The sequence below is a fragment of the Cryptomeria japonica genome, chromosome 5 (genome assembly GCF_030272615.1).
Source record: "Cryptomeria japonica chromosome 5, Sugi_1.0, whole genome shotgun sequence".
Lineage (NCBI taxonomy): Eukaryota > Viridiplantae > Streptophyta > Pinopsida > Cupressales > Cupressaceae > Cryptomeria > Cryptomeria japonica.
In genome coordinates this window covers 18,930,126-19,074,304 of record NC_081409.1, presented here as the reverse complement: position 1 = coordinate 19,074,304, position 144,179 = coordinate 18,930,126, and the positions used below count along the sequence as shown (strand labels likewise).

The window sequence follows — 144,179 nt, the reverse complement described above, 5'->3', positions numbered from 1 at the left end:
CTCATCTGAGATGTCTTGGTAAATAAATTTGGGAGATCATAGAGAATGGTGTTACAACTCATAATTCGGCATCTGGCAACCCTCCTCCGGCAAACTTGGATAAGGATCTTGAGAATAATTGTACAGAAAGAGAAGCCCTATTGTGTGCACTTTCTGATCAGCAAATAATAGTATCAACTGACAAATCATCTTCAAAGGCTATATGGGACAAGTTGGAGACTCTTAATGAAGGTGACCCTACTATGAAGATTTCTAAACTTGATGGTTACCAGGTGAGGTATAAAAACCTGAAGATGGAAGAAGATGAAAGGATTACTGTATTCATGGAAAGGGTAAATGAAATTGTTATGGGAATTCAATGTTGTGGTGGAACTCTGAGTGAAGATGAAATAGTTTCTAAAGTTCTGAGAGATTTACCACTAGCTTACAAGATGAAGGCTACTGAAATCAATGAATTGAGAACAATGGCTAATACTTATTTCAATAGAGATACCTTGGTTGGGAAATTATCTTCTTTTGAGCTTGAAAATTTTGGACCTTCTGGAGCTATGAAGTCTGAACCTACTTTTCATGCATCTACATCATCAACCAGCAAGCAAGATTGGAAAGCTTTATATGCAAGGGAATTGGATGATATGAAGAGAGAAGATGAAGAATTTGAGCAACTTGAAGCCCTATTTGCTAGAAGAGTACCTAAAGAACTAGTAGGAAGTAAGTATGAAGGAAAAGAACCTTTTAAATGTTTTGCATGTAATAAGATAGGTCATTTTGCATCTAGATGTCCTGAAAGGAATTCAAGATTTGAAGAAAGAGCTAGAAGATCTTTTAAGCCTAACCCTGGATATCAGAACAAGTATAAGTACAGGAAGAATAAAGATAAATCATGCTACATAGCGGATGAGGAAGGTATGACTGATTCTGATGATGAACCAACACAAGACTCTGTTAGTTGTTCTATAAATGGAAAGGAATGGGTGTTCTTGGCTATAAAGGAAGATGTTCCAGCACTGGAAGAGAATGTCCCTGAAGAGAAGGCACTTGCTACTAAAATTGAAGGTAAGGATGAATGGGTAATTGACAGTGGATGTTCACATCATATGACTAGAGATAAAAGGAAGTTTCTATCTTTGCAAGAATTTGATGGCGGTCTGGTTAGATTTGGAGATGACAAAGCATGTATGATAAAGGGAAAATGAATTACATCATTGGATGTTAAGAATAATACTGATAATGTTTATCATGTTGAAGGTTTAAGGCATAATCTTTTGAGTGTAGGTCAATTGGTGGATAAGGGATTTTAATTACAGTTCAAGGATGGAAAATGCAAAATCATTAATAGATCTGGTTTGGAGATTGCAACCGATATACAGACAAGGTAATATATTTCATTTCAATTCCGGTGAGAAGACATGTTTAATTTCACAAATTGATGAGAGTTGGCTATGGCATAAAAGGCTGCGTCATGTGAATTTTGATTGCATTGTAAAGATCAGTTCAACTAAGGCAGTTAGAGATATACATAAGATTGGGAAGCCCTATAATCCGGTATGTAAAGAATGTCAAATGGAAAAACAGGTCATAACCTCTTTCAAGAGTATACAAGACAAATCTAATGATGTTCTTGATCTTATTCATACTAATTTGTGTGGCCCTGCTAGAGTTAAAAGTTTTCAAGGTGATAAATATTTTATATTAATCATTGATCATTATTCTAGAATGATGTGGGTTACTTTTCTAAGGGAGAAATCTAAGGCTTTTGAAAAGTTTAAAATCTTTAAAGTTGAAGTTGAGACAAAGAAATGATTGAAGATTAAATGCTTAAGGTTGAATCATGGTGGAGAATTCACATCCGGTGAGTTTAATAATTTTTGTGAGAAGCTCGGTATAAGGAGACAATTTTCTACTCCCCAGACACCTCAGTAGAATGGAGTTGTGGAAAGGAAGAACATAACTATCTTGGATGCTGCTAGAACAATGATGATGGAAGCTAGTCTACCTCATATCTACTGGAGAGAAGCAATGAGCACAACACTCTATACATTCAACAGAGTACATATCAAAGGAGAAACCGGTAAGACACCTTATGAATTATGGTTTGGCAATACACCTACAGTTAAGTATTTTAGAATATTTGGTAGTAAATGTTATATTAGGAGAGATGATATCATTGGCAACTAATGATGTATGTTTAATTTCTCAAGTTGAACCAGTATCAGTAATTGAAGCATGTAAAGATGAATGTTGGATAAAAGCTATGGAAGAAGAATTAGATCAGATAGAGAAGAATAACACGTGGACATGAGTTCCCCGACCTAAAAATAAGAATGTTATTGGAACTAAATGGGTTTTTAGGAATAAATTGAATGAAGATGGACAAGTTGTAAGGAATAAAGCTAGATTGGTTTGTAAAGGATATTCTCAGAAGGAAGGAATTGATTATGGTGAAACTTTTGCACCTGTATCTAGGATTGAAGTTGTAAGATTATTTCTTGCCTATGTTGCACATAAGAACTACAAGGTTTATCACATGGATGTTTAGTGTGCCTTTTTGAATGGGGATCTTGATGAGGAAGTTTATATTGAGCAACCTAATATTTTTTCACTTTCAGATGATAAAAACATGGTTTGCGGGTTAAGGAAAGCTTTATATGGATTGAAACAGGCACCTAGAGCTTTGTATGCAAGGTTAGATAAATATCTTTTAAAGTTTGGTTTCACTAAAGGTAATGCTGACAACAATCTATATTATAAGGTCATTGATGATGATATACTAATTATTGAAGTTTTTGTTGATGACATTATTTTTGGAGGTGAAGATAAGTTGTGCATGGAATTTTTTAAGAATATGGACAAAGAATTTGAAATGTCTATGATTGGGGAAATGAATTTTTTCTTAGGTTTGCAGATTACTCAGACTCGTAAAGGTATTTTCATCTGTCAAACTAAGTATGCTAGGGAATTGTTGAATAAATTTGGTATGGTAGACTCTAAATCGATAAGTACTCCTATGGTTGCAAGTGAGAAATTGACAAGGAAAGATGAATCTGCACCAGTAAATCCTACAAGATACAAATCTATGATTGGAGGTCTGCTATATTTGACTCAGAATAGGCCCAACATAATGAATGTTGTTTGTATTGCAAATAGATATCAAAGTGATCCTAGAGAAAATCATGAGAGTGTAGTGAAAAGAATATTTAGATACTTGCCAGGTACATATGAATATGGTTTGTGGTACCCTAAGGATGATGACTTTACTTTATGTGCATATATAGATGCAGATTAGGTAGGTGATGTTGATGACTGGAAAAGAACTTCCGGTGGAGATTTATGTTTTGGAAAGAAGTTGGTTTCATGGATCAGCAAGAAACAATCATGTACTTCTTTATCTACTATTGAAAATGAGTATGTTGTTGCTGCTACTAACTGTACACAAGTTTTATGGATGAAGAAAATGTTGAAGTTTATTAAAGTGAATTTCATTGGACCAATAGTTATTCATTGTGATAACTCTGTTGCTATATACATATCAATGAATTTGGTATTTCACTCTAAGACAAAGCACATATCTATCAAGTATAACTTTTTGAAGGAGAAGGTGGAAGAAAATGAAGTTAGACTGGTTTATGTGAACACTAAAGAGAAGATTGCAGATATTTTCACTAAACCTTTGCCTAAAGAATCATTTGAGTACCTGAGAGACAGATTAGGGGTTTTTGTCCCTCTGACAAAGAGTTGATTGATGTTATTTGGCATTAGTCCAGTATGCATTATCAGAGATATTGTTCATTCCGGCATTGATGTGGGGATGCTACTACTCAGGGGGAGTAGTTAGCCTTATGATTCAATGGTTCTTTTGTTTTTACTTTGATATTTTTGTCAGATTTCTAGCATTGATGTCAAAGGGGGATAAATATATGTGAAAAATAGAGCTGTACAAAGATATCATTCACAGTGGGAGTTTGGTCTTTGTTTTAGAACTTCATTGCTATATCTTGGTATGTGAGATTGTTGGATGTCTTCCATTGGGGGCGACGTGTTGGGCATTTCTTGGCACTTGGATGTTTTTCACATCTAGTGTTGCGATCAATGCCAAAGGGGGAGATTGTTGGCGATTTGGAAGAATTGATTATGTGTTGCATTGATGTTTTTCCATTGAGGTCAACACTAGCTATTTTGGTTGATTTACTGGTATCCTTCTGGTCCCGGTAGGTTGTTTGGTTTCTGGTTGGATTGGATCATCATGATCCGGTATGCTCCAGTATGTTTGGGTTATGGAATTGGCTTATTCATGTTCATGTTTAGTTAGTTGGTTTTGATTTGGTGATCGGATGCTATCCTGTATGTTGGCAAGGCTGGTTTGTTGTTCTGGTGAGGGTTTCATCGACAAAGATTTGTTGAAGATCTTTGATGTTATGCATAAGTGGTTTTGGTGTGGCTTCTAGTGGAGATTCAAGATGCTGATGGTGATCATCTTCGAGACTTAGTTGATTGGGATCTTTGCTTTAGCATGTGTGGGCCTAAATTGGGTCCCGGTATTGTCTAGGTTATGGACCGACTTAATGTAACATGTGGATTGGACCTCTCGATGTGTTTCCAAGATGTCTTATGGGCTGGATATTATTTGTTTGGTCTCAGGCCAACATGTTTTGTAATTATGTAGTTTGTTTATTGTCTAGTGGCCAACCTTATTGTTTGTGGTTGAGGGTCTGTATATATATGATGTAAGATCTCATTGTAGATCATATAGGTATGGGATATGGAATGTAATAGGAGCGAATATTGTAATAATCATTCAGGTAGAGGATTTGGTCGATCATTGATGATCGAGTTGGGTTTATGTAATAGGATTTAGTCCTCTGATATTGAGCTTAACCAGAACTGTACTCAGACATAGGAGATGCTATCTTTGCAGTTCATTCCTTCTTTCAGATTGTAGTTTGGATTTCTATGTAGTCAGTGAGACTCCTTTTATGATGAGCAGTGTGCTATAGGATGTTGGCCTTCCTACAAGTGCATGCCCCTCAATTGTAATTCACATACCTATTGTAGAAGTATTATCTGACTATGGGTAGGCTTCCCACCGTGGTTTTTCCCTTTACCAGGTTTTCCATGTACAATTCTTGGTGTCATGTGGATGGTATTTATTCTCTAATTATTGTTTATGTTTAATTGATTTATCTTCTATTTAGGTATTTGTTTTATGCATTCTGGTATTGATCTTTTGTGTTTCGGTATTAAAGTTTTAATTGCTTAAGGTTCTGGTAATCTGGTGACAACTGATTCACCCCCCTTCTCAATTGTCTTCCGGTTATTTGAATTGTTTAACACATTAGGCTGGCAATGAAGAAGAAACTCATGTGTCAATGATAAACGCTTGAAGATAGAACATGTTCCATAGCCCGCAAACAAAATATATCCCCATAGGAAGAAACAAATCCACAAGAGGTTTGAGAAGCTATTCCCATAAACAGGAATATGTAGGAATCTAAATCCAAATTGTGTGTGCCTCTGAAAAATTTCTCAAATGTTGTTATGTCAATGAAAGATGGCGATGTCACAAACCAATCAAGTACATGCCCAATCAATGTAGGAGGTGACAAATTAGGACTACAAAAATTGATGAAGAAAAAGCTTCATGGGCGAATGTGAGTTGACAACACAAATGTGGCAATCAACGAAGAGGAGATGAATGTCCTAAAAAAAATCCTCCAAATCTACAATTGAGACTCCACAAACAAGGATGATATGTCTATAATATATGAATCCCAAGTAGCTATGTTTGGAAGAACAATATCCTATTGCACTGAAGGGGCTTGTGTATGAACCAATGCCACTCTGATCAGGAACAACAAAAGATGAAGATGATTGATATGGGATCTCAATGCGAGGAGTAGGAACATGAAGATAGGCCTTTGATCCATCAAAACATGCAAGACTTATGATATACTATTTATCTCCTCTAAAGCATCATCATATAAGGTAATGAAATCTACATGTGCAAGGGCAAGTAGACAATTTTCTACAAGATCCTCTAGGAATGGGAAGATATGAAGGTCTCCATGTGCATCTCCCAAAGTTGGGTCCAAAGTGCATGAGAACACTCAAGGTCTGATATAGCACACAGTGTCAAAATCAACACTAGAACAAATCACACCTACAACATGGTCTATGATATTAACCCAATCTGATTTACCTCTTGGATTCATTGGTTCAGGTATGAATCCATGTAGATAGGACAAAAAACCAAGCCACCTAAGATGTATCAAGATACCCTTTTACCAAGACTTATGATTTCTCTTTGCCAGATGAACAACTGAAGGATGAATAAAAAACCCATGATACCTCGTCAATGAAATAATCAAACCCCACAAATCTCAACACTTGAAAATAACATCAAGTACAAACCTTTCCAACAAACAGATCCATCCCAAGTGCCAAAGCATCCAATTACTTGATCAAAAGGTGAAAAAACAAATCTGAATAAAATGTACTTAGGAAAAAATCTAGAAAAATAGACCTAGAATCTGGATAAAGGACTTGGAGAGCTTTTTGACGATGTTTGGTTTTTAAAAAATAGAGTCTGAATATGCAATATATGGCCCCAAAAGTGTAAAAATGAAGGCTAACTTTGGAGACCTAGTATAGAAAATTTGAGTAGAATCTGATAAAATCACCTATATATTTAGATTGGTGGTAGGACGAGCTTTCTGACAATATATCATTTGCACGATTTTGACTATGTATAATCAAGTTATGGCAAAAAAACCAACTACATGTCAATGAGGGCTTCGACAGTTACAAAAGTTTCCAAAAATAGCAAAATGTCAAAAATGAAAATTCCCCAAAATAGAAAGTTTCTAAAAATAAAAACTTTCAAAAAATAGAAACTCCTACATGGTATCAAAACTCAATCTTTTCTCTGATTATCTGTAGGAGCAAATATTGAGAATTGATACCATGTAGGAGTTGATAATACAACCACATGTGCCAAAAATCATCTACAAGCAAACCACCTGTCACGCAAAAGAGAATCTAAGCCATGGTTGATGCTATGCAACCTTGAGAGAGAATTGGTCCAAAGAGGAATCTAATGAATATATTAACATATAATGAAATTAGATAGTTACAATGAATTAATGAGTTGCTTTTATAGAGGGCAAGAGATGTCATAATCCTAAAATTAGGAGAACTAAAGAAAAGCATGAGGAGGTAAATTAAACTCAACTACAACTTGTACTAAAGTGAAGTTAATTTTAACCTAATAAAATAAAAACTAATAAGTACCTAAGTTTAGTTTAAGTGAATAAAGTAATTAGAGGACCTAATTAATTATTAATTAGATAATTGTCCTAGTTACTCCAACAATCAACTTTAGAAGAGTCATAAAGATGAAGTTAAATACAACAACTACCTAGAAGGGATTAAGAACGAATTTTTGCATCTCTTTGAAGGGGAAATCCGATGTGCTAGTCAATTCCAAAAAAATCAAATTTAAAGTTTGATTTGTGTTTTGCTATTGTGTTTCAAGAGTTGATAGGGTCCAACTGGTTTATTAGTCCTTTCATGCTATGTGTGGACAGTATTGGTTTGTATCAACTGGTTAATATTGCAATATACTATTCTCACTCTATTTTGTTATTATCATTCAAGAGTTGTTAGGGTCCAACTGGTTATATTAGTTCTTTTATGCTATTTGTGGACAATGTTAGTATGTTTTAGCTGGTGACTTGTTGTTCTCACACTGTTCATATTTTTTTGTGTGCAGTCTTATCCTTGGAATGCCTTTTATTTTCATTGTAATTATTTTAAATTTGATCAATACAAAAACATTGAAATAATGGATGAAGCTTACTTGACCTCACTTTCCTTCCCATAGACAAATAAATCCTTATTCTTCAAATCCTTTTTTAATATTAAAATAATGAGAAAGAAATTTTACAAATAGAGTGACATCTCGCAAGCTACCAAATAAACAATAGTTTCAAATTCATTACAAAACAACCCATACAGACTAGGAAATCCCTAAGATATACCATATAATGTTGCTAACTTAGATTCTAAGTTTTAACATACATTGTATCTATTTTGAACACAAAATATCTCTTTCATGAAGTTGCTACATTTTGAACTTGATCTTATCTAAGTGATTGTTGATCTTCATCTTTTCTTTAGGTCTTTACTATAATTGAGAGCACAAAGAAATAATTTAGAAAATGATATCAGCATAAAACTTTAACATTTCACCTTCCTGATAAACAATATGCTTTGCAAAAACTGACAAACAGATCTACTTTTCCATATGTTAATCAAAATAAGATGTCTCATGGAATCTGCAACAACATTTTTTTACAAATGAAGGCCCAAAATAACTTCTTTCCATCTTAGTTTATGCTCAAAAATAGCAAGAATAAATTTGAAAATAACATTCTAGTTTCTCTTAGCCCATGAGCAATCCAAACAAATGTGTTTCAAGATTTTATTTTGTTGACAAAAATGGCATTTAACTGGTTGCACCATCATACATCTCGACTTGTCACCAATAGACAATTTATGGTGCAAGATTTTCCAGCCCAAATCTTGTGCATTTTCTTCATCTTCCAATTTTCAAATTTGAGCTCTCAGACTTCTCCAAATTTTTTCTTTGAATTTATATTTTCATTTTTTATTTATTCTTGGAGCTAGAGATAAAAAAGGAAGGAGACTTAGATAAACTTTTCTCAAAGAGAAATCTAGACCACCACCGCCAATCTTTGATAAAATGGCATTGTAAGGGAGTGCATCACTTTATAACTAGATCCATGGGCAGCAACAATCTCAAGAAAATAACAAAGATTTCAAATTTATTACTTAAATCAAAATCATTCATAATGTTTTTTTGATGATGAATAGGCCTTCTCTATTAGATAAAAATATTAAAGTACATATTCACAAAAAAAGGCTAGGGGATACAAGATCAGATCACCTGATCGACATACTTATGACCTTCTAGTTTTGGCCTTACCCTCACATTTGTTACATAAGCTTGGCATTCGGTCTGTCAGACCTTGGTGGAAGGATTGGAAGTGGTGTGCTTGAACTCCTTTCACCAACTACAAACCCAAAATAGGCTATCTTTGGTTGGTTCCTCATTTGCCTATGGTCCATATTCTTAACCAGCTGTGGCACTTGCAGTCTTCTCAGAAATCCTAGAGACTCGGGTTTCTTGTTGTTTGGTCTGCCACCACTGAACCCAAGAGTGCACACGTGCTTGGTGTGTTCTTTGGGTTCTAGAATTAAGCATATGGTTCTTGATCCCCGGTGCCCTTGTGGTCACCCAAAAAAATTTATGCACATTTTTGGGTTTTGTAGAAGAGCTCAACCATATTGGAACTAGATCCATGATTTCTTTCGGCCTTTTTTGCTTGAGCCCTTTTCTTGGCATATGGCTCTTCTGGGAGATTCGCCTAGAATCCCCTTCAAGTTTTTCGAGATATGGCATGCTTTCAGAATGGAGATCCTATTTACTCTTTGGAAAGATATAAATGCAGTTCTTTTTACTCACAACTCTTTGGATATTAATGTCTCACTTTATGCTAAAAATTGCATTTGTAATAATGTATTAATGCAGATTCAGGTACAAGCAGATAAAGTGGCTCTTGAGGTGGGCCACTTACAGGAGCTCCTTCAACATTGGGGCAACGCCCCTTGTGCGGTTGCCAGAATGTCACCGGATTCTATTTATGTCGATCACACTCTGCCCCATGGTTGTCGTTGTGGCCGAAGTTCCTCTTCTCGATGCTCTCAGACCCCGTGGTCTCAGGCTCCTCGTCGCTCCTCTGGTGGGAGAGACGACGCGTGGAGGCATCTCTCGGCTTCTCCTCTGCGTCGTGGCTCTGCCACAGGGTGGCCTTCTATTGCTCCTATTACTTTGGCTGCTATTGCTGGTCATGGCTCTGGGTGGCCTACTGCCACCACCTCCAAGTTTCCTCGCCTGGCTCTGGCTATTTCGCCTCCCAAGCGGGAGGAAGGAGAAGAAGAAAAATACCCTGAAGATGGATGGTCTGTGTCGAACCCGACTCCTGGCCCCGCTGATGTATGGGGCAAGAAAGACGATCTAGATCCTCCCTCCTCGAATGCCTCTGCTTTGGCTACTTGAGGAAGTTTTTTGATGAATTCATAATGTTTTGCCATGTAGCATAATGTAAAACGTTAAAATCCCACAAGTCCCTAAAATGTTGAATGCCTTTATTGAAAAGGTAGTAAGCTTGTTTTCAGAATGCAACATCAAGGGGATGTTTTTGGTATTGTACCATTATATTCCACCAAATAGATGAGGACCCAAAACTGAGCTCATGTTGTAAGGAAAAACTTTTCCAATTTAAACATTTAGAAACCTGTTAAAAACTCTTCCATATAGAAAGAAGGCAGCAAGAAATGTTTTGTCTAACATCAAATAGATTGCCATTTCTTTTTTATAAAAGCCTATATAATTCAATAACAAACCAAAATCTTCCAAGGTTTATCACTGGAAACCACTCTAACTATCCATTTAGCTTGGCAAACACAGTCCTTGAGTTTTTGGGTCGAACAAACCCAATCACTCTTTGTTCTTAGGTTGGATACAATGCATCTATAAAGTAGAAGTAAAACCAGTCTCGCCATTTCAATTAGACCATAAAAATGATGAATGACTTTGTTTAAGTCTTCATAACCTTTTTTTAAAAACATTCAACAAAATGAGTAGTACACATGTAAAACCAAAAATATACGATTCACAATTTGAATCTGCCCAACCAAAAACGAAAAATTATTCACCAAAAGCAACATTTATTCTTCAACTTGTTTAGAAACCAAATCCACATCTCAAGAAAGAATAACGACACCTAGCCCAAAAGAAATGCCCCTAACAAACATGTTATTAATGATCCTACTGACTGTAATGTGAGAGTGAACTATTCTTCTACTCTTTCCGATCACTTTCCAATCTTTTGCTTATTCTTCAGATCTTCTACCTTATTTGTATGCTTGTAGGGGTATTCATACTTATCTCTTTTTCAAATTAGTTCACATTAAGAAGAGAACTTATTCTTAAAAAAGACAGGAAACCAGGTCAGATTTGAATTGTTTTTTGCATAGACCAATCCTTAATTTAATCCATGTTTGGTAATGTAAAACAAATCATACCTGCAAAACTTCAACTTAATTTATTCTTGCTGTCTTTCTTATTTAGGTTTTCTGCATGTAGTACATTTTCTAGTCACGGGTTACTTAGTCCCTATTTTAATATAGTGGAGCTTTGTCATTTCTATATGTTATTTTACCTTAAACATCAATACATTATTGCTGGCATCTTAAATCAAACTCTTACAATTCAAGACAAATTGGGTGGTAATGACAAAAATGCAAGCCAAGATCTTCCTAGCAAAATACTTTCCAATTGAAATATCAGAGTAGTTTAACTTCACTAAGATCCAAAAAACTGGTTGACACTATCAAATATTTAAGTACTAAAAACTAAAATAAAAATAGTTGAGAGTAACAAAGATTATGACAAACTGTCATTTGTAGCAATTTATCATGCTTTACAATATCAATGATATTATTGACTTTTTTTTTTCAAAAGTTAGGTGGCAGAAATATAATACATTCACCTAATTTATCATATTATATATATATCAATATTAGTTTGAAAAATAATATCATATTATATATACATCAATATTACTTTGAAAAATCTTTTTAGAGATTTTGCAATTAATATGACACTGTTTCATCAAACTATAAAGACATATACACAACAATATTGTTGTGAATATAAATAACCCATGTGTTCATCTAATTATGTCAAATACACAGCAATATTATTGTAAAAGTTCTTTTTATTCACTTTGTAATAAAAATGACACAACTCTTCACATAATTTATCATATATACAACAATATTCTTGTGAAAATTCTTTTCACATATTTAATAGTAAAAATAATATATCAATCTTAATGAAAAAATAATATATTGTACTACGTCCTGTAAAAATAATGAATATATATATATATATATAGTTAGATGTTTACATTAGTATACAACATTGTATTTTTTAGAGATGTATACAAAGGAGCTGAGAGTAGAAAACAAGCAGCAACATTGATGTGACATGCAATAGAGTAGTAGCAAGAGATTGAAACAGAACAGTTCAAAAATAGATTCAAACGAGCTTCAAATAGCAAATTTTGTAGTTTCAGTATGATAACAAGTTTAGGAATTTTAATCAAAGTATAGTGTTATACTTTATGAATGAAGTTATATTTTTTTATATTGAAACAAAACAAGAAAGATAAATAGAATAAGACAACCTACAGGTTGCTCAGAAAGGAACAAAACCACTATCAACTTTGAAATGGATTTATATTGTATCTTTTTTCCATTCTATAGTAATTGAGTCATCCAGCAGGTTGCGGAGAAAGGAATGAAAACAATATCAACTTTGAAATGAATTTATGTTGTATCTTTTTTCCATTCTATAGTAATTGAGTCGTCCAGCAGGTTGTCAAGAAAGGAATGAAAACACTATTAACTTTGAAATGGATTTATATTGTTTTTTTTTTTTTTTGTCGCCCAGTTTTATAGTAATTGAGTCATAATTCTTGATAGTCTAGATTTCCCTTTAAGCCACCTATTGATAATTTTCTATATTCTTCCCATATATAGTTAGATGTTTACATTAGTATACAGCATTATATTTTTTAGAAATGTATACAGCAGGAGGTGAGAGTAGAAAGTAAGCAGCACCAACAATGTAGCATTCAATAGAGGTGTAGCAAGAGATTGAAACAAAACAGTTCAAAAATATATTAAAAGGAGTTTCAAAGAACAATTTTTTTCAGTTTTAGTACGATAACAAGTTTAGTAATTTTAGTCAAAGTATAGTAGTGTTACACTTCATAAATGAATTTATAATTTTTTTAATATTGAAACAAAGCAAGAAAGATACATAGGATAAGGTAATCAAAAGATTATCAAAGAAGAATGAAAACACTATCAACTTTGAAATATTGTATTTTTTTTAGTTCTATACTAATTAGTGTCTAGATTTCCCTTTCAACTATCTATTGATAATTTTTAATTTTTAACAAAAGAATACAATAAAATAAAATACTCAATATACTTTTCTATAACATGTTGAAAAAACTTTTTCATACAAAAACAAATAAAACACATTAAACACTTTAAGCTAGCATACACATGCTCTATATCATCAACTACCCAAATGAAACAATTCAATGCATTAAGCTAGCTTACACATGCTCTATACCATCAACCACCCACTTGGGTCGAATTTAATATTTTCCAATTGAATGATTGAGTGAGTTACAAGGTAGTTTGGTAGACCTGTCAGCTTAGCCTGTCAATTATAAAACAGTCCCCAATGAAAACAATCCCATAAATTGTCAAACAATCACCCATTGTCTTCATTGGTTTTAGTCATTATTCAATGGAGTTGAAGACATGTATTGTAGTTATCTACTCCATGATAGCAGTTGTATTTCTCTCAAGTCATGGAAAATGCAGCCCTCCTGGCCCTGTGGTGGAATGTTCAAGTGGGCTGACAGACTGTGTGGTTACAAACTCATATGGTGCCTTTCCTGATAGAAGCATTTGCAAGGCTTCACAGGCAGTATTTCCTTCCACAGAAGAAGAGCTCTTGGCCTCTGTTGCAAATGCAGTCAAGAAGCAGCAAAAAATCAGAGTTGTATCAAAGCATTCTCACAGTATTCCCAAACTGGTATGCCCTGAAGGGGACTCGGGACTCATCATTAGTTCAAGAGATTTAAACCATGTTGTGTCTGTAGATGAATCATTCATGAGAATGACTGTTGAGAGTGGTATGGGCTTAAAAGATTTGATTGACAGTGCTGCTGAACATGGGCTTGCTCTGCCTCATTCTCCATACTGGTTGGGATTGAGTGTTGGAGGAATGCTGGGCACTGGGGCTCATGGCAGCTCTCTGTTTGGGAAAGGCAGTGCAGTTCATGAATATGTTGTGGGGATGAGATTGGTAGTCCCAGCTTCCAAAGAAGAAGGATATGCTAAGGTTGTGACTCTCACTGAGCAAGACAAAGACCTCAATGCTGCAAAAGTTTCTCTTGGAGTCCTTGGTGTTATTTCTCAGGTAATGACCATCAAATCTGTTCTTATTTGTTTATCATGCTTTAAACTTTTGCATCTAAAAATAAAAATAACCATCTACTTTTATATTTAAAACTTACAAACATAAACATAGACAAAACAATAAAACCAAACTTAAAGAAATTATTAGAAGAATCCACCTTGAAAGAAAATATATAGATTGTTAGAGCCTGTCGACAACAAAAGCACGTAGTTTACCATGTAGAGGAACTCCTAGAACCTAATAAAGAAGTGACCCAAAAGGAAAGGCATAGTAGACTGAAGTAGCTTATGACCAAACACTAGCCCAAGGTAACTTGAAAGGCAAGCTAAGCTAGACCAAACTGTGCCTCGTAACCATTGAAAAAAGTGTCATTGATGTTATTGTCAAGAATGAAGCTTGCTGACAGATGATCCATTGTCATAGTCTTTGGTGCTGGTCCTGCCAAGTGTTGGAATAGTTATAGTTATATATATATATATGAGTTTAGAGGTTTGAAAGTAACAAATTTAGGTCTGAATGTAACTATAATTAAGCATTACAAAGAGTCGTAAAGAAACAAATCAGTTTAAAATAGTTGAAAAAATTAGTTTTGGGCAGACTGCATAATACAATAAGAGAAAATGTCTATTTTTTTAAGAGTATAGAGCACATGTTAATTTGTAATGATATTAGTAATTCTAAGTAGAGACCTGTTGTGATCCTTAACAGTAGCTGATAGAGAAGACTAGACTTTAGATATTGGTATAAAGAAAAATATCAGAGAGCATACCATGCATAATCATTTTCATAGGCAAAAAGACATTAGAAAAAACAGCTTACCAAGCTTGAATAGTTGGTGCTATCAACTAGATGTTTAGCTTTTAGCATTATTAAAAATATATGACCAGAGAAAAAAATTAAATCGATCTGTCTTCAATTTTGTAGTTGAATACGCTAACACGGGTGTTTTAACTAGAATATAGAATATAAGATTGAAAGATAGTGAGTATGGTTGGCTTGGCAGGTGACTTTTCAACTAGAAGCTATGTTCAAGCGTTCCATCACAAATGTTTACAAAAGTGATGTCAACATAGAAAACAATATAGTAAAATTCGGGTTGGAGCATGAGTTTGCAGATGTAACTTGGTATCCCTCTCAATCCAAAGTTGTTTACAGAGTGGATGACAGGCTCTCTATCAATTCATCTGGTAATGGAGTGAATGATTTTATTGGCTTTCAGCCTCAATCAACTGCTATTTTGGCCACAACCAGAGCCACAGGTAACAGAATCAAATGACTCAAATGACTGCTTTTCGCATTCTTATTAGACAATTAGCAATTTCAATTTAAATCATGTATTTTAAGTTTTGATTTGTGTCAATGATTAATCTTAAATCACGCAAAAGCAAGTATGATTTCAGATGAACTACCTAAACAAATCAAAACTTAAAACTGATATATAATAAACAATAGAATGATTATTATAAACTTTCACTTCCAATGAAAGAGTATATGATATGAAATGAGTCTACTAATTATCTGGCATCTTTCTGTAGAGGAGGTTAAAGAAGCAACAAGAAATGGTGCGGGAAAGTGCATTCTCTCTGCAATTCAAGTTTCAACCATTCTAAGCACGGGGGCAGGACTCAAGAACAATGATCTACTATTTACAGGATACCCAGTTATTGGGTACCAGAACAAAATGCAATCTGCTGGTTCATGTCTTACTAGTTCAGAGAATGGAGTGCTCATATCATGTGCATGGGACCCTAGAATCAAAGGCTTATTCTTCCATCAAACAGGCATGAGTATCACTGTCTCTAGGGTTTCTGAGTTTCTCTCTGATGTTAGGAAACTAAGAGACATGAACCCCATTAGCATGTGTGGGCTTGAGCTCTACAGTGGTATTCTCATGCGTTTTGTAAAAGCTTCCAGTGCTTATTTGGGAAAAGAGGAAGATTCTGTAGACATGGATATTACATATTATAGATCAAATGATCCCAACACTCCTCGGCTCTATGAAGATGTTTTTGAGGAAATTGAACAGATGGGTTTTTTCAAGTATGGTGCTCTGCCTCACTGGGGAAAGAATCGAAACCTTGCATTTGATGGTGTTATTAAGAAATACAGCAAATCAAATGAGTTCTTGAGTGCCAAGAACAAATATGATCCACGGGGTATCTTTTCAAGTGAATGGACTGATAGTTTGCTGGAGTTACAGGACAAACAAGTGACTGTATTGAAAGATGGGTGTGCTTTGGAAGGATTATGTGTGTGCTCAAAAGATACACACTGTGCTCCTGATCGAGGCTATTTCTGTGAAGCAGGAAAAGTTTATACTGATGCTCGTGTGTGCAGAGGCCGAGAAAGTAAGCAAACTCTTTTTGATTCGAGTTAATGAATCAGAGAACTCAGAGATTGAGAGATGAGGATCTCATCTTCAATAATAATTCTTAATAGAGGTTTGAAGATTGGTGGCAAGAATAGCAATGCTGTAATGTAACTATCACATTATGCAATTATTAATATAGGGGAAAGGATCCAGTAGTTGAGCATGTACCAATTGTTGTGAGGATTGTTGATATCTTTTGTTCCAAAAATTGAACAAATAAAACCTATTGTTTGAAACAAAAATGTACCAACAGTTGTTAGGAAATGTACCAACAGTTGTTAAGAAATGTACTAATATTGTAAAAAGTAACCAATCAGGTGATGCCATGTCAGCTGCACAACTATTGGGGTCTCTTTTGCACGCCTATTGGTCTCACTTTTTTGGGGGGCTGTTTTGGACACCTTGGCAAAAAGCATGCTGATGTGGCATCATATTTGATGATGTGGCCCTAAAACCTTAGTTATAAGCAGGGGACTTGCCAAGTAAGCTACTGTAAAAAAATCGAAGTGATTTGAAATTTCCAAATAAGATTTTGAGAAGCGCAAAGTTAGGGTGCACAACTACTAGGTCCTTTCCCCTATAATAAGTCAATATTATTTATTTCATTTGTTTTTGTTTTTTTAATATTTATTATTTTATTTTATTTAAAAAAAGATAATAGTATTATATTCAAACAAAAAAGAAAGGTGGCAGAGAACTACACCCACAAAGTCTTGCCCCACAAATCCTTAAATTTCGATCCATTTGACTTTCAATAGACATTGATAAATCTTACATGTTCAATATTATGTAAATTGTTTTATTATTTTTACTTTTATTTAACCTTAATATATAGAAATTAGAAGAAATATTTAGAGATGTTATTGATTGGTTGATATGTATATTTTTTAATGAAATGGGCATAAATATAGTAATTAAAGGCACTAGGTAGGTTTTCAAGATGTCATTTATATCAACTTAAATTCAAGGTAATATTACAAAATTTAGTGTACATCTTTGTTTCCAAATAGGTGTAAGAGTATGTTAGGAATTATCACTTCAACAATCAAAATAAATAAAATTTGGTATTGTAGCAATGACCAAACACTTGTACCTTCTACTCTTTTATTGAGGGGTCCTAATCCTACTAGTACTAGAACTTCTCAAGATCCATGAGTTCATTTTATTTATGTGTTTCCATCCCTTTTAGGGGTAAGAGAGCCTAAGGGGAAATGTAGAATGACTATTGATGATGCTAAGAACATGGGTATAAAGTTATTCAATATGTAAAATATGAATGAAGTAGATGATGTCATTGAAAAGTTACTCTTTGGCAATGATATTCCATTTCATGTAGCCCACTCTCCTTATTATAAGGAATCTATTAAATAATAATAAAAGGAGGACCATCATTTATGCAACTAGGGGAGACAAAATTGAGGAAAACAGTCTTGGACAAGAATTATTCCAAGATTAATATTTTAATGGAGAAAAATGAAGGCTAATTAAGTCAGTATTAGATGCAACATGATTAGGGATGGGTGGATGGATATCAACCATGTTCAACAAAACAACATCATGATCACATGTAAAAAGGGCACTTCGGCCAAGTATTTATGTATGGTACCATAAGAAAGTTGATTTCTAGTTCCAAATCCTTAGAGATACTAGTGAGGAGGTTGGACTAGAGAACATGGTGCAAGTACTATCATATGTACATCAAATGTGCACAAATGTATAAGGAAACTTATTTTGGTCTCATATAAGTATATTTGGTGTAACCATTGTTATGTGAATGCCATGAATAATGTACTTAATGACATGGGAAAAATACTTAGAACAAAAAGGTAATTAATAATGCTAGAGATGTGCAAATGTTTACTCTATATACACCACACTTTACATGCAACTTTTAACACCTTCTCTAAGGAGCTTTTGAATCCTATAGAGACTATATATTTATCATATTTCATTATATTGGAGAGGATACTTGAGTTTCAAGAGGCATTGCAACTCATGGTCATGATGGTAAAGTGGAATTATTGTTCTAATTCTAATTGAAATTAGGGGAGGAGGGTTAAGGAGGTGATGAAGAGTGCCACTTTTTGGGTTGTGTATTGTATGGAAATAGATTTCACTAGTTTATGCATGCAAACTAGGAATTAATTTACCTATTTCACAATAATCACTCTTAGAAGGAGAATGAACTCAATAGGCTCAACCTCAAACTTATTAGGGAAGGGGTGAGCACAAGGTGAATTCAGTACTCCTTGGTTGAGTTGAAAATGAGTAATTGAAATTAGGGGAGGAGGGTTAAGGAGGTGATGAAGAGTGCCACTTTTTGGGTTGTGTATTGTATGGAAATAGATTTCACTAGTTTATGCATGCAAACTAGGAATTAATTTACCTATTTCACAATAATCACTCTTAGAAGGAGAATGAACTCAATAGGCTCAACCTCAAACTTATTAGGGAAGGGGTGAGCACAAGGTGAATTCAGTACTCCTTGGTTGAGTTGAAAATGAGTAATTGAAATTAGGGGAGGAGGGTTAAGGAGGTGATGAAGAGTGCCACTTTTTGGGTTGTGTATTGTATGGAAATAGATTTCACTAGTTTATGCATGCAAACTAGGAATTAATTTACCTATTTCACAATAATCACTCTTAGAAGGAGAATGAACTCAATAGGCTCAACCTCAAACTTATTAGGGAAGGGGTGAGCACAAGGTGAATTCAGTACTCCTTGGTTGAGTTCAAAATGAGTAATTGAAAGGATGTGAATTGGATGTGAGAATTAGGGCTAGAAGGTGCAAAATTTACAATAAACAACATAAACAAGTAAATGCAAAACTTACAATCACAAAACAAACCTAGATCTAGAAAGGGGATGCAAAGAGGAACCTATGTCTAAAATATGGTCTTGGAAATGTGGGATAATGGTGCTTGGGCACCACTATCCAACTAGAGAATTTTTTAGCACTGAACTGGATCTAAAACTCTAAGACCATGTGCATGCTTCCTATCAAATTTGAGCTTGAACTGGGAAGACAAGGAAGCACAAATGCCCTTGTCTAGGACAATGGCTCCCAAAACCCCTTGTCCAAAGGATTCCTGATGAAATTTAGAGAGTTCCTTTGTCTCCATGTCCTAAGCACTTTCCCATGTTTGGTCTTTGTCGAGAGCCTATATAGCTAAACTTGAATCTGCACACAAGAGAAGAAAGTGGTGTTTGAGGTTGTATAGGGATTTGCCTTAGTCAAACCCCAAGTTGGGGATCAACCCTACAATAATGATGAATTAGAAATTGAAATCTGAATCGAAATGCTTGAATATAAACTTACATTAGACATGTTTTCGATGAAAGAGTATATGATACAAAATGAGTCTACTAATAATCTGACATCTTTATGAAGAGGAGGTTGAAGAAGCAACAAGTAATGGTGAGGGAAAGTGCATTCCCTCTACAATTCAAGTTTCTACTATTCTAAGAACGGGAGCAAGAATCAAGAACAATAATCTACTATTTACAAGGTACCCAATGATTGGGTACCAAAACAAAATGCAATGTATTGGTTTATTGGTGCAGGAGCACCTAGGACTTAGGCTTATAGTCTTTTCACAATTTTGGCTTGTACTGACCTTAGCCAAGTTAGGTTTCTAATAAGGACTCTAGGAGGATCCAAAGAGTGAGTGTGATGTTTGTTTTGAGTCAAGTGTAGGCCTAGTTGAGTTAGTTTTCTTCCTAGGTTTGTATTTTGTGCATAGGTAGTAGTTTGAGTAGGAAATTGACCTTCTTGATGGTCAAAACTAGCATACCTTGGTGTGAGCATTAGAGAGGTTTAGTATGGTCTTAGGAATTCTTAAAAATTCATGAGAAATGACTTGAAATAGGTTTCATAGGTTGACAAAGAAAAAAAATGAAAAGTTGTAAAAGTTGTCATGACAACTTTTGTCCTAAAAGTGATTAGTGATGGAGTTAGGGATAGCACAGTGCCCTATAATGCCTCCACATGTGGGGAAGACTATAAGAACCTCCTCTTTCATGGTTACCAAGGTTGGAAGTTTGTTTTTGTATGATCGAAAATCTGAAACTACTCATTTTCGGACTGTTAGCACTGTTTTTGGCTCATTTTGCTTACAATGTGACTACAAATGGATTGAATCCATTGATCTAGTTATGGATTGAGTTTCTTTGGTCTATTTCAGAGTCATTTATTTCATTTCAAGATTTTTAGTTAGTACGTGTTAGTGTTTTCATAGTTTTGTTTTCAATCAGCCAGTTTTGGCTTGTATATAGCAATTTCTTGTAAAATGGTTGCCCCATAAAATACCTCTGTGCTACCATCACGACCTATTGGGACATAGAAGGAAACCACTTTTAGAGTGTACATATGCAGGGAGAAGTTTTGGAAGTGGTTTTTGATATGGCTACCACCTTGTTCTAGGCGAGTCCAGGAGCAACCCGGCTAGAGAAGACAGGGTGAAATTTGAGTGCTTAGTGCAGAGGTGAACACAAAACCATAAACAAATCATTTGGAGAGGTCCATGAAGTCCATACAGAGTTTCCATTGCAAGGAGAAGCCTTGAAAAGACTTTTAGATGCCCATTTCACTAATTTTATCACTCACTGTCGGTTAGGAGGCCTAGAAACCCTTCAAAACCATCATTTTTGGGTTAGGGCATTGTACGGAGAGTTGGGAAACCAAAACCACCAAAATCACTTGGGGATAGGTGAGTGTTTGAAGAAAAACCAACCTTGTTGTAGGGTCTTTTGGACCATTTTCTTCTAAACCCTAGAAAACCAGATTTTGGAGACCTAATAGGGGCTCATTCCTTGTAGCCCTTTTCTAGGAAAAATGGTGAAATCGATAGGAAGAATTATGGATGCAAACCACAAATAGACCCAAATGGAATTCATTTCATGTTAAAATCCACCTCCACACCTCTGCAACAACTCACAATAGTATGGGGGTGAATTGACAAGTTGAAGTCAAGATAGCAAGAAAGAGCATATGGGGAACACTTTGAATTGGTAGTGTTCCTAGTTAAACACTTGTTGCAAACACCTTGAGATTGGCAAGAAGCAATCCCTAGAAGAGATTGATAAGGACTTAGAGGTCTTGGATCATAGCTAGACCTGGAGAGGTTGGTGGAATTGAGCAACACCAACTAGGTGAAGTGTGAGCAAGCTAGGTGAACCCCATCAAATTGGTATCAGAGCCTATAAGATTTGGGCTAGGTGAGTAGATGTCCTCAGTGGAATCTATAGGAGACAACAACATGGTGGCCAATTCAGAGTTGGCAAAGAAAGTGGATGATTGGGAGGAAGAAAATAGACTCCTGAAGGAGAAGTTGATTGAATTGGAAAGTAAGCTTGATGAGATTGAAACCAAGGCAGATGAAGTGTTGGTAAAGGTTGAAGGAGCATAAGGGAAGGGTAAGAGGTGTCAGAGATTGACAAAGTACTTGAACCTGATCCTGTCTTAGAACAAGAACCTTTCCTAGAGGCATTGAAGGCCTCAAGTGGTAAATCACTAGAAGGATTGCCATTGTTTACTGGTAAGATGGAAGCAGAAGTGGTTCTATAATGGATAGAAGGCATGGAGAACTATTTTGAATGTGAAGGCATAACTGAAGCCCAAAGAGTTAAAGTGGCCAAGTCTAGGATGAGAGGATCTTCTCTCACATGGTGGAAATTTGTGCAAGATGAGAGAAAGAAAATGGGCAAACACCCATCTCTTCTTGGAAAGGGATGTTGGTCAAAATCAAAGAAGTCTATCTCCCTGATGACTATGAAGTGTAGATTCATAGGAAGAGACAAAACCTAAGACAAAAAGACCTTGATGTGAGTGGTTATACAGAGGAGTTCCATAAAATTAGTCTTAGATCTCATGCGGTGGAAGAAGAGAGTCTCAAAGTTGCTAGGTACCTAAATGGACTACGGTGGAACATCCAAGAGGAACTCAGTCTAATGATCCCAAAGACAGTTCATCAAAGCTATCAACTTGCTCTTAAAGAGGAAGAAAAACTAAAAAGAAAACATGATTCAAGTAGTAATAGGGGCAGAGGTAGAGGGAAAGAAAATAGAGGCCATAGGGGAGGCTTTGGAGGAAGAAGTTCAGAACAAAGAACACAATGTGAGTCTAAACTCACTGAGCAACAAGAAAGTGGCACTGGTAAAGGAGGGTTCAATAGAGGAAGGGGGTCAAACAGTGGTTTTAGAGGAAGGTCTAGTGGACAAGGTAGAGATTCCTCATATTTTGCAACAATGAAGTGTTACCATTGCAACCAACTTGGTCATCCAACATATAGGTGTCCAGAGAAGGGATCATCATCACGGAATAGTGAAAGGAGAGTGAACTACCTTCGAGAAGAGACTTCAAGCAGCAAGACTTCAGAGGTTGCCTTAGAATTAGAGGTAGGTGACAACTTGATGATAAGAAGAACTTTGACAAAAGAACCTGTCAAAGAAGAGCCTAGCCAAAGGAGGTCATTGTTTAGGATCAAATGCAAGATAATGGACAAAGTCTGCAAAGTGATCATTGATTCAGGGTCAACAGACAACATTGTGTCAGAAGAGGTAGTGAGTAAGCTTAAATTGCAAAGGTTGTTGGTATTTTGGTATGGTTTTGTCATTGATGTCAACACCTACTAGAACACTAGCACTTTGGAGATCCAGCAGCATTCATCGGCAAGCAAGTAACTATTGCACAATTACTAGTATATGGTTCACCGACAGGATATAATGATCACCGACACTTGGAATGATATGGAAGACACTTGGTAATGTCGAAGACATCGTGTGGAAAATTTATTTTGAAGAATTAATCATTTGTATATTCATATTTGCACATTTGCTTTTACCGGCAAATAGGTCCAGGGTTACCTAGGGTTACACCGGCAGGCTTATCTTTTCCAGATCAGCATGGCACACTATGGAGATGATTAATTATTGTTGTAATTCTTTAAGCCGACATGTTTAATCAGTTATTACATCAAATATTATATTGTTTGTAAAATGTTTTATTGTAATATCTTGTAGAGCCGACCTACTAAAATTGGTCTTAGCTTATGGTATAAATGTAAGATCTTATTTGTAAGATCGAATGTGGAATGCGAAAAAGAATTGTGAGAAGGTATATGCGAGATTAAGCAGAGCTATACACGAAGACATCATTTGAAGGTGAAGCTAGGTTTTTGTGGAAGCATATTAGCATTACATCAGTACTGAATCCAGCATATGAAGATGCTATTTTGTGCAGTACATTCTTATTGGATTTAACCATCCAATTGTAGTCAGTGTGACTCCCTTTTTGTGATTGAGTAGTGAGCTCTAGGCTATTGGCCTTTCTACATGTGCAGACCCTATTTATGTACACTTACTATCTGCAGTAGTATCATCTGATTGTGGGTAAGGTTTCCCACCGTGGTTTTTCCCCTTACAGAGTTTCCACATACAAATATTGGTGTTATGTGTTGTGGATGACTTTGTGTTTATGTTTCATGCATTAATCCTTACTGATATAGCAATTAACTGTTAACACTGTCTACCGGCATACTTAACTAGTTTACCGGTATTAAGCATTAAGTTGGTTAAGTTGTTTTTGGTTTGAATTTATTTGACAACTGATTCACCCCCCCCCCCCCCTCTCAGTTGTCTCCGGGACCTAACAAAGGATACCTCACAACAACCCATATAGAGTCACTTGGTTAAACAAAGGCCAACATCTCCTAGTCAATGAGAAACCATGGGTGGATTTTACCATTGGGAGGTATAAGGACAAAGTGTTATGTGATGTCCTACCCATGGATGCATGCCATCTTCTATTAGGAAGACCATGGCAATTTGATAGACAAGCTATTCATGATGGAGCCAAGAATGCATACTCATTCAAGAAATATGGAGTCACATTCAAGATCCAATCTATCCTTGAGGAAGGTAAAAAGAGGGCAGCAGGTCCTAATGTTGTTTTGGTGAGTGAAAAACAATTATTGAAGACACTTGAGGAAGGTGAAGGTATAGGATTTGCATTAGTAATGAAGCCTAAAGAGGAAGACAAGAAAGAGCAGCCATATTTGCCAATAGAGGTTCAATACATATTGAAGAAGTTCAAAGGCATAGTGAGTGATGGACAACCAGCCACCTTACCTCCTAAAAGAACCATAAGCCATCAAATAGACTTTATTCTCGGGCATCCTTACCTAACAAGGTAGCTTACAAAATGACTCCCCAACAAAATGTTGAGATTTCCAAGCAAATCCAAGAGCTTTTAGACCAAGGCCTAACTAGGAAAAGCATTAGCCCTTGTGTTGTACCTACCGTGTTAGCCCCAAAGAAAGGTGGTACTTGGAGATTGTGCACTGACTCTAGAGCTATAAATAGGATCACCGTCAGATATAGGTTTCCAATTCCTAGAATAGAAGACCTAATGGATTGTTTAGGGGAAGCCAAATACTTTACCAAGATTGACCTTAAAAGTGGATACCACCAAATTAGGATTAAGGAGGATGAATGGAAAACTGCATTCAAGACAACAGAGGATCTTTATGAATGGATTGTAATGCCATTTGGCTTATCCAATGCTCCAAGCACCTTCATGAGACTCATGAATGAGGTGATGAAGGACTTCATAGGTAAATTTGTGATGGTATATCTAGATATTCTCATTTTCAGTAAGGATATAGCAGATCATATTAATCATTTGCAAAATGTGTTACAAAGATTGTATGAAGAGAAGCTAACCATGAACTTGGACAAGTGTGAATTTGTTAAGAAGGAGTTGGTTTACCTTGGGTTTGTGTTATCTCAAGGAAACCTCAAGATGGATCCCAGCAAGGTTGAAGCCATAGTAAATTGGCCTACTCCTAAGTCAACAACAAAGGTAAGAAGCTTCCATGGACTAGCTCAGTACTACAGGAAGTTCATTAGGCAATTTAGTGCTATATGTACACCAATGTTGGACACCATTAGAGGTGGAATGAAGGCAAAGTTTCAATGGAATGAAAAAGCAAATGGATGTTTTGAAACCTTGAAAGAGAAGATAGCTACTCAACCAGTGTTAGTGTTGCCTAGTTTTGAGAAACTCTTCACAGTGGAATGTGATGCAAGCAATGTTGCAGTAGGTGTTGTCCTAAGCCAAGAAGAAAGACCAGTAGCTTTCCATAGTGAGAAGCTAAGTGATGCAAAGAGGAAATACTCCTCTTATGACTTGCAATTATATGCTTTAGTGCAGGCTTTGAGGAAGTGGATACACTATCTCCTTCCTAAGGAATTTGTAGTCTATACAGACAACCAAGCTTTGAGATTTTTAAACTCACAAGACAAACTTAGTCACAAACACATGAAGTGGGTGGAGTACATGCAAGCCTACACATTCACAATCAAGCACAAAAAAGGACAGTTAAACTGGGTTGCTAATGCATTGAGCAGAAGACTCTTGACAGTCCAAGAAATTATGTTAAGGAGCATAGGTGTTGACAGTTTTGGAGACCTATACCCGAAGGATGAAGACTTCTCAAATGCCTACAAGGTGTGCAAAGAATACCAAAATCATTTTCATAGTGAGTATTCAGATTTTACCTTGCAAGATGGACTATTGTTTAGGGGTGGAGAACTTTGTGTGCCTAGAGGATCAATGAGAGAAAATCTCAAACAAGAGAAGCATAATGGCACCCTTAGTGGTCATTTTGGAGTCAATAGGACTCAAGAGTTGGTTTAGATGTATTATTATTGTCCTAGGATGAATCAAGATGTGAAAAAGTATGTGGAGACATGTATTATTTGCCAAAAGGCCAAGGGCCTTTCTTCAAATGCTGGTTTATACCAACCTCTTCCCATACCAAATAGACCTTGGGAGTGCATTAGTATGGACTTTGTAGTAGGTTTACCAAGGACAAAGCAGAGATTTGACAGCATTTATGTCATTGTGGACAGATTTAGTAAGATGGCCCACTTTGTACCTTGCAAGACTACTCATGATGCATGCCAAATAGCTCATTTGTTCTTCAAGGAAATGATATGGATACTGGTTTACCCATGAGCATTGTTTCAGATAGAGACTCAAAGTTCATGAGTCATTTTTGGAAAACACTTTGGCAAAAGCTTGGCACCAACCTATCTTTTGGATCAGCGTACCATCCACAAATAGATGGGCAGACCGAAGTGGTTAATAGGAGTTTGGGAAACTTATTGAGGTGCCTTACCAAAGAGTATGGTCAGACATGGGATTAAGTGCTATCACAAGATGAATATGCTTACAATGACACAATAAATAGAACCACATGCAAGAGACCTTTTGAAGTGGTCTATGGTGTTCACCCAAGGGGTATTTTGGAGCTAAGAGACTTAGGTAATGCAACAACAAGAAGTGGATATGCAAAAGACTTTGCTTAGTCAATGAAGGAGGTACATGAATCAGTCAAGCAAGCATTAATAGAGAACACAAGTAAGATCAAGCAAAAAGTTGATGAGAGAAGGAAGAACCTACAATCCCAAGTAGGAGATATTGTCATGGTGCACCTAAACAAAGCAAGGCTACAGCAAGGAGTACCTAACAAGTTGCAAATGAGAAGGTTGGGTCCATGTGCCATTCTAGCCAAGTATGGAGAAAATGCATACAAGGTGGACCTACCTAGTGACATAGGATTGTCACTGGTTTTCAACATAGCAGACTTAGTTGCTTACAAAGGACCAATCCAAGGTTCAGATTGCAGTCACTCAAAGGTATCAGATGATGCAAACAACCTTCAATTACCAGCAAAACCAAATCCAAAGGCTGAAAAGGTATTGACTTCAAGGATTGCTAAGAAGCCAAGGCATCAAATCTATTGGGAGCACCTAATCAAATGGCGGGGTATGGATGATGCTGAAGCTACATGGGTGCTTGAGCAAAGTTTAAGAAGTTGGGCATTGATCAAAATTTGATTCCAAAGAGGTGACTTAGTTTTCTTTTGTTTGGGAGAATGGTGTAGGAGCACCTAGGACTTAGGCTTATACACTTTTCACAATTTTGGCTTCTACTGACCTTAGCTAAGTCAGGTTCCTAATAATTCCTAATAAGGACTCCAGGAGGGTCCAACGAGTGAGTGTGATGTTTGTTTTGAGTCAAGTGTAGGCCTAGTTGAGTTAGTTTTCTTCCTAGGTTTGCATTTTGTGCATAGGTAGTAGTTTGAGTAGGAAATTGACCTTCTTGATGGTCAAAAGTGGCATACCTTGGTGTGAGCATTAGAGAGGTTTAGTATGGTCTTAGAATTCTTAAAAAGTCATGAGAAATGACTTGAAATAGGTTTCATAGGTTGACAAAGCAAAAAGTAAAAAGTTGTCATGACAACTTTTGTCCTAAAAGTGATTAGCGAAGGAGTTAGGGATAGCACAGAGCCCTATAATGCCTCCACATGTGGGGAATACTATAAGAACCTCCTCTTTCATGGTTACCAAGGTTGGAATTTTGTTTTTGTATGATCAACAATATGAAACTACTCATTTTTGGACTATTATCACTGTTTTTGGCTCATTTTGCTTACAATGTGAATACAAATGGATTGAATCCATTGATCCAGCTATGGATTGAGTTTATTTGGTGTATTTCAGAGTTTTTACTTTCATTTCAAGCTTTTTAGTTAGTGTGTGTTGGTGTTTTCATAGTTTTGTTTTCAATCAGCCAGTTTTGGCTTGTATATAGCAATTTCTTGTAAAATGGTTGCCCCATAAAATCCCTTTGTGCTACGATCACAGCCTATTGGTACATTGAAGGCAACCACTTGTAAAGTGTAAATATGTAGGGATAAGTTCTGGAAGTGGTGTTTGATATGGCTACCACCTTGTTCTAGGCGAGTCCAAGAGCAACCCGACTAGAGAAGACAAGGTGAGATTTGAGTGCTTAGTGTAGAGGTGAACACAAAACCACAACCAAATCATTTGGAGAGGTCCATGAAATCAAAACAAAGTTTCCATTGCAAGGAGAAGCTTTGAAAAGACTTTTAGATGTCTATTTCACTAATTTGATCAATCACTGCTGGTTAGGAGGCCTAAAAACCCTTCAAAACCCTCATTTTTTGGGTTAGGGAATTGTATGGAGAGTTGGGAAACCCAAATCATCAAAATCACTTGGGGATAGGTGAGTGTTTGAAGAAAAACCAACCTTTTTGCATGGTCTTTTGGACTGTTTTCTTCTAAACCCTATAAAACCGGATTTTGGAGACCTAATAGGGGCTCGTTCCTTGTAGCCCTTTTCTAGGCAACATGGTGAAATCGGTAGGAAGAATTATGGATGCAAACCACAAATGGACCCAAATGGAATTCATTTCATGTTAAAAGCCACCTCCACACCTCTGCAACAACTCACAACAGTATGGGGGTGAATTGACAAGTTGAAGTCAAGACAACAAGAAAGAGCATATGAGAAACACTTTGAATTGGTAGGGTTCCTAGTTAAACACTTGTTGCAAACACCTTGAGATTGGAAAGAAGCAATCCCTAGAAGAGATTGATAAGGACTTGGAGGTCTTGGATCATAGCTAGACTTGGAGAGGTTGGTGGAATTGAGCAACACCAACTAGGTGAAGTGTGAGCAAGCTAGGTAAACCCCATCATTTATGTCTTACTAGTTTGGAGAATGGACTATCACATCATGTGCATGGGACTCTTGAATAAAAGGCTCATTCTTCCATCAAAAAAGCATGAGTATTAATGTCTCTAAGATCTCTTAGTTTCTCTATGATCTTAAGAAACTAAGGGACATGAACTCCATTAGCATGTGTGGACTTAAGCTCTACAACTTGGTATTCTTATGCGTTTTGTAAAATCTTCTAGTGATTATTTAGGAAAGTAGGAGGAATCTATAGACATGGATATTACTTATTATTTATCAAATGATCCTAACACTCCTCAACTCTATGAAGATGTGTTTGATGAAAATGAACATATGGGTTTATTCAAGTATAGTGCTCTGCCTCACTTGGAAATGAATCAAAACTTTGCATTTGATGGTGCTATTAGGAAATACAACACATCTTATGAGTTTTGGACTGCCAAAAACAAATATGATCCACAAGGCATCTTTTCAAGTGAATGGACTAATAGATTGTTGGTTATAAGGGACAAACACATGACTGTATTGAATGATAAATGTGTTTGGGAAGGATTATGTGTGTGCTAAAAAGATGCACATTGTGCTCCTGATCAAGGCTATTTCTATGAAGCAAGAAAAGTTTGTTGTGATGCTCATCTGTGCCAAGGTCGAGAAGGTTAATGCAATAGAAAGAAAACTCTTTAGACCATAGTTATGAATCAAGGATGTTAGAGATGAGAGATGAGGACCTCATCTTGAACATGAGCACTAACCAGTAACATCCTAATAGAGGTTTGAATATTGGTGGCACGAATCACAACACCACGATGTAACCATCACACTATCCTATTATCAACATATAATAAACTAATATTATTTATATCTCTTTTTCTTTTCATCGATATTTTTTGATGAAGGGTACTCCCCTTATAAACCCAAACACATAACAACAATAAAGAAATAACCAAAAAATGCAAGAAAGAAACACATGCCTTCTATCTCAATGGAATGAAATTACATCCAGAAAATAATATGCTACAACCATATGGGCATTCTCATTACAATAATCTACAAGCCAGAGCCACAATCTGCAATACTAGAGCTATCCTTTGTAACCCTTGTTCACGCCCTTATATAGCACGTATAATTGCCTTGGAATGTTTTAGAAAGCGTAAACTTTCCCTTTTTGGTGCCTAGCGGTATATTGGTTCATTTTTCTCATCCAAGTGGAATTTCATTGAAACTCGAGTTTTGGTGGCACAACTTCTGGGAGCCATAACTTTTGACCCGAGATTTTGATTCGCTATTATAATATATTGTTGGAAAGCTCATGAAGAGATCTACAACAAAAAAATATACCTAAAGATCTATTTGTTCAGATTTCAAACCTTTGTTGAGGCCTCTAAGGTCTTCAATTTTGAGTTTTAAGCTTCATTGGAGAAATTTCTCAAGATGAAAACTTTGATATATTTCAGCTTGTACAAGATATTGAGACGATTCTTTCACCAATCATCTCATTTTCTATTTCACTCCTTAGGACCAGTTTTCATGTCCGTATGACCAAAAATGAGCAAAAGTCCTTAAAATAGTGTGTGACTATTTTTGGTTGCTTTTAGCTTCTATATGTCTTATATAGTGCAACCATAATAATGGGCTCTGTGAAAACTAAAGGAAAACCACAAAACAAAAGGAAAATATAATATTTATTTTTGGGTGATGCAAGATTGCTCCTACACCCCGGATGCTCTTGCATCATTTTTTATTTTTTATTTAAAAACAATGATAATAGTATGGTATTCACACAGAAAAGAAGGTTGGTAAAGAAGCACATTCACAAAGCATAATAGAACCAAGTCCATGACAAAGAAGAGTAAACTAGTTTTGAGAAATTGGTAGCAAGAATCACAACATCACGACTCAACCATCACTATATACTATTATCAACATATAATAATCTAATATTATTTATTTCTTTTTTATGGATATTTATTAGTTAACTTAATTTTAAAAAGGATAACAATACAATATTCACACAAAGAAGACCGACAAAGTCTAGCCACACCAAGTCTATAACAAAAATGAATAAATATAAAGAGGATCAATGACACCATTTATTGTGTATCTTTTGATTGTTTTTCTTAAATTATAATCCATTCAAGACTTTTGATAGACATTTATATTATTATCTTACATTCAATATCAAGTAAATTATTTTATTGTTTTTACTTTTAATTATTGTTATTATATGTAAATTAGAAGAAATATTTAGAGATGTTACTAATAAATACAACAAATCCTATAAAGAAAATATGATCCTCAAGGTATCTTTTCAAATGAATGGATTGATGGTCTGTTGGGGTTAAGGGATAAAATAGTGACCTTGTTGAAACATGGGTGTGATTCAGAAAGACTATGTGTGTGCCCAAAAGATGCATAATGTGCTCTTGGTCGAGGCTATCTCTGTGAAGTAGATAAAGTTTACCCTAATGCCCATGTGTGTAGAGGCCAAAAAGGTTGATGCAATATAAAGTAAACACTTTTGATTGAAGCTATGAATCAAAGAAGTCAAGGAGATGAGGGATGCGACTTCATCTCTAACATGAACACTCAGTAATAACATCCCAATATAGATTTGAGCATTCTTGGAAACAATCACAACACTACAATTTAACCATCACATTATGATATTACCAACATATAATAAGATAATATCATTTACACCACTTATTTCTTTTCATTAGCATTTTTTTTTAGCTTTATTTAAAAAAGATAATAGTACAATTTCCGCACTTAAATCTTGAAGGGTGGTAGAGAAACACACCCACAAAGTCTAGCCACACAAATCCTTAAATTTTGATCCATTTGACTTTTGATGGAGATTGATATATCTTATGTTCACAATTATGTAAAAAAATTTTTTTTTTTACTTATATATATATATATATATATATATATAGAGAGAGAGAGAGAGAGAGAGAGAGAGAGAGAGAGAGAGAGAGAGAGAGAGAGAGAGAGAGAGAGAGAGAGAGAGAGAGAGAGAGAGAGAGAGAGAGAGAGAGATGTTATAGATTGGTTAATAAGTATATTTTTAATGAAATAGCCATTTATATTAAATTATATATAACTTTTAAAATATACTATGTCATAACAAAAGATGGGTGGAGATAGTCACAACTCAAAGCCTAAGCAAGGAAAAGTTGTAACACGTAAACATCAAATCAAGATAGAAAAAAATGTTAAGCAACAAGTGCTATAAACCCCATAGTAGGAGGCAAGTCATGGTCATCTATTTTTCACATATGTAAGTTATATCCTCAACATCAAGAATGGGTTCTCAACTATTAAGAACACCATCACAAGCTTGATCTTCAGCAATGAAGTGGGAGAAATATTTTGTATGTTTTGGTTTGTTTACCATAGTTTTTCTTTTTCTTAAATTGTGTGGTTGTATAATATGAATATTGAATTCAAATTTTAGCATGAGGTTTCTTGAATGTAAAATATGGAATGGGGGACATATATAAAATAAAAGACGTCTACAACAATAACATAGTGTTGGTAGAAATGTTGGCTAGAAATAAGCCAATCGATAGCATATTTATAAAATGAATGAACTTGTAAAACTCGATTAGTGGGTATTTTTTTTAGTATAATAGTTGAAGTTAATGTTGACATCAATGACAACATCATGCCAACAATTTTGTTTACTAGGACACCGTTGTTGTTATGCCAAAAGCTCAAGCCATCAACGAACGCCACAGTGGCTAGAGACAAGGATCCACGGGAAGCGGGAAGAAGCATGTCATGAATCCGCAGTCAACGTTGAACGCCTCACTAACAAGGGGCAGCTCACTGCCAACAATCCCCCCCTCAATGCGACCCACGAGATTCGAACCTGTAACCTAGCGCTCTGATACCAATTTAGTAGGACACCGTTGTCGTTATGCCAAAAGCTCGAGCCACCAATGAATGTCACAGTGGCCAGAGCAAGGATCCATGGGAGGCAGGAAGAAGCACATGTCACAAATCCACGGTCAGCATTAAACGCCTCACTAACAAGGGGGCAACTCACTGCCAACAGTTAACAACCATTTGTTGAGTGCTACTAGGAATAGTAATGAAGATAAAGTATTCAATTGTCTTAAGCAACTAATATGTGTGGATTTATTTTGAATTAGGCTCAAATCCTTTTGAGATTATATTATATATATTGTTGAACTTAGAAATCATATATTATCATCAAATACTTTAAAGATATAAGAAAATCTTATTTTTGGGCATGAGTCATTGTATTATAGGTATAAATATTTGTGCAAAGATTGCATTATGATCAAATACTTTTGAGATATAATTAAACTTTATAATTTAGACCATGACTATATTAAATATTTTGCAAAGATTTGTATGAAGTTGTCTTAGGACCAAAATGTAAGATGAGACCAATTAGCTAAATGTTTGATTTCGGTTTTACGTTTTAAAGGACCAAAGATCATGGGTGTGAGAATAACCTCACATTTATAGACATGACCTAGGTTAGATAGTCATGTTGGATCTATGTCTGGAAGGAATATTATGGATAAAGATTAGATTAGCAATCATAATCAAATGGATAAGCAATTTGGACAAGGATTGCATGCATATAAGCATAGGACTAGGTATGTAGGCCCAACTATGCACCAAAATGCATCATTTGAAGTTATATTTCCTTTTTATGTTATTGGAATAATTTTTCTAAGGGTTCCTTCAATGTGAAGTTCCTTTTAGATGATATGCAAATAAACAACAAGAAAATCTAATGGATGAAGCCTACTTGACCTCACTTTCCTATTCCATATTCCCAAAAGCAGATTATTCATTAGGGAGCACAAATGCTCAAGTTTTACTCTGACATCATCTTTCATATTGTCTATTTGTGCTCTCAAATGCAGGGGGTACCCAAAGAAGAGGTGAAAACTAATAAGTTACTAGATGCCATCAAATATCAAGTTCTTCAGCTTCATGAAAAAGACACCACGTGTTCCAAATAAATGCAATGGTTATTGAAATTCAAAGTCTAATTCTACCATTGTTCTTGATTGTTCTAGTTCCTTCTGTGTAATGATGCAAGATAAAACTCCCTCCTGCTACCAAAAATCAAAATACAAACTTACACAAGCAGATACTCTCTACTCATATCGAATTTCACAATTACTGATTGCAACATAAAAGAAATACATATTCATAGAATTTCAAAACAAAACAATATGTAATCATTTTACAAAATTGGCCTTCACATGGCCTCTCTCTTAACAATAACTCTTCTAAATTGATTTCATTACACTCTCATCTACATTCGCCTTCCCTCTGTCTATTTTATCTCTGCATAAGCTGCCACACCACCATTTATCTATTCAACTTATACTTTTCTGCAGCCACACACCCATTCTTTCCCTATGCACTCACCCTTCTAACCTGCTATCTCCCTCCACACTACGAAGCCTCCTCATTCTTTATATTGCCCTTACCTTAGTCTTCTACGCAGCTCACAACATTCTATTTATTCTGTTTTAGTTAGTCGATGGATGTTGGTACAGGCTGGGAGTATGCTGACAACGGTGTGGAATTTGGCTTTTAGCCTGCCAATTTTGCTTGAGAGTGTAAAAAGCCTTTTGTGCATATCCCTCAATCATTTTGATCCATGAGACTATATTTTGATGAGGCATCCTGTCATACTGTTCACGGGTCCTGTCTATGTTTTCACATTTGCAAACACATCTAATTTAACTCTAACACTTTATATCTGATTTTATCATTGTCTTTAAGAGGTTTAGACACTGATGCTGTAGAGCAACATGTAGAAACTGAAACTCTATGAAAGTGAGAGATGCCAACTGAAACACATTAAAAACTGAACCAACAATGTTTTTGGGTGGTGTTTGATAACCAACTCGCTCGGGTGCTCCTGCACCAATATTTTGTTATAAGACTTTTTTAATGCCTCAGTATAATCTGCTTTTTGTTTGGGCTGCTAGTTTTGTTTAAGCTGTTGTTTGTAAGGTGAGCAGATTGTCTTCTACATTAGCTGTTATGTAATTTGGCATCTGCTATTATGTAATTTGGAGCTGGCTTGTAGATTCTTTTCTTTATTTGGCAGATTATTTGTTGCTCTTTTTTTTTACTATATTGTTTTATTACTTTTTTTTATGTTGAAACAAATTTTACAAATAGAGTGGAAGCCCACAAGCTACCAAATAAATAACAATTACAAATTTATTACAAAACAACCCATAACGAACTAGAAGATCCTCAAGAACTACCATACAATGTTGTTGACTTAGATTCTAAATTTTAACATAAATTGTAACTATTTTGAAAACAAAATATCTCTTCATGAAACTGCAACATTTGGAACTTAACCTCATCTAAGTGATTTCTAATCTTATCTTTTCTTTAGGCCTCCATTGTAATTTAGAACACAAAGAAAAATATTGAAAAATGATATGATCGGCATAAAACTTCAACATTTCACCTTCCTGATAAACATTATGCTTTGCAAAAATTGACAAACATCAACTTTTCCATGTATTAAGAAAAAATAGCATGTCTCATGGAATTTGCAACAACATTGTTTTGCAAATGAAGGCCCAAAATGGCTTCTTTCCAGCTTAGTCTATGCTCAAAAATAGCAAGAAAAAAGTTAAAAATAACAATTCCATTTTCTCTTAGTCAATGAACAGTCCCAAATAATATGTTTCAAGCTTTCATTTTGTTGAGAGAGTGCATTTAACTGGTTGCACCATCATACATCTCGACCTATTATCAACGAGCAATTTGTGGTGGAAGACTTTCCAAGCCAAAACTTGTGCACTAGCTTCAGCTTTGGATTTCCAAATTTGAGCATTCAGACTTCTCCAAGTTTTTTTTTGAATTTACATTTCCATTTCTGATTTAACCTTGGAGTTAGGGACAATGAAGAAAGAAGACTAAGATAAACTATTTTTAAAGGAAAACAACCAACTAAAATCTAGACAAACACCACTGGTCTTTGATAAAATGGCATTGCAAGGGAGTGCATAGCTTTATAACTATTGACAACAATGCAGCAAACTGAGGGGGGAGATGGGGCAAGGGGTGAATCAGTTTGCACAAAAACTTATTGCAACTTAAACCACAAATCAAATTTGATAATTAACAATTAAAGCATGAAACAACACACCACATCAATAACGCACATAACACCAAGATTTTTGATGTGAAAAACCCAGTTAAGGAAAAAACCACGATGGGAACCTACCCACAATGAGATAATACCTTGTTAGGAGTAAATGTAAATATTATAATGGGGAATGCACATGCATTCATGTACACTGCCTAGAGCTCACTACTCAAATAAGAAACCCAGAAAGGCTACAACCCTTAGGGAAGGCTCACCGCCTTACAGGTAGTCTCACTGACTTACAAAATCATTCAGACAACAATCCAAATTACATGAACTATGAAAATAGCATCTCCATGTGCCTGAGTACAATTCCGGTTAAGCTCACTATCAAATCTTCTCTGCAACACACTTTTTTGCATAACTTCACACAACTTCCCTACTACTGAATGATTGATACAATATTCACACATAGCATGATATCTCTCAATGATTATTACATCCATTTATACAATTCATCAACCTATGTTTCACGGCCGGCTAAACCCTCAATACAAATTACAAAATAATAACCTCACACGCTACAACAATGCATGTGGACCAAAACAATGTCGGCTAAGACATAGTCTAGATCCAAATCAATACCGCAAACATGCAACACCTCCAACAATTATGCCTCAATCATCCGCAACATGCTACAACCACCAAGAATGTTGAATAACACGAAGAACATAACCGGACAAAGAAAATCTTCAATAACACGTACAATAATCAATGCGGACCACCAATACGCATAGAACACGATCTAAAGATATTCACAAGCAACGTGAATTGCACCACAACAACCACAACAACTCTGATTATCAGAATCGTCAGCATCTCTCTACTGAAGCTCAAGAACACCATCATAACGGACTGTCAACCTGAAAGATTTGCTTGAGGATTTCCAAATCATGAACCAATCAAACTGAGAACACACGTCAACGTCCAAAACACATCCCACACATCCACAACTAAAGGTATTACAATTTCGGAGCAATACGGAGCATTTAAACCAGAATACCGAATAACACAAACAATTGAATAACATCCTCAATACCAGATCTCATAACTCGATCAAGAAATCATGCGGACCTCTACAAATGGGATTGAACCATCTACAGACAACATACCAGAAACCCTTTAAACTGCATCAACTCATTTGCAACACAGAGGCTAAACCAACTCATTCAACTAAACTGCAACACTGGGATACACAGAGGAATATGTTGACATCAATGACAACACATCATTCCAACAATCTTCTTAGCAAAATCCAACAATAACTAGGTCCATGGGCCTTTCAAAATTATTTCTTAAACCAAAATCATTCATAATTTTTTTTCATGTAGCCCAACCTAAAACATTAAAATCCCACAAATCCCTCAATTGTTGAATGCATATATTGAATATGTAGCAAGCTTATTTTGGGAATGGAACATCAAGGGGATTTTCTTGATATTGTACCATTTTATTCCACCAAATGGATGATGAACCAAAACTGAATCATCTTGTAAGGAAGAACTTTTTTAATTTAAGTGTTTACAAACTTGTTGCCAAGCCTTCCATATAGAAAGAAGGGGAAGTGAAGCTTTTATCTAAAAGAAGGGAGAAAGCAAAAATTTGTCTAACCATCAAACAGATTGCCATTTCCTTTTTCTAGAAGCCTATATAATTCAATTATGAAACAAAATCTTCCAAGGTTCATCTATGGAAACCACTCTAATCCATTTAGTTGACAAACATGCTCCTTGAGTTTTTGGGTCAACAAACCCAACCCCTCTTTATTCTTAGGTTGCATACAATGCAACCATGAAGTCGAGGTAAAACAAGCCTTGACATTCCAATTAGATCATAAAAAGTGACGAATGATTTTATTTTAAGTTTTCATAACCGTTTTTTAAGGCATTCAACAAGATGAATAATACACACGTGAAACCAAAAATATGTGGTTCACAATTTGAATATTCCCAACCAAAAACAAAAATTTATTCTCCAAAAACAGAATTTCATTATTCAACTTATTTGAAAACCAATTCCACATCTCAGAAAAAGCAACACTTACTCAAAAAAAAATATACACTTATAATTCCACATCTCAGAAAAAGCAACACTTACTCAAAAAAAAAATATACACTTAAATATGATATTATGATCCTACTGACTGTAATGTGTGAGTGAATAACTTTCCAATCTTTTGCTTATTCTTCAGATCTTCTACCTTATTTGAATGCTTGTATAGATATTCATACATTTTCTCTCTTTTCCAAATTAGCCACAACGTTGATAAACTGAGGCATGGAATATTAAACTCCCTAGTTTTTAGAGATCACAAAATAACTTAGATTCCATTTCACATTAAGAAAGTTCTCTTCTTACTCTTAAAAAAGACAAACACAAAAGACCAGGAAACCAGGTCAGATTTGAATTTTTTTTGCATAGAGCAATCACGAGAATCCATTAGCATGACCTCCACACTTAATTTATTCCACGTTTGGTTACGGTACATGCTATGAAAGTTGAAACCAAATCATACCTGCAAAACTTCATCTCAATAACATGAATAGCTGTCTTTCTTATTTTAGTTTTCTGCATGTACTACAATTTCTACTCACGGGTTACTTACTCCCTATTTTAATATGGTGGAGCTTAGTCATTTCTATTTGGCATTTTCCCATTATTGCTGCCATTTTATCAAACTATTACAGTTGAAGACAAATTGGGCGGCAATGACAAAAATGCAAGCTAAGATCTTTTAGTAAAATACTTTCCAATTGAAATATAAGAGTAGTTTAATGTTCATATATTTCTAACAACACTAATATCCTAAAAAGAGCTTAGTCATTTCTATTTGGCATTTTCCCATTATTGCTGCCATTTTATCAAACTATTACAGTTGAAGACAAATTGGGCGGCAATGACAAAAATGCAAGCTAAGATCTTTTAGTAAAATACTTTCCAATTGAAATATAAGAGTAGTTTAATGTTCATATATTTCTAACAACACTAATATCCTAAAAATCTGGTTCACACTATCAGATATTTAAACACTAAAAATCAAAATAAAAAAGTTGACAGCAACAAAGATTATGACAAACTGTTATTTGTGGCAATCTATCATGCTTCACAATAACAATAATATCATTGACTTTCTTTCTTTTTTTTCAAAAAGAAAATTAGGTGGCAGAAATTGGTCTAGCTTGCCCTTCAAGTTACCATAGCTCTCATAAACTAGTTTGGTCTACTGTGCCTTCTGGGTAACTTATTTCTTAGATTGTAAAATGTATGCTTTTATTAATAAAAGGGTTAATTAAAGTTTAAAATATGAATTTTTCAATCTTAAAAAACTATTAAATGATTCAATCTCCTTCTATCATTGATATGTTATATCATAAATTTTCTCAATAGATGTAGTGAAAATTCTTGTTACTGACTTTGTAATTAAACTAATACATCTCTTATTGTGAAAATTCTTTGTACAAATTTTGTTAAAAAAAAAAAGATATCTCTTAATGATATCAGATTCCCACAATCCATAGCTTAATGTATCTCACTTTCTAAATCAGACAGTGTAAAATTTATTGCATCAACATTTCGGATCACACTCCATGATTCATCATCAGGATACTAGAGAGCTAAAAACATGAAATGATAAGTTGCAAACTAGACCCAAGCTAAGAGAGCTAAGAACATGAAATGATAAGTTGCAAATCGGGCCCATGCCACCTTTCCTTCACTCTTCCGTCTTTTATTCTTTTTAGCTTGGGTCTAGTTTGCAACTTATCATTTCATGTTCTTAGCTCTCTAGTATCCTGAAAATGTCATATGCACAACAATATTGTTGTGAAAATAAATAACCCATGTGTTCACTTAACCTATCATGTCAAGTACACAGCAATATTATTACAAACATTATTTCTATTCACTTTGAAATAAAAATAACATATCAATCTTAATGTAAAAAAATTATCGAAACATTTTGTCCTCCTTGCAAAAATAATAGATAGATATAAATATCAAAATATTTGTTGCCGTCTTTTAGCTGTTTTCAGATTATTATAGCTTTCTCCAATAAGTAAAAAAGAAATGTTGAAAACTTTCTAAAGATGAAGCCTCTAGATTCTTCTTATAGATGTAGCATTTTCTAATAAGTCAAAATGTTGAAAACTTTCTAGGAAGCTATATAACTTTCTCTAATAAGTAAAAAAAATGTTGAAAACTTTCTAAAGAGAGAGTTTCTAGATTCTTTTTATATATAAGTAAATGTAAACAGTAATTTAATAGAATACTAGTAAGAAATTGAAAGAAAACAATTCAAAAAATAGAGAAACAAGTTTTAAAAAACAAATTTTGTGATTTTAATTGAATAACGAATTTAGCCAAAGTAAAGTAAAGTAGCCTGACAGTTTTTTATATTCAAATAAAACAAGAAAGATAGAACCAATAGATTGTGGAGAAAAGAATGAAAACACTATCAACTCTGTATCTTTTTTCAGTTCTATAATAGTTACATCCTAATTCTTAATACCTAAATTTTTCTTTCAGATACCTATTGGTAATTTTCATTTTTTAACAAAGCAATTGAATAAAATAGGACACAGTTCTATTACCTCTATGCAAAAACAAATGAAACAATTCAATACACAGGCTCTTTACCATCAACTACCCACTTGGGTCGAATTTAATATTTCCCAATGGGAAGCTTGAGTGAGTGTTAAGGCAGTTTGGTAGAGCTGTCAGCTTACCCTGTCACTTATAAAACAGTCCCCAACGAAAAAAATCCCTTAAATTGTCAAACAATCGCCCATTGTTTTCATTGGTTTTAGTCATTATCCAATGGAGTTGAAGACATGCATTGTAGTTATCTACTCCATGATAGTAGTTGTATTTCTGTCAAGTCGTGGAAAATGCAGCCCTCCTGGCCCTGTGGTGGAATGTTCAAGTGGGCTGACAGACTGTGTGGTTACAAACTCCTATGGTGCCTTTTCTGATAGAAGCATCTGCAAGGCTGCCCAGGCTGTATTTCCTTCCACAGAAGAAGAGCTCTTGGCCTCTGTTGCAAATGCAGTCAAGAAGCAGCAAAAAATCAGAGTTGTATCAAAGCATTCTCACAGCATTCCCAAACTGGTATGCCCAGAAGGGGACTCAGGACTCATCATCAGTTCAAAAGATTTAAACCATGTTGTGTCTGTAGATGAATCATCCATGAGGATGACTGTTGAGAGTGGGATGGGCTTGAAGGATTTGATTGACAGTGCTGCTGAACATGGGCTTGCTTTGCCTCATTCTCCATACTGGTTGGGAGTAAGTGTTGGAGGCATGTTAGGCACTGGGGCTCATGGCAGCTCTCTGTTTGGAAAAGGCAGTGCAGTTCATGAATATGTTGTGGGGATCAGATTGGTAGTCCCTGCTTCTCAAGAAGAAGGATATGCTAGGGTTGCGACTCTCACTGAACAAGACATGGATCTCAATGCTGCAAAGGTTTCTCTTGGAGTCCTTGGTGTGATTTCTCAGGTAATCACCATCAAATCTGTTCTTATTTGTTTAGCATGCTTTAACCTTTTCTATTTTGCTGGGATTAGAAACCTTGACTATTATAACCTTGACTATAGTTAGAGTTATTATAAAATAAAAGAAGAAATTTTTTGTTTTATAAATTTATTTTTATAGAATTATATATTAAAACTGAAATTGAAGAGTGTAATCAGTCTTCAAAAATAGTGGTGCCTTAAAAACAACCGAACAAAAAAATCTCAAAATAGGAAAAACCTATCTACTTTATATATTTAAAACTTATAGATATCGATTGTCAGAACCTGTCGACAACAAAAGCACATAGTTTACTCCAACAACCTAAGAAAGAAGTGAGCGAAAAGGAAAGGCACAGTAGCCTGAAGAAGCTTATGACGAACCACCTAGCCTAAGGTAACTTAAAAGGTATCCTAAGCTAGGCCAAACTGTGTCTCGTAGTGCCACTGATGTTTATTAAATGTTCGTATATATATATATATATATATATAATAACAAATTTAAGCATGAATATAAATAAAATTAAGCATTACAAAAGTCAAAAAGGAACAAATCAGTTGAAAGAAACAGTTTTTGGGCAGATTGTATGGTACAATAAGAAAAAAGATCACCTTTTCTCAAGAGTATAGAACACATGCTCCTCAATAATAATATTAGTAGTTGTAGTTGTAATTAGAGATCCATTGTGATCCTAGCAATAGTTGTCAATTGATAGTGGACTTTAGATATTTCTGTCTTGAGGTCTAGATTGTTACTTCGTTTCTCTTCGAGGCTTTACTAAGAGTTGGCTGTTGCAATATAATATTAGAGAATATACCATGCATAATCACTTCCATAGGTGGAAAGGCATAGAAAAAATAACTTACGATTCTTAAATAGTTGTTATTGACTAGATTTTTCGCTTTTAGTATTGCTAAAAAAAAATTGAACATTAAGCTACTCTTATATTTCAATTGGAAAGTCTTTTGTTACAAATATCTTACCTTGCATTTTGTCATTGCCACCAAATTTGTCTTCAAGTATGTTACTTTGTTAAAATGCTAACAATAATCTATTGGCATGTAACAACACATTTCATAGATATTGTATGGACTTTGTGGAAACCAATATGTCCCACTATACTAAAATGGAGTTGAAGTAACCTATGACTAGATATTGTACGAATGCACAAAACTAAAATAAGAAAGACAAATCATGTCAATTATTTTTCTCTCTTTATTTATTTTTCTTCTTCTTTTATATTCCTTTTTAGGCTTTTAAGCTATTGTTATTTTTAATTACTAATGTTATGTAGGTTTTATATAATCTTCTTCTTTGGAGCCATCTTATAGTTGAGAATCTTACACACTTTGTGGAATCGAGACACTCCTTAGCAATGAGATGAAAAATGTCAAGTGTAGAAACTTGCTCTAATCATTAGAGGGGGCCACTCACACCTTTCAGAGGATTTCCTAATTAGTAGTAGAGAAAAACAGTATTGGCAACTACAAGAGTGGCAAGGAGAGGACTTTGACTGGCCATGTTATTGCACCTAATGGAGCATCTATCATGGGAAGGTGATGAGGGTGGGACATTGGCAATAAAGTGTCCATCACCCAATATCAAGTAGGATTTGAAGATGTCAAACTTCAAGGGCCAGTTGTATGCCCCAAGGTCAACAGTGTTTTGCCCCTATAAAAAGTGGAAAATAATGAGATTATTTTTAAAATAAAATGGAATGGTACAGTTGAGGTCATGTTATTTAACATAAATCTATATAGGGATTATCATCACTGAATAAGGCATACAAAACTATGATCAAAAGGAAAGAAGGGATATGCCAATAGAGATTAAGACTTTAAAAAAAAATTCTTATCAAGGGTCAACCTAACTACTTATATAAGATTATTTAAATGATCATATAATTTAATTAAGAGTTATGCTAGCCACAAGTCAAACACACATCCTAATACAACTAATGTTTTAAGGACATAAAAATCTACAATTATTTATTTGTTTTGGGGAGATAACTATTCCCTTGTCTTGAACCTAAGATTATGATATCTTGGTCACTTGTATGTTACATGAGAAAGAAATTAAACTCTAGTACAACTGATCTAAATTAAGTTAATAATTTAGTGGATAATACACTAGGACAAACTTGGTGTTTATAAGAGGCAATTGGACAAAACTTGAAACAAAATAAACTTAGCACTTACAAAATAGATGAACAAATTAGATTATTAGTTCAATTAAGGAGTCCTACAAACTGGAAATAAAATCTATAGAAGAGGTGTTTCCCTTCTATTCATGTTGCAGTTTTTCAATCTATTTATTATACACCTTTACAACACAAGAAACGAAAAATAATAAATTAGGATTTTCATTGAGGATCAAAGTCACCATACTTAGTCATGGCCTATATACTCCAGGGAAATTGAAATGGATAGTAAATAAGAATGAATTTAGTTATAAATAAACAAACTTAATACATATTTATTTAATTTTTTACGCTTACGAGTAAGGATGATAAGTGATGCTCCACAAAATACCCAAAGGTTAGACTGGAACCTGCAGTCATATAACACACAAAAACACACAAGAAATCGTTAGTGTTATTCAACCAAGAACTAATCTAAGCAAACATATCAAAAGAGATACTAAGATCATGCTAACATATTTAACAAATGACACAAACATAAGAAGGCATCTCCAAATGCCTCTTAACATGTTCTTAGCTCCTTCTCCTTTGTTCCTCTCCTCTCCAAGTTCCAAAATAGTGTAGCTCTCAGCAGCTTTTTGCACTATGGATGCTTATGGAGGTTCAAGATTGTAGATGATCTCAAGCTTATGCAATGCAAGTGTAAAACAAAGTAATTAAACATATTATGGAAAAGAACTAAGATCTATTTTAGTCCAAGATAACAATATATTACTGATTTATGCTAAATGCTCTCTAAAATTCACTATAGATTAAATGCATACAAGTTTTCAGGATCTGGATTATGAAGAAATGGGCTTTATTTATAGGAAAAATGGAGCAATGGATGGTTGAGATTGAGTAATCTTAACAAGGGTCAGGATTGAATGATATTCAATCCATGTGAGGGCTTTCAACCCAATCCTAAGATGACAAGTGTCAATGTGAGATAGGTTGAGAGGAGAGGGAATAAGCATTAAATGCTTGACATGACCTGGGAGTTAACCTAAGAGGTAAGGTTAAGGTTAGGTTAGAGTTATCCATTGGATAAAGCTTTTATTCAAGGGGTAAACTCTTGTGCAAGGGTTAAAGGGGATAACCATGATCAAAGTAATAAATGCTTGAGGAGACACATGAGTTACAAGTTGAAATAACCATAAATGGTTATGTAAGAGCCATTAATGGTCATGTAAGAGCCATTAGTGGTTTTGGAAGACTTTGGAGGTTAAATTGTTGAACACACAAAGCATTAAATGCTTTTCAAAGACTTTTAAGTCTTTGAGAAGTGACTCCAAGTTGCTTAGGAATGTGACAATAATTAGGGGATGGATTAGGTTAATTAGGAAGGGGTTAGAAGAATCTAGAAGGGGTTTAGGCTTGCAAGTGGATTTGGTGGGTGAGGGAAAATAAGATTTTTATTTAAAATAAATTAATTTATTTCAATAAATGTGTGCAAGTTGCATTTGTAGGAAAATGCAAGTGGGGGGGATAAATGATTTAAATAAATGTTTTATTTAATTTATTTAAAAGAGAAAAGAGGATTAAATTGAATAAATATAATTTATTCATTTAATTGATTATGAATTTGGTTAAATGAATTAATTAAAATAAATTGAATAATTTATTTAATTAATAGGAGAATGTTTGAAGATGAATTAATTAAATATTAATTTAATTAACTGATGGCTAGTGGATTTTTGATTAAATAAATAGCAAATATTCATTTAATTAAAATGGACAGATTTATGTGACTACATTTGCCCCTCTTTGAGACGGTGCGGTTTATCACATCATTTCAAAGAAAGAAAAATAGGTGTGAAGAAATGCCCCATAAAGTGTTGATTTAATGGGTGGTATGCCCCTCGAGAGATGGGCCGAAAAATTTCAAAAAATTGGGCGATCTCTCAAAAAAGAACGAGAAGTGGAGGGGAGGTAGAATAGAAAAAATTAGCAATAATGGTGAAAGAATGGAAGAAAACAGAGTGAATACGGAGAAATGGCAAGCCAGTGAGTACCCATAGGTTATGTAGGAGATACGGTGCAAATGTGGTGTGGTGTTTTTGATTGGTGCTATATAATTGATCAAAATGGTTGGACAATCTGGTGCAATCGGTTTAATTGCCCCGGTCGAGTCAAAGCATGACAATTGATGCCAGTTGTTTGCTTGGACAAGATAAAGTTTGAGTAAGTGAATCAAAGTGACCTGATGTGACTTAGACAATTGATATAATTGCCCGATGAAGTCAGGGTATAGGAAGCAAAATACTCGTTGAGACTTAGACAATTGATGTAATTGTCCATTGGATTGTGTTTGATTGATTGATCAATTGATAGTGTGTGTGATGGATGGTTGTGGTGAATCATAGCAGCCCCGTTGAGACTAGGTCATTATGATAAATGCCTGATGTAGTCTAGGATTACCATGATCGATTACTTGTTGAGACCCGAAGATACTTGATCAGAGTATCTGTTGATAGTCTAGGTGTGTGTGAGTCGATGTACCTGTGCAGATAGAGTAACGTGCTTGGCTTATAGGATGACTTAGGATGGGAAATGCAGTCCCTCCTATTTAGAGATGGATGGTGATGAATGTGGCTTGATTGATTTGATGGGACACGATGTAGGGTATGTGATGTTTATTATCGAGATGGGGAGGGTGGGGGGGTTCGATGTTAGATAGAAGAAATGGAGGACCTATGACTCATTCCTATGGAAGAAAAGGAAAATAGAGTATGCACTATCATTACTATGTATGCATGATATGCATCTATTATGAATGTATGGATGGATGGAATGCAACGTAATGCAATATATATAGATGAGATGGAATGACGATCCATAGTGCTTTATTTTTCATCATTGAGCTTTAAAATGTTGTAAGAAAATACAAGCAACTTGACATAATGATTCGAGATGACCAGAGTATTTCTTACATGGATTTGATATAGCAAGTTAATACAAACAACTTGATATAATGGGTCAAGTTGACCAGAGTATTGCTTGCAGAACAGACAAGGATCATCTCCATTCATGCATGACTTGGATCGTCCTCCTTTAGGCTGATCATATCCTGAGACAAGTTCATACCGTAATAAGAGATAAAACCTTTATCCAAAATGGATGAGGAGGAACCAAAGAAGGAGCATTGATCTTGCAATCAAAACAGTATATACATAAAGAATAAAGAATATGGATCCTTGGTAATGGTTCATGCTCATATGGTCGAGGTATACGTTGTAGTCAGTAAGCCGTAATGATCTATGACTGCATTTTTCATAAGATCATGTAGCTTAGTGAACTTCCCACGTAGACACCATTAGTACATGCCCCAAAACTTCATCGAAATAAAGCGTCGAAGATACACAAACAATGCTGTAAGATCCTGATATAAATAACCCACAAATCAACCAAGTATTTGGTAGCTTAAACAAAATTTTCTTGTCAAAGAAAATGTCATCTTGTCTTTGTTTTGGTAAGGAAGGATGCATCCTTGTTGAAGACAGTTTGATTGTTGACATTGATTATTTGATCGATTGATAAGTGGTCATTTGTTTGGTGTAAGTCGCAATGTTGTTTGGTATCTGCTTTGAAGAATATATGTATAGGGTGGTGCCATGTTTTTGATTGATTTTTGATGTTTTATCATGTTTTTGGATTTTGTGATTGTTTTCAAATGTTTTTGGTATTTTGGAGAGACAGTTTTGAGTGTTTTTGGATTTTGTCAGATAGTTTTGAATTTTTTTGGATTTTGTGAGATAGTTTTGAATGAAGAACCAATGAATCACAAGTAATGCAGAATCCACTTCCATCAAAAGGTTAAGGGCATTGCCCCCAGTTTAGACATGACTCTGAAAAAGCGGGATGCAAGATGCATGAAGTACTGTTTTTGATTGCAGATCAATAACAAGCCCTGGTGTGGGTGGATGGATGTGTGTATGTAGTGGATGTGATCGCAACAAGTCTGAAAGACAATGGAGCCATAGCCGTTACGAGTGGCGCATGTTTGCCAGGTTTTCACCATCGTACTTACCCAAGGTGCCACCGGAGTGGTTGTTCACCATTTGGATGCATGAATTTTCTTTACTATTTTGATGTTTTTGTATTTTCTCAGGTCATTTATCTGGATGTTTTTGGTATTTTTGCCAGTATATATGGGAGCCTGATGCTCTGTGCAGCTTATGTATAAAACCGTTTGAGGTGCATGCTATTGATCAGATCTGCTAGTGGTTCTCCTTTTGAAGTAGCCAACTGATATGCCCCAGACCCAAATACAACAGTGACAACATATGGACCCAGGATTTGATTCAAACTTTCCTTGATGTTCTCGGTTGGGCTGGTTACGAGGATTTTCTCGAAGAACAAGATCACCAACCTCAAATGTACGAGGTCTAACTCGATGATTATAGCTTCTGCTCATGCGCTACTGATAGGCTTTGAGGTGATTGTATGCAGCTTGTCATTTTTCATCAAGTAGCTCTAAGTCTTGGAGACGGGATACTTTGTATGCTTCATCATTGATGAGATTGTGCAAAGAAACCTGTAGTGATGGTATCTCGACCTCAATAGGTAAAATAGCTTCTGCACCATAGACCAATGAGTAGGGAGTTGCGCCTGTAGGGGTTTGAATGCTAGTTTGATATGCCCATAGTGTTGGATTCAATTGAACATGCCAATCACGACCGGCATCATTGACTGTCTTCTTTAGGATTCTTAATATGTTCTTGTTTGATGCTTCGGCCTGACCATTGCCTTGTGGGTAATAGGGGGTGGAAAAGCGGTGTTGGATGTGAAATTTCTCACAGAGTTCATGGACATCCTGGTTTTTGAAAGGAAGCCCGTTATCTGTGATGATGGACATGGGTACACCATACTGACAGATGATGTAATTGAGGATGAATGAGGCGATCTTCTTGCCGGTAACTTGGGTAAGTGGAATAGCTTCGATCCACTTTGTGAAATATTTGGTGGCAGTAATAATGAATTTATGGCCATTGGATGAAGATGGATGGATTTTACCCACAAGGTCAAGACCCCATTGACAAAAGGGCCATGGTGTTGTGATGGGTTGCAATTCCTGAGTGGGTGCATGTATCAGGTCTCCATGAACTTGGCATTTCTTGTACTTTCTGACAAAGTAGTAGGAGTCTTTTTCCATGGATGGGCAATAGTATCCAGTGCGTAGGAGTTTCTTGGCTAGTGACGGACATCCTGGTTTTTGAAAGGAAGCCCGTTATCTGTGATGATGGACATGGGTACACCATACCGGCAGATGATGTAATTGAGGATGAATGAGGCGATCTTCTTGCAGGTAACTTGGGTATGTGGAACAACTTCGATCCACTTTGTGAAATATTCGGTGGCAGTAATAATGAATTTATGGCCATTGGATGAAGATGGATGGATTTTACCCACAAGGTCAAGACCCCATTGACAAAAGGGACATGGTGTTGTGATGGGTTGCAATTCCTGAGCGGGTGCATGTATCAGGTCTCCATGAACTTGGCATTTCTTGTACTTTCTGACAAAGTAGTAGGAGTCTTTTTCCATGGATGGCCAATAGTATCCAGTGTGTAGGAGTTTCTTGGCTAGTGACGGACATCCTGGTTTTTGAAAGGAAGCCCGTTATCTGTGATGATGGACATGGGTACACCATACCGGCAGATGATGTAATTGAGGATGAATGAGGCAATCTTCTTGCCGGTAACTTGGGTAAGTGGAATAGCTTCGATCCACTTTGTGAAATATTCGGTGGCAGTAATAATGAATTTATGGCCATTGGATGAAGATGGATGGATTTTACCCACAAGGTCAAGACCCCATTGACAAAAGGGCCATGGTGTTGTGATGGGTTGCAATTCCTGAGCGGGTGCATGTATCAGGTCTCCATGAACTTGGCATTTCTTGTACTTTCTGACAAAGTAGTAGGAGTCTTTTTCCATGGATGGCCAATGGTATCCGGTGCGTAGGAGTTTCTTGGCTAGTGACAGACCACTTGCATGAGTTCCACAAATTCCTTCATGTACCTCTTCCAAGGCCTTTGTTATCTCATCCTGTTCTAGACATCGAAGGAGAGTACCATCAAGACTGCATCGGTATAGGGTTTCGGCAATAATGGTATATCAAGCAGTTTGGCGAATGAAGGTTTTACGCTGGTTATTCGATTGGTTAGGAGGAAGGGTGTGATCATGAAGATAGGTGTAGTACTCACCGTACCATGGGGATTCGGAACCGATTAGGTGACATTTTATCTCGGATTCGAGGATATCATAAGCGGGAATCCAAAGTTGTTCTACCAAGAACTCATAGCGTGTTGAATTATGTGGAAGATCTAGGATGTTTTTGGTATTTTTGCCAGTATATATGGGAGCCTGATGCTTTGTGCATCTTATGTATAAAACCATTTGAGGTGCATGATGTTGATCGGATCTGCTCTGTGCAGCTTATGTATAAAACCATATGAGGTGCATGCTATTGAGAAAATCCTCGTAACTAACCCAACCGAGAACATCAAGGAAAGTTTGAATAAAATTGGCTGGGTCAATATGTTGTCATTGTTGTATTTGGGTCCAGGGCATATCAGGTGGCTAGTTTAGAAGGGGAACCACTAGCAGATCCGATCAACAACATGCACCTCAAACGGTTTTATACATAAGCTGCACAGAGCATCAGGCTCCCATATATACTGGCAAAAATACCAATAACATCCAGATAAATGATATCATAAGCGGAATCCAAAGCTGTTCTACCAAGAACTCGTAGCGTGTTGAATTCTATGGAAGATCTAGGAGAGATGCAATAGTAGCCATAGCGTCAGCAACGCGCTTCTGATCTCTTGGTATCTGCTCAAAGGTGATAGTAGTAAATGATGCTTTTAATTTGTCCATCATTTGCTTGTATGGCATGAGTTTATCATCCTTGGTCTGATATTCATATGTTGCTTGTCAAATGACCAGTTGGGAGTCGCCATAGACTTGTAGTTCTTGTAATCCATTGTATGGCTAGCCTAAGTCCTGTGATCAAGGCCTCATACTCTGCTATGTTATTTGTGCATGGAAATGTGAGCCTGTAAGACTTCGGGATGTTGTCACCTTGAGGTGTGATAAACAGAATGCTTGCCTCCGAGCCATGCCTAGTGTACGAACCATCAAAGTATAGTTTCCATGGTTGTGCTGTTGTGATCATGAATATCTCTTCCTCTAGAAAATTGGAAATTAGAGGATGATCGCCTATGAGTGGCGCATCGGCCAACTGATCTACAATAACTTGACCTTTGATAGCTTTACGGTCCACATACTCGATGTCAAATTCACTAAGAATCATTACCCATTTGGCCAAGTGGCTTGTCAATGTTGCTTTACTAAGTAAGTACTTTAGTGGATCAATCTTTGCAATGAGTTGTACCTTGTGTGTCAAAAGATAGTGCCTTAGTTTAGTGGCTGCCAAGATTATTGCTAGGCAAGCTCGCTCAATAGGGGTGTAATTGAGTTCATAGCCAACTAGTGTGCGAGAGATGTAGTAAACAGTGCACTCTTTCCCTTTTGCATTGTGTTGTGCTAGTAGTACACCTAATGTTGTACTTGTTGCTAAGATATAGAGTAACAGAGGTCTGTTTGGATCTGGTGGGATCAGCAATGGTGTATTCATGAGATAGTCTTTAAGCATCTGGAATGCTTGCTAGCATCTGGCATCCCATTGAAAGCGGATTCTTTTGTCTAGCAGATGTGTAAAGGGGTGACACTTATTTGCCAGTTGTGCAATGAATCTTTGGATGGATTGTAGCCATCCTTGTAATGTCCTTAGCTGACTGATGTTCTTTGGTGGTGGCATGTCCATGATTGCCTTGACCTTTGTTGGATCAACCTCAATACCTTTGCTTGAGACAATGTATCCTAGAAGCCTCCCTGAGGTTACTCCAAAGACACATTTCTTTGGGTTGACTTGAACATGATATTGTTCCAGTCTAGCAAAGATTTTATCTAATATGTCGAGATGACCTTCTCTAGTGAGTGATTTTGCTAGTAAGTCATTAACATAATCTTCCAACATAGTATGCATCATGTCATGGAAGATGGTGGTCATTGCTCATTGATAGGTCGCTCCTACATTCTTTAGACCGAAAGGCATTGCATTCTAGCAGTATGTGCCCCATGGACATGTGAAGGCTGTCTTATGTTGATCCTCTGGTGCTATCTTTATCTGATTGTATCCTGAAAAGCCATCCATGAGTGAAAGCATGGCATGTCCTGCTGTTAGGTCCACTCTGATGTTGATGTTTGGTAGGGGGAAGTCATCCTTAGGACATGCCTTATTCAGATCTCTAAAGTCAGTACAAATACGGATGCCCCCATTTGGTTTGCCGACCAACACAATATTGGATATCCAATCTACATAATCAATTGGTCTAATGAAACCAACATCTAGGAGTTTCTTGAGTTCTGTTTTGACTAGTACTGCAATCTGAGGATGCATCTTGCGAAGCTTCTGCTTGACAGGCATGGCTCCTTCTACTACTATGAGGTGATGCATGACTAAATTAGGATCAAGCCCAAGCATGTCTGCATATGACCATGCAAAGTTGATCTGACGCTTCTGGAAGAACTCTACAAACTTAGGTTGTTCCTCTGGAGTTAGAAGAGATGCCAGATGTATGTAGTGAGGAGTTTCAGGAGTCCCCATGTTGTATTCTTTTGTTTCCTCGATGAGAATCGTTAATCATTCTCGTTATGTGCTATAGGGAAGGATGTCAAACCTTTCATCCTTAGGCGCCTCAGAGAGGTTTTCACCGTTGGATACACTCTTTCTTTTTACTTTTGTTGAATCAAACAGTGCCATGGTGTGGTTTTCACTAGAAGATCCATGTTTTATTGTTATATTTTTGTAGCTAAAAGGTTTGGCATCTGCCCCAAAGTATGTTGCACTATTAAGTTCTATGGCGAATCCAGCTTTGTGATCCCCGCTTGGTATGTTATCCCGTAGTTCCAAAAAGTCAATGAGTGCCTCATCGTTTTGGAAATGGTCAAGACATGGGCGATTAGGTGGGTTCCATTCGATGAGTTCAGGATGGATAATGGGCATTACCTCATTGATTAGGTTAAGTTCGTTAGATGTGTCAGTGAGGGTTAACACGTTGTGGTGAAGGTCATTGATGGTACTCTCCCTGTCAGAATCAGGTGTAGGATGTGACGTAGGGTCTGTGGAAGAAGTTTCCAGCTCAGGAACCCAAGAGGTCTTTATCTATGCTTCTCCGTAAACAGGGATGTCTTTGCGAGGTGGAGGTAGTGATGTGTCTTCCTCATTTGAAGTATTAAGCTGGATGGAATCAAATTCCCATTCATGTGAGTCAGTCTCTGAATCACTTTCCAGCATCCGATTACTATACCATACTGGCATGTCCTTTATGTTAAATACTGCAGGTGTGATCAGTTGATGTACCTTTGTAAATGAAATGATCGGTGTTGCAGGAAGGATGATGGGGATCAATGAATCTGATACGAGGAGTATTGGTAGTGTTGACTCTGTTGCTTCTGCTGGAACTGCTAATGTTGTAGATGTTGTTGCGGGTTCTGATATAGTTGTTGCTGCTAATGGTGCTATTGATGTTATTTTGGCTGCAGATGGGATCACTGGTTTGATTGGTGGGATGATTGGTATTTTGAGCCTCGGTGGGGGAGTTGTGATGGTTTTTGATGTTTCTTTTATAATAAAGGGTGTCCTCTTTGCAATAGGCTGATATAGTGGTTTGCTGGGTTTTCCTTTGAATCTGAGCTTAGGAAGGATCTCCTTTTGAAAGCCTAAGCCTGTATTATCTTTGGGCTTTAATTCCAGTAGTAGTGGTTCATGTCTTCCTTGTTTGCAAGGTCCCAAAGCACTCTGACCATCACAACTGATTCTTTGCATAATGAGGAGGCCTTTGCCATACTGATCTGTGGGAAGTGTAGCTTGCGGTATATTGGTGGTAATGGGATCTTTATAGATCCATTCCGCTAAGTCCTCACCTCTATTTTCTTCTTCTTGACTCTTCCCAATGATGAAAGGCGTCAAAGTACATGCTGGCGTGATCAGTGGTGTTTGAAGAAACTGCTGAGGTTTTCCATGTGTTCTAGGAGAAGTGGGCATTTGTCCCACACAAAAGAGTTGACTCAAATTGTATTCCCCAAGACCTTCCTCTGCTATTTTCATTTTAAGATTTTCTTGCTTGGGTATAGTGGTGTTTGAACTAGCAAGAGAGGCTGGACTTATGTATGATGTAGAGGAGATGGCTTCTCTATTGTTAGGAATGGTAATCTCTGGTTGATGACTGATATTATGACAATATGCAAAGGGATTTGCATCGCCTAGGATTGTGATCTCTACACCGTTATGTGGGAATTTGATACACTGATGGTAAGTGGATGGAACGGCTTGCATGGCATGTATCCAAGGTCTTCCTAACAATAGATTATATGGAAGAGGAAGGCCCAGAACTTAACAGATGATGTGCTTCACCACAGGGCCCACTCGGATAGGTAGTACCATAGCTCCTTTGGATGAACGCTCTGCATCATCATAAGCTTTGATTGTGATCTTCTTGTGAGGATCCATGGATTCAATGGCATATCCCAAAGCTGTGACCAACTGCAGTGTACAAATATTCAGGCTTGCTCCATTATCGATCAAGACTCGCTTGATCCTATGCTGGTTGATAAATCCTTCAATGTGTAGCGAAGCGTTATGAGGTTGTTGGAAGGAAGAGTTGTCACTTTCGAAAAAAGTGAGACAAGGTGATGACTTTAGACTTCCAACCATGGCTTGGAATTGATCTATATTTAGGTTTGCAGGAACTGACGCCTCTTGGAGAGTTTGATCCAAGATTGTTTTATGGGATGGAGATAGGCGCAATAGCTCTAGGATAGATATCAGTGTGAGCATTTTGTCTAATTGTTCCACAAGATTGTACTGCTTTGGGATAGATGGGGTGCCTTGTGGAGCTGCCTTTATAGTAATCTTGCTGTGACATGTAACAACATTGCAAGTGGAGCTGGAATTTTTTATGGTTATAGTTGCAATTTGTTCACTGGCATCGTACAGGTGATTTACAGTGTAATTATACACAGCTTGTGTATAATCAGTGGTATCAGTGCCTCTCCTGGAAGTGGAAGGACCCCTTTGATCTGGTGATGGAAGTGGATTTTTGAACATTAGATGATCATTGTTTGTTGTCTTTGGGTCATGTCCTTCGATTTCAATTTCACCTCGATCAATAAGATCTTGAATAAGATCTTTCAATTTTTGACAATTGCATGTCTTGTGTCCTCTCCCTTGATGGAAATCACAATGTTCAGTATCCCTCCACCATGCAGGTTTGACTTGGGGTTCATAGTTTGATGTTTTGGGTAGGGTTACCAGATTTGAGAAACCAGTTGTCGTAATATTGTTTCGATGGGTTCCCCTAAGGGAGTGCATGTTCGCTTTTGTTTTTGTTGACGAGGTCTGGGTTCATCATGAGATGTAATGTGGCCTTGATTTGGAGGAGCAACTATGTTAGTCTGAGGTGGGGGATTCTGTCCTACAAATCGAACTACAGGTTGCGCACTTTTGATAGTTCTTGCATCCACAACCCCATCGTTGACAACATTTTTGTTTTTGTTCCAGAAGCTTGGTTTGTCACTATTGAAGTGTGGGTTAGGACCATCCTTTGGTTCATTATAGATTTTGATAAGTCCTTTCTTGATGAGAGCCCACTCACATTTTAAACCTTTTGTGATCATGTCATTGAAAGAGTTTGTGTCTTTGACATCCAAGTGAAATTCCATTTCTTTGTTTAAGTTGGAAATAAATATTTCCACTAGTTCTTGTTCAGGTAACTGAAGAGAACGTCTACTAGACATTTGACGCCATCGTTGCAAGAATACTGAGAATAGTTCACTTGGCTTTTGTTTAGTGTTACATAGATCAGCCATGGTGATATCACGTTCAATGTTATGAGAGTAATGTGCCAAGAACTTCTGAACTAGCTCTTCAAAGGTCCTAATGCCACCTGGTAGTCGGGAAAACCATGATGTGGTTGTTCCTCCCAAGCTTTGGGGAAAAAGGTGCATTAGGTATGTATCTTCATATGCCACTTCGAGGCAAGCTGAATGGAATTCTCTGACATGATCGCGAGGATCTCCTTTTCCTCTATACTTTTCGAACTTGGGTGTTTTGAACCCTCGTGGAAAAGGTGGCATATAAAGATTCCTATCAAAGGGATAGGGACAAATTTCATTGAGTGAAAATTGATTAGTCTTTACACCACTACGAAGTTGTTGGGCGAGATTTTCAACTTGTTGCCGCAACATCTCTATGTCATTCGGAGGAGGAGGAGGTGGGTTGCCTCAAGGAATGTTATATCTGATGGGATCTCTACCTCTTTATTCTTCATGGCGACTTTGTCATTTTGATGCTTGTCTTAGCTGTGCAAGATCAAATTCAGAGGGGAGTTTGGCTCCTTCTTGAGCAAGCTTTAAAAAGTGAGCATCCGCATTGCTCCTAAGTATTTCGTCAAAAAGTCTGTTAAAGAGAGGGTTGTGGTGAGCCCTTTCTATTGTTGCAGGAGTAGGAGTACTTGGGTTTTCGTCATTAGCATTTCCTCCAAGTGCTTCTTGAAATTCATCGATATTTTCCTCCTCTTCTTCTTCAATTTCTATTTCTCGTTTCCTTGACTGTGGTCGGGTATGAGCCATTTTGTTTATGAGTTTTTGTTGAAGCTGGGTGAAAATGATGATAAGTTTTTGATGAAATGAAAGATCGATGGTTGGTGTGTTGTTTTTCATGTGGATCTCTAGCACTTAAAGGTAGATATTACCAAAGTTTTCTTTTTTGAATTGCTTGTTGTGTTTGATAAGGTTTTTATGTGATAAGGTTTAGAGAAATCTGAGATGTGTTACAGACTTAACTACCTAGTAATGAGAGGATTCACTCATAAACTAGTTTTAACCTGCGTAGATATGTCTCTTAGGATGAGCTTATCCTAGATGTAGAAACAATCTAAAAGTGATGTTTTGTTGTTTGATTCAAGCAATATCCAAAAGAGAACTTAGGACAAGAACCTCTTAATGTTTTGAGAGTTGGATCGGATTGATGATGAAGTGAATGTGGGAATGGATGAGATGTTTTAACTTCAATAAAAGCTTTGTGTCACAAATGGAACAAATTCTACCTCTTCCCTTTCGGGCGTTGGTGGCATTTCTCGAGCTACATTGTATGTGATACAAATTTTTGGGAAGAAGTTGGGATTGTTCTTGCCTCCTTGGTTTTTGTGATAACTCAAAGCTCTATATTGCATAAAAGCCCTGCAGTTTAATGACTCTGAATCAAATTCGTTTGATTTGCCTTGAAGGTAGAGACGCATGTCTATGAGAGACAAAGATTTGTCTATTTAGATAGAAGAATTTCCTCCTTTTGATCAAAGCCTTTGAGCTCAATGGTCTTCTTTTCAAGTTGATGTTTTGATGAAGATTCTTCTTTCTCAAGATGTGAAGAATGGTCATAAAGTTTGATACTTTTCTTTGTTTTTGATCTTTTGGTTGTTTTGAAAAATGTTTGGTTGGATGAATACTTGTTTTGATTTTGCGATTTTATGATGTTTCTTTGACAAGAAAACAAAGCAAGCACACAAACACAAGAATGTTGCCTAAAAAGGCACAAATGAGTATGGGTCTAGATCAACCCAATCTTTAGACTTTTTATGACCCTTTCCTTTAAGTGTATTTTAGGTGTTTTTTTTTCCAAAGCCTGAAGTTAGCTCATTTTGCACTTTGGTCTTTGACTAAAATAGAAACACTTCAAACACTTTGTATCCCTAAGGTCAAATGGCTAGTTGCGATAAATTCAGCCCACATCTTGATATTTCTTTGACTTTGGTACTACATACCTTATGAATCTCAACGTGGCAGGTAAGGATGTGATATACTAAGTCTTGCACGAGCATAACAAATAGATGATCCCTATGATGGGGGAGTCACCACTTTCATCAAGCCACAAGTGACTTTTCAAAAAGTTATGTTTCTACTCAAGGAAATATGTATGGTGAGTATCTTGGGAGCAAAACCATCTATGGTCTTGCACTAAATTATATCACAAATATCCTTAATCAATAGAACGGGTGGGATACTACTTAAAGGTGTTTAGTCATTTTCGATGTCTTTGGACATAAGTTCATTCTGTAGTGACTCACTTAAGAGCCTTGTAACTTTTGGTGGGGCCCATTTGTCCTTTCAACAAGTTACACTATAGGAACAACTATACCCAAGGCTACAACTTTTGCTCTCACCTGATTTCTATAGCAGCTCAAAGGATTTACCGCACGAGGTCGTTCCCAAGAGTGATGTGTCTCTTGGCAGGCCTCTCTTAAAAAGATAAAAATTTGAGTGTTACTAACACTTTTCTCTTGCACCTAGGACCACAAAAGCCAAGGGAGAGGATAGTGTGTGTTAGAAGTAGGACCACTCGATCAACTCTTTGCACAAGCGTGCCAAACACAAAAAGCACTTGTTCTTTTTAACTTATTTTCATCGCAATGTGATCTAACTATTTGGAGATGTTGCTCCAACCATCATGGTGTTCTTTTTAACTTCAAAAGCAAAGGTTTGAGTAAACTAGAATTTTAAAAATCCTGGTCAACTTAATTTCAAGCACATATGCACGAAGTAAACCACTAGCAAAATTGAAACAAGTTGATTGTGAATTTTATTTGCACCAAAAATTGAAGTGTAGATTGTAAATTTTTGCTTAAGTTGATGCAAGAAATAACTTTGTCTTGTTGATTTTAAGCACCAAATGAAAAATTAGGCCTAAACTTGCAATAAACAAAGTTTGTTTTGTTCAATTTTTAGAGCACCAAAATGTAAAATTTGATCCTAACTTGTAAGAAAACAAATTTGTTTTGTTCAATTTTTAGAGCACCAAAATGGAAATTTTTTTAACTTTTAGCAACAAAAAGGGTTAGTTTTAAACACGTGCACAAGAAACGAACAATTAGGAAAAATTGAATTTATGGTGGGCTTCTACAAGCCTAACAAATTTCAATTTTTTAGTTACAGGGTATTTTTTACAACGTTCTGTTACAATAGCGCCACTCCGTGTTTGAACAGAAGCACTATTTAACACAAACGTGCTAATACAGACACAAAAACGCTAAAAGTAAAATTTTGACAGCAAATGCAACAACGCTAAAACAAGCACAAAGGCGCCAAAACAATAACAAAAGCGCTGAATAAAAGTCAGTAGCGCCAAACTTGGTACAATAGCGCTAGAATGTCAAGTTGCAATAGCGCTACAAAATGATCAAAAGCGCTAAAGCGCGACCTGTGTGTCAAGTTCAACATTCAAACAAGTTAGTTGTGTCAAAAAAAGGTTGTTTTTAGGTGTTTGGATTCACGACGGGTTCACCAAATGATGCTTTGCAAAATCCCCAAAGTTTAGGCTGAAACCTGTAGTCGTATAACACACAAGAAATCGTTAGTGTTATTCAACCAAGAATTAATCTAAGCAGACATATCAAAAGAGATACTAAGATCATGCTAACATATTTAACAAATGACACAAATATAAGAAGACATCTCCAAAGGCCTCTTAACATGTTCTTAGCTCCTTCTCCTTTGTTCCTCTCCTCTCCAAGTTCCAAAATAGTGTAGCTCTCAGTAGCTTTTTGCACTATGGATGCTTATGGAGGTTCAAGATTGTAGATGATCTCAAGCTTATGCAATGCAAGTGTAAAACAAACTAATTAAACATATTATGAAAAAGAACTAAGATTTATTTTAGTCCAAGATAACAATATATTACTGATTTATGCTAAATGCTATCTAAAATTCACTATAGATTAAATGCATACAATTTTTCAGGATCTGGATTATGAAGAAATGGGCTCTATTTATAGGAAAAATGGAGCAATGGATGGTTGAGATTGAGTAATCTTAGCAAGGGTCAGGATTGAATGATATTCAATCCATGTGAGGGCTTTCAACCCAATCCCAAGATGACAAGTGTCAATGTGAGATAGGTTGAGAGGAGAGGGAATAAGCATTAAATGCTTGACATGACCTGAGAGTTAACCTGGGAGGTAAGGTTAAGGTTAGGTTAGAGTTATCAATTGGATAAAGCTTTTATCCAAGGGGTAAACTCTTGTGCAAGGGTTAAAGGGATAACCATGGTCAAAGCAATAAATGCTTGAGGAGACACATGGGTTACAAGTTGAAATAACCATAAATGGTTATGTAAGAGCCATTAATGGTCATGTAAGAGCCATTAGTGGTTTTGGAAGACTTTGGAGGTTAAATTGTTAAACACACAAAACATTAAATGCTTTTCAAAGACTTTGAAGTCTTTGAGAAGTGACTCCAAGTTGCTTAGGAATGTAACAATAACTAGGGGATGGATTAGGTTAATTAGGAAGGGGTTAGAAGAATCTAGAAGGGGTTTAGGCTTGCAAGTGGATTTGGTGGGTGAGGGAAAATAAGATTTTTATTTAAAATAAATTAATTTATTTCAATAAATGTGTGCAAGGTGCATTTGTAGGAAAATGCAAGTGGGGGGGGATAAATGATTTAAATAAATGTTTTATTTAATTTATTTAAAAGAGGAAAGAGGATTAATAGAATAAATAGAATTTATTCATTTAATTGATTGTGAATTTGGTTAAATGAATGAATTAAAATAAATTGAATAATTTATTTAATTAATAGGGGAATGTTTGAAGATGAATTAATTAAATATTAATTTAGTTAACTGATGGCTAGTGGATTTTTTATTAAATAAATAGCAAATATTCATTTAATTAAAATGGACAGATTTATGCGACTACAATAAGTACTATATTGCTACTTAAAATTTGAAGTGGTATATGAGTTAGGAACCTTAGATAATGAGCTAGTCAATCTAGGTTAGACCATAGAATAAGCATTCCCAGCTATAGCATCACCAAATTCTACTCTAAAGGAGCTAAAAAATGTAAAATATAAAAACATACAAAATATGGAAAAATGCATTTCAAAAATATGTTTTAAACGTCTATATAAATGACATGAAACATTTTCTAGATCAATGATGTTGGTATGAAATATTTTGGGACCATCCTTAAATAAAGTTAGAAATTTATTTTGATTTTTAATTACATAGTGACTATTTTCATTTAGCATTAAATTTTTTATGAAATCTAATTTAATATGCCTCTTTAGAACATGTTTTTTCCCTTAAAATTGTCTCATAATTATTATAAATATAAAATTAATCTAAATATATCTTTATAATATATTTTTGTTCTACAATTCTTATTAATATGAGATATATCCTTACCATGTATGCGTGTTAAAGATAGATGATTTAACTCTTGTTAAATTTTCATGTTTAAACTTTCTATAAATGTATAAAAATATGAATAAATAAAATTTGACACTATTAAATCTTATTAAAAAATATCACATTAAAAAATCAAACATACAATTGACCTATAATCAGTAAACAATTCAAATCTTCTAATCAATAATCTCTTTCATTGTGTATACAATTGAAAATTATGTTGCCTAATAATTTGACTGAATAGTAATAATGGTGAATATATATATATAGAGAGAGAGAGAGAGAGAGAGAGAGAGAGAGAGAGAGAGAGAGAGAGAGAGAGAGAGAGAGAGAGAGAGAGAGAGAGAGAGAGAGAGAGAGAGAGAGAGAGAGAGAGAGAGAGAGAGAGAGAGAGTTGTAAAAGAAGTTATGTGCAAACAATTCCATAATAACCATTCCTAAAAATAAATAATTTATTAAATATATTTTTTATATCAAAATTTAATTTATTTTTTATTGGTATTCTTAAAAAATAAATAATGTATCAAATATATTTTTTTTTACCAAAATTTTTAACAATTTAAATTTATAAATATATATAACAGTATTATTTTATAAATAGTAATATAGGGAAAAGGACTCACTAGTTGAGCATGTATCAATTGTTGTGAGGGTTGTTGATACTTTTGTTCCAAAAATTGAACAAATAAAACCTATTGTTTGAAACAAAAAATATCAATTTTTGTTAGGAAATGTACCAACAGTTGTTAGGAAATGTACCAACAGTTGTTAACAAATGTACTAATATTGTAAAAAGTAACCAATCAGGTGATGCCATGTTAGCTGCACAACTATTGGGGTCTCTTTTGCATCATATTTGCTGATGTGGCATCATATTTGATGATGTGGCCCTGAAACCTTAGTTATAAGCAGGGGACTTGCCAAGTAAGCTGCTGTAAAAAAAATCAGAGTGATTTGAAATTTCCAAATAGAATTTTGAGAAGCACGAATTTAGGGTGCACAACTACTGGGTCCTTTCCCCTAAACACTTTTTATAAAATTGAAAAAATTGAAAACTACCATAAAGTCCCTAATGCACTAGCATCAATAATAAGTTATCTTGTAATTCTTTGAATATGTTGATTTCATTGTAAGACAATAAGAAAATTACTCTGATTAGAAAAAAAAATTGATGTTTTCATTTTTTTAGTTAACACAAATATTTCACAGAATGTGTTCCGAAATGTCAATGTAAAAAATACAAACACAAAAAGAATAACAAGAAACAAATATTTCAACTAGAATATAGATTAAGACTGAATAGTTGATATGTTGACTTGGCAGGTGACCTTTCAACTAGAACCCATGTTCAAGCGTTCCATCACAAATGTTTACAAAAGTGATTTCAACATAGAAAACAGTATAGTGAAATTCGGGTTGGAGCATGAGTTTGCAGATCTTACTTGGTATCCTTCTCAATACAAAGTTGTTTACAGAGTTGATGACAGGCTCTCTATCAATTCATCTGGTGATGGAGTGAATGATTTCATTGGCTTTCAGCCTCAATCAACTGCACTTTTGGCCACAACCAGGGCTGCAGGTAACAAAATCAAATGATTTTCTCATTTTTATTAGGTGATCATATATGGACAATCTTAATTTAAACAATGCATTTTAAGTTTTGACTTGTTTTAGTAGTCCAGATTTTATTGTGAAAGCTAGTATGATTTCAGATGAACCACTTAAAAAACTAAATGACGACAATTTATTGTAAACTTTCATTTGACATGTTTCCAATGAAAGAGTATGTATGTGATATCAAATGAGTCAACTAATAATCTTACATCTATATGTAGAGGAGGCTAAAGAAGCCACAAGTAATGGTGAGGGAAAGTGCATTCTCTCTGCAATTCAAGTTTCTACCATTCTAAGCACAGGGGCAGGACTGAAGAACAATAATCTACTATTTACAGGATACCCAGTGATTGGATACCAGAACAAAATGCAATCTGCTGGTTCATGTCTTACTAGTTCAGAGAATGGACTTCTCACATCATGTGCATGGGACCCTAGAATCAAAGGCTTGTTCTTCCATCAAACAGGCATGAGTATCAGTGTCTCTAGGATCTCTGAGTTTCTCTCTGATGTTAAGAAACTAAGAGACATGAACCCCATTAGCAAGTGTGGGCTTGAGCTCTACAGTGGTATTCTCATGCGTTTTGTAAAAGCTTCCAGTGCTCATTTGGGAAAAGAGGAAGATTCTGTAGACATGGATATTACATATTATAGATCAAATGATCCCAACACTCCTCGGCTCTATGAAGATGTTTTTGAGGAAATTGAACAGATGGGTTTTTTCAAGTATGGTGCTCTGCCTCACTGGGGAAAGAACCGAAACCTTGCATTTGATGGTGTTATTAAGAAATACAGCAAATCAAATGAGTTCTTGAGTGCCAAGAACAAATATGATCCACAGGGTATCTTTTCAAGTGAATGGACTGATAGTTTGCTGGAGTTAAAGGACAAACAAGTGACTGTATCGAAAGATGGATGTGCTTTGGAAGGATTATGTGTGTGCTCAAAAGATGCACATTGTGCTCCTGATCGAGGCTATTTCTGTGAAGCAGGAAAAGTTTATACTGATGCTCGTGTGTGCAGAGGCTGAGAAAGTAAGCAAACTCTTTTTGATCGGAGTTAATGAATCAGGGAACTCAGGGATGGGAGATGAGGATCTCATTTTGAATAGGAGCATTCAAGAATAATATCTCAATAGAGGTTTGAAGATTGGTGGCAAGAATAACAACAATGCTTGTAATTATCACATTATGCTATTATTATCATATAATAAGTCAATATTATTTATTTCTTTTTGATAAACATTTATTATTTAATTTTATTTAAAAAAGGATAATAGTACTATATTCACACAAAAAAGAAAGGTGATAGAGAACTACACCCACAAAGTCTAGCTGCGTAAATATTTAAATTGTGATTCATTTGACTTTCGAGAGACATTGATAAATTTTATGTTCAATATTATGTAAATTGTTTTATTATTTTTACTTTTATTCAATGTTATTATATATAAATTAGAAGACATGTTTAGAGATGTTATTGATTGGTTGATAAGTATATTTTTTTAATGAAATGGGCATAAATATATTAATTAAGGGCACTAGACTATCAAGATGTCATTTATATCAACTTAATTTCAAGATAATATTACAAAATTTAGTGTACATCTTCTTCAGTTCCTAAGAATAGGTATAAGAGTATGTAAGGAATTGTCACTTTAATAGTCAAAATAAATAGAAATAGAATTTGGTGTTGTGGCGATGACCAAACACTTGTCCCTTCTACTCATCCATTGAGGGGTTCTAATCCTACTAATACTAGAACATTCCAAGATCCATGAATTCTTTTTATTTCTACATTTCCATCTATTTTAGGGGTAAGAGAGCCTAAGGGGAAATTTAGAATGACTAATAATGATGCTAGGAACATGGGTGTAAAGTTATCCAATATGTAAAATAGAATGAAGTGATGTCATTGAAAATTTACTCTTTGGCCCAATGGCATTCCATTCCATGTAGCTCACTCTCCTAATTATAAGGAAGCTATTAAATAATAATTAAAGAAGGACCTTCATATATGCCACTAGGGAAGACAAAATCGAGGAAAACAATCTTGGCCAAGAATTATTCCAAGAATAATATTCTAATGGAAGAAAATGAAGGATAATTGAGTCAATATTCGATGCAACATAATCAAGGATGGGTGGATGGATATCAATGGTCTTCAACAAACCAACATTGCGGTCACATGTAAAAAGGTCACTTAGGCCTAATAATTATCTTTAACACCATAGGAATGTTTATTTCTAGTTCCAAACCCTTAGATATACTAGTGAGGAGGTTGGACTAGAGAACGTGGTGCAAGTACTATTAAATGTATCAAATGTGCACAAATTTATAAGGAAATTTTTTTGGGGTCTTTTATAAGCATATTTGGTGGAATCATTCTTAGGTGCATGCCATGAATAATGTACTTAATAACATGGGAAAACATAGCTAGAAAAATAAGGTAATTAATAATGCTATAGATGTGCAAATGTTTACTCTATAAACACACTTTACATGGAACTTTTAACACCTTCTCTAAGGAGCTTTTGAATCCTATAGAGACTAGATATTTATCATATTTCATTATGTTGGAGAGGATACTTGAGTTTTAAGAGGCATAGAAACTCATGGTTATGATATTAAAGAAAAATTCATGTCATGATTCTAATTCAAATTAGGGGAGGAGGGTTAATGAGGTGATGAAGAGTAACACTTTTTGGGTTGTGTAATGTATGAAAATAAGGTTCACTAGTTTATACATGCAAACTAGGACCTAAACCTATTTCACAACAATCACACTTAGAAGGAGAATGAACTCAATAGGCTCAACCTCAAAATTATTAAGGAAGGGGTGAGCACAAGCTAAATTCAATACTCCTTGATTGAGTTGAAAATGAGTAATTGAAAGGATGTGAATTGCATGTGATAATTAGGGGTAGAAGGTGCACAATTGACAATAAATAGCATAAACAAGTAAATGCAGAACTGATAATCACATAACAAACCTAGATATAGAAAGGGGATGTAGAGAGGAATGTGTGTCTAAACTTTGATCTCAAAAATGTGGGACAATGGTGCTTGGGTGCCTTTGTCTAACTGGAGAATTTTTAAGCATCGAATTAGATCTAAAAACCCAAGAATATGTGTCTACTTCTTGTAAAATTTGAGCCAAAACTAGGAGGAAAAGGATGCGTAAATACCATTCTCTAGGATAGTGATGCTAAAATGCCCTTGTCCAGAGGACTCTTGATGAAATTTGGAGAGGTCCACTATCTCTAGGTCCTAAGCACTTTCCCATCTTCAATCTCTATCAAAAGCTTGTATCTAAACCTGAATCTTCACACAAGAGGAAAATGTGGTTTGGGGCTCTATAGGGGTTTGTAAATTAGTCAAACCTTGGGTTGGGGCTCAACCCTACAACAATGATGAATCAGAAATAGAAATTTAAATCGAAACGCTTGAATATAAACTTTCATTTGACATGTTTCCAATGAAAGAGTATATGATATGCAATGAGTCTACTAATGATCTAACATCTTTATGTAGAGGAGGCTAAAGAAGCAACAAGTAATAGTGAGGGTGATCATTTGACTATAGACATACTTCTGATTCTAATGAATTTTTAGAGGTTGATGATGACTCCTCTCAAGATGGGGTTGTGCCTCTTATTGTTGTGGCTTCCTTTGCCCCCTAGATCCTACTCCTCCTCTTTCTATTGTTGTGGCCTCCTTTAGCCTTGAGTTTTTTACTTCTTTTTCTCTTGTTTTGCAGCAACCTATTGGTCAACAGTCTACTCTAGGTGCTAACAATCCCTCTAAGTATATTTTCCCCCTTGATCCTACTTATAATGATGTTCCTAATAGTAGTATTGTCTGGGTAGTTATTTCTCAGAGGCAAGTAGGTAATCCCCCTTGCCAAACTCTTCCTCGATATTTTGGTGAAATTTCTTCCCACTCTTTAGTTGGGTTCCTAGTTGTTTTACTAGTGTTTTGTTAAAGGTTTGTTTAGCCTTTGTTTTGATTATAATGGTCTTGTGACCTACTGTTAAGGCTTGTTCAACCCAAGTTTGTATAGGGTTGAAACACCCCTATTTTTTTGCCTTTTTATTAGCTACATATGAGTTATTTGTATACAGGGTCAACACCCTTGTTTTGTTGCTTTAATTATCAAAAACAAGTAATGGTGAGGGAAAGTGCATTCTCTCTATAATTAAAGTTTCTATTATTCTAAATACAAGAGCATGACTCAAGAATAACAATATACTATTTACAGGGTACCTTGTGATTAGGCACTAAAACAATATGCAATATGTTGGTTCATGTCTTACTAGGTTAGAGAATGGACTATCACATCAGGTGCATAAGACTCTCAAATCAAAGGTTTATTCTTTCATCAAATAGGCATGACTATTAGTGTCTCTAAGATCTCTCAGTTTCTCTCTAATGTTAAGAAAATAAGGGATATGAACTTCATTAGGGGTATATGCACGAAGTTGTGGTACCAAAAAGGTGCCACACTTTAAAAAAAATAAAAAATGGTCATAAGGCGCGCGCCTTATGACCTTTGCAAACTTAAAAAAAACCCAAGTCCACATTTGGATACATTCTGCATTCCCAAACCCACATTTTGGCGATTTGTGGTGCCATTTTCTTGCACTTGCCCTTTGTAGAAGCTTGACATTGGGCACTAAGTTGTCCATCTCTCATCAAAATGTTGCCACGCCATCAAAGAGCTCGAAGAGGTATGTATTTTTGTTTTCTTATTGTCATTTTTTTTATTAATTTGAAGATTAAACTAGGTTTATTGATTTAAATTTATTTTCATTATCAGGAAATGAGATTAGACAAGAAAATGTTGAAAACACTCAATCACCTCCTCATGAAGACCATATTGAAGAATAAGCATATCAAGAACCTCGTATAATCCCTAGACATCCCATAGGTATACAAGAAAACCTATTAGGTCAAATAGAAAATAGCCAAAAAGAGCTTGAAGGTTTAATCACAAGGCTAAAAGATCCCACTGGAACAAACTCCCATACGACAAACCTTGCCAGTTCTATGCAATCTATTCTATCTCACATACAATCTGTGAGTGGGCAAATAAATTTTGGGTCCAGTAAGAAGGAAGAACAAAAGCAATTTTATGCTGACAAATTATCATATGCAGCAGTGAAGAAAAATAAAATTAATAAATTTGACTTGTGTGCTCTTTTTACGGACCCCCGAATGAATAAAACTTTACACCCTAGATGCAGGAGATTCCCTATTCATTGGTGTCATCATGAAGGGATTAAGAACAATTTTTGGGATAGGTGGTGGATGGTATTTGATCAGCCCCCATGCAATAATCATGAGGTACCCCAATACTTTTTGAGAAAACTGTACTGTGAGTTTGTCCTTAATGAGATCCCAAACTATTATGATTTTCTAGATTTCCAAGGTAGAGGTGGGGCTTCCTCACATGATAGAGAGGGTGCACAGCATGACCCAAATATCCCACCAAGACCCTTGGCCAGACCTATGGTGGAGCATGTTATTATTCCTTCCATTGTGAAGGAGAGTATTAAGGTCGAAACTCTAGACTCCATTAGCTCACTCACTCAGACCCTTATACGGTATGCTAGGCCTCTAGTAGAGGGTGATGCGAGTGATGACGGTGATTCTTCTAGGCATCGAGTTCCAGCTCATTTTTTTCGATCTTGTGGTTCTCTTTACACTTATGTTCCTAATAGTCTTGAGAATGCACGTGCATGAGCGAAGTTTGTTACAGAGAACATTGTCATGACAAAATCCTTGCTGAACAAAATATTTGGCATTGATACCCAAGTGAATTTCATTACAAGTTCATTTCATTCTTTTTATTAAATCTTATATAGAAGTTTGAGATTATATCTAAATTAGTAAATTATTATGATAAAAAATCAGGGTCAAAGTGTTCACAATACTAGCAACATTCTTGCAGCACCCTTTTTCATGACTTCGTAGACTCCATAGGTACACAACGAGTGAAGAAATATAATTATTATATATAGATAGTTGAACCTTATGTAAATGATTTTCTAATTACTCATTTTGGATGTCAAATAATTTGATGCTAGAGCTTCAACATCAACACCTCGTAGTGTATATCATCGACAATCTTTCACCCACGTAAGCAATTTATCTTTAATGTTGTTATTAAATAATATAGATAGTTTTGGGGATTAATCAATATACTTTGTTTAATTTTCAAATGTTGACATCAGAGACTCCTCCTGCTGTCCATGCGTCAATGGAGCATGGTGTTGCTGCAGCAGTAGCAAGTTCAACTTCTTTGATAGAAGTATGAGACATGTTTGTAAATTTAGTAAATTTAGCATTACATTTGTTATCTTAATAATATGTTATTGAAAATTTTAACGACACTTGTATTTAGTTTAATTTATATTGTGATGCTTACAGGAGGGGTTTAACACTCTAGATCATGAATGTGCACCTATTATGGATGAACATCATGATTATTTGTATGCGGTAAGTGACTATTCTATTATATGTCATTCTAAAATTCAATTTTTGTATATGCTAACATCATTCTTTTCATTGTATTAGGTGGAGTTACAAAAAAGTATGGAGAGGAGGTTGAGTGGGCGTACTCAAAAGACACCTGCATCATATACATCTCCATCCCCTCAACAGGAAAAGATATCTCGTGATCTGTTTCCTTCCCCTAGAGGGAAATGAATAGAATAGGGTCCTATGTTGTATGCCTATATGGAAATTTTGAACATATGTTTTGTATTATGAATATGTGACATTCTATGTCCATATGGCTTTTGGCAAGCTCCTATTTGACTTTATTGGATACCATGTTGTATGCCTATATGGCGATTTTGAACATATGTTTTGTATTACAAATATGTGACATTCTATGTCCATATGGCTTTTGGCAAGCTCCTATTTGACTTTATTGGATATCATGTTGTATGCCTTTATAGGAATTTTGAACATATATTTTGTTTTATGAATACATGACATTCTATGTCCATATGGCTTTTGGCAAGCCTATTTGTTTGTATTGGATATATTTGATAGTTTTAGCAGTATACAATGTTGTATGGATTTGTAGCTTTTTGGTTAATGCAAATCATTTATCATGGTTATCCATAATTGTAGTACAAATGATTAAATGAATAATTGCACAAAGTTTATTGTTACTTAAGCTTTGAACCTAAATATGTGTTTGTAACCCAAGACACAAGCTTATGGAGATCAACACAAATTCAATAGTTATAGTTGAAATAAGACTATATAAAGGAAACATGGAAAGAACCAAAATTAGACAATGTAAGACACCATTGTACCAATACCCATTCTAATAAAATTGCATAGCCCATACACTTCTATTCATCTAATGCATGCACTTAAGCAATTTCGTTGCTAGGGTATGGCCCACAATGATCGGGCGAGTTGGAGAGAAAAATGAAGGCATTCCTAGTGTAAACCCGGCCACCTCGACGCGTACGAGCTAACAGTTCAGTGCCGCGACAAGCGGATTGAAAGATGGGGCATTGTGCAACTTTTCATTGAACTCATATGATGCTTTTTGTCGCAACCGAGAAAGTGTCACCATGACCAGTTGGATCCGAGTCTACCTGAACTGAGAGAGGCTTTTTTAGAGTGCCATAACATGACCCCATAGGATTAGACGGATCATTCTTATGATTAACAGGCACTGAGAAACGCGATGCCGAATATTGACAACTTTGAGAAACTTGAGCACTTAAGCGATTTCACTGCTAGGGTGTGGCCTGCAATGATTAGGCGAGCTGGAGAGAAAAATGAAGGCATTCCTAGCATAAACCCAACCACCCTGACGTGTATGAGCTGACGGTTTAGTGCCGTGACGAGTGGATGGAAAGATGGGGCATTGTGCAACTTTTTATTGAGCTCATCTAACGCTTTTTGTCTCAACCGAGAAAGTGTCGCCACGAGCAATTGGATCCGAGTCTACCGAAATTGAGAGAGGATTTTTTAGAGTGCCATAACACGACCTTGTAGGATCAGATGACTCATTCTTATGATTAACAGGCGCTGAGAAACGCGATGTCGAATATTGACAACTTTGAGCAACTTGAGCACTTAAGCGATTTCGCTGCTAGGGTGTGGCCCGCAATGATCGAGCGAGTTGGAGAGTAAAAAAAAGGCATTCCTAGCGTAAAACTAGCCACCCTGATGCATACGAGCTGAAGGTTTGGTGATGCAACGAGCGGATTGAAATATGGGGCATTGTGCAACTTTTCATTAAACTCATCTGACACTTTTTGTTGCAACCGAGAAAGTGTCGCCATGAGCAATTGGATCTGAGTCTACCTAAACTAAGAGAGGATTTTTTAGAGTGCCATAACATGACCCCATAGGATCAGACGACTCATTCTTATGATTAACGACCGCCAAGAAATGTGATGCCGAATATTGACAACTTTGAGCAACTTGAGCACTTAAGCGATTTCGCTGCTAGGGTGTGGCTTGCAATGATCGAGCGAGTTGGAGAGAAAAATTAAGGAGTTCCTAGGGTAAATCTGACCACCCCGACGTGTACGAGTTGATGGTTCAGTGTCGCGACAAGCGGATTGAAAGATGGGGCATTGTTAACTTTTCATTGAACTCATCTGATGCTTTTTGTCGCAACCGAGAAGGTGTCACCACAAGAAATTGGATCCGAGTCTACCTAAACCGAGAGAGGATTTTTTAGAGTGTCATAGCAAACCCCATAGGATCAGAAGGCTCATTCTTATGATTAATGGGCGCCGAGAAATGTAATGTCGAATATTGACAACTTTGAGCAACTTGAGCACTTAAGCAATTTCGCTACTAGGGTGTGGCCCGCAACGATCGGGTGAGTTGGAGAGAAAAAAAGAAAGTAATCCTAGCATAAACCCAGCCACCTTGACACATATGAGCTGATGGTTTGGTTTCGTGATGAGCGGATTGAAAGATGGGGCATTGTGCAACTTTTCATTGAACTCATCTAATGCTTTTTGTCACAACCGAGAAAGTGTCGCCACGAGCAATTGGTTCCGAGTCTACCTAAACCAAGAGAGCCTTTTTTAGAGTACCATAACACAACCATGTAGGATTAGATGACTCATTCTTATGATTAACGAGCACCGAGAAATGTGATGCCGAATATTGACAACTTTGAGCAACTTGAGCACTTAAGTGATTTCGCTGCTAGGGTGTGGCCCGCAACAATCAGGCGAGTTGGAGAGAAAAATGAAGGCATTCCTAGTGTAAAACCGGCCACCCCGATGCGTACAAGCTGATAGTTCGGTGCCGCAATGAGTGGATTGAAAGATGGGGCATTGTGTAACTTTTCATTGAACTCATCCGACGCTTTTTGTCATAACCAAGAAAGTTTCACCACGAGAAATTGGATCCGAGTATACCTAAACCAAGAGAGGTATTTTTAGAGTGCCATAACATGACCCTATAGGATTATATGGCTTCCTTTTATGATTAACGGGCACCGAGAAACGTGATGCCGAATATTGACAACTTTGAGCAACTTGAGCACTTTTTTTTTCGCTGCTAGGGTGTGGCCCGTAACAATCGGGTGAGTTTGATAGAGGAACAGAGGAATTCCTAGCATAAAATCAGCTACCTGGATGCATACAATCTGATGGTTTGGTGCCGCAATGAGCGGATTGAAAGATGGGGCATTTTCCAACTTTTCATTGAACCCGTGTGACGCTTTTTGTCGCAATTGAGAAAGTGTCACCACGAGCAATTGGATCTGAGTCTACCTAAACCGAGAGAGGATTTTTTAGAGTGCCATAACACAACCCCGTAGGATTAGATGAATCGCTCTTACGTGTCACTAACATCGAGAAAAATGATGCCAAATTTTGACAATTTTTCACACTTTGAGTGATTGACAACAAATGAGCAATTTTTACATCTTTTACCATATTAGCCTAAAACTTCATGAAATGGTCCCATGTGATCTATAATGGTCCAAAATGACATTATTTACATAAAATCACACAAAAAAGACAAAAACACAAATTTTTATATTACAATGCCTCGAGTAGTTGAAAATACAAGTCAGGTACATATATCCAAATATGATTGATATTACATTTTTTTACATTTACATTTTAATCCAATGAACCATCTGGATCTGCTCTACTCTTTATCATGTCTATTATGGCCTCATGGTTAGACTCACGAACCTCCCATAGGTTCTTGTTTAGTGGTCTACCCCATATCTGATCAAATGAACATTTGAAGCTACAACAAAGTTAGAATAATGAAGAATCTTCCTATGTGTCTCGAAGTCCCCAAACAACCAAAAGTTAGACTTCTTCACTGGGTACCTTCTAATCCATGTACTAGTAACAACTACTGATCCTATGGGGTACTCAATATTTTCTCCATCTACCACAGGGCCATCCAATTTCTTTTTTGCATCCACACAACGACATAGGTAATAATATGTTCCTTCTTCATTGTCTTCAGCTGCAATAACTACATAAACACGCCCTGCAATGATAAAGTGAGAAGAATTTAGCAAACAACTAAGGTAAAATATTAAATTACAAAAATTTGCATGTGGATAATTTACCTGGTTGGACTAAATCTGACACATGGTCAAAGTCAATTGATGCTTCCATCTGTGTTAGTTGTAGTGCACTCGGAGGTCGATATGTCTCAAATGGGATTAGAGGCCTCATACACCATTTGTCCACCCACTCCTTTGACTCACACTCATTATAGACACCATCTCTACATGAGGAACAATACCATGTCATCCGTTGTGTATGGATAGTCCATGAACCTGCATTAGAGCTTTTGAAAGAGTGTAGCTCACTCTATCCTGTCAATGTACAACAATCTTCGAATTTTACAATGTTAGTATCATCTACCAACCAAAAAAATCTACAAACTGAAGACTTACCTTGATTACCTGGACCAATTGTACCATTGCACCATTGAAAAATTGATTTTGCATCTTTCAAGTTTACATTCCCTTTGTACTTTAACTCTTCTTGTGCTAAAGCTCTTTTAATACATGCTCCTGCACCATCATGCTCCCCTTTTCCATGCCCAGCCTTAGAGAAATTTCACATATGTTGAATAGCAGTCAACTTATGCATCCTACTCAACCAATAAAACATCTGAGAGTTCTTAAATTGCAATGCACAATTATCTGACCATATGATATGTTGACGGAATGATATGCCTCGGCTAGCCAAATCATCGTAGAATATCTGAAAACAACCTTGCACAAACTCTGTAGAGTGTGAGCGATCATCACTGATGTAAAACTGATACTCCCTCAATATCTTCCTATCCTCTTCCATACTATCATGTGCATGAATGAATGCTATATGCACAAATATAGAAACTTGTGTGGAGTTGTAATATTGCGATTGCACCTCGTTCTGCAGTTGTAGTGTGTAGTTCTTTGCAAAGTTAACAATTGAAACGATTGTATGAAGTGGAAATGTGTCCTTGCATAACTTAAATTGTGAGTCCAACCAATGATCTCTATGGTTATTCCTTACATACTCATACACTATATTCTCATGAAAGATGCCCATAAACTGATACACTAGAATCTTCTCACTAACCAATTCACACCTTTTTGCTTCTTTTCCATCTTTTAGCATATAGGCCACTATCTTATATTTTCCAAATTCCACTAACTCATTACCAATTTCTTGTCCAATATCAATATGTTGACAAATTTGTAAATGTCGCAATCCACCACAATGAACACATGTGCCATCTAAGAAACACTTATTTTAATATACTTGACCATCTACTCTTTCAGATAGATGCTAGATATGAATTCCCTTGAAGATGTCGGTGGACCATTTATGTTGCATTCCTGCAAAACATTGTTAGCATGCAAATCTATACATATGTGTTGATAAACATCATAATGGTTAGAAAATTCGATATGTACTCTACAACAACAAGTTGTGTGTGTGTGTGATTTATTGTGACATGAATCTTTGACTAATTTTAATTTGAGGATACATACATTGAAACTTGGCAAAAAATTGTGTTTGAGTCATATCCAAAAAATGTTTCGGATGTGGATCACAGATTTTACTACCAATCCTCCTTCTTACAACATCTCTTTGATTTGGAGAGACCCTTGTGTTATTCTTCTAAAAATATTCAATTAGGGATCTCAAGGCTTCAACAATTGCTTTATCTTTCCGTGGTAATCTACCTGAAAATGTCCATAACTCATTGTTATATGGATCCTCCGCTCTTTGTTGCCTTCCCATAGCTCTCATTAGAGTTTGTCTACTTATCTTCAATTGTTTACTTATCTTTCTAATGAGGTGATCTTTCTTAGTTTGAGTGCTTACAATTGTTGATGTAATGACACGTCGTGTGGCATTACTATCTTTTGTGCATGTTTTAGAACTAACAGTATCATATGCATTCATCAGATTCTTCACAATAGATTTGTTGCTTGATTCAATCGATGTTCTTAGCCCAAGAATCTTCATTATGGGCCTAAATTTAAGATTTCTCATCATTTCAAAAAATAGTTGACATCTTCCTGTCTCATTTAAAGGCTCAAAAAATATTTTCCATATCTGGTTAGCATGTCTTTGACAATCACGCTTCGGAATCTTATCAACCATTGGTTTCAAAACATTAGCATCAATATCAATCAAATACTTAGGCTTTCTATGCAAAACTCTAGGAGGTGTTCTCAAACTTTGAGTTACCTCAAGATTATGAATGTCAACAACAATAGGGATAGGTGGCATACCTTCAACCGGAGATGAAAATGATGACATACCTTGAAATTGAGGTGTACAAGATGGTGTAGCTAAAATACTTGATGTCAATCGTGAAGTACTTGCAATGTAAAATGTCATAGAGGGAGTGTATTCAATATGAGATGTTGTAGACACCAACGGTGTGCCAATAACAGATGGTGTGCCTTCAACTTGAGATGTAAGAGATAGGGTGCCTTCAACTTGAATTGTGGTAGACATGCTCTCAACCTCAGGATTCAATTGTCTCATTGCACGAAGGTTTTGCATCTGTTGCCTTTGTGTGGCCAATTTTATCTCTCTCTTAGATTGGATGGATATTTCATGTTCCTCTTCAATTAGCACCTCTTCTTCTATGGAATTCAATTTTCTTTCTTCACAAAGTCGCTTCATTCGTTCTCTTTTTTTTGCATTCTTAGCTTCACGCTCTTCCGGTGTTACATTTTTTGGTCATTTCCTCAACATGATGATGATTTCTACATGTACATGCACATAAAATAGAATAAAGTTAATTCATAAAGAGATTTCAAGAGGCATAAGGGGCAGTCCTAATGCATCTATGACTATCCTAATTATGTTAGGACAATCCTAATGCATCTATGATTGTCCTAATTATGCATATGTTAAAATGGATATATGAAATTGAAATTATTTCATGTATTCCTTTTTTAAATTATTTCATAAGATCTTAAAAAGGATATATGAAATTGCAAATTTTGTTTTAAACCACTAAACAAATAATTTTCTTATGCAACTTCCTTCAAATGCATTGTTAAATCTAATGTAAATCTAATAGGATTATAATCAATTTTGACAAAACACTTTTATTCTAACATTTAAAAAAAATAACAATAAGTATTTGAATTCTAAAAACAAGAAAATATTACCTCAATTATTCAGATTTGATAAAAAAAACTATGTTCTTCCTCTTCGACGTTGCCAAATTAACAAAAAGGTGATGGAGAGTTGGTGGAATGTATAAAATAACCTTGCATAAAATGTCAACACCATGCAAAAAACATTTTTTTGTCTAATCATGCGCAGAAAGTAGACAAAATGAGAGAATATGGCTTCGATCATGGGTCAAGGGTCCCATATAACCATTTTTAAGTGCAGTTCATTTGGCTAGCACCAAATATGGCGCTAGCCAAATGACTTCCATTGAAATTTTTTAACCTTTGATAAATTTCTACTCTATACCCTATAATATATACTCTATACCGTATAGTTTGATAGCCACAACCATAAAAATTAAACCATTTAAAAAACTATAACAAATATCCTAGATCGTATGACCCAATATGCTAAATCCTTGACCCTATACAATAACCATAGATCCTATAACCCGATATGCTAAACCATATCAGGTAAGGATGGAGGGTGAGATATGGAGGGAGGGGGGGAATATAGTGTCCTAAGGGGTCACAGGGCACTATATGACCTATTAGGACACCATATGACACCTTAGGACACCATATGACACCTTAGGACACCATATGACCCCTTAGGACACCATATGACCCATAACGACACTATATGGTGTTCTAAGGGGTCACATGTTGTCCTAAGGGGTCATATTATGTCCTATGACCCCTTAGGACACCATATGACCCCTTAGGTGTCGTTAGGGATCATATTGTGTCTTGATGGGTCATATGGTGTGTTATGACCCCTTAAGACATCATATGACCCCTTCGGACACCTTATGTTGTCATTATGGGTCGTATGGTGTTCTAAGGGGTCATATGGTGTCCTAAGGGATCATAAGACACCTAATGACCACTTAGGACACCATACGACCCATAATGACACCATATGGTGTCCTAAGGAGTCATATAGTGTCCTAAGGGGTCATAGGACACCATATGACCCCTTAGGACACAATATGAACCTTAACGACATGTAAGGGGTTATATGGTGTCCTAACGGGTCATAGGACACTATATGACCCGTTAGGACACCATATGACCCCTTAGGACACCATATGACCCATAATGACACTATATGGTGTTCTAAGGGGTTACATGGTGTCCTAAGGGGTCATCTAGTGTTCTATGACCCCTTAGGACACCATATGACCCCTTAGAACACAATATGGTGTTGTTATGGGTTATATGGTGTCTTAAGGGGTCATATGGTGTCCTATGACCCCTTAGGACACCATATGAACCCTTATGACATAATATGGTGTCGTTATGGGTCGTATGGTGTCCTAAGGGGTCATATGGTGTCCTATGACCCCTTAGGTGTCGTTAGGGATCATATTGTGTCTTAACGGGTCATATGGTGTGGTATGACCCCTTAAGACACAATATGACTCCTTAGGACACCTTATGTTGTCATTATGGGTCGTATGGTGTCCTAAGGGATCATAAGACACCTAATGACTACTTAGGACACCATACGATGAATAATGACACCATATGTTGTCCTAAGGGGTCATATAGTATCCTAACGGGTCATAGGACACCACATGACCCCTAAGGACACAATGTGAACCCTAACGACACGTAAGGGGTTATATGGTGTCCTAAGGGGTCATAGGACACTATATGACTCGTTAGGACACCATATGACCCCTTAGGACACCATATGACCCATAACGACACTATATGGTGTTCTAAGGGGTCACATGGTGTCCTAAGGGGTCATCTAGAGTCCTATGAGCCCTTAGGACACCATATGACCCCTTAGGACATATATGGTGTAGTTATGGGTTGTATGGTGTCCTGAGGGGTCATATGGTGTCCTATGACCCCTTAGGACACCATATGATCCCTTAGGACACAATATGGTGTCATTATGGGTCGTATGGTGTCGTTATGGGTCGTATGGTGTCCTAAGGTGTCATATCATGTCATATGACCCCTTAGGACACCATATGACCCCTTAGGTGTCATTAGGGATCATATTGTGTCTGAACGGGTCATATGGTATGTTATGACCCCTTAAGATACAATGTGACCCCTTATGACACCTTATGTTTTCATTATGGGTCGTATGGTGTCCTAAGGGGTCATATGGTGTCCTAAGGGATCATAAGACACCTAATGACCACATTGGACACCATACGACCCATAATGACACCATATGGTGTCCTAAGGGGTCATATAATATCCTAAGGGGTCATAGGACACCATATGAACCCTTAGGACACAATGTGAACCCTAACGACACGTAAGGGGTTATATGATGTCCTAAGGGGTTATATGACACTATGTGACCCGTTAGGACACCATATGACTCCTTAGGACACCATATGACCCATAATGACACTATATGGTGTTTTGAGGGGTTACATGGTGTCCTAAGGGGTCATCTGGTGTCCTATGACCCCTTAGGACACCATATGAACCGTTAGGACACAATATGGTGTCGTTATGGGTTATATGGTGTCCTAAGGAGTCATATGGTGTCCTAAGGGGTCATATGGTGTCCTATGACCCCTTAGGACACAATATGGTGTTGTTATGGGTCATATGGTGTCCTAAGGGGTCATATGGTGTCCTATGACCCCTTAGGACACCATATGACCCCTTAGGTGTTGTTAGGGATCATATTGTGTCTTAACGGATCATATGGTGTGTTATGACCCCTTAAGACACAATATGAACCCTTAAGACACTTTATGTTGTCATTATGGATCGTATGGTGTCCTAAGGGGTCATATGGTGTCCTAAGGGATCAAAAGACACCTAATGACCGCTTAGGACACTATACAACCCATAATGAGGCCATATGGTGTCCTAAGGGGTCATATAGTGTCCTAAGGGGTCATAGGACACCATATGACCCCTTAGAACACAATGTGAACCCTAACGACACGTAAGGGGTTATATGGTGTCCTAAGGGGTCATAGGACACTATATGACCGGTTAGGACACCATATGACCGGTTAGGACACCATATGACCAATAACAACACTATATCATTTTCTAAGGGGTCACATGGTGTGCTAAGGGGTCATCTGGTGTCTTATGACCCCCGGGGACACCATATGACCCCTTAGGACACAATATGGTTTCATTATGGGTTATATGGTGTCCTAAGGGGTCATATGGTTTCCTACGACCCCTTAGGACACCATATGACCCATTAGAACACAATATGGTGTCGTTATGGTTCGTATGGTGTCGTAAGGGGTCAGATGGTGTCCTAAGCGGTCATATGGTATTTGATGACCCCTTAGGACACCATATGACCCCTTAGGTGTCGTTAGGGATCATATTGTGTCTTAACGGGTCATATGGTGTGTTATGACCTCTTAAGACACAATATGACCCCTTAGGACACCTTATGTTGTCATTATGGGTGGTATGGTGTCTTAAGGGGTCATATGGTGTCCTAAGGGATCATAAGACACCTAATGACCACTTAGGACACCATACGACCCATAATGACACCATATGGTATCCTAAGGGGTCATAGGACACCATATGACCCCTTAGGACACAATGTGAACCCTAACAACCCTAACAACATGTAAGGGTTATATGGTGTCCTAAGGGGTCATATGACACCATATCACCCGTTAGGACACCATATGACCCCTTAGGACACCATATGACCCATAACGCTACTATATGGTGTTCTAAGGGGTCACATGGTGTCCTAAGGGGTCATATGGTGTCCTATGACCCCTTAGGACACCATATGACTCCTTAGGACACCATTTGGGGTTGTTACAGGTCATAGTGTTGTGAGGGGTCATATTGTGTCCTATGACCCCTTAGGACACCATATGACCCCTTAGAACACAATAAGGTGTCGTTATGGGTCGTATGGTGTCCTAAAGGGTCATATGGTGTCCAATGACCCCTTAGGACACCATATGACCTCTTAGGTGTCGTTAGGGGTCATATTGTGTCCTAAGGGGTGTCATATGGTGTCCTATTACCCCTTAGGACATAATATGGTGTCGTTATGGGTCGTATGGTGTTCTAAGGGGTCATATGGTGTCCTATGAGCCCTTAGGTGTCGTTAGGGATCATATTGTGTCTTAATGGGTCATATGGTGTTTTATGACCCCTTAAGACACAATATGACCCCTTAGGACACCTTATGTTGTCATTATGGGTCGTATGGTATCCTAAGGGGTCATATGGTGTCCTAAGGGATCATAAGACACCTAATGACCACTTAGGACACCATACGACCCTTAATGACATGATATGGTGTCCTAAGGGGTCATATAGTGTCCTAAGGGGTCATAGGACACCATATAATCCCTTAGGACACAATGTGAACCCTAACAACACGTAAGGGGTTATATGGTGTCCTAAGGGGTCATAGGACACTATATGACCCGTTAGGACACCATATGACCCATAAAAACATTATATGGTGTTCTAAGGGGTCACATGGTGTCCTAAGGGCTCATCTGGTGTCCTATGACCCCTTAGGACAACATATGACCCCTTAGGACACAATATGGGGTTTCTAAAGGTCATAGTATCGTGAGGGGTCATATTGTGTCCTATGACCCCTTAGGACACCATATGATCCCTTAGGACACAATATGGGGTTGTTAAGGGTCATAGTGTCGTAAGGGGTCATATTGTGTCCTATGACCCCTTAGGACACCATATGATCCCTTAGGATACAATATGCTATCGTTATGGGTCATATGGTGTTCTAAGGGGTCATATGGTGCCCTAAGGGGTCATATGGTATCCTATGACCCCTTAGGGCACCATATGACCCGTTTGGACACAATATGGTGTTGTTATGGGTCATATGGTGTCCTAAGGGGTCATATGGTGTCCTATGGGGTCATAGGACACCATATGACCCCTTAGGTGTCATTAGGGATCATATTATGTCTTAACGGGTCATATGGTGTGTTATGACCCCTTAGGACACCTTATGTTGTCATTATGGATCATATGGTTTCCTAAGGGGTCATATGGTGCCCTAAGGGATCATTGGACACAATAGGACCATACTGACACCATATGGTGTACTAGGGGGTCATATGGTGTCCTAAGGGGTCATAGGAAATCATAGGAAATATACCAACACCATATGGTGTACTAAGTGGTCATATGGTGTCCTGAGGGGTCATATGACATCATATGACCCCTTAGGACATAATATGACCCCTAACGACACCTAAGGGGTCATATGGTGTCCTATGACCCATTAAGACACCATATGGTGTCGATATGTGTTGTATGGTGTCCAAAGGGGTCATATGGCGTTGTATGACCACTTAGGACACCATATGTTGTCATTATGGGTCCTATGGTAACCTAAGAGGTCATATGGTGTTCTATGACCTCTTAGGACACCATATGACCCCTTAGGTGTCATTAGGGGTCATATTGTGTCCTAAGGGGTCATATGGTGTCCTATGACCCCTTAGGACCTAGAGAGAGGAGGGAGTGCGGAAGAAACTGAGGGAAAGAGGTGAGAGAGGGAATTAGATGGGTGTAATGATAGAGAGGGAGATAGCTCGAGGGATGGGGGAATAAGGGAATTGTGAGAGCTAGAGAGGGGAGGGACAAAGAAGAGTATGTATCTATAAGAATGAAGAGCCTGAGAAGAGGTAAGGGGAGAGAGAGAATATGAGATCTAGTTCATAGAGAGAGATGGAACTACGAGGGAAGGGAGATAAAGAAGGGAGAGGTGAGATGGGGGTTTCTATGTACACATTTGGCTCTCTCCCTATTTGGCGCGTGCCAAATGTGAAATATGGACCACATTTGGCGCGCGTCAAATGGGAAAACCCATTGATCACATTTGGCGAACGTCAAATAGGGAGAGCGCCATATTTGGTACGTGCCAAATGACCCACTTTGGGAAACACCAAACCTATGGGTTGAATTTTCCTTGGGCATCCAACTCAAAGGTTTGGACGACCATTTCAAGCTAGAGACGTGTATTTATCAGAACATTGAAAATTTTGACAAATTTTTGGTCGTGCTCTCCGTCAGGTTTGTGCATGTTTTTTCATGAAAAAAAAAATACTGTGGTAAACTTGAGCTCCCTCTTAGCTATCCAACAATGTAATTTATTTCAAATTTTGATTTTGTTAAGTGTTTCATCTATAATTTCTTTTGTTAGTGTGTCCATTTTTTGTCAAAAACCAACATGCACTATTTTGGATATATATTTTTACACGTTCATCAGATTTTGAAAAAACTTACATTTTTAGAAACTAGACTCCATTCTACACAATTTTAAAAAAAAGTTTTGATTTTGGATTAGTTTTCAATGATTTTAGGGGGGAGCAAGCTCAAATTTATATTTTTCAAGATGTGTCCACTTCGAAAATTAGTAAAAAATCATATACTCATTAAAAAATTAGCTGGAAAATCTAGCATAAACTACAAGGTGTTAGCTAATTTCTCACTGAAGTGATTTTAAAAATTCAAAAAAAAAGTTAACATTTTAGGGGGGCCACAACAGACGCTATGTTATGTTTTTTGCATAAAAATAGGACCACTTTTTGTGGCCCCCCTTTTTGAAGCCCTTAATCTCCACCATTTTCAAAATAAATTTGTAGTTTAGAAAGTAGACTCGAAGCACTCCGACTCTTGTTCTTGTTGCATCTTCAAATTTGGAGTGTAATTAGGTTCAATTTGTCGTTGAAGTTCAGACTTTGCTGATTTCAGAAAAAAGTGGCATCTTAAGACCCCCTTTTTGTACCACAACTTGGTGCATATACCCTTAGCATGTGTGGGCTTAAGCTCTATAGTGGTATTCTAATGCATTTTTTAAAAGACTCTAGTACTTATTTGGGAAAACAAGAGGACTCCATAGACATGGATATTACTTATTATTGATCAAATGACCCCAACATTCCTTGGACATATGAAGATGTGTTTGAGGAAATTGAACTTATGGTTTTATTCAAGTATGGTGCTTTGTCTCACTAGGGAAAGAACCGAAACCTCGATTTGATGGTGTTATTAGGAAAAACAACAAATCATATGAGTTATTGAGTGCCAAAAACAAATTTGAAATTCACATGGTATCTTTTCAAATGAATGGACTAAAAGCTTGTTGGGGCTAAGAGACAAACAAGTGATTGTATTGAAATATGGGTGCTCTTTGGAAGAATTATGTGTGTACTCAAAAGATGCACATTGTGCTCCTCATCAAAGCTATTTAAATGAAGCATGAAGAGCTTATCATGATTCTCATGTGTGCAAAGGTTGAGAAGATTAATGCAATAGAAAGAAAATGTTTTCAATTAGAGTTATGAGTCAGGAAAGTCAAAGATGAGAGATGAAGCCTTCATCTTGAACATGAGTACTCAATAACAACTTCCTAATAGAGGTTTTAATATTGGTGGCAAGAATCACAACACCACAATGTAACCATCACACTATGCTATTACCAACATTATATAAACTAATATTGTTTATATCTCTTTTTCTTTTCATCAATATTTTTTATTTAAATTTATTTAAAAATGATGATAGTAGTATGATATTCAGACAAAAAAAAGGGTGGTAGAGAAGCACATTCACAAAGTCTAATAGAATCAAGTCCATGATAGAGAAGAATAAACTAGTTTTAAGACTAGTGGCAAGAATCACAACACCACGATTTAACCATCACCGCATACTATTATCAACATATAATAAGCTAATATAATTTACACCACTTAGTTATTTTTTATGAATTTTTATTAGTTAACTTCATTTAAAAAATGATAATAGTACACTACTCACACAAAAAAGAAAGGTGGTAAAGAAGCATGCTCACAAAGTCTAGCTACACCAAGTCCATAACAAAAATGAATAAATATAAAAAGGTTCAACGACACCATTTATTTATTGTTATTATATGTAAATTAGAAGAAATATTTAGAGATGTTACTAAGAAATACAACACATCATATGTGTTCTTGAGTGCCAAAAAAACATGATCCTTGAGGTATCTTTTCAAATGAGTGGATTGATGGTCTGTTGGGGTTAAGGGACAAAATATTGACCTTTTTGAAACGTGTCTATGCTTTGGAAGGATTGCGCGTGTACTCAAAAGATGCATAATGTGCTAATATTATTTACACCGCCTATTCCTTTCCATCACTATTTTTTATTTAGATTTGTTTTTGAAAGATAATAGTACAATATTCAAACAAAAAAGAAGGGTGGTAGAGAAGCACACCCACAAATTCTAGCCATGTGCAAATCCTTAAATTTTCATCCATTTGACTTTTGATAGACATTTCAATATATCTAATTATATTCACAATTATGTAAATTATTATATTATTTTTACTTTTATTTATTGCTATTATATATAAATTAGAAGAAATATTTTGAGATGTTATTTATTGGTTAATAAGTATATTTTTAATGAAATAGCCATTTATATATATATATATATATATCTTTTAAAATGTAGCATCATAAATTGTCACCGGGCCAATTTACACCTCATGTTTGTGCCCCTACTCTAGCGTGCCTCCTCCTCATCTCTTATTCGGGTCTGTTCGGTGCCTTAACTCCATTTCTGATGCCATTTACACCTACCAACTAATTTCATGGAGTCTTGTCCTTCTCCTGGGGCTTAATCATGGCCTCTATTTGAGGACCAGGGCACTAGAGCCCTAGTCCTAGGACTTGAGTGCCTAGTACCCTGATCCCCCTTGGTCATGCCCTATTTTGAAATATGAGATGTGCCCTATCTCTTTTGTAGGAATAAAATTGGTAGCTCAACATGACCATTGGAGGTTAGCCTAATTGGTAAATTGACGTGAAATCCCATATATAAGGACATTTGATCAACCTAGTTTCATCGATTCATGCTAAGTCTCCATATCCGAGCAATCAAAAATTTGTGTATTCATCATCAGGCATTTTCAGAGATCTTCAAGGTTGCATATTCTTCATTCAACCATTGTAGGCAAAATTACATCATTCATATGCAAGCATGTGTGTGTGATTAGGGTTTTGTCATGTTCATAACATTTCATACAACAGATGTGATTACATTAAAGAAGCAAAGCATCATTATCAACAATTGTAGATATGAGGTATACCTTTCCATTATTTATTTTAGTATTTTCAATATTTCATTCAAGGTTAATTCTTAAACCAGGGTTTGACTTAGGCAAACCCCTATTCCCAGCCATTTTCTCTCTCTTTTTATGTGTAGGAAACAAGTGTGAAGCTGTGAATCTCAGGATCGACATTATTCACATAGATGAACATTTTCCCCTTTGGATGATGAAATGTGTAGACCAAAGCGACGAGCATTCTAGTACTGACAAATCGGGAGCTCCTTCTAAGAACAAATTTGAACACTCTTATATTGCTCAAATCTATGTTTGTGGCTCGACTCAATGACTGTAGCTCAGTGTTTGCACATAATTACTTTAATTCCAACACATTTACCCTAATTTCAACATTACAACAATTCAACTTAAAAGAGGGTATCAATTTCCTTAATCCAACGAATCCAATAGAATTATCAACCCTATACTTTGTTGATTTGTGGCTAGATCTTTTGGGTTCACTCCTCTTTAATGTTGTGGTCTCTAAGCCTAAAATTGGTCATTTCTAGTAAATCTAGTGGTGAAAACCCTAATATTTTTCACCATTACATAAAATATACTATGTCATAACAAAAGATGGGTGCAGATAGTCACAACTAGAAGCCTAAGAAAGGAAAAGCCATAACACATAAACATCAAATCAAGAGAGACAAATTTCCTAAGCAACAAGGGCTATAAACCCCATAATAGGAGGCAGGTCATGGTCATCTATTTTCCACATATGTAAGTTATATCTGTTATCTTTGGCATGTTTTTCATTGATGTCAATAAGTGTGTTTGAAAACCAAGGTATATAGGTGATAGGAAAAGTTTAAAGACATGGCAATATATGGGTTTGTTGTTGATACTACAAGGTGGTAAAGCAAAGACATGAATACATGTTGATACCACTTCATTTTGGTTCATTCTGACTTCGTCAATCAATTATGACAACTTGATTATATGATCTTAGGGTGCAAGTTGTGTTTGTGTTTGAGTTAGTGAAGTCTATTGTGGTTATCATCTTCAGATAGTATTTATGCTCAATCATTCATAAAGCACACATGCATGCAAACTAGTTTATGAATGTTATTTTAAATATGCAATAGCAGTGTTATGTTTTGCACTTACCATGATAGAAGATTAAATTTTCAATCATTTTTAATCCTATTATATATTGAGAAGGTGAGAATAGTAAATGGATGGTTATCATGCACAATTTTTTTGTGTAGATAAGTTGAAGATTTTATCTCTTGTAGCTTGGATGACAGGAGGAATAGAGATAAGAGACAACAAAATAAATGACAAAAACTCTATTGATATTATTAAAAATGTTTTGTGTCTTAACAAATGACAATGATATGTTATAAAAAATACATGAATACCATTGTTATAATCGAATGCTTATGCACTGATTTTATAGAGACAGTTTAAAATGTTTAATGAGTTTGTACTTTCTGTTTGGTGTGGAGCTTGATTAGTCTCCAAGTGGGAGATTGTTGAAATGTGGTGATTGATCAGCAAAGTACTGTACACTCAACACGTATCCTTGCCGGGGTCCGGGGTCGGGCTGGGCTCCGGGCAGGGGTTCGGGGGCGGCAGCCCTCGAGAAAAATTTTTTTTGCCGTTTTTCGTTGATGAAAACCGACATTGTAATAAAACCCTAAAAAAAGGCCGACTTTGTTTGTTTCCCTAAAAATGCATGTTATAAGCGACTGGGATGCTTAAGGAATTGTAAGGTTGATGTACTATTTTTGTTGGATAATAAGAAAGATTGGACGGCTGTGTATGGTGGACGTAACCCATTCTGGGTGAACCACGTTAAATCTTTGTGTTATCTGTGTCCTGTTTTATTTCTTTATCTTTTGTATTTAAATCTGCATATAATTGTTAGTTCATATTTGCTTCGGATCTGCTTGAAACCCTAACAATTGGTATCAGAGCGAGGTTTTCTGTAAATTGGCAGGACTTTCAGATTTGAGTGGGAGCAATGGAGGATTCCAAATTCAAGGTCGAAAAGTTTAACGGCCAGAATTATCAGTTATGGAAAATGCAGATGGAGGATTACCTGTATCAAAAGGATTTTTGGCGGCCATTGGAAGGAAAGGCAAAGAAACCGACCATAATATCAGATGAAGAGTGGGACATTTTAGATAGAAAGGCACTGGGATCCATTCGATTGTGCCTTGCGTCGTCTGTAGCATTCAATATAACAGAAGCAAAAACGACTGTAGATTTGATGGCAACTTTGGCTAAGCTGTATGAGAAACCCTCGGCTTCAAATAAGGTATTTCTTATGAAGCGTTTGTTTAATTTGAAAATGAGTGAGGGAGGATCTGTAGCGAAGCACTTAAATGAATTTAATACAATTACCAATCAATTGTCTTCGGTAAAAATTACCTTTGCAGAAGAGGTTAGGGCTCTCTTGATTTTATGTTCTTTGCCAGAAAGCTGGAATAGCTTGGTTATGGCTGTAAGTTACTCTATCTCTAGTAAAAATACTTTGGTATTTGATGATATTGTTGGTGTTATCCTAAGCGAGGAAATGTGAAGGAAAAGCACAGGTGAGACTTCAACATCATCAGGTAGTGTTTTGAATGTGGAGAACAGAGGAAGATCAAAGGAAAGAGGAAAAGGCCCTAGGAATGAGAAGTCACGAGGGAAGTCAAAGAAAGGACGCTCTCAATCTAGAGGAAAGAAAGATTGCTAGTACTGCGAAAAGCCTAGTCATCTAAAGAAAGACTGTTGGTCTCGGAAAAACAAAGAAGGAGACAGAAATGAAAATGATAGTAAGGAAGCTAATATTGCAAGTAATACTTTACAAGATGCTTTAATCTTATGTTTGGATAATGTTAATGATTCCTGGGTAATAGATTCTGGGGCTTCATTTCATGCTACACCCCATAGAAAATATTTTCTAGATTATGTTCAAGGTGATTTTTGATAGGTATATTTGGGTGATGATGAGCCCTGTCAAATTGTTGGAAAAGGAAAGATAAAGATCAAGTTGCAGAATGGTAATGACTGGTTTTTGCAGGAGGTAAGACATGTTCCTAATTTAAGAAGAAATTTAATTTCTGCAGGGCAACTAGGTAGTGAAGGTTGCATAGTTACCTTCTCAGACAGTATGTGGAAGGTCACTAAAGGATCATTAGTAGTAGCTAAATGTGCGAAGGTAGGCACATTATATCTGTGTACTGGTAACACTTACTCTACCTTAGCTGCTACAGATAAAGTTACTGTAGGGACAACAACAATAAATGTTGCAAGAACATATTCGATAATGTGGCACCATAGGCTTGGGCACATGAGTGAGAAAGGGATGAAAATCCTTCACTCCAAAAATCTATTGCCAGGACTAAAGAAGATTGATTTAGAGTTCTGTGAAAACTGTGTTTATGGCAAACAGAAAAGAGTCAGATTTCTCAAGGTTGGGAAAGAGAAGAAGAGTGAGAAGTTAGAGCTTGTACATTCAGATGTATGGGGACCGGCTCAGGTATTGTCTCTTGGTGGCTCTTGTTATTATGTTGTTTTTATTGATGACTCAACCAGAAAAACATGGGTATATTTCCTAAAACAAAAATCAAATGTTTTTGAAACTTTTAAGAAATGGAAAGCTTTGGTTGAGAATGCGACAGGAAAAAAGTTGAAGTGTCTCAGATCGGATAATGGAGGTGAGTATTGCAGCAAAGCATTTGAAGATTACTGTTCCTTAAATGGGATTCGAAAGCAGAAGACAATTCCAGGAACTCCATAGGAAAATGGTGTGTCAGAGAGAATGAATAGGACCATCATGGAACGTGCGAGGAGCATGAGATTGCATGCTGGATTGCCCTTACATTTTTGGGCAGATGCTGTATATACTGCTGTCTATTTGATAAATAGAGGACCTTCAACCCCTTTGGATGGTGGTATTCTAGAGGAGGCATGGACTAGTAAAAAGGTAAATTATTCTTTTCTAAAAACTTTTGGTTGCGAAGCTTTTGTCCATGTTGATAAAGAAAACAGAACCAAGCTTGATGCTAAATCTCAGAAATGTACCTTCATTGGATATGGGATAGATGAATATGGCTATCGGTTATGGGATTTTGAAAATAAGAAAATAATTAGAAGTAGAGATGTTATATTCAATGAGAAGGTTATGTATAAAGAACAGATGCAGGAAAAGAAGCATGAACAGGACAAACAAGAATATGTGGTGTTGGATGAGATTCCTGAAAATGAAATGCCACAGGTACCTGATGCTTAGCAACAACAGATTGTCCCACAAAATCCTGCAAGTGTTAGACCTTCTACGAGGACAAGTAGACCCGCTAAAAGATTTTCTCCTTCTTTGTATTCTATTTTATTAACGGATTCTGGTGAACCAGAAGAATATGAAGAAGCAATGCAGGTGGATGTCAAACAATAGTGGCAGCTAGGCATGAAAGAGGAGATGGACTCCTTGATGAAAAATAAGACTTGGGACTTAGTCCCTTTACCTGTAGAAAAAAGAGCCTTGCCTAACAAATGGGTTTATCGGCTGAAGGAGGAGGAAGGAGGTCATTAAAGATATAAGGCCAGACTTGTGGTAAAAGGTTTTGCACAGAAAAAGGGTATAGATTATGATGAAATATTTTCTCCAGTTGTAAAAATGACTTCAATTAGAACTGTACTTAGTCTTGTGGCTGTAGATGATTTACATCTTGAACAATTAGATGTCAAAACAGCTTTTCTCCATGGAGATTTGGAGGAGGAAATTTACATGTTGCAACCACAGGGATATGAGGTCAAAGGTAAGGAGAACTTGGTGTGCAGGTTGAAGAAAAGCCTATATGGCCTAAAGCAAGCACCCCGACAATGGTATTTAAAATTTGATAGTTTCATGGCTGAACACGGTTATCATAGATGTCATTCTAATCATTGTGTATATTTTAAGAGATTTGATAATGGTAGTTATATTATCTTGTTGCTTTATGTTGATGACATGCTTGTTGCTGGGTCTAACATGCAACATATAAATGATCTTAAACAAAAATTAGCCAGGTCATTTGCTATGAAGGATTTGGGTGCAGCTAAGCAAATTCTCGGTATGAGGATTACACGAGACAGGAAAAATAGAACCTTGAATTTGTCCCAAAGTGAGTATATAAAGAAGGTGTTGAAAAGATTTAACATGCAGGATGCAAAAGCAATTAGTACACCTTTGGCTAGTCATTTCAAATTGACTAAGGAGATTTGCCCAAAGACACGGGAAGAGGTTAATAAAATGTCTAACATCCCGTATTCATCAGCTGTTGGCAGTCTGATGTATGCAATGGTATGCACAAGGCCAGATATTGCACATGCAGTGGGAGTTGTGAGCAGGTTTATGAGTAATCCAGGTATGGAACATTGGAATGCTGTGAAATGGATTCTTCGGTATTTGAAAGGAACTACTATGAAGGCATTATGTTTTAAAGGATCTAATGCTGCTCTGAGTGGATTTGTTGACTCTGATCTGGCGGGTGATATTGATTCATGGAGGAGTACTACAGGGTATGTTTTTACTATACGGGGAACTGCAGTCAATTGGATTTCTAGGCTGCAAAAGGTTGTTGCACTTTCAACCACTGAAGCTGAGTATGTTGCTGCTACAAAAGCCAACAAGGAGATGATTTGGTTGCAATGTTTTCTGAAGGAATTGGGTCAGACACAAGAGGATAGCCCATTGTATACTGATAGCCAGAGTGCCATTCATCTTGCAAAGACCTCTGTTTTTCATTCAAGGACAAAGCACATTCAGCTCAGGTACCACTTCATCCGGACTGTTTTGGAGGAAGGTCAGTTACGGCTTGAGAAGATCCACACAAGTGCGAATCCTGCTGATATGTTCACAAAGGCAGTTCCACAGGAGAAGCTGATTTCTTCATCAGTTTCTGTTGGTCTTCTTGATTGATAATTGTGGAATATATACCAGTCAAGTCCTAGTGTTTTATCCAGCGGATGTTGCATGTACAGTGGTGTCATGTAGTATCAGTCTCCAAGTGGGAGATTGTTCGGTGTGGAGCCTGATCAGTCTCCAAGTGGGAGATTGTTGAAATGTGGTGACTGATCAACAAAGTACTTTACACTTAGCACGTATCCTCGCCGAGGTCCAGGGCCAGGTTGGGCCCTGGGCAGGGGTTCGGGGGTGGCAACCCCCAAGAAAAGCGGGGGTTCAGGGGTGGTAGCCCCCGAGAAATTTTTTTTTTTGCCGTTTTTCATTGATGAAAACCGACATTGTAATAAAACCCTAAAAAAAGTCCAACTTTGTTTGTTGCCCTAAAAACACATGTTATAAGCAGCTGGGATGATTAAGGCATTGTAAGGTTGATGTACTGTTTTTGCTGGATAATAAGAAAGATTGGACGGTTGTGTATGGTGGACGTAACCCATTCTGGGTGAACCATGTTAAATCTTTGTGTTATCTGAGTCCTGTTTTATTTCTTTATCTTTTGTATTTAAATCTGCATATAATTGTTAGTTCATATTTGCTTCGGATATGCTTGAAACCCTAACACTTTCCTGGTCAATAGGTTTTGTAACTGTTTCTTCTAATATCGATAGTAAAATAACATGGTTTTGAAGATTGTAGGTATTGATAGAAGAAGCCAAAAAAAAAGAAGGAATAAGGTGGATGTGTGTGTATGGTATGATGAATGAAACAATGACGGTTTTAAAATGAAACAAAACATGATTTCTAAATTGTTGTTGCAAACATTGATGGTGAAAATCAAACGAGTTAAAAGAGAAGAACAAGATGTTTAATGAATGAATACAATAAGAAGTGCAGTATTTTTTATAAGATAACATTATCAATGATAATTCTGATTTTTTTTTGTTACAACACTTGAGGGTTTTGATAATAACAGTGTGTGATAGTAACCCAAAGTATATTCTAATTTTTTGATTGATTGTAGAAGGTGGAAACAAAACAATGATTACCAAAACATTTTGACGAGCAATTTGCATTGTAAAAAATTACAAAACAAAGATCTAATTTCTGAGACAGATGAATGTGAATGATTTGAAGAATGGCAGTATGTCAAATGTTTTATATGGAAATATAGTAATCCTCAGAGATGTTCATTTTGTGAATGTAGCAGGAGTGGGTGCTTCCTCACTTTGGAGTCAGTGATCCTAAAATTACAAGGAGTTGGTGCTCCTAGGATAGGTGTCCTGAATTTAGCCATTAAGGCTTGGAGTTGGTGCTCCTAAATTGTAACTAGTGCATTTTTTTTAGTGGTGTTTCACCCTTAGGTATTTTCCACTCAAATATTGGTGTCATGGTGTTGAATTTGTATTTTTGAATCTCTTTATTGTGTCATTAAATATTAACGATAATGCCCTATGATCTGCTACAAATACTAATGTCATTGTGTTAAATTTTTTATTGATTAAAAGTTTGTTTGATTATATCAATCACTGATTTACCCCCCTCCCCCTCTTAGTGATCCTAGTATTTCAACAAGTGGTATTAGAGCATAGGTTCCTTGTAGATGTTTAACAACCAAAGGTTGGTCCTAATATTGGAATACTAGTAAACATGACACAAGAAGGGTCTTTAGTTTCTAAAGCTCCCTTGTTTGATGGAAATGATTATGTCATTTGGAAAGTGAGAATATAAACCTATCTAGTCTCCCTAGGAGTAGATGTTTGGTGTTCATTTGTAAATAGTTATAATATTCCTAACACTATTCTTATTGATGTTAATGGTAAATGATAGTATGAAATTGATGCAAGAGCAGAGCATGCCATACTTTGTGGTCTATCATTTTTGTTAGATTTATGCACTATAAATCCTCCAAAGAAGTATGGGACAAACTAAATAGTATTTATCATGAAAATGATAGGGTAAAGCAAGCCAAGATCCAAAATCTCAGAGGAAAGTTTGAGAAATTAAAGATGAGTGAAGAAGAAAAAGTTGCAAATTATCTTCTTAGAATTGATGAAATATTGAATGCTATTCATGGGATTGGAAAAGAAATGGAATACAAGGTTGTTGTAAAGATGGTTTAAAGATATTTGCAAACTAGATTTTAATCTTAAAATATCTACCATAGAAGAAGAAAGAGACATAGATAAGTATTCCATTGATGATTTGCATGGAGCACTTACAACATATGAAATGAGGACATGTAAAGAAGAATCCTCGAATAGAGAGGCAACATTCAAGGCTGATAAAAAGATTAAGGTGTCTTCATATTCTAAGTATTTTGAAGTCATAGAATCTCATCTTGCAAGAAAACTAAAGAAGGGATCAAGAAAGTATTTTAGGGTAAATTTCCTTTCAAATGCTTTAACTATGGGAGGATTGGACACTTTGCAGTCAAATACCCTTGTGGTGATTCAAATAATGATGAAGACAACAATGATAAACAAGGTAAAAAGAAGGTTTTTAACAATAGAAGAAAGATTTTTTTCAAAAAGAAGAGTTTATTTTTAGATGTTTCTGACAATGACTCTGAAGGTTCTGCAAGTGAGGCAGGTGAGGTTTTGTTTATAGAAATTGGTAGCACTAATATGGATCAAGATGTTGTATGTGAAATGAAAAGTGAATAAGAGATGGTGGATGTTGATCTTGAGGGTGGGTTGTTGTGTTCTCTCAAAGAGATTAAGAGATTAAAGAAAGAGGCAACCATTCAAAAAGACCAAGCTTTGAAAGAGAAGGAAATCTTAATTAACAAAACTAAAACCATGGAATAATTGATTACTGATTTGAAACTAGAATTGGAAGAGAAAAAGAAAATGACAAAAGTAGAAAAGTTTGATTTGACATCTAAGGATGAAGAAAGTAAAAGGTTGAAGATTGAAATTGTAAAGCTTAGAAAGAAACTTGAAAAATATAAAAACACCATATTAGAAGACATGTCGAGGAAACTAAGAAAATATGATAATCATACTGGTCTAGGTTTTGAAGTTGAGTATATTTGTAATGATTGTGATAATAAATCACTGCATGACATATTTAAACCTAAAAACAAAGGTGCAGATTTGAACAATCAAGCAAAGGAAAACAAAATTTCTCAAAATTCTTCAAAGTCTTACCAATAATCTTTTTTCAAAATGACAAATCCAAATATGCATGTAAGAGGCCAAATGAACATCTTCAAAATTTCATTTGCTGGTAAAAGGTTTCCTATCAAATTTAACTCATTTTTTGTTGGCCATTGAGCTTCTATTGTAATCAATCTAGGCATAGAATGAATGACTATGAGATTGCTTTGAGAAGGTATTCAAGATTTGGATTAGGAAATTATTTTTGTAGAATGAATAGTCTAAGATGTTTCAATTGCAATAACATTAGTCATGTGAAGAAATATTGCAGGCGTGTAGCTAGAAAGAAAAATGAGAAGCATGTTGTTGATTCTGAGAAAAGTGTGAAATCAGACATAAAGACAAACAAGATTTGGAAACCGAAGGTGATAAGAAATATTGGTGAGTCTTTATTTGTTCAATCTTATTTTCATATAGAAAAGCAAGATCTATGGGTGATAGATAGTGGTTGTTCAAACCGTATGACTACTGATAGGAATAAATTTACTTAATTGGATAGTTATGAAGGTGGTTCTGTAAGTTTTGGTGATGATTCCTCTAGACAAATTAAAGGTGTAGATCTCTATTATTGAATGAAAATATACCTGTTCATGATGTATACTTTGTTAAAATTTTAAAGCATAACCTCCTAAGTGTTATCCAAATTTGTGATAATGGTTAAAATGTGTTGTTTAATGATCAAGGATGTGAAATAAAAGGAAAATCAGGAAAAGTGGTTGCAATAGGTAAAAGAACCAAGGGAAATGTTTATAATCTAAAGGGTGTCATAAGTACTAATGGTTATAATAATATTTGTCTTATGGGATAGTTAGAGGAAGGATGGTTATGGCAGAAAAGACTTGGACACTTGAACTTTGACAATCTTGTCAAGATGAGAAAGCATCACAATGTGAGAGGTATGCAACTCATTCATAAACTAGCTAACAATGTTTGTGAGGGATGTCAACATGGAAAAAAAAAATGATAAGTTTTGCTTTAAAAGAACATTCATCTACAAGACCTTTACAACTTGTTCAAATTGATCTATGTGGTCTTACTAGAACAAGGTCAATCAATGAAGAAAAGTATTTTATGCTTTTGTAGATGATTATAACAAAAGAATTTGGGTAAAATTTTTGAGACATAAATCTGAAGCTTTTGACAAGCTCAAGGTGTTTAGAAAAATGGTGGAGAAAGAATCGTCTATTTGAATTTGAAGTGTTTGAGGTTGGATAAGGGTGGAGAGTATACCTCAAAATAATTTCAGGATCATTGTGAATAGCATGGGATCAAGAGACAATATGCTACTACAAAAATACCTCGACAAAATGGGGTGGTAGAGAGGAAGAACAGGACAATAAAAGAGATTGCAAGAGCAATGTTGGATGAGGCCAAGTCATCTAATATTAATTGGAAGGAAGTTGTTCATACAACATTATACACATTGAATAGAGCCCAATTGAGGGTCAAAACCAAGTATACTCCATATGAGTTGTGGTTTGGTAAGTATGCATCTATTAAACACTTTAGAATTTTTGGTAGAAAATGCTTTATTAAAAGACATGATGAAAACTTGGGAAGTTTTCAGTCGCATTGTTTTGGATTAAGGCAAAAATAGGTTTTGAAGGGGCCCTGAAACCCTTTACAAAATGACTCTAAGAGGATTAGAATCAGAAAACAATATCCAAAACAAAACGGGCTGCAAGGATATGCATAAAAAGCAGTAGCCAACAAGACAACAAAAGTCGAGTCAGGCACAAACCAAACCTAGACACAGAAAGAACCAGCAACATAAAAAAACCCAATTACATTAGGCTTTTGAGGGTCTCAACAACCTCAGCCTCAAGGGCATTCATGGTATTAGCAACAACATGCATAGCTTTATGATCCAAGTTCTGAAAGGTTGTCTTCTTCTTCATGTTCCCTCGGGTCCTTTTGCAGGGTCCTTCACCACTTTGAGCCACCTCAGCTTCCTCACCAATAACAACACCAGCCTTATCCGATTGATCCAAACTTTTCACTATGGTATTAATAACCATTTCAGGCTTTTTAACAATTTTATGATTGCTAAACATAATGGTCTTGAGGGTATCCTGGATTTTTTTGTAGCCATCCTCAAACCAGGTGATGCATTCCTCTAGTTTTTTCTTCAGATGGTCAACCCCTTCCCTTGTTTTCTTGATATAGTCCATGGCAAAATTATTCTCATCCGTAGTCCAATTCCCTTCATTGTTCTGACCAAGAGAAGAACCAGCAGGGAGAGAATCTATTTTGCTTCCCAGAGGTCTTTGGTTAATCTAGATCTCTTTAAGTTCATGAAATAGCTCCACTTGAACAAACTAAAGGTTTCAATTGCATGATCATGAGCCATACCCAAAAAAATTTCATAATCCTCCCTCTTATCATTTATCTCATCACTTTTAGGATGAAGGTCTGCAATACTAGCCACACCTGCATTACCAGTCTCCTTAAAGGAAGAGGTCACGACATTAGGGTTATCAAGATTCTTAACATAATTTTCCTTCTTAGTAGAAGAGGGGGAGCCAATCTTAGCCGAATTAGAGGAGGAGGACATAACAATCTTCTTATGACCTGTGGAACCCTTCCTCATTTTGGGTTTAGAGCTCGAAGGAATTTCCACTTTATCTTTTTTCATGGGAAGGGGAGACTCATCAGGCCTAGACCTAGAGGCATCATTCTCAGACTCTCCTGCACTAGTCTCATCATTCTCAGAAGAAATATGGATAAAATCCTCAAGGGGATGAAGAGCACAAAAATGGGCATCAATAAGAACCAGTAGGCCTTCATGCACAATGAGAAACTTAGCAGGGTTCTTACGATGGTCACTAAAATTAGCCCCAAGAGAAGACACGAGGTAGAAAGGAAAGACATTTTCACTCCATGGTAGAAATGATTCAGAATAACAAAATGGTGGCCATACACCCTAGTATACCAACCATTCAAAGTGAGGTAATTCATAATTACCTTGAGAAGCTTTAAAAAAATATTTTTAGGATATTCCTCACATAGTAAGGCATATAGGTGCTTTAAAAAAATATTGAAAAGAATTATTGAAAGTACTCATGTTAAAGTTAATGAGAAGGTGTGGGTTGATCAAGAAACGCATATTGATAAAGGTAATATTGAATAAGTTAAAAAGGAATATTTGAATCATAATATAAAGCTGAAATAGAAGCAACTAAAGAAGAAAAAGAGACAGAAAATGAATCATTTGAAACAACAAGAAAACTATCTCCTGTAGCAAAAACGTTAGAATCAAACACTCCATCAAAGACATTAGTAAAATATCATCCACAAGAACAAATTATTGGAGACAAAGAGGCATGTATACAAACTAGGAGAAAGGCTCCAAAATCGGGTGAGTAGTTTGATTTTTGTTTACTATCAACAATAGAACCTAAAAACTATGTTGAGGCTAGTAATGATTAGTTTTGGATTAAAGTGATGCAAGAGGAGCTAGTACAGATTGCAAAGAATAAAACTTTGGAACTAGTCCCTAGGCCTGAAGATAAAAATGTAATAAGAGAAAAATGGATCTTTAGAAACAAGATGGATGAGAATGGAAATATTGTAAGGAACAAAGCTAGGCTTGTTTGTAAAGGGTACTCTCAAATTGACGGTATTGATTTCAATGAAACCTTTGAACCAGTGGCTAGACTTGAAGCAATTAGGATTTTTCATAGCTTTTTCAGTTTATAAAAAATTTAAAATGTATCAAATGGATGTTAAAATGACATTCCTCAAAGGGTATCTTGGTCAAGAAGTGTATATGGAACAACCATAAGGTTATCAATGTAAAGAGAATCCTAACTTGTTTATAGGTTGAAAAAGGCCCTTTTGTAGTGTCATAAAATTGTGACCCTAGCAATTTTCGACCGCATTAGGGTCCTCACGCATGCAAGATCGAATCCCCTAGCCTAATCAGAGACTGAAGACTAGTCAACCCTCAAAATCTACTTCTCCCTTGGCCTTCGCACCACCTTGTTTGCACTCTTATTTGGAGAAAGGTCATATTTTGGGACAGGATATTTCTTGAGCATGCATTGTAGGTTGTGCAGTGAATGGGACAACATCCCCGATGTCAGCCTATGATGAAAATCAGTTTCATTAACCCTAATTGACATGCATTTAAGTTACAATTTTCCTCTCATTTGCATAAGTTGGTCAAGTGGATAGGTTCAATAAGGTGAAAATTTGCAATCAAGCGTTCAAGAGCATTCAAGCATTCAACCAACCCTTTCAAGCATTGAGCATTCTCAAGTCTCCCTTCAAGGCTAGGTTTTGCATTCAAGTCAAGGATTCAACCATTCAAGAGGAGATTCATTCCAACATTCAATTCCACACAAACATTTATATCAAAATTTCTATCACAACCTCCCTTGAGGTGATTTACATTTTAGTCTTTCATTTACAGTCACTTGCAAGTATTTTCTTTCATCATTTAGTTGATTATGTTGGTGTTGGAAATAAGCCACACCCGGACCGATGATGGACTGGTCCAAGAGGGACTAGTAGCTCAGTGGTAGAGCACTCCATCAACGTATAGAAGGTTCTAGGTTTGAGTCCTAGCTGGTCCATGTCTCAACATATTTCAAAACTAGGGTTTGACCTAAAGGCAAACCCCCAATCCCAACACATTTCCCTCTTTTTTTCTGTGTGTAGGTTGCAGGTGCGCAACTATACTTTTGGATTTGGACTCCATTTGTAGAGGTGGAAAAAACCTTTTCATTATGCGGATTTTTTGGAGGACTATGTACATTACCACCACGGTCTGGGAAACTTTTCCTCAAATTCGTAGGGCGGCTTCATCTCGACATATTACTGCCAGATCCAGTTGCACAGCTTCATCCCACACTTCAATCTCAGGTTTATAATCAGTTATTTGTCACTTTTACACCTAGTTTCTATACCTAATTCAATCAATTCCTTTCCATTTCAAATAGAAGAGGGGATTAACTTATCATTCCTATTTCATTCAGAATTCTATCTTCTTCTTTGGAGGTTGAATCTAGTGAATCCCTCCCCCCCCCTCTTCCAATGTAATACGTGAAAAGTATTTGAAGGCAAATCTGTAGTGAAACTCTCATCTCTCCTTAGAGCGAAAGGGTAGTTTCCTCGTGTTCTCTCATTCACACATTTTTCACCCACCATTACGCTTTGGTGAACCAGACATCTTGCATGCTTTCATTTGAACAAAATTGCTTATTTTTCATTTGCAAGTTTCAAATTTCTGCAAACTTAGCGGTTAAATCATTAAAAACCCTAGTTTTTAAAATTAAAATTGAACTTGTGATTTGTAAAAAAAGTTGGTAGTTATCTTAGATCTGAAAATTGTTTTGTTTGTCAAATTCAATTTCCTCATTGTCTTGTTCAATTTCCAAATAAAATTTACAAAATTAAGCAGTTACTTATTAAAACTCTAATTTTCAAAAATCATCTTGAACTTGTGCAAACATTTTTTAAAAAGTAAAAAGTGTGTTTCTTTCTGAGTTATTTGCATAAACATTTATTGAATATCTTACGAGGAGCTGCACTCTTATGTAGAGGGTAAACCGAAATTCAATTCACCCAAATGTTGGTTCATTTTCTTTTCATGAAGGGTATGCATGAGTCATCATTTAAAAAGAACTATTAAAGGAAAGGAAACTATGTTAACCAACAATCATCTAATTCTATTTCCTCATCATCAAGAGTGAGTACTCTAGCTTGCGCTCGCTTCCCCTTGCCTTCACCAAATGGTTTAACTTGAGGCTTGGGAGAACTGACAGGTTTTTGACCACTAGATGAGGGTGCAAAACCCTTGGTCTGCTTAGGATTGGGAACATGAGCTTCATGTTTAGCCTTCTTTGGCTTCACCACATCTTCTTCCTTCAGAATATTCTTTTCTCTTTCTCTCTAGACTGCCTCCTTGGTAATTCCCATGCTTTATGCTAGTTTCTCAACCTTCTTCCTGATTTTTCTCTGCATCTCAGGCTTCTTGAACTTAGTGTGTAAGTCCAAGCTCTTTTCTTCATAGGTTCCAAATCTTTCCTCTGATGAGTCTATCATTTTTCTCAATAAATGTTGGGCATAAGCATCAAGAATGTGACCTTCAACTTCATATCCCATAGGTAAGATCCATGAATATCTAGGCTCTACAACTTTCATAAGACATTGGTCTATATTAACCATAAAGAATATATAGTATCTTTGTACTTTTCAACTATCTCCTTAGGGATTCTTTCTCTACTTTGCATCATGCTATGGAAAGTTTTGAAGTAATCCCAAATAATTCCATTCTAGACTATAGCATCTCCAAGATTATATAGAGTTTCTTTTATTTCCATTGCCACTGGTTTGTCATAGGGCCATTGTACCTTTCCAACACCCAGAATCTCATTCAAGAAGTAGAACTATAAACACACAACTAGGGTTCCATATCTGAATACATGTTTCTTTTCTTGCTTGATTTTCTTTAGATTACACAATATCTCTCTTTAGAGCACTTCATAAAAATCATACTACTTATCCTCCTTCAATATCTGATAGGCAACATATATTATCATACCAGATACTGAATTGTCTTGGTTGAAATGATATAACTTGTATCTTGTCACCATTGATGTGAACCAAACATCATATTCAACAATATCATGGATTGTCATTGATCTATTGTCAAATTGTGAACCGGTTATGTATGTTATTATTTGATTCTTCACATTCCTTAAAATAGGGACACCATCAGATGAGCTTAAGCAAGTTATCACCTTAATTGCATTATGGGTTACCTTATAGGGTTTTTCCAACCACATAAATTCATCATGTATCTTGCTCATATATATCGAATCTACTCTGGCTCATCAAACACTGAAAATTTGACAAATCATGCGAAACCCTTCTCCTCAATTAATTTGAATTCTAGTTTCAGGTTACCCATTTCATCATTCATGTGCTTTGTGTACAAATTCAGCATTTAGGCACTTATGAGCTCTTTAATGTTACAATGGATGTAAACCCTAATGTCTTCCACATGCAACACTCCAAATGGGATGGATGAGAAATCACCATTCAGGTCATCTTCCATTGACTTATATGGATGCTTCTTAAATTTAGGTCTAGCTCTATTAGTAACATCTACCACCAATGGGGTCATAGTACCAGAGGAAACCATATCAAAATTTCAAGCTTAAAACTAGAAAAATGATAGTTGATAAATACATTTCAACTAGATGCAAAATTGGATGATGAATCGTCAATTCACTCTGGATCTCTGAAAATTTTGCTTTTTTGTGCTCTTCAGCTCTATTGCTTCGAATGAAAAGTGAGAAATGAAAGGTTAATTTTCCTTTTATCGACAACATACCTAACTTTTAGGTATAATAAATGCACTTTACCCTAACTCTCTTGGTTACTCTACATACTGACAGATCTTTAGGAAATCTTTTGCGGATCATCAAACTTGTTTGGAAAATTACCAAAAAAGTGTCTACAACCGGTCGGAACTAGGTATAGATCTCCAATAGGGATTTTGAAAGAATTTTCATGAAAATTCCCCCCTAAGGCCTGATGCCTTAGCTTAATTACCATATGTAGTTCCAACACCAAAATCAGGTGCAGACCCACTTCTTGCATCATCACTGCTCTTCTTTACCCAAGTCTTCTTCATCTGATATTTGATCTCTTCAACTTTTGTTTTACCTTCTCATTTGGCTTCACATCTTTATTCTTATCTTTCAGACCTCTCCTATTCACATTTTTGCTTCTACAATATTTAGTAATGTGACCAAATTTGTTGGAAGCATAGAAAACAACATTTCCTTGCATAGGCTTGGAGTTCATTTGATTTCTTCTTGTTCTACATTGGCTAGTAACATGTCCAAATATACCACATGCATAGCATCTCACATTTCTTCTATTTGGAATATTATTCATCACACTTCTGCACTCATTAGCCTTATGACCATACTTATTGCATTTGACACATTGACCGATAAAAGTAGGACCATTATTAATCACCCTATGTCTGCATTGACTAGCCATATGACCAAATAGTTGCAAACAAAGAAGTTACCATTGAATTTATGAGCATTGGGTTGTCTTATCGGAGGCCTTCTTAAGTTGTTCTTTTGTTGTGTTGATTTGGAGCATTCACCTTTCTCAAAACAGAAGAGCTTGTGTGTTATTAGGATTTTTTTGACTAGCTCAAGCATTTCATCAAGTCTGGCTGAACTGATTCAAAACTTCTCCTTATACTCATTTGTAGCATCAAGATTAAATTTAAGGAGGAGTATCTACTTCTTAATCTCTTCCTCTTGTTCTCTGACATCTTCCAGGTCATCCTTCAACTGTCCATTCTCATTTTCAAGTCTAAAAAATTCTTCAGATTTGTCTTTCAAGGACTGAATAAGTTTCTCCTCATTCTTCTTCCTTTCTTCAATCTCTTTTGTTAGCTTCATCACAACAGCTTCCATCTCAATCTTCTAAACTGTATTATCTCTAGCAAGTCTCTCATAGTCTTCTATCTTCACCTTTAGGGCATTTGCATCAATTCTTTGACTCTCTTTCTCCTTTATCTTATCAACAAGTTCCTTTCTCTTGTCTCTTGACTTGTTCAATTGATCTTTCAGTGATTCAATAAAATTATCAACGTCTTTCAAATTTGCCTTCAATTTCTTGACCTTAGCTTTCAACTGATTTAGATCATCAAGTGCAACAAGTAGTTGTTCTCTGAGGCTACCATAATCCATTGATTCACTTGCAAGATCCACCTTTTGAGCTATTAAACTTCTTCCGAGGAAATTATCTCTGATACAAATTGTTAGAATCAAGGATCCAAGGAACATTGAGAGGGGGGGTGTGTGAATTAGTATTCAACAATTCTAACTTATTTAATAGAATATTTAAACCATTTAATGCGGATCAAGAGAAATAAAGTACTGAAACATAAGACAAAGATCATCAACACCATAACACCAAGATTTTTATGTGGAAAACTGGTTAAGGAAAAAACCACGGTGGGATTCAAACCCACAATATTATTATACCTTGTTAGAAGTATAAAAATATTACATGAGAAAAATGCACATGCATTTAGGCACACTTCCTAGAGTTCACTGCTGAGATTACAGATAAGGGTTCCAACCCGGAAGGCTCACTACCTTATAAATGCTTGTAAGAGATTACAATGAAGTTTGAACTATGAATTAGCATCAAGCCTGTGTATAGTTATGGTTAAGCTCAAAACTCTGTATCCACCTCAACTCTATAATACTGCTCTATCATAATATTATGCTATAATCCAGAGCACTAATCTAACACCTATGCATGTGAAACTGCGCACAATCACTCATATCCATCTCTCACACCAACACACACACCCAAAATGATCAATTACACCTTTCTTATATATATGCAACACAAATTAAGTCACATCTCCATGTCGGCTACAAGAACACGTTACAATGAATGAGACATGTAGAAGTCGGCTCAAATCTGATCGTAACACCCATGCGGACCAAAACAGAATAACCACTCGCTTCCCATATGACATATCATCAACCTCGAACACATATTCAATCACAATAATCATTCCGCAAGATCCACAAACTAAGTTACCACATGCTACAACTAATATACATTGTTCTTGCAAAAAACATGATTACCGGATCTTCTAACTAACACCAATCTTAACACTAGAGACCATAAACCTGGAATAAGATGAATTATATGACCAAAAATATTCTCTCAGATCCGCAAATAAAAATACTTAACCAAAAAAATCCGCCAACCAAAACTGTACATGAACATTATAGGATATATTGTTCTACCTATCAGACCTCATTGGACTTAAACAATCTTCACTTTAAATCATTTGGAAAGATGAAATCATGAAGTGTGGATGCCAAAACTAATATGAGTTTCCATCAATGATAACATCTAAACATACTAGCAATGTCTCTTGCCAACAGGTACATCAAAGGGACATTGGACTATGGCCTATGGTATCCTAGGTATAATGATTTCACTCTTACAGCTTATACTGAATCTGATTGTGTATGATGTCTTGATGACATGAAAAGTACTTCAGGTGCATTATTCTTTTTGGGTAATAGAATTGTATGTTGATAGAGTACAAAACAAGAATCAATATCCTTATCAACAACTTAAAAGAAAAATATATTGTTGCTTGTTCTTGTTGTACCCAACTCCTTTGAATGATACAAACTTTCTTTGATATGAAGGTAACAGTGTCTAAACTAGTCTCAATTTTCTATGACAATAATAGTGCAATCAATATTTCCAAAAATACAATCATGCACTTATGAACCAAGCATATATATATCAAATATCATTTCTTGAGAGAGCATGTGTTAAATGATGATGATGTTTTGAAATATGTTGCAAGTACTGGTCAGCTAGATGACATATTCACAAAGCCCTTGTCCAAGGATGTGTTTGAAATCTTAAAATAGAAATTAGGAGTCTTTCCCCTCTCTTCTATCACTTAGTTTCTTCCAAAGTGAATTGGTTTCAGGGCCCAAGTACTTACTATTTTATCCTTTCTTTCCTAAAATCTCATGCTTCTCCCCATTGCCATTGATGTTAAAGGGAGAGATAGGGGCAATAATTGCTTAGACAATAGTTGAGTTGTGTTGATGATTTGATATTTGATTTTGTTACAGATTTTGTTTCCGCATATGATGGTTGTAGACAGGGGGAGTTTAGGTATATTTTTACTCTATATATTTACATTAATGCCAAAGGGGATTTTGTTATCTTTGGCATCTTTGTCATTGATGTTAATAAGTGTGCTTGCAAACTAGGGTATGTAGGTGATGGGATAAGTTTAAAGACATGAAAATATGGGTTTTTGGTTTATAATACAAGGTGGTAAAGCAAAGACATGAATACATGTTGATAACACTTCATTTTGGTTCATACTAATTGCATTAATCAATTACGACAACTTGATTATATGATCTCATGGTGTAAGTTGTGTTTGTGTTTGAGCTAGTGAAGTCTATTGTGGTTATCATCTTCAAACAACATTTATGCAAAATCATTCATAAAGCACACAAGCATGTGGACTAGTTTATGATAGTTGTTTTAAATCTACAATAATAGTGTTATGGTCTGCACTTACTATGATAGAAGCTTGAATTTGCAATATTTTTAATCCTATTATAGACTGAGAAGGTGATAATAGTAAATGGATGGTTATTATGCACATCATGTTCTTTAAACAAATATTTTTGTGTAGATAAGTTGAAGATTTTATCTCCTATAGCTTGGGAGACAAGAGGAACAAAGATAAGTGATAGCAAAGTAAATGACAAAAACTTTGTCGATATTATTGCAAATGTTTAGTGTCTTAACAAATGACAATGATTTGTTATAAAAAAATACATGAAGATCATTGTAATAATCAAATGCTTATGCACCAGTTTTATAGAGAGTTTAAAATGTTTAATGAGTTCATGCTTTCCTAGTCGATAGGTTTTGTAATTGTTTCTTCTAATACAAACTGTTTATGGTGAAAGTGGAAACAACAATATTGAAAGGCTAAATGAATTCAATCACAAAACCCTAGCCTAACAACAACAAAGATCCACCATAACATATGAAGATTACCTAAGACAATGCAAATCAAATGAAATCACAAAGATTATACCATCACATGTCCAATAGGGTTTGGATCTCCATTCTTCCTATCTCCATTGATCTTGCTTTATATATTTGCTCTCAAATTTAATATGTGCACAAGAGCTCAACAAAGAATGGAAATGTGGTTGCAAGTAGGCTTGATCGCATATGAAAGTTTGAATACTAGAGTCGTCGGGTTGATTAGCTGATTAGAATGATTAGCTTGATTGAATAAGATGATTGATTAATTAGGGTTGATAATGAAGGAAGCATCTCCTTATATAGAAGACACTATAAGAAATGGAGGGATAAGATTAAGAGGTGTAAAAGATAAATGGTCGGCTATGATTAGAGGGTAGGTAGAGAAAATAAGAAAATAATGAGAGGGTAGGTAGTGTAGGAATTAAGAGATGAATGACATGTGTCATGGGTAGAAAAGGTTAATGAATTAATTAAATAAATAAAGATTCATTTAATTAATAGAAGAAGTGGGATCAATTAAATAAATAAAAGTATTTATTTAATTTAGGAAAAGGATAATTTAAATAAATAAATGTATTTATTTAAATGAGAAATAAGGCCAGAAGAGGATAAATGAATTAATTAAATAAATAAAGATTTATTTAATTAATAGAAGAATTAGAATAAAATAATTAAATAAATAAAAATATTTATTTAATTAGAATGGACAATTTTAGGTGTGTACATTTTGCCCTTCTTTGAGACAATGAAGCTTGTCACGTTGTTTCAAAGAAGATAATATGAACTGATACAAAGTTGCCCCAAGATGGGAATGATATGCCCCCTCGAGAGATTGTATGAAAATGTCTGAAAAGATCACAGACAATCTCTCGATAATAAATAAAGGGTAGAATGGACTGATTGGATATGATAGAGTGACAGAGTCACGTGATAACGAAGAGTGACACGGGAGACTAGGGCTAGGGTAGTCTATAAGATAGACCACAAGGGGAAAACTTCCTCATTGTCATCCACACATCCAAGAGATCAGAGTGCAGAGAGAGCAGAGAGAAGTCAGCAGTGATGGCATTGGTTCACAGATTCAATCGCATTCGCCGATATTAGAGGCCAGTAGATGCAGGAGAGTCGGTGAGTACCACAGAAACTCCTTGTACTTTGCCGCATTAATTGTTGTCATAAATGCATGCTAGGTAGAGTAATAAATGCACTCTAGGTATGTTGTGGAAACTTGTCAAGCGGGGTAAAAACGTTAAGGCGCATCTACGTTGGTGCCAGGTGCGTCTGGGTAGGCTAGGCGCATTTGTGTTTGTGTCAGGCATGTCTGTGAATGAAAAGATGTTTGTGTCAAATGTGAGCACGTTTGTGTTGTACAGGCGCATTTGTGCAGAGCAGAGGCATGCCTATGTATTTCGGGCGTGTCTATGCAGAGCAGACGCATATGTGCAACATGTAAGCGTGTTTATGTCATAAATGTGTGTTTATGTCTTCTAGGCCAAATTGGCAGTTCTGTGATGAACATATGTTGTCGATTGGATAAGCTGCTGAGAGGATACACTCAAGCAGGTCCTCTAGGGAAGACTAGGATAGCAGATAGGGCTAGGATTGATAATTTTGTGATAGAACATACATTGCCAATTAGGAAACTACTCAAGAGGATACACTCAAGCAGAGGCCCTAGGATAAGATAGATCAAGGCACTTTGTGATGAATAGGGAATGCCAAAACATAGTACTTTGTGATGAACATGGAGTACTAAAAAGAGCATCACTTTGTGATGAATAGGGAGTGCAAAAAAAAAACCACAGTACTTTGTGATGAATAGGGAGTGCAAAAAAAAAACCACAGTACTTTGTGATGAACAGGGAGTACCACTATGACTGGCATAGTTGATTTGCTTGACTGCAGGAGTACCTACCTATGCTGGAGTCATGAGAGAGATTCCCATCGACTCAGAGTTTACGACCAGAGCTGACATTTGAGGATAGAGAAACGATTGAGGTTATGGGCTTGCAACATATTCTATATGTGCTTGAGTTTCGGGCGAACATGGGATTGCTGACTGCATTAGCTGAGAGATGGCACTCAAAGACTTGTATGTTTCATTTGCTGATGGGTGAGATGAAAGTCACCTTAGAGGATGTATATAGGATACTAAGGATATCGATCGATGGGGAGTTAGTTCCTTACTATCAAGAGGGAGACAGGGATGCACTGAGACGAGTGTTTCAGGATCCAGGACTGAAGATGAAGGCTGGACACGTGGCTCGGGATACCATGACATGGACAGGATTAGCACTACTGGTGGTGCTAGTAGGAGTGATCAGCGGGTTCCTATGTCTGGATAAAGCGACACGAGGGTTGTTTGTGGGATGGGGGAGGACTTTGGAGACAGTTGAGGGAAACTGAGTGAGATAGAGATCAGGCTATTAAGTGCTACACTGGTTCAGGAGCATCCTTTCAAGCTCTTCCTCCTTCTTGTTTTGTTGGTATTATGCTTCTTATGAAGCCATTGTATATAAAATAATGAGCCATGTGCTCATAGGTCCTAGGTAGGGTCCTAGAGGAGATCTTAGGGGTCATAAGTCAAAATTGTGATTGCTTTGAAAATGGAGGTTATGTGTTCCTAGAGGTGTTTAGGGGTCCTTCATGTCATGGTGGTGTCCTTAGGTTGGCCCATTGTGGGTCTAGGAGTCATGAAGAGCAACATTGGGAAAGTTGCTCAAAAGTTGCAAAAGTTGCATGACAACTTTTAAAAGTTGTCAAGCAACTTTTCCACCATGGTGTCAAAATCTTTAGGTTGGCGAGGATAACCCTAAATGTGGCACACTGACCAAGGTATGGGTAGTATAAGATTTTTTAAACCCTAAGTTAAAGGGTTGGTTGTCAGAGATTGTACAGCTCAAGCAAACTGTATTGATTGTGACTGTTTTTGAGTTACCAGTCTGTTTGAATGAAGTTACCAAGCAAACAAATGGATTGATTTGTGATCAAACCTATGTGGAATGTCTTCTTTGGTGTATATATCTTCATTGTGAGTGAGTAGATTAGCTTTTTGTTTATCGGTTGAGTGTGTTTGTAAATAGTTTGTGAATTGCAGTCTTACTGAATAGTTTTGGACTAGTTTGAGTAAATGAAGTCTTGACTCCATTCCTCATTGTGGAACCACCATGAAACCATGGGGAATGGATGTGGAGACCCTGTACTATAGTCCCAAGAAAGAAGGGCCCTTGGAAATGCAAGGAGGCCAAGAAAATACCCATTCCTAGGCGAGACTAGACAGTGCCCGGTTAGGAATGGCTGTTGGTGTAGAGGTCTTGGAGAGAAAGGTTGATTAGTGGAGAGTGCATCCTTTGGAGGAAGTGCAGAGGAATAAGTGAAGCATCATTGGTGTGAAGGAGGAGCCTCCACCAATCCAAACAAGGTGGATAAAACTTAAAACACTCACTGTGACCCAAGCAGACCCTAAAAACCCTCACAAAAACCCTTAAAAACCTTAAAATCCACCAAGGACAGACTACGGACACTTGGAGGCCTAAAAACTAGAAAATCCTTGAGTCTTTGCCAAATGAATGGTAGTCCTTTTTGGGAGATTGGGTTGTTTATGTATCATTTGTGAGAGGGAGCCCTAGAAGACTGGTTAGGAGGCCTAATTGGTCCTAATCCTTGTAGCCCTTTGTGAAGGCAAAAACACTAAATTGTGAAATCGGTAAGGGGTTAAAGGTTTGTGTTGGTGTAAATAATTATTCATCTTGGATATTATTACACTTACTTAAGTTTACTTAGGATAATGCATTTCATAGTAGTATGGGTATGAGACACTTGGGTGTTTGTGCCACTTTGGGATAGTGTGTGTAGGAGAAATTCCACCTTTTATGGTGTTGATTTTGTTGTTACACTCCACTCTTGTTGTTACACTCCACATTCAGTGGGTGATCCACCTCATGTGGACTATTATATTATTTCTCCTACCTACCCACACCTATTTCCTACCTACCCTTGTTTCTTATTGAGCCACATGTCATGTTTGTGTGCTCACATATCCCTAGCCTTGCCTATATAAGCAGGCTCATCTACATTGCATGTAACTATTGAATCATTATTTTGATCATTTTCTATTGATGAGAATACAGTTTATTCTTGTCCCATATTATGTCTCTATTTTGTACATTTCATTGAGCTCTTGAATCTCACAGTTTGAAACCTCTTGGGGGCTCATGAATGGGCGGAAAAACCTTGAAATAGACCTGAAACAACCTTGCTAAGACCTTGGAAAGTGTGGATCAAGATTAGCCCTTATTAGCCATAGTAAGGGAATTTGAGTCTCATGAGTAGGTGAGACCTTAGGAGAAACATTGCAACTCAGTGGTGGGTGGATTGGGCATGGTCAAGGGATTCCTCAAGAAAAGGGAAGTCCTAGAGACCCTAGGGTGTGTAGAGAACACCAGGTGATCCAAGGAAAGGATCCAAGAGCATAGACTAGGCTAGTCTATCCCAAACCCCATCCCATCAGATTGGTATCAGAGCCAAGTAAAAGACTTGTTGGACTATGTATGTCTCTATATACTGGTGAATCAGTAGGGGAGAGCAGAATGGTTAGTAATGTAGAGCTGGCTAGAGAGACGGAAGAACAGAAGGAGAAAAATAGACTCCTTGAAGAAGCTGTGAGTGAGATGAGGGATAAACTACAGGAAGTGGTGGATCAGAGGACACAAGGACCTTGGCATGAAGACACCAAGGGTAAAGTCAAGAAGACTATAGACATAGATGACATTATCCCTGAACCAGATCCCTTGCTCAATGAAGAACCTTTTGTGAAAGCTATTAAGGCCTTGAACACCAAAGCCTTTGAAGGATTGCCACATTTCAGTGGAAGAATGGATATAGACATTGTTATGGAATGGATTGAAGGCATGGAAAACCACTTTGAGTGTGAAGGAGTGACAGAGGCTCAGAAGGTTAAAGTTGCCAAATCAAGATTAAGGGGAGCAACTTTGACATGGTGGAAGTACCTGCAAGAAGAAAGAGTTAGTATGGGGAAGCTACCAATTGCAAATTGGAAAGCTATGGTGGGTAAGATTAAGGAGAACTACTTACCAGAGGATTATGAAGTCCAACTTCATAAGAAGAGACAAGGATTGAAGCAAAAGGATCTTGATGTGGCCTCCTACACAGAAGAGTTTCAGAAGCTATGTCTTAGTTCCAAAGTCCAAGAAGATGAATCCATTAAGGTGGCTAGGTATCTAAGCGGCCTAAAGTGGAACATTCAAGAGGAGATAAACCTATGGACTCCTACTACTATCCAAAAGTGTCATCATCTTGCTGCCAAGGTAGAAGAGAGGAACAAAAGGAAAGGAGACTCCCATAACAGGGGTAGAGGTAGAGGTAGAGATCAAGTGAACCACTGAGGTGGTTACCAAAGCAAGCCAAGTGAGCAGAGGAACCAAGGAGAAGCCAAGTTGACTGAACATGGCAGTGAAACCAATCCTAGAGGAGGACATTCTAGAGGAAGAGGTACACAAGGTGGACCAAATAGGGGTAGAGGTACCGGCAGAGGTAACTCCTATTTTGCAACCATGAAGTGTTACAATTATGGATAATTGGGACACCCGACATATAGATGCCCTGACAAGCCTACATCATCCAATAGTGGAAAGAGGGTTGCTTATGCACATAAAGACTCTTCAAGCAACAAGACACCTGAGGTGGAACATATTGAATCAGAGAGTGGAGAAAATCTAATGTTCAATAGGGTTTTGATAAGACAGCCAATCAAGAGTGAACCTAAGCATAGGAGAGCATTGTTTAGGATAAGGTGCAAGATTCTTGGTAAATTGTGCGAGGTGATAGTTGATTCAGGCTCAACTGATAATATCATATCAGAAGAGGTAGTTAGGAAGCTAAAAATCACAAGGATACCCCACACTAACCCATACAAGGTGACATGGTTGAAACATGAGCAGAGTGTGTTGGTCAATGAACAGACTTGGGTAGAGTTTTCCATCGGATGATACAAGGACAAAATCTTTTGTGATGTGTTGCCAATGGACGCATGTCATCTGCTGCTAGGAAGACCCTGGCAATTTGATAGGAAGGTGATCTATGATGGAGAGGAGAACTCCATTTCCTTTAAGAAGGACAACAAGACCTTCAAAATTCAGTCTTTGACAGAGAATGAAGAAGGAACCTCAAAGACACCTAGTGTCTTAATGGCTACTGGTAAAGAGTTTTTGAACTTGCTACACGAGGAGGAGATAGTGAAGTGTGTCATCTTTGTGAAACCAAAGGAGGAAGATGACAAGTTGCAGACAGAAGTACCCAAGGAGGTGAAGCACATGTTGCAAGAGCATAAGGATATAGTGAGTGATGGAACACCTGCAACACTCCCACCTAGAAGGTCCATAAGTCATCAGATAGACTTTGTTCTTGGTGCATCCTTACCTAATAAGGCTGCATATAAGCTCACACCTGATCAAAACAAAGAGGTAGCAAGGCAGGTGTAGGAGTTATTGGAACAAGGATTGATTAAGAAGAGCATCAGCCCATGTGTAGTCTCAGTAGTGCTAGCATCAAAAAAAGGAGGTAAGTGGAGACTTTGCACTGACTCAAGAGCAATTAATAGGATTACCATAAGGTATAGGTTTCCTATTCCTAGAATAGAGGATCTCATGGATTTTTTAGGAGGGGCTATGTATTTTACCAAGCTAGACCTTAAAAGTGGTTATCACTAGATAAGAATTAAGGAGGGTGATGAGTGGAAGACTGCTTTTAAGACCACAGATGGATTGTATGAATGGCTTGTGATGCCATTTAGACTCACCAATTCTCCAAGCACCTTCATGAGGTTGATGAATGAAGTGTTGAAGGATTTCATAGGTAGATTTATGGTGGTGTATTTAGATGACATTCTCATCTATAGCAGAACTAAAGAAGAACACCTTGAGCATTTGAGGTTGGTCTTAGAGAGGTTGCATGAGGAGAAGCTATCCATCAACCTAGAGAAGTGTGACTTCTTGAAGCAAGAGTTGGTTTACTTAGGATTTGTGGTGTCTAAGGGAACCTTGAAGATGGATCCAAGTAAAGTGGAGGCAATCTTAAATTGGCCTACACCTAAAACAGGGACTGAGGTAAGAAGTTTCCATGGGTTAGCTCAATTCTATAGGAAGTTTGTGAGGAATTTCAGTGGCATATGTGCACCAGTCCTTGACACCATCAAAGGAGGTCTTAAAACTAAGTTTAAATGGATAGAGCCAGCTGACAAAGCATTTCAATTGTTGAAACAGGAAGTAGCCACAAAACCTATCCTTCTCCTACCTATGTTTGATAAGCTATTTACTTTGGAGTGTGATGCAAGTGGAATTGCAATAGGCGGTGTGTTGAGTCAAGAGGGAAGACCTGTGGCATTTTTCAGTGAGAAGCTTAATGAAGCAAAGAAGAAGTACTCAACCTATGAGCAAGAGTTATATGCATTAGTGCAGCCTCTAAAGAAGTGGACACATTACCTACTCCTAAAGGAATTTGTAGTGTTCATAGACAATTAGGCATTGAGTTACATCAACACTCAAGAGAAGCTAAGCAATAGACATCTGAAATGGATGGAATATCTCCAATCCTTCACCTTCACCATCAAGCATAAGAAGGGGCAACTTAACAAGGTGGCAAATGCATTGAGCAGGAAGTTGTTGACTATTCAAGAGTTACAGTTACAGAGCATAGTCATAGAGGGTTTCAAAGACCTCTATGAAGGAGATGAAGACTTCTCATCAACTTACAAGGTTTGCAAAGAGTTTGAGAACCATTTCCATGGTGAGTATGCAGACTACACTCTCCAAAATGGTCTCTTGTTCAAGGGTAACTAGTTGTGTGTACCTAGAGGATCTATGAGGGAGAACCTCATCCAAGAGAAACATAATGGCAGTTTGAGTGGACACTTTGGGATTAATAAGACCCTAGATTTAGTACAGAGGTACTACCATTGGCCAAAGTTGCCAAGAGATGTGAAGAGGTATGTAGAGCAGTGTGGTGTTTGCCAAAGAGCCAAAGGTGGATCAAGCAATGTCGGTCCCTAACAGACCTTGGGAATGTATAAGCATGGACTTTGTAGTAGGACTTCCCAAGACTAAAATAGGTATGGACAACATCTATGTGGTAGTAGATAGATTTTCCAAAATGAGTCATTTCATACCATGTAAGACTACACATGATGCTAGTTATGTTGCACATTTCTTCTTCAAAGAGATTGTTAGGATTCATGGACTCCCTTTAAGCATTATTTTAGATAGGGAGAACAATTTCATGGGTCATTTTTGGCAGACATTATGGAGGAGACTAGGAACTAACTTGTCATTTAGCTCAACTTACCATCCACAAACAGATGGTCAAACTGAAGTCATCAATAGAGTGTTAGGAAATTTGTTGAGATGTCTAACTAAGGAGTATGGTCAGACATGGGACCTTATCATTCCTCAAGCCGAGTATGCATATAATGATAGTGTGAATAGGACCACTAGTAGAAACCCTTTTGAGGTTGTGTATGGCAGACATCCAAGGGGAGTATGTGAGTTGAGAGATCTGAGTAGTTTGGAGATGAAGAGTGGACAAGTAGAGGACTTCACCCAAACCATCAAGGAAGTACAAGAGCAAGTGAAGAAGGCCATCCTTGGATCCACTCACAAAATGAAAGCCAAAGTGGATGAGAAAAGGAGAGAAGTTCAGTTCAAGGTAGGTGACTATGTGATGGTCCATTTGAGCAAAGCTAGGATGCAAAGTGGTAAGCCTACCAAACTGCATATGAAGAGGGTAGGACCTTGTCAAATTCTGGAAAAATATGGTGAGAATGCCTATAAGGTTGATTTACCTTCAGACTTAGCCATTTCACCAATCTTCAATGTTGCTGATCTGGTAATGTACAAGGGAGAGATAACAGAGCAGACTGAGAACCAAGCCAAGGTATTACAAGACTTGGATGTGAATACCTTACCTCAAGTGAAGAAGCCTAAAGCAGTGGAGATCTTGGAATCAAGAGTGAAGAAGTCTACCAGACACCAGGTTTACATGGAGCACTTAGTGAAATGGGTAGATCAATCAGTATTTGAAGCTACATGGGTGGAGGAGAGCAAGTTCAAGAAGCTTGGCATAGACCCGGCTCTCATCTCTTCTCCTATTTCTTAATTGTGTGCAGAGGGGGAGTATGGTGTAGGAGCACCCTTTCAAGCTCTCCCTCCTTCTTGTTTTGTTGGTATTATGCTTCTTATGAAGCCATTGTATATAAAATAATGAGCCATGTGCTCATAGGTCCTAGGTAGGGTCCTAGAGGAGATCTTAGGGGTCATAAGTCAAAATTGTGATTGCTTTGAAAATGGAGGTTATGTGTGTCCTAGAGGTGTTTAAGGGTCCTTCATGTCATGGTGGTGTCCTTAGGTTGGCCCATTGTGGGTCTAGGAGTCATGAAGAGCAACATTGGGAAAGTTGCTCAAAAGTTGCATGACAACTTTTAAAAGTTGTCAAGCAACTTTTCCACCATGTTGTCAAAATCGTTAGGTTGACGTGGACAACCCTAAATGTGGCACACCGAACAAGGTATGGGTAGTATAAGATTTTTTAAACCCTAAGTTAAAGGGTTGGTTGTCAGAGATTATACGGCTCAAGCAAACTGTATTGACTGTGACTGTTTTTGAGTTACCAGTCTGTTTGAATGAAGTTACCGAGCAAACAAATGGATTGATTTGTGATCAAACCTATGTGGAATTTCTTCTTTGGTGTATATATCTTCATTGCAAGTGAGTAGATTAGCTTTTTGTTTACCGGTTGAGTGTGTTTGTAAATAGTTTGTGAATTGCAGTCTTATTGTCCAGTTTTGGACCGGTTTGAGTAAATGAAGTCTTGACTCCATTCCCCATTGTGGAACCATCATGAAACCATGGGGAATGGATGTGGAGACCCTATACTATAGTACCAAGCAAGAAGAGCCCTTGGAAATGCAAGGAGGCCAAGCAAATACCCATTCCTAGGTGAGACTAGATAGTGCCTGGTTAGGAATGGTTGTTGGTGCAGAGGTCTTGGAGAGCAAGGTTGATTAGTGGAGAATGCATCCTTTGGAGGAAGTGCAGAGGAGTGAGTGAAGTATCATTGGTGTGAAGGAGGATCCTCCACCAATCCAAACAAGGTGGATAAAACTTAAAACACTCACTGTGACCTAGGCAGACCCTAAAAACCCTCACAAAAACCCTTAAAAACCTTAAAATCCACCAAGGACAGAGTACAGACACTTGGAGGCCTAAAACCTAGAAAATCCTTGAGTCTTTGCCAGATGAATGGTAGTCCTTTTTGGGAGATTGGGTTGTTTGTGTATCATTTGTGAGAGGGAGCCCTAGAAGACCGGTTAGGAGGCCTAATTGGTCCTAATCCTTGTAGCCCTTTTTGAAGGCAAAAACACTAAATTGTGAAATTGGTAAGGGGTTAAAGGTTTGAAACCTCTTGGGGGCTCATGAATGGGCAGAAAAACCTTGAAATAGACCTGAAACAACCTTGCTAAGACCTTGGAAAGTGTGGATCAAGCTTAGCCCTTATTCGCCATAGTAAGGAAATTTGAGTCTCATGAGTAGGTGAGACCTTAGGAGCAGCATTGCAACTCATTGGTGGGTGGATTGGGCATGGTCAGGGGATTCCTCAAGCAAAGGGAAGTCCTAGAGACCCTAGGGTGTGTAGAGAACACCAGGTGATCCAAGGAAAGGATCCAAGAGCATAGACTAGGCTAGTCTATCCCAAACCCCATCCCATCATACACAAAGGCTAAGGTAGCACTGAGGGCAGGTAGACAGGCAAAAACGGACACAGGAGTCGAATACGCCTATGTTCTATGGGAAGGAGAGGAGATAGCCTACTAGAGAGACCTGTACTGTGGAGTGGTGCCACCAGATTAGCGGGCTAGGAGCTTTGGGAGATCGTCGCTGACTACGACGACCTCTGGAGGGAGAGACATGAGACAAGTGTCTAGTGGTGGGGTTATGGGTTCTCCACCACCACTAGATAGAGGGGGTAGGAGATATGATCCTCAGGTGGGTCCTTCCAGGGCTTAGACTCCGTCAAGGCTAGCCGACTCCAAGGGAGGGAGTTCATCATAGCCTTAGAGGGCTCCCTATGTATCAGTTTTTGTATGAATGTATCAGTTTTGTACCATTTTGTATGATGACACCTTCGGGTGATTTTGTAGCCATATGTATTTTGACATCATTGTATCATGACACTTATGATTTTGATATATATATGAGATGATTCATCCTTGCGGCATCTATATGCATGTGTACCTATGTGATGCTTCTATATGTTTTATGATGTATGTTTCTATGTGATGCTTATGATATGGTTGCAAATATGTACATGATGGAATGCAATATTTTTGTTCTTTTATATTTTTAATGTTATGCAAATGTGAATGTATGAAATGCAGATGAATATGATAATGCAAATAACTTATTTACATGATGAAAATGTAAAATGTGCTAACATGTGTTGTGTGCAGGATGTGATGCAATTGTGATATCTATATGTATGTATGAGATGCTAACATGTGGTAATGCAGGTGCACCTACATGAAATGCAAATATTTTTGGTGTGTCATTATACTCAGTCATGTGATAGAAGGCTACATAGACTCAGGAAGGACGATGAAAGTCAATCAAGAAAGGGGGATGGAAGATAGAAGATATGGAAGTGAAAGAGTTTCTTGTGCTTTATCATCATTGAGCTTTATTATGGCAAAATAGGTTATGACAATTGAGACATATGTTCGACTCGGAAAGTCATTGTACCTTTTTGCATGGAGATCAGATAGTTGCAAATAAGGAATGCCCCAGTTCATACTAGACACATAGTGTCCTCATATCCTTGGACAAGTCATAGCATTACTAAGAGACAATCCACAGACATCAAAGAAAAATAGGTGTTGATACCCCATCCTCGCCTTTCTAGTCAAAGACATCCTGGAGATAGAATCTCTAGTCAGAGACATCTCGGAAAAGCTAAAAGACATGTCACCAAAAGATAAAATCAAAAGAAAATCAAGACTCAACACCAACACCCACTGTAGTCCTCAATTTTAGTGTCTCTTGTCACTTGTATAAGTCTTATTTGATTGTGGTCACAATGTTTACTTTCACAAAAGGATAGATAGCACTGAACCATAAGGTTGTCTAAGTCTGTTAAAAGATTTGATTTGTTGAAGCCTATTGTTGTTGCTGTGTCTCATCTGAAACTGACTAAATCCATGAAACTGATACTTTATTGCGGAGAAGGTGAAACTTTATTGCAGATCGGCGATGCAAATGTTGCTTTATTGCGGATTGTGTGCGGATAGACTGAAGAAAATTGAAAGAAACTGTACTCCTCAGAACATGTGATGCTCTCAGTTCTACACCCATCACTAGACGTAGGATTTGCCTTAGCCATAGATAGGAGCTGATTTATTATGGACTGAAACGGGCGAAAAGTAATATTTATTATGGATGGCTAACCAATCTTAGGTAGATCAATAACAAGCCATGATAGGAATGGGTATGTTTATTATGGATGAATAGGCTGTGAGTGTGTGCAAAGTGAAGGATGAAATGGAATCCTGAAGGAGGGAGAAGCAATGTCTCTACACATGGCACCAGTAACCTGGTTTTCACCATGGTACTTGCCCAGGGCACCACCGAAGTGGTTTTCACCGTTGGACGAAATGTTTTTCTATTTTTACTTTTTTTTTATTTTTCTTTTGTGTTACAAGGCGCCTGTTTGCCAGGTTTTCACCAAGTAACGATTTTTTATTTTTATGATTTTTTTTGTCTTTTTTAATTTTTTTGTATTTTTTTTTTTGTATTTTTGAATTGGGATACTCTGAAGAGCTATGTGTAAAACTTGTGAAGGTGCATGATATTGATAGGATCCTCCAAAGGTTCACCATCTGGAGTTGAAAGCTGATATGCACCAGATCCATATGTTGTTGTGATGATGTAAGGACCAAGCTAGTTTGGTTCAAATTTGCCCTTCTCTCTATCTTGCTGATTTTTGGGATTTTCCTTGAGAACTAAGTCACCTACCTCAAATGTGTGAGGCTTCACCTTGTGATTGTAACTGCATTGTTCCTTGAGCAAATGATGTGTAGCTCGAGTGACTGTCTTCCTTGATAAAGGAACTGAGATAGAATTACTAGTCTGTGGACTACACAGGCCCGTATGCGTGTCACCTGAAGAAGTTTGGGCACCCCTGATAACAAAGTCCTTCAAGGAAGCTCCATTAAAGGTCCATGATGTATCACCAGAAGGGAAAGGATGTGCGGAACAAGTGGATGATGAATGAAGGCTTATGATTGCGAAAAGAAGTGAAAGTATCATGACATGTTGGAGACTTACGATCAACAAGTATTCTTTTTGACTTGAAATTTTAGAACTTTTGCCCCCAGTTATTTTGATATTAGGGGAGATCAACTCTTGTTCTTTTTCGTTTATAGGAATTTTATCCTTGACTTTGATTTTTGCAGAGTCCAATAGCTTTTGATTTTGATTTGGACTGGAGGATTTTTATTTATTTTTGACTTTTAAATTTTTTTGTTCATAGCTTGATTTTTCATCCCCAATTAGTAAGGGCTTTTGTAATTCTTGTTGATCCAAGTTTGGGAGTGGAGTGGAAATGGAATGAGTGGATGAAATGGTAAGGCTATGTGAGTTCTCAAGAGGGTTGGTGATACACTCAATAGATTCTTCACTGGAACCACTCTTAGGACTATTGATATCAAGAGGTGCTTGCACCACTAGAGGAGATTTGCATTTAGACTTAGTAGCCACAACACTAGATGGTTCATACCCAATTCCTTGATATTGCAAATTATTTGTAGGTTGTTCTTGTCGACTGAATACCTTAGGAGATAGTGGGAGTTGATCAACATGAAAGATATACTCACCACATCCCATGTCTTTAACCTTGAATTTTTCTTTTAGCTCTACTTGCTTTGATGTAGAAGATTTTAATGATTCAGGATCAACATATGCTGATGAAGGAATAGCCCCTCTCGATTGACTGGGATTGTTATTTCTGATCTATGTAGCAGGTTATTGCAATATATAAATGGATTTGGGTCAGCTTTGACAGTCACTTCAACTCCATTGTGTGGAAACTTGATACATTTATGATATGTTGATGGAACAACTCTCATTTTATGAATCCATGGATGTCCCAAGAGTATATTGTATGTGAGATCTAGATCAATGACTTGACAAACCACATCCTTTGTAACTAGCGCAACTCTGAGAGGTAAGGTGATTGTTCCCTTGGATGAACGCTCTTCGTCATCATATGCCTTGATGGTAATTTTGTTTGTAGCATTCACAGCCCTTTCAGAATATCCCAATTATTTAAGAGTGTTCAATGTACAAATGTTTAGACCTGCTCCTCCATCTATCAGGACTCGTTTTATTCGATGCTTGTGTAGGAAGGCTTCAATGTGTAAAGGTGCATTATGTGGTTGACTCATGGAGGCATCGTTAGCTTTTGTGAATGTAAGGGAGTGTGGAACGGAAAGGTATCCCACCATAGCTTGAAACTAGTCCACATTCAGATCGGTAGGGATGGAAGTGTCTCTCAAGGTTTTGTCAAGAATGGCTTTATGTGCAGGGGATATGCGTAAGAGCTCAAGGATTGAGATAAGCATGGGTGTCTTCCCCAACTGTTCTACAAGGTCATACTCAGGTTTGGTTGATGTGGAAGCTGTGATTTTGGCTGGAGCACCTTGCAAGGTGAATTTACCTGGACGAGTTGTAACATTACATTCAGAGGTTGGTTCAGAAGAAGATCCAATGCCTTTTAGGACAATCTTAGGTCTATGGGTAGAATTCTCAGGCGTTTTGTCCTTGATGATAATGGTAGAGACATAATTGTCCATTGAAATGTGATTGATAGTTGAATCATAATTATTGGATGCTCTGGTATAGTTGGTTTGGTCATCTGTGGCTTTAGCTTTTCCCTTGTCATGTTTTGGGAATGGTTCTTTAAACATTTCATGTTATTGATTGGATGAGTGTCCTTCAATCTCAATGTCACCTCTATCAATGAGATCTTGTATGATGCTCTTCAGACGATGACTATTTCCTATTTTATGGCCCTTGCTCTTATGAAATTCACAATACTCATCATCATTCCACCAATTTGGTTTAACCTTTGGCTCATATGGAGGTAGATCTGGGATTGTTATTATTTTGTTTGCCACTAGCTTCTTGAAAACTGATTCTAGTGGTTCTCCCAATGGGGTGTATTTCCTTCATGATTTGGAAGTTGTTTGAGTATTCACTTGATTGTTTGTAGAGCTTGATCCAAAAAAAAATGATTTTGGGTCGTACTGTATTGGGATCGACAACGCCATCATTTACTGTGTTTTTGTTTTTGTTCCAAAATCTTGGCTTGTCTTTTCCTTTAAAGTCCTCTTTGTAAGTCCTTAATTTGTTGTTCTAAATTGTTCTTAGGTGGAGATTGAATTCTTCGACCATATCCCATGCCTGAACCACCGGGTGGAGGAGCATGTTGCATATATGGATGGTATTGATCATACACATGTTCATATGGAGGAGGTCTATAATGATGCTGCATATAAGAACCACTTGGTATAGAGTCATAATGAGGACTGGAATATCTGCTTCGTCCATGTATACCATACTCTACAGGCATGTCAAGAGTTTGTTCTAGTGTGTTGCCCCCAAATTTGACATGGGGTTTCCTTGTGTCCAAATTTTGAGCATGCCTTTGAATATCCAATTGATTTGGTGGTTGGTCCTTAACATTGGTATGTGATTGAGTATATTTTTCTACATAGGACTTCCATAATGATCTGCGAAGGTGAGTATCATATGCTTGACCATGTGTATGTGGGACCTCAAGTTTTTGAAACAAAGATGATGGTGATTCAGGCACAAGATGTGGTCCTCTATTGCCTCACTATTAGGCCTCCTTTGATTTATGTTGAGGTGAGGTTGTTGCAGAGGTTGATTTTCTATTATTTGAGACATATCAAAATCATGAGGTATCTTGGCTCCACTTTGTGCCATCACTTGTAAGAAATATTGTCTATCTCTTCTCATTATTTCCTCAACCAATCTATTGAAACGGGGATCCATAATGGAGTCTTCCACTTTTGCTGAATGTACAGAAAAGTTGTCCATATTGTCATTGTGTGTATCATTGTTGTTTATAGTGTCCATGCTCTCAACATTTGGAATGTTTCTATAGGCATCCATGTCAAGTAATGTAGTATGATCAGAATTGAAAAAGACATCATTGTCATACTCATAGACACTCATGTTTGCGGACTATTGAGCCTCTTTAGTTTCTCTCCTAGATTTTTGGGAACAGGTTTCAACCATGAACTAGGTCTTGACCAAGATGTGAGAGACTAGATGAAAATGGAAAGAGTATGGAAGACCAAGAGTTGGATGGAATGTAAATGAATTTGAGGTGTAATTGCAATGTCCAAAGTGTAAGACCAAGTATGTATGTAGTAGAGTAGGTGTGACTTCCAAAGAGATGATAGTTTCTCTTGATGAGGTAAGTTGACCTTGACTCTAAGTAAGACCAAATGAGACCCAAAGGTGATAGACCTTGATGAGGGACCACTTAGCAAAATGTTGTTGTATGTAGTGTGTTGGCAAAGTATGATGAGGACAAGCAAGTGACCTTTTGACTCAAGTTTAGACAAATGTGAATGTAATGCAAGGTATAAAGCAATGATGGACTTTGTGAGACCCAAAGGTAGGTAGAATACTAGATGAAAACTCAGAGAAATAGCTTAGGAAGCTCAAGAATTTTGAAATCGATTGCTCTTGTTTGCTGGATTGTAAAGTTTTGCCAATTTGTGAAGTTGTTTGTTGTGACCAAATCTGAATTTTTTGACTATTTTTCGTGACAAGAGGACACAATGTTGATGAAGACTCAATGTTTGCAAGTGTTTAGACTCAAAATGACTCAAAAGAAAGTGTGTTGTTTGATGTAAAAATGTTTGGCATACACTTGAAGACACAATTTAGACACAATGTTTTGATGTTTGGTCTTGAATATTTGAATGTTTAAAAGAAGACAAGCACAATTCTTATGGTTGGCCAAGACAATAGGTGTTGATCCCACATGAGGCTACGCTATTCAAAGCTAATACTTAGATGCTTGACCCCACTGGCTCCACCCTCGGCACTCACTTCTCGGGGCAGCCAAGGATCAGTCCCCATGAAAACTCCCCGTGGCAAACTTTGTATCTCTACTAAGAACCGTATGTGTGTGGGCTGCTCCAGAGGTCCGACCTCCTGCCCCAACAACTAGAAGGATTTTGGCTTTCTAAAACAAAAAGGTGCTAGTAAGGGCATCTGCTCTTATGGCCATACATGCAGAACTTTCAAATCTATAAATATAGAAGACTCCCAGCCGGTAAGGGTTACACCCTACAACTAATCAAATAAATTTGATCAAACGGGTTTATGGGGAGACATAGTGTCGATATAAACTAATCAGCACACGTTGTCCATAGTTTTCACCATGGATATAGTTGTTTATAGTGGTTTCGAAGAGGTGGGTTTTCCTCACTACCACTTGGGTCATTCTCTCTTCACTAGTAGTCCTAATGACCACACAGAGAGACAGACCCTCTAAAGATTAAACAAAAAGAGCCTATTGCTCAAGACACAAAAGACACTAGTTGAATTTTAGTGCACCAATTGAAGTGTTTGCCAGTCTATGAAAATAAGGCACACAATAAAGATCAAAAACCCTTACCAAAATTCTGCAACAAATATTTGTTAGTAGTTTTGCAATAATACCCCTCCTACAAGCACACAAGTTAGGTAAATTTTAGATCCAAAAGACTTTGTGAAATAGGGGCCTTCAACAATGCGGTTTTTTTGACCAATTCAAAGATCTGATTCATCATTAAAAAAGAAGACTTGTAAAATTTCAAGAAATTTCCAGAAATGTAAGAAAATCCAAAAAATTTGCTAATTTTCTCCAAAAATTAATTTTTTATGAAAAATCATAAAAAATTCATATAAAATGCAAAATTGATCCAAAAAATCTGAAATTTTTACTGGACAGTCCTGATGGTCTTCCAAACTTGCATAAAGAAATTCCTGCAACAAATCAGAGTAGTTTATGTGATATGAGCAAAATAATGGAAAACCCTAATTTTCAAAGATCTGATTTTTGAGGAATGATTTTGCATAAAATAAAAAATAAAAAAGAATAGAGTCTGTGTATAAATCAAAGAGCTTTCCAAAAATATAAGAAAATCCAAAAAATTCGCTAATTTGCTCTCAAAATTAATTTTTCATGAAAATACATAAACAATTCATAGAAATTTCAAATATGCTCCAAAAAATCTTGTTTTGTTACTCAAAATATTTGATAATGTTCTTGAATTGCAAAAAGAATTTGATACCAAAATTCAAAGCCGTTTGTGAGATCTAATCATAACAATGAAAAACCTTATTTTTTAAAGATCCGATTTTTTAGGAAATATTTTGCATCAAACTTAAAATCACAAAGAACAGATCTTGTGTATAATTATGATAGATTTCTAAAAATGTAATAAAATCTAAAAAATTTGCTCATTTGCTCTCAAAATTAATTTTTTATAAAAATTCATAAAAAATTCATAGAAAATTAAAATATGCTCCAACAGATCTAAATTTTGCTTTGAGAGCTCTTGATACTGTCTTCAACCTGCAAAAAACATTTGGTGCAAAATTTTCAAGCCGTTTGTGAGATCGGATCAAATCTCTCAAAGATCTTGATTTTGTGTTCAAAACCCTAGTTGCACAAGGTTATTCTCCAAATTGTTTTACAAAACAGCAATATATGGTTAGGAAAACCTGCAAAAGACACAAATCTAACAAAAATCCATGTCCCACAGGGCATGCCAAAATGTTTATGGTGAAAGTGAAAACAACAATATTGAAAGACTAAATGAATTCAACCACAAAACTCTGGCCTAACAACAACAAAGATCCACCATAACATATGAAGATTACCTAAGACAATGCAAATCAAATGAAATCACAAAGATTATACCATCACATGTCCAATAGGATTTGGATCTCCATTGATCTTGCTTAATATATTTGCTCTCAGATTTTATATGTGCACAAGAGCTCAACAAAGAATAGAAATGTGGTTGCAAGTAGGCTTGATCGCATATGAAAGTTCGAATACTAGAGTCATCGGGTTGATTAGCTGATTAGAATGATTAGCTTGATTGAATAGGATGATTGATTGATTAGGGTTGATAATGAAGGAAGCATCTCCTTATATAGAAGACACTATAAGAAATGGAGGGATAAGATTAAGAGGTGTAAAAGATAAATGGTCAGCTATGATTAGAGGGTAGGTAGAGAAAATAAGAAAATAATGAGAGGATAGGTAGTGTAGGAATTAAGAGATGAATGACATGTGTCATGGGTAGAAAAGGTTAATGAATTAATTAAATAAATAAAGATTCATTTAATTAATAGAAGAAGTGGGATCAATTAAATAAATAAAAGTATTTATTTAATTTAGGAAAATGATAATTTAAATAAATAAATTTATTTAAATGAGAAATAAGGCCAAAAGAGGATAAATGAATGAATTAAATAAATAAAGATTTATTTAATTAATAGAAGAATTAGGATAAAATAATTAAATAAATAAAAATATTTATTTAATTAGAACAGACAATTTTAGGTGTCTACACAAACAGTAAAATAACATGATTTTGAAGACAGTAGGTATTGATAGAAGAAGCTGAAAAAAAAAGGAATAAGGTGGATGTGTCTGTATGGTATGAGGAATAAAAGAGAAGAAGAAGATGTTCAATCAATGAATACAATCAAAAGTGCAATAATTTGTATAAGCTAACATTTTCAATGATATTTCTAATTTGTTTCTATTATAATGAGGGCTTGATAGTGAGGGTTTTGATAATAACAGTGTGTGATAGTCACACTTTGTACATATTTTGATTTTTGGATTGATTGCAGAAGATGGAAATAAAATAGTGATTACCAAAACATTTTGAAGAGCGGTTTGTGTAAAAAATTGCAGAACAAAGATCTGATTTTTGAGATGGATGAAGGTGAATGATTTGAAGAATGACAGTATGTCAAATGTTTTATATGAAAACAGAGTAATCCTCTGAGATGTTCATTTTGTGAATGTGAAAGGAGTGGGTGCTTCTTCACTTTGAAGTTGGTACTCCTGAAATTGCAAGGGGTTGGTGCTCCTAGGACAGGTGTCCCGAATTTAGCCAGTGAGGCTTGGAGTTGGTGCTCCTAAATTGTAACCAGTGAGGCTAAATAGAAGACTTGTCATAGTGGCTTTTCACCCTTAGGGGTTTTCCACTCAAATATTGGTGTCATGGTGTTGAATTTGTTTTTTTGAATCCCTTGATTGTTTCATTAAATGTTATTGATAATGCCTTATGATCTAGTGCAAATACTAATATCATTGTGTTAAAGTTTTTATTGATAAGGAGCTTGTTTGATTATAATTGATCACTGATTCACCCCCCACCCTCTCAATGATCCTAGTATTCCAACAATATCCTCAATATCAAGAATGGGTTCCCATAGTAAGAACACCATCACAAGCTTGATCTTCAACAATGTAATGGAAGAAACATTTTGTATGTTTTGTTTTGTTCACCAAAGTTTTTTTTGTCTTTTGTGTAGTTGTATAATATGAATATTGAACTCAAATTTTAGGATGAGGTTTCTTGAATGTAAATTATGGAATGGGGATGTGTAAAATAAAAGATGTCTACAACAATAACATAGTATTGTAGAGATGTTGGCTAGAAATAAGTCAATTGATAGCATATTTATCAAAGGAATGAACTTGCAAGATTAGATTAATGGATATTTTTTTAGTATAATAGTTGAATTTGTTAACAACTGTTAGTTAATTGCTATTAGAAACAGTAATTAGATAAAGTATTCAATTGTCTTAAACAATTAATATATGTAAATTTATTTTATATTAGATTCAAATCCTTTTGAAATTGTATTAAGATATTTTGTTAAACTTGAAAACTGTACATTATGATTACATACTTATAATAAAAATTTATTTTTGAACATGATTCATTGTATGGTAGATATAAATATATGTGCAAAGATTGCTTTATGATCAAATACACCCATTCTTTCCCTATGCACTCACCCTTCTAATCTGCTATCTCCCTCCACACTACGCAGCCTCTTCTGTTTTTTATATTGCCCTTTCCTTAGTCTTCTACGCAGCTCACAACATTCTATTTATTCTGTTTTAGTTATTGATCTGATTTTCATCCTTGCGCAGCCCACTTTCCCTTCGATTCTCCAAGCTTTTCTTTGAATTTACATTCCCATTCCTTGGAGTTAGAGAAAATGAAGGAAGAAGACTTAGATAAACTATTTTTGAAGGGAAATATTCAAACTGAAATCTAGATAAAATGGCATTGCAAGGGAATGTATAGCTTTATAACAACGAAGATAACAAAGCTTTCAAATTTATTGCTTAAATCATTCATAATTTTTATTTTATTTTCCATGTAGTTTAATTTAAAATATTAAAATTTCACAAATCTCTAAATTGTTGAATGCATATATTGAATATGTAGTAAGTTTATTTTGGGAATGGAATATCAAAGGGATTTCTTTGGTATTGTGTCATTCTATTCCAAACAAAAAGATGATGAATCAAAACTAAATTCTTTTTCTAAGAAAGAATTTTTTCAATTTTAAAAACATTTACAAACTTGTTGCCAAGCCTTCCATATAGATAAAAGATGAAATGAAGCTTTCAACTGAAAGAAAGAAGCAAGTAAAATTTTGTCTAACCATCAAACAAATTGCCATTTCTTTTTTATAGAAGCCCATATAATTCAATGATGTGTTTCAAGAATCATCTCCCAAAACCACTCTAACTATCCATTTAGCTGACAAACACACTCCTTGAATTTTTAGGTCAACAAACCCAACCCCTTTTTGTTCTTACGCTGCATACAATGCAACCATGAAGTTGAAGTAAAACCAGCCTTGTCATTCCAATTAGACCATAAAAGTGTTGAAAGAAGTTGTTTTAAGTTTTCACAGCCTTTTTTTCAAGACATTCAATGAGATGAATAAAACACATGTGAAGTCAAAAAAAATATATGATTCACAACTTGAATATTCCCAACCAAAGACAAAAATTTATTCTCCAAAAACAAAATTTATTATTCAATATATTTGAAAACCAATTCCACATCTTAGAAAGAGCTATATCTGACACTTAACTAAAATGATATTATGATCCTGCTGTGAGAGTGAATAACTTTCCAATCTTTTGCTTATTCTTCAGATCTTCTACCTTATTTGAATGCTTGTATAGGTATTCATACTTTTTCTCTCTTTCCCAAATTAGCCATAACGTTCTGAGGCATGGAACATCAAACTCCCTAGTTTTTAGGAATCACACATTAACTTAGATTCCATTTCATATTAAGAAAGTTCTCTTCCTATTCTTAAAAAAGACAAACACAAAAGACCAGGAATTCAGGTCAGATTTGAATTTCTTTTGCATAGAGCAATCACGAGAATCCATTAGCATGACTTCCACACTTAATTTATTCCATCTTTGGCTATGAAAACAAATCATACCTGCAAAACTTCAACTCAATAACATGAATAGCTATCTTTCTTATTTAAGTTTTCTGCATGTACTACATTTTCTACTCACGGGTTACTTACTCCCCATTTTAATATAGTGGAGCTTTGTCATTTCTATTTGGCATTTTCCACTAAACATCAATACATTATTGCTGGCATTTATCAAACTTTTACAGTTCAAGACAAATTAGGCGGCAATGACAAAATGCAACCTAAAAAGAATTTAGTAAAAGAAATATAAGAGTAGTTTAATGTTCATATATTTTTAACAACACTGAGAGCTAAAAATCTGGTTGACACCACCAAATATTTAAACACTAAAAACCAAAACAAAAATAGTTGACAGCAACAAAGATTATGGCAAATTGTTATTTGTGGCAATCTATCATGCTTCACAATAACAATAATATCATGACTCTTTTCCTTTTTTTTTTAAGAAAGATTAGGTGGCAGAAACTGGTCTAGCTTGCCCTTCAAGTTATCTTCTGCTCTCATAAGCTAGTTTGGTCTACTGTGCTTTTATTAATAAAAGGGTCACTTGTTTTGTTAGATTGTAAAATGTGCATTTTATCGGGTCAGTTTTATCATTAATTAAAGTTTCAATTATAGATTTTGAATCTTTAAAAAAAAATATTAAATGATTCAATCTACTTCTACCATCGATCTATTATATCATAAATTTTCTTGATAGATGTAAGCTTGATTCACACTTATTGTGAAAATTCTTTCTACAGACTTTATAGTTAAACCAACACATCTCTTATTGTGAAAATTCTTTGTACAGATTTTGTAATTAAAATAAGATATCTCTTCACCAAATCTATCATGTTATATACACATCAATATTAATGGGAACATGTTATTTTTTCTCACTTTATAATAACATTTTCACCAAACCTATCATATCATATATACAACAATATTATTGTGAAAATATATAACCCATTTATTCACCCAACCTATCATATCAATTGCACAGCAATATTGTTGCAAAAGTTCTTTCTATTCACTTTTGAAATAAAAATAACATATCAATCTAAACATTTTGTATTCCTTATAAAAATAATTAATTGATACAAATATCAAAATATCTGTTGTTGTCCTCCCTCAGCTGTTTTCAGCTTATTATAGTTTTCTCTAAAAAGTAAAAAAGATGTTGAAAACTTTCTAAAGGAGGAGTCTCTCGATCCTTCTTATATAGATAATAGAGGTAGATGTTTATTTAAATGTAGAGAAGCATTGTATTTTTGGGAGGTGTATGCAGCAGGAGGTTAGAGTAGAAACTAAGTAGCAACAGAAATGCAATAGAATAGTAGTATGAGATTGAAACAAAACAGCTCAAAAATAAAGTAAAACAGGTTTCAAAGAGCAAGTTTTGTAATTTTAGTATGATAACAAGTTTAGTCAAAGTAAAGTAGTGTTTACAATTTTTTTATATTCAAATAAAGCAAGCAAGATACAATCAACAGACGGTCGAGAAAAGAATGAAAGCTGTATCCTTTTTCAGTTCTATAATTGTTGCATCATAATTCTTGATACCTAAATTTTCCTTTCTAATTTTCTTTTTTAAACAAAGCAATAGAATAAAAAAGGACACAGTTCTATTACCTCTTAAAAAATCTTGTAGAAAAACAAATGAAACAATTCAATACACGGGCTCAAGTGGTCTGACAGACTGTGTGGTTACAAACTCCTATGGTGCCTTTCCTGATAGAAGCATCTGCAAGGCTGCCCAGGCAGTATTTCCTTCCACAGAAGAAGAACTATTGGCTTTTGTTGCAAATGTAAGCAAGAAGCAGCAAAAGATCAGAGTTGTATCAAAGCATTCTCACAGTATTCCCAAACTGGTATGCCCAGAAGGGGACTTGGGACTCATCTGTTGGAAGTGGAAAACACTCTGAGAGGGGGGGGTGAATCAGAGTGTGACAAATTTTAATGAGTTATACTTTTATGGACCTTGACAATTTTAATTCACTGTGTGCACAGATGGCTGAGACTTAACACATTGTTGAAACACATTAATGCAGTATGAAATATACCATTGAACCAACTAAAACATTTGATTCAGACCTTGTTTTAAAAACAATGGTATTAAAATATTACACAAACTTGAAACATTAAAACAGTACTTTCAATATTGCATTACATAAATCCAACTAAACAGAGTATGAGATAAAGAGGACTGAAAATATGATGTATCAGAGCATACACTAGTAAAACAGAATGAAACACGACAATGCACATAACACAATATTTTTCATGAGTGGAAAACCCTCTTGGGGTAGAAAAACCACTCGGAAGATCCCTTATATTGATTCAAAAAAGAGCACCAACTCAGTTCACATGTTTTAGAAACCACAAGGCCTCAAGGAGCACCAACCCCTCTTCTTATCAATGAATATTTTAACTCGAGCTTACAACCACTGGTGATTTTATGCATGCATTTTATTCTTGCAGTCACAAAACCATCAGGGATTGAAGCGAGAATATTTTACCAGTCTGTACATATGAATAATTTTGCAACAATATTCTTCAAGGATAAAATTAACACTATCCAATCTCTGACAAAAAATCTAGTTTCAAATCATTAAAGCCTCATATGCTCTGAACAATATGGTTTCGAAAAACCCTGAACAATATGGTTTCACATCAACAAAGTTTCATATACTCTGTAACAAAAACAGAGTATTGATTCTTAAGAAACCCCTCGGCTGTGACTGGTAATCTACTGCACTGTTTAAAATGTTATTACTTTCTTCACACTTGTCTCACTGTATCTCACTGTTTTTCACATGTCATCTGTTCTGAGAATCAAACGTTTTATATATGCCAAAAACAACAGACAAGTCTTCATAAGAAACTCACGAAGTAGTTTGCAAAACCCACGTTAGGGTTGAGAGAAAGAAACTGTTTTACGGTACACAGTTACAGCAACTGTTTTCCTTTCATTTTAAATAAACAGCTCTTCTTCAACTAACAGAAGATAAACAAAAATAACTCTTTCATTCTTTTTCATTTCCAAAATAAAAACGGAATGAACAAAACATTTACCATAACTGATTCGAAAAATCACCAGAGAGTAACAAGTTTTCTCCATTTCGTCCATTAATTTGCTCTTGTACAAAATAAAGTTATAGAGAATACCTGTCATTGAAGACCATAAAAAAAACTGTAGAAAAGCGACGGCCGAATCCACATAATCTTCATTTTATGCCAACGAACAGAGTCAAAAATACTATCAATCAAAAGCTTGCACTGGACTGGTAAACATATCAAAAACCCATATGCAGATTTCAAGGAAACGTTCCACATTTTCCGCATAATATACAGTGATAGCTAGGGTTTGAAAAATGTAGAGATGAAATGCGAACAATCAAACTTCTTTTCCAAGCTTAACCAAGACTGAGCATCTGTAACAAATGAAAAAGAAACTTATTTGAAGTCCACATTACGTTGCCCACCACGTGGATCATTATTTCCAAGACATAAGTGCTTAGTCAAATAACATGTGCATTTATCCTTTACTGCCACGCAACCATCCATATTGCCCGATGGGAGTCAAAAACTTAACCATGATTAGGAATTAGCCACTACGTATACTTTTTGGCATCAAGGTCAAATCAGGGTCAACAAACTCCCCCTTTGTCCTTGATGACAAAAACCATACCAACAATGATCTAAACAGAATAGGCAATCTGGAAAACTGTAATCATTAAAAAGATCAAGTGTCAAAGAAAAAATGACACAATATACTGCCCATAAGACCTGTTAGATATCAAAATCTGTGATGCAATGATAACCTGTATAGCACCAAGCCCAAAAACTGTGCTGAGCAAACAATTGTCCAAAATCTGAGCTGAATACAAAAACTGTAACATGATCAAAACCTGTATAGCCTTTAATCCCAAAACTGTAACATGAATACAAAACTGTAACATCAAAACCTGTGTAGCCTGAATCCCAAATGATCAAAACCTGTATAGCCTTTAATCCCAAAACTGTAACATGAATACAAAAATGTAACATCAAAACCTGTGTAGCCTGAATCCCAAAACCAAAAATCTGATCAAAATCTGAGAAAATCTTCTGAGCTGAGCAAACACTGAGCAAACAAGATATAGACCACTGAGCAAACAAGATATAAAGTACCAGATGACAATTTTCTCCCCCTTTTTGTCTCAAGGACAAAGAATATAGAGTACCAGATGACAACACATTGCTGCGCAGAAGAGAGCTATGCTCCCCCTTAATATGTGCAGGGACTAAGAATGGAAGACTGAGAGAAGACTCCCAACCGATCGCGAAGCCTCTCAAATGTGTCTTTAGATAAAGCTTTTGTAAATATATCAGCAACTTGAGCTTGTGAAGGAACAAACACTAATTGAAACTCATTAGCCAACACCTGATCTCGTAAAAAATGGAGTTTAATGGCAACATGTTTAGTACGAGAGTGCATAATAGGATTTTTTGAAAGATCAATTGCACTAGTATTGTCACAATAGATTGAAATGGGCTTAATAGTAGAAATGCCCATATCAGTAATTTGATGAGACATCCATATCAGTTGTGTGCAACATGCAGTGGCTGCTATATATTCTGACTCTGCGGTGGACAGAGTGACACAATCTTGCTTTTTACTGTGCCACGCAACAAGACAATCACCAAGAAAGAAGGCAGCTCCACTGGTGCTTTTACGATCATCTAGACAACCGGCCCAATCAGAATTAGTGAAGCCAACAAGAGTGAAGTCATTAGTACGGGGATACCAAAGACCATAATCTAGTGTGCCTTGAACATATCTAAAGATTCATTTTACAGCATTCAAATGAGATTGTTGAGGTGCAGATTGAAAGCGAGAGACTAGACAAACTGCAAACATTAAATCTGGTCGAGATGCAGTTAAATATAATAGACTTCCTATCATTGACCTGTACTCAGATTGATTTACTGCAGGTGAGTCATCAGATTTGGTCAATTTACAGCCTGTTTCCATTGGAGTGCTGACTGGTTTACAATCTGCCATATTAAATTTTCTAATCATCTCTTTGGCATATTTAGTTTGTGACAAGAAGATACCTTGCTGAAGTTGTAACACTTGAAGACCAAGAAAGAAATTCAGTTCCCCAAACATAGACATTTCAAACTCAGATTCCATGATTTTAGAAAACTTTTTGGATAAAGAGTCATTATTACAGCCAAAAATGATATCATCTACATATATCACAACCACTAGGACATCATTACCTTCGAGTTTAACATATAAGTTGCTATCTACAACACCTCTAGTGAATCCATTTGCTTTAAGATGATTATCCAGTCTAGAATACCAAGCTCTTGGAGCCTGTTTAAGGCCATAGAGTGCTTTCTTTAATCTGTATACACAATCAGTTTTGTCTGCAACTTCAAAACCTTTCGGCTGTTCCATATAAACTTCTTCATCAAGATAACCATTCAGAAAGGCAGTTTTGACATCCATCTGATAAACTTTAAATTTTTTATAGCAAGAGTATGCAAGAAAAATTCTGATTGATTCTAATCTAGCTACTGGTGCAAATGTTTCTCCAAAATCTATTCCTTCCTGCTGAGCATAACCTTTACACACAAAACGAGCTTTATTTCTAACAACCTTCCCAGATTCATCAAGCTTATTTCTAAATATCCATTTGCCTCCTATCACATTCTTATCATCTGGCCTAGGTACTAATTCCCAAGTTTGGTTTTTCTCTATTTGACTGATTTCATCTTTCATTGCATTTAACCAACATTCATCAGATAAAGCATCAAAAACATTTTTGGGTTCAAAATTAGTTACCAAACAAAAATGTTCAGCCAGTTGAGCTTGTTCAGTTGTTTTTGCCCTTCTCCTAGTCAAAATACCTGCATCTATATTGCCAATAACTTGACTTTGAGGATGTCTCTTTGTTATAATTTTTGAGGGTGTATAATGAAGAGTACCTGTCTCTGCATTTGAATTCTCTGTATTTTCTTCATCAGAACTTGATGAATCATTTTTCTTTTCTGTTTCTGCAGGTTTAGGAACTTGATCAACCTTTGTTAAAGTAATTTCCTCTTCCTCAATATCCTGCAAATCATTACTTAACAAAAATTGTTCATCAAACCTTACATTTATTGTTTCAACAATTTTATTCAGTCTATTATTGAAACATCTATAGGCTTTGCTATGAGTAGAGTATCCAAGAAAGATACCCTCATCAGTTTTAGCCTCAAAATTTCCTAGATTTTCTTCATCTCTTTTTAGATAACATTTGGCACCAAAAATCTTGAAATATTTGATAGAAGCAGCTTTTCCATACCAAAGTTCATAAGGAGTAAAGGTAGATTTTACCCTAATTTGTACACGATTCAAAATGTAAACAGCTGTGTGTACAGTTTCTTTCCAATACCTATCTGGTAGATTTGCTTCATTAAGCATTGTGCGAGCCATTTCTTTGACTGTTCTATTTTTTCTCTCAACTACTCCATTCTGTTGAGGTGTACGAGTAGCAGCATATTGTCTCTTAATACCATGTCTTTCACAGTAATCAATGAATTCTTGTGAAGTGAATTCACCACCCTTGTCTGATCTCAAGCATTTCAATTTTAGATCAGATTCTCGTTCAACCATTTTTCTGAAAATCTTAAACCTATCAAATGCTTCGGATTTGTGTTTAAGGAAAGTGACCCATACCATTCTGGTATAGTCATCAACAAAAAGCATAAAATATTTTTCACCATTTATAGACTGTGTCCTTGTAGGACCACATAAGTCTGTGTGAACAAGCTGTAATGGTCTAGTAGAAGAATGTTCTTTAGGTTTGAAAGACACTTTTGTTTTCTTTCCTTTCAAACATGCTTTACAAACTGCATTGAATGGTTTATTCAAAATAGGCAAACCTCTAACATTCTGATTTTTACTGATTCTAACCAGATTGTCAAAATTTATATGTCCTAGGCGTTTATGCCATAACCAATTTTCTTCTATTTGACCCATAAGACAAATGCCTTCATTATTCTCATAGTCAGTGGAATCAAGCAGACTATAGACATTGCCAATTGTTCTCAAACTAGCAGCAACAGTTTTACCAGATTTATTTTTGATAGTACAGTCTTGAGAACTAAAAGATACACTGTAACCACTATCACAAATTTGACTGACACTCAATAAATTGTGCTTTAACCCTTCAACAAAGTACACATCATGAATAGGAGTATCATCATTTAGCAATAATGTACCTTTACCTCGTACATAAGCTCCTGAATTATCCCCAAAGCGTACAAAGCCACCATTAAAGTCTTCAAGATGCAGAAATTTATTTCTATCTCCTGTCATATGGTGTGAACAGCCACTGTCCAACACCCATAAAGATTTCTTATTTGAGAACAGTGCAGTTTGCACTATCATTGATTGCTCAATACCAGGTACAAACTTAGGTTTCCATATTTTATTAGGACTTGCCTTTGTTTTGCACTGTATAGTAGTATGCCCAACAGTATTACACTTATTACACTTTAACGTGTTTGGAAAGTCATACCCTTGATTGTAACCAAACATAGGAGATCTTTGTTGCAGAAATCTGCAAGTATTAACCTTATGACCAAACCTATTGCAATAAAAACAGTATCCATGAAAGAAGCCAAACCTAAAAGGTTTTGTTCTGTTATAAGTCTGAAATGTTTTTCTAGTTGCTGACTTAGTGTTCTGTCTTGATGATTCAGCTTTATCAAACCCCAAACCAGCCAAATCTTTATGCAACTTTTGCTTGCTCAAGATATCATTTAGATGTATTGTACTTTCATACTGTTCAATTTGTTTTTGAAATTTTGTGGACTGTTGTTCTAATGTTTCAATTTTCTTTTCTCTTTCTTCAAGAAGGGACTTCAAGTTTGAAGTCACTAAATTTGCATCATTTAACTCAACTTGTAAAATCTGATTTGAATTTTCATATGAGGCTACAAGTTTTTTTAACCTCTTTATTTCTTTTAAGGCACACAACAATTCTCCTTCAAGATCTATTTCTCCTTGATCTAGATCTTCAAATTCATTTTTTGTTTTGCTAGTTACATCTTCTAATTCTGCCATAAATAGAGTTTCATCACCTTCACAAGGTGAATCATCTGATTCATTTCCAGAGTCTTCTTTAGTAAAAAGACTCTTTTTTTTCTTGAAGGTATTAAATCTCCTTTTAGAATTCCACATTTTCTTTTTGTAGAATTTTTCTGGTTTTTCCTCTTCACTGTTTTGATCACTTAGAGGACATTGAGCAGCAAAGTGTCCAGCTTTGCCACAATTAAAGCACTTAAAAGGTAATTTACCCTTATATTTCTTTTTTAGTTTTCTAACAAGAAGGGCTTCTATAGCATCTGAAAGTTCAGATTCACTATCAAGTTCTTCTTTCTTTTCTACTTTGAAAGCTGTTTCTTTTGAAGAAGAAGGATTATTACCTATCCTCATCTCATAGGCAGTAAGAATGCTTTGAAGGTTATCAAGTGTCATGGTAGAAAAACTTTTCTTTTCTTCTAAGGTTGAAACCTTAGTTTCAAACTTGGGTAACAAGGTTCTAATCACTTTATTGACAACTTCCTTTTCTTCAACCTCTTCACCAAGACCCTTTCTCGAATTTACAATTTCATCAACTCTAAGAAAATAGCTTGCTACTGTTTCATCTTCTTTCATTCTTAAAGATTCAAACTGATTTTTGAGTGTAAGGATTTTAGACTCCTTAACCTTAGCATCCCCTTGATAAATGGTTTCAAGTTTTTTCCAAATATCATAAGCATAAGAACAGTGCATGACTTTAACAAAAACATCTTTAGTGAGACCACATAAGAGAGCATGCTTAGCTCTGGCATTTAACTCATACTTGGTTTTATCATCAGGATCAGTAGGAATAATGGAAGGAACTGTGTATTTTGTAATCACAATATTCCACACATTAAGATCAACTGAAATGAGATAAGTTTCCATTCTAATCTTCCAGAACACATAATCAGTTCCATCAAAAAGAGGAGCTCTTGAAAGTGAAGCACCTTCCTGAGTTTGAGCCATAAAAAATATTTCCAAATGACCAGGAACAATCCCTAGGACAGACCTATATGAGGGACCCTAGGCTCTGATACCACTTGTTGGAAGTGGAAAACACTCTGAGAGGGGGGGGGGTGAATCAGAGTGTGACAAATTTTAATGAGTTATACTTTTATGGACCTTGACAATTTTAATTCACTGTGTGCACAGATGGCTGAGACTTAACACATTGTTGAAACACATTAATGCAGTATGAAATATACCATTGAACCAACTAAAACATTTGATTCAGACCTTGTTTTAAAAACAATGGTATTAAAATATTACACAAACTTGAAACATTAAAACAGTACTTTCAATATTGCATTACATAAATCCAACTAAACAGAGTATGAGATAAAGAGGACTGAAAATATGATGTATCAGAGCATACACTAGTAAAACAGAATGAAACACGACAATGCACATAACACAATATTTTTCATGAGTGGAAAACCCTCTTGGGGTAGAAAAACCACTCGGAAGATCCCTTATATTGATTCAAAAAAGAGCACCAACTCAGTTCACATGTTTTAGAAACCACAAGGCCTCAAGGAGCACCAACCCCTCTTCTTATCAATGAATATTTTAACTCGAGCTTACAACCACTGGTGATTTTATGCATGCATTTTATTCTTGCAGTCACAAAACCATCAGGGATTGAAGCGAGAATATTTTACCAGTCTGTACATATGAATAATTTTGCAACAATATTCTTCAAGGATAAAATTAACACTATCCAATCTCTGACAAAAAATCTAGTTTCAAATCATTAAAGCCTCATATGCTCTGAACAATATGGTTTTGAAAAACCCTGAACAATATGGTTTCACATCAACAAAGTTTCATATACTCTGTAACAAAAACAGAGTATTGATTCTTAAGAAACCCCTCGGCTGTGACTGGTAATCTACTGCACTGTTTAAAATGTTATTACTTTCTTCACACTTGTCTCACTGTATCTCACTATTTTTCACATGTCATCTGTTCTGAGAATCAAACGTTTTATATATGCCAAAAACAACAGACAAGTCTTCATAAGAAACTCACGAAGTAGTTTGCAAAACCCACGTTAGGGTTGAGAGAAAGAAACTGTATTACGGTACACAGTTACAGCAACTGTTTTCCTTTCATTTTAAATAAACAGCTCTTCTTCAACTAACAGAAGATAAACAACAATAACTCTTTCATTCTTTTTCATTTCCAAAATAAAAACAAAATGAACAAAACATTTACCATAACTGATTCGAAAAATCACCAGAGAGTAACAAGTTTTCTCCATTTCGTCCATTAATTTGCTCTTGTACAAAATAAAGTTATAGAGAATACCTGTCATTGAAGACCATAAAAAAAACTGTAGAAAAGCGACGGCCGAATCCACATAATCTTCATTTTATGCCAACGAACAGAGTCAAAAATACTATCAATCAAAAGCTTGCACTGGACTGGTAAACATATCAAAAACCCATATGCAGATTTCAAGGAAACGTTCCACATTTTCCGCATAATATACAGTGATAGCTAGGGTTTGAAAAATGTAGAGATGAAATGCGAACAATCAAACTTCTTTTCCAAGCTTAACCAAGACTGAGCATCCATAACAAATGAAAAAGAAACTTATTTGAAGTCCACATTACGTTGCCCACCACGTGGATCATTATTTCCAAGACATAAGTGCTTAGTCAAATAACATGTGCATTTATCCTTTACTGCCACGCAACCATCCATATTGCCCGATGGGAGTCAAAAACTTAACCATGATTAGGAATTAGCCACTACGTATACTTTTTGGCATCAAGGTCAAATCAGGGTCAACATCATCATCAGTTCAAGAGATTTAAACCATGGTGTGTCTTTAGATGAAACATCCATGAGAATAACTGTTGAAAGTGGCATGGGCTTGAAGGATTTGATTGACAGTGCTGCTGAACATGGGCTTGCTTTGCCTCATTCTCCATACTTGTTGGGAGTAAGTGTTGGAGGCATGTTAGGCACTGGGGCTCATGGCAGCTCTCTGTTTGGGAAAGGCAGTGCAGTTCATGAATATGTTGTGGGGATGAGATTGGTAGTCCCTGCTTCTCAAGAAGAAGGATATGCTAAGGTTGCGACTCTCACTGAACAAGACATGGACCTCAATGCTGCAAAGGTTTCTCTTGGAGTCCTTGGTGTGATTTCTCAGGTAATCACAATCAAAATCTGTTCTTATTTGTTTAGCATGCTCTAACCTTTTCTATTTGGTTGGGATTAGAAACCTGACTGTAGTTAAAGTTATTAAACATTATAAAAGAAAAGAAGAAAAAGTTTTAGTTTATTAATTTATTTTTATAGAATTATATATTAAAATTGAAGTTGAAGAGAATGGAAAAAACAACTGAAAATAGAATAAGAATCACTAACAAATATTGAATAGTAGAATAAGCTACTTCAAGGAGGAAAACTCTAAAATTATTCAATATGAATAAAATAAGAAATGATGACAAGAAACTAAACACCATCACTTATATATATCATACTCATGTTCTAGATTTCCAATAGATCAACCTAACTACTTAAAAAGGACTATATGAATGATCATATAACTTAATCAAGGGTTTGCTAGCCATAATTCAATCACACATATCCTAATACAATCAATAATTTAAGGACATAACAAATCTACAATTATTTATTTCTTTTGGGAAGATAATCAAATATATCTCGTCTTCAACCCAAGTTTACGATATCTTGACACTTGTATTTTACCAGACAAAGCAATTAGACTTTAGTACCACCAATCTAAATTAAGTTAGTAATTTAGTGGATAATCCACTAGACTAAATTTGGTATTTTTAAAGAAACAATTAAACAAATTTCAAACAAAATAAAATTAACAATTACAAAATAGATGAACAAATTATATTATTATTTCAACTAAGAAGTTCTACAAATCGAAAAAAACTCTATACAGGAGGTGTTTGCCTTCTACATATCTTTACAACGCAAAATTTAAAAAATCCTCAACAAATAATTTTATAAATAATCATTCTTATAAATAAATAATTTATCAAAAATATTCTTTATATTAAATTCTTTAACAATTTAAATTTGTTAATATATATAAAACTATTTTCTAAATTGTAATATAGAAAACTATCCATTAAAAAAATAAATTGAAGAAGTGCCACTATAGATCAATCCCTAAAAAGATGTTGGCGATATAAGTTTTCTTGTAAGTTATATTGGCTCCATTGTAAGATAATAAGAGAACTACTGTGACCAGAGAAAAAATTGGTCTGTCTTCATTGTGGTAGTATATGTTAACACGTGTTTCAACTATAATATAGAATATAAGATTGAATAGTTAGTATGGTTGACTTGCAAGGTGACCTTTCAACTAGAAGCTATGTTCAAGCGTTCCATCACAAATGTTTACAAAAGTGATTTCAACATAGAAAACAGAATAGTGAAATTCAGATTGGAGCATGAGTTTGCAGATCTAACTTGGTATTCTTCCCAATACAAAGTTGTTTGCAGAGTGGATGACAGGCTCTCTATCAATTCATCTGGTAATGGAGTTAATGATTTCATTGGCTTTCAGCCTCAATCAACTGCACTTTTGGCCACAACCAGAGCTGCAGGTAACAGGATCAAATGATTGCTTTTCTCATTTTTATTAGATTGTCATATGTTGACAATTTCAACTTAAACAACAACTCTAAGTTTTGACTTATTTCGATAGTTCATCTTAAAATACATTGATAAACAGAACTCTAAGTTTTGACTTATTTCGATAGTTCATCTTAAAATACATTGATAAACAGATTTTATTGTAAAAATAAGTATGATTTCAAATGAACCACTTAAAACAAAAGCCCTATACTGTTTATTGTAAACTTTCATTTGACATGTTTCCAGTGAAACAGTATATGATATGAAATGAGTCTACTAATAATCTGATATCTCTTTGTAGAGGAGGCTAAAGAAGCCACAAGTAATGGCGAGGGAAAGTGTATTCTCTCTGCAATTCAAGTTTCTACCATTCTAAGCACAGGGGCAGGACTGAAGAACAATAATCTACTATTTACAGGATACCCAGTGATTGGATACCAGAACAAAATGCAATCTGCTGGTTCATGTCTTACTAGTTCAGAGAATGGACTTCTCACATCATGTGCATGGGACCCTAGAATCAAAGGCTTGTTCTTCCATCAAACAGGCATGAGTATCAGTGTCTCTAGGATCTCTGAGTTTCTCTCTGATGTTAAGAAACTAAGAGACATGAACCCCATTAGCAAGTGTGGGCTTGAGCTCTACAGTGGTATTCTCATGCGTTTTGTAAAAGCTTCCAGTGCTCATTTGGGAAAAGAGGAAGATTCTGTAGACATGGATATTACATATTATAGATCAAATGATCCCAACACTCCTCGGCTCTATGAAGATGTTTTTGAGGAAATTGAACAGATGGGTTTTTTCAAGTATGGTTCTCTGCCTCACTGGGGAAAGAATCGAAACCTTGCATTTGATAGTGTTATTAATAAATACAGTAAATCATATGAGTTCTTGAGTGCCAAGAACAAATATGATCCACAGGGTATCTTTTCGAGTGAATGGACTGATAGTTTGCTGGGGTTAAGAGACAAACAAGTGACCGTATTGAAAGATGGGTGCGCTTTGGAAGGACTATGTGTGTGCTCAAAAGATGCACAATGTGCTCCTGATCGAGGCTATTTCTGTGAAGCAGGAAGAGTTTATACTGATGCTCGTGTGTGCAGAGGTCGAGAAAGTTAATGCAAAGCAAATGCTTTTGATCTGAGTTATGAATCTGAAAATTCAGAGATGAGAGATGGAGATCTCATTTTCAATATGAATATTTAGCAATAACATTCTAATAGATGTTTGAAAATTACATTGCAATATAACCATCACACTATGTTTGAAAATTACATTGCAATGTAACCATCACACTATGTTATTAACAACATATAATAAAAGAATGTTATGTATAGCAAATCTATAACAAAAATGTATTGAATATAAAGAAGGTCAACAATACCACTTATTTCTTATTTTTTATTGTTTTCCTTAAATTACAATCCATTTAACTTTTGATAGATATTGAAATTATTATCTTATATTCAATATTATGTAAATTATTTTATTGTTTTTACTTTTAATCTTTATTATATGTAAATTAGAAGAAATATTTAGAGAGAAACACAACAAATCATAGAAGTTCTTTAGTGTCAAATACAAACATGATTCTTAGAGTATCTTTCAATTGGATGGTCTGGTAGTTTGTTGGGATTAAGGGACGAAAAAGTGACCTCAATTATGTGTGTGCTCAAAAGATGCACATTATACTCTTGACTGGGGCTATTTCTATGAAGTAGTAAAAGTTTACCATGATGCTTGTGTGTGTAGAGGTTGGGAAGTTTGATGCAATATAAAGTAAATGCTTTTGATCAAAGGTATGAGTCAGAGAAGTTTGAAATGAGGGATGGGACTCGCAATAACATCCCAATAGAGATTTGAACATTCCTGACAAGAATCACAACACCACAATTTATTCATCACACTATGCTATTACCAACAAATAATGTGCAAATATTGTTTACACCACTTATTTCTTTTTATCAATATTTCTTATTTAACTTCATAAAAAAGATAATAGCACAATATTCATACAAAAAAGAGGGTGGTTGAAAGTAAAACCACGAAGTCTAGCCATGCAAGTCCTTAAATTTTGATCCATTTGATCTTTGATAAACATTAATACATCTTATGTTCAATGTTATGTAATTTATTTTCTTACTTTTACTTTTATTTAGTTTTCATTATATATAAATTGGAAGAAATATTTAGAGATAATATTGATCGATTGATAAGTATGTATTTTTAATGAACTAGGCATCTGTCTATCTATCTATATATATACTATGCCAGTGAAAAAGATAGGTGGAGATAGTCACAACTTGAAACCTAGTGAAGGCAAATCCTTAAAACATAAAACATCAAATTGAGAGAGAAAAAGTTGTCAAGCTGTAAGAGCTATAGAACCCATTGTAGGAGGCAAGTCACGGTCATCTTGTTTTGACACATGGAAGTTATCCTTAACATCAAGAATGAGTTCCCAACTACTAAGAGCACCATCACAAGCGTGGTCTTCA

The 144,179-nt window shown here is 36.1% G+C and overlaps 3 protein-coding genes across 3 annotated transcripts; all 3 read left to right on the top strand.

Annotated features, from left to right (window-relative positions):
• The first annotated feature begins 13,486 nt into the window (after nt 1-13,486).
• On the top strand, nt 13,487-16,629 carry LOC131077945 (L-gulonolactone oxidase 2). Its single transcript, XM_058015545.2, has 3 exons — nt 13,487-14,149; nt 15,153-15,408; nt 15,685-16,629. The coding sequence occupies exons 1-3, from the start codon at nt 13,508-13,510 to the stop codon at nt 16,524-16,526; spliced, it is 1,740 nt and encodes a 579-aa protein (XP_057871528.2). The 5' UTR covers nt 13,487-13,507; the 3' UTR covers nt 16,527-16,629.
• A 24,448-nt stretch (nt 16,630-41,077) lies between these two features.
• LOC131078026 (L-gulonolactone oxidase 5) lies at nt 41,078-64,001 on the top strand. Its single transcript, XM_058015652.2, has 3 exons — nt 41,078-41,755; nt 62,589-62,844; nt 63,101-64,001. Exons 1-3 carry the CDS (start codon nt 41,078-41,080, stop codon nt 63,907-63,909), a joined length of 1,743 nt encoding a protein of 580 aa, XP_057871635.2. The 3' UTR covers nt 63,910-64,001.
• A 5,138-nt stretch (nt 64,002-69,139) lies between these two features.
• On the top strand, nt 69,140-142,800 carry LOC131078025 (L-gulonolactone oxidase 2-like). The gene is made up of 7 exons (XM_059220300.1): nt 69,140-69,190; nt 69,310-69,371; nt 130,600-130,850; nt 137,346-137,357; nt 139,869-140,212; nt 141,395-141,650; nt 141,983-142,800. The coding sequence occupies exons 1-7, from the start codon at nt 69,140-69,142 to the stop codon at nt 142,798-142,800; spliced, it is 1,794 nt and encodes a 597-aa protein (XP_059076283.1).
• Nucleotides 142,801-144,179: the final 1,379 nt, after the last annotated feature.

Excerpts from the sequence above, each read along its gene's own strand:
- LOC131077945 (XM_058015545.2), top strand. The coding sequence starts at position 13,508 with ATGATAGCAGTTGTATTTCTCTCAAGTCATGGAAAATGCAGCCCTCCT. Across the intron at positions 14,150-15,152 it reads TCCTTGGTGTTATTTCTCAG|GTGACTTTTCAACTAGAAGC; the intron begins GTAATGACCATC and ends TTGGCTTGGCAG. Across the intron at positions 15,409-15,684 it reads GGCCACAACCAGAGCCACAG|AGGAGGTTAAAGAAGCAACA; the intron begins GTAACAGAATCA and ends ATCTTTCTGTAG.
- LOC131078026 (XM_058015652.2), top strand. The coding sequence starts at position 41,078 with ATGGAGTTGAAGACATGCATTGTAGTTATCTACTCCATGATAGTAGTT. Across the intron at positions 41,756-62,588 it reads TCCTTGGTGTGATTTCTCAG|GTGACCTTTCAACTAGAACC; the intron begins GTAATCACCATC and ends TTGACTTGGCAG. Across the intron at positions 62,845-63,100 it reads GGCCACAACCAGGGCTGCAG|AGGAGGCTAAAGAAGCCACA; the intron begins GTAACAAAATCA and ends ATCTATATGTAG.
- LOC131078025 (XM_059220300.1), top strand. The coding sequence starts at position 69,140 with ATGGAGCATGGTGTTGCTGCAGCAGTAGCAAGTTCAACTTCTTTGATA. Across the intron at positions 69,191-69,309 it reads GTTCAACTTCTTTGATAGAA|GAGGGGTTTAACACTCTAGA; the intron begins GTATGAGACATG and ends TGATGCTTACAG. Across the intron at positions 141,651-141,982 it reads GGCCACAACCAGAGCTGCAG|AGGAGGCTAAAGAAGCCACA; the intron begins GTAACAGGATCA and ends ATCTCTTTGTAG.